Genomic DNA, 112,113 nt, shown 5'->3' on the forward strand with positions numbered 1-112,113 from the left:
TATTTTTGTAGTCAAATTATTGTTTCTATCTACATTCATTTTTGTTGGTTTATTGCATTTATGAGAAAGTATGTTTTCTGAAATCTATGTCATGTACTTTTGCAATTTCATGTATCACTGAAGCATCCCTAATGTTCAGCAAATCTTTAATAGAAGTTCCATCATGACAGAGTGAGTATATGCTCACCACTGAGAAGGAAATTAGAATTTCTTTGTACATAGTATTTATTTATACGAGTAAGTTTCATTTTTAATTCAATATATTTCTTCCAGAATCCATAAAACTGGATGTCAACTAGACTTATTGTGGTGATAATTTCTCAATATATATAATCTCTCTCTCCCTCTCTCACATACACACACACACACACACACACACACACACACCCTTGATCAGAGAAGAAACAACCTGTTTCTTGTGAAAAATGTAGACATGTCCTGCCTGGGGCATGGGTGGGGGTGGGCTAGAAGGGGTCAATGTGGGGAAAAAGTGATATATGTAATACTTCCAACAATAAAGATTTAAAAATAAATAAATAAATCACTTTGGCTTCAGGATTTTCTAAAAGACTGCTAATATCTTGAAGTTAGGAATTATGTTGCCATTTACAACATTGCTCACAGTGGCCAACACATGAAAGCAATGAAAATGTCCTTTGATGGATGATTGGATAAAGAAATATGTATAATAGAATACTACTCAGCCATAAGAAAAGATTAAACATTGCCATTTGGGACAACATAGATGGACACTGAGAATATTATAGTAAGTGAAATAAGTCAGTCAGAAAAAGCTAATAGCCATATGATTTCACTCGTATGTAGGATATAAAACTAAAACTCATAGACACAGAAAACAGGGACCAGGTTTAATAAAGAATAAAGGGGGCCATGTTTATAGTTATAGAAGATTATTTGACTTGGGGTGGTGGGCACACAAAGCCACACACAGATCATGTATCATAGAAATGTCCACTTGAAACATATAATTTTATTAACAAATGTCACTTCAATAAATGGAATTAAAAATAAAATAGTAAAAAAAAATACTCCCCCCAAAAAAACAATGATATTTAAATAGATCAGCGATTTTCAATCAGTGTGTCTCAGCATCCACATTGGTGTGCTTCAAGAATTTTTTAAACATGCAATATCTATTTACTCAGGGGCACTGACCTCTTTTCCTTTGGATTGTCAAAAAAATGGTAACAGCCAACACAATAGCCTTCCAGTGTGAATGAATCAAAATTATATCTTTTTTTGTCACATTGGCAAAAATATATATATTGTGGTATGTTGTGGAATTTTAGTAATCCTATTTAATAAAATAGTAATATGCAAATTGACCATCACAGCAAGACACAAGATGGCCACCCCCATGTGGTAAAAGATGGCTGCCCCCATGTAGACACAAGATGGCCACCACAAGATGGCCACCACAAGATGGCTGCCACAAGATGGTCTCCACAAGATGGCCTGCAGGGGAGGGCAGTTGTGGGAAGTTAGAGATGATCAGGCCAGCAGAGGAGGGCAGTTGGGGTGACCAGGTAGACAGAGGAGGGCAGTTGGGGGAGACCAGGCCAGCAAGGGAGGGCAGTTGGGGCGTACCAGGCCTGCAGGGAAGGGCAGTTGGAGGGGGGGACAAGGCCTGCAGGGGAGGACAGTTGGGGGGACCCGGGCCAGCAGGTGAGGGCAGTTGGGGGGGACCAGGCCTGCAGGGGAGGGCAGTTGGGATCCAGCAGTCCTGGATTGTGAGAGGGCCTAAATGGGTGGTCAGACATTCCTCAAGGGGTCCCAGATTGGAGAGGGTGCAGGCTGGGCTGAGGGATACCCCCGCCTGTGCATGAATTTCGTGCACCGGGCCTCTAGTTAGTCTACATGTGCCATGAGATGAAAAAGGTTGAAAATCACTGATATTAATCCTAGCATGTATGCTAAAGATTATTTTATCATGAAAAGGTGTTGAATTATAGTAAACTAGATGCCTGGTGCATGAAATTACTATATGGAGGGCGCAGGGTCCCTGAGCCCGGCCTGCACCCTTTCCAATCCGGGACCCTTCGGGGGATATCTGACTGCAGGACATGCCTCTCACAATCCGGGACCACTAGCTCCTAACTGCTCACCTGCCTGCTTGCCTGAACGCTCCTAATGCCTCTGCCTGCCTCCTGATAGCCCCTAACCACCTCTGCCTGCTAGCCTGATCACCCTTGTAGACAGCGCCTGGGAAGCCACATGGGTATTCCTTAATTATTGTCAGCTGAACCCAGTGGTGTAGGCAAAGCCATGCCCTGGGAACACGCATTGCCAAAAGGACAAGGGTGTTGTCAGCTTGACCTTCATTTCAGCCTGTGGTGTGGGGAAGTGCTTTTGATATCTAAATCCAGCCTAGCACCAGGAATGCTCAGGGCCTACTCAAGAATGCAAATAATCTCCTTTTGTCTTGACCTTTTGGTGAAACTTCCTGGTATTTGGGATATAAAATAAACTCGCTGGATTGGCTCTGGGTCCCTGTCCCTGTCTCTCCACCAGAAGAGGACGGTGGTTCCACCTGGTCCCAGCTTTTTCCTTCTATCTCTGTGTCTTATCTCTTTTATTTCTCAATCCCCAGCCACCCCTACTCAGGAACTGGACCCACTCTCTAGCCAAGCTGGATGCGGAAAGAGAGAAATACCTACACACCCCTAACTGCCCTCCCCTGCCAGCCTGGTTGCTCCTAATTGCCTTTCCCTGCTGGCCTGGTCTCCCCTAACCACCTCTGCCTTGGCCCCCGCCACCATGGCTTTGTCCGGAAGGACATCCGGTCTAATTAGCATATTACCCTTTTATTAGTATAGATTATACAACATAAGCTTTAAGGTAGAATTGCATTAGTAGAAATAAAGAGACATTTCACTAAAAATGTATATTGGTTTGATATGATTCAAATCCACTTGTTTATGAAAAAATCAAGTCTTTTTAATAGGATTGCCCTAGCTGGTTTGGCTCAGTGGATAGAGCGTCGGCCTGCGGACTCAAGGGTCCCGGGTTCGATTCCGGTCAGGGGCATGTACCGTGGTGCGGGCACATCCCCAGTGGGAGGTGTGCAGAAGGCAGCTGATCGATGTCTCTTCTCATCGATGTTTCTAACACTCTATCTCTCTCCCTTCCTCTCTGTAAAAAAAAAAAATCAATAAAATATATTTTAAAAAAATAATAATAATAGGATTGCTTGCCCTAGCTGGTTTGGCTCAGTTGCTAGAGCTTTGGCCTGAGGACTGAAGGGTCTCAGGTTCAATTCTGGTCAAGGGTACATTCCTGGGTTGCAGGCTCGATGCCCAGTAGGGTGTGCACAGGAGGCAGCCGATCAATGATTCTCTCTCATCATTGATGTTTCTATCTCTCTCCCTCTCTCTTCCTCTCTGAAATCAATAAAAATCTATTAAAAAAAATAAAAGAATAAGATTGCTTTGCTATCAAAGCCAAGTAAGGATTGTCATTCGTTGTCCCTGATGAAGTCTGAGCAGCTCAGCTGCTAAGTGACTTCGTGGGTTCTTATCAAATAAAATCCATGGAGAAGCAACTACACCCACCATGCATTTAGGCTATAAAGACCGAAAGTTGGGGAGGACACAGTGCTTCTGGGGTAGGAGACAGTGAGGGTCAGCGGCTGGGAGGCAGGGAAGATGCGGGAATGCTTAGTGCCTGGAAGCACTAGAGGGTCTGGGATATGCAAATCTGCTGGTGGCGGGGTCAGGCCCTGCGCTACAAGAGGTCTGGTCCAGAGGGAGGGCAGGGATATGGTTCCCGGGGATCCCCTTCCTGCAAGGCTCCTCCTCCTCCCCTTAACCCCCTAACCTGTCCATTTGGATGAAGGGGATGGGAAGCAGGTACACAATGCCTGGGCAGGATCCCTCCTGGGACAAGGGAGAAGTGTTTATATTGGTTTATTTTATTCTTCTTACACGTTGAAGGGGGTGGCAGGGGAGTGTCTGCCAAGCATGGTTTCCTTCTGCTTGCTCACCTGACCTGCCCATGTGATGCCTTTCCCTTCCTTCCCTGCTGCCCTGAGCTAACACACATGAGATCATCCAGGATGAAACTGGGGCCCCCATTGTATTGCATGGAGATTGCGCTCCACAAGAACCTGCCTGATCCAGGGAGGGTTGGGGTCATTCACTGTGGGAAAAGCTCAATTTAAACAAAGCCGTAGCTTAGATAGGTGCTGGCTGAGCCATTTGCGGAGGGTTTATCATCCCTTCTGTCTGTTTCCTTGGAAACTACCAACTCAAGATAGCAGTGGAATGGTGCGTCTCCTTATCTGAAACCCTGATTCTCCCGGCCAGTGACTTAGATGCCCCAAGCAAGTGTGGGATGTCCCTTTCTTACTGATATGATGGCACACAGCCACGTTTTAGGTAGGCTAGGATTTGGGCTCCTACCCGGGGCTGGCGCAGGGGGCGGGGATGCAGCCTGCTGCTCCAGTTGTTACATGATGGCATAACAGACAATTTGCATATTCTTCTATTATTAGTATAGATGTGTTTTCCATCTTGGTATATGCAAGTTCTTTCCATTTTTAATCTACTCTTTATAGAAAGTTACATTTAATAATTTTTCTTTCAATGAGGAAATACACTCAATTTGGTCATCTATGCTAGTTTTATATACACTGATTTGGTTTGGCATTGTTTTGGGATGTTGCAATAATTTTCATAAATGAGATTGACTTTCCTTTTTTTTTCTGAACATGTTCTCATCCTGAGTATCAAGGTAATTCTAATTTTAGTGAAGGAAATATCAACTATTCATTTTCCCCCTACTGATTGGAAGAGTTTGTGTAAGTTATAATGATCTCTTTCTTGAAAATTCATTATTTCTCTCCTGTGGATACTATTTGCCTTTCGTGTTATCCATAAGCAAAATTTTTATGTAACCTACTGATTGCATAACAATTGTTTTAGCTTTATCAAACATTGCAGAAGAACTTGTGCCTGTGTTAATTTTATCTCACACATATTATAAAAGTAAATATGGTCTATTTGTTCTATTAGCTGAAGTTGATTGCCTAAAATTATCTCATTGATTAATTAAAGTGTGGACTCACTGATTTAAATTTTGTTTTTATGAGTACATGTTTATGAGAGTTAATATGAGTAACTGCTTTTTTAGTTTTTTCCCTCAGTTTTCTTCTTCAAAGTGTATTATTATCAACATCATTATTATTATAACATTAAAAGAAGCTCCAATTATTTTGTAAATAAAACTTTTATTTCAGAACTAGAGGCCCAGTGCACAAAATTTGTGCACAGAGGGGTGGGGTCCCTCAGCCCTCCTGCACCCTCTCCAATCCAGGACCCCTCGGGGGATAGTGACTGCCAGCAGTCAGGCATCCCTCTCACAATCTGGGATCTCTTGCTTCTAACCACTCGCCTGACTGCCTGCCTAATCATCCTTAACCACTCTAGCTGCCTGCCTGATCACCCCTAACTGCCTCTGCTTGTTGACCTGATCACCCCCTAACTGCCCCCCTGCCAGCCTGGTCACCTCCTAACTGGTGCCCTGCTGACCCAGTTGCCCCCTAACTGCTCCCCTGCTGGCCTGCCTGATCGCCCATAACCACTCTACCTGCCTGCCTGATCACTCCTAACTGCCTTTTCTTGCTGGCCTGATCACCCCCAACTGCCCCCTACTGGCCTGGTCACCCTCTAACTGCCCCCCTGCCAGCCTGGTTCCCCCTAACTACTCCCCTGCTGGTCTGGTCCTCCTCTAACTACCCCCCTGCAGGCCTGGTTCCCCCCTAACTACTCCCCTGCTGGTCTGGTCCTCCTCTAACTACCCCCCTGTAAGCCTGGTCGCCCCCTAAGTGTCTGGAAGGAAGTCTGACATCTGGAAGATGTCCGGTCAACCTGGTCTAATTAGCATATTACCCTTTTATTAGTATAGATAGCTTTACATTTACAAAATATAAAAGTAGTACAGAAAGTTCTCATATATCCTATATACTCAGTTTCCCTTATTTATTAAGTTATATTAGTATGGTACATTTGTCACAGTGAACTGATGACATTGATGCACTATTATTAAATAAAGAATGTACTTTATTAAGATTTTCTTAGTTTTTACCTAATGTTATTTTTCTGTCCATTATCTCATCCATTACATTTAGTCATTATATCTCTTTTGTCTCCTTTATTTGTGACAGTTTACTTATCATTTTATAAGATAGCACAAATTATGAGTTGCTAAAAATCAGAAGATTCAGACATTAATTGATTATGTTCTTATTCTGCATAAGACTTGGTGGTATGGTTTTGAATAATAATGAGGAGTAATATAATAAGTCATGTTCACAAGAAAAAATAAGAAAAGGGACCAGAGATTGATCTGAGAAACCCACCTATATAAAAAATGAAACAATAATGGCTACAATTGACCATGTGGCTAAGCATATGATGATTTATCATAGAATTTCTATTTTGTATACACTTTATATTTTTTTGACAGACAATGTTTAGTTTTTATCTCACAATCATAAACTTAACTCTGCAATCCAGCTAGACTGGGAAGGGGTAAGGAAATGATGGAACCCAATAAACTGGCAAGAGCACAAAGATTATAGAACATCCCAAGCAAATTGGGGTGAAGGGGTGCTCTCCTGAGCTACAGAAGGAATGGTCTGGTGGAAAGATAAAACACAAGCCAAATTTATTAGAGTTGTCCACAATCAGCAATGGTGATCTTCCTGCTGGTCTTGCCATTCTTGGACCCAAAGCCTTCCATGGCCGTCACAATATCCATGCCTTCTTTCACCTGGCCGAAGACCACATGCTTGCCATCCAACCATTCAGTCCAGGCAGTGCAGATGAGAAACTGGGAGCCGTTTGTGTTAGATCCAGCATTTGCCATGGACAAGATGCCAGGACCAGTTTCAGGATGAAGTTCTCATCCTCAAATTTCTCTCCATAGATGGACTTGCCGCCTGTGCCATTATGGCGTGTGAAGTCACCACCCTGCCACATAAATCCCAGAGAAATTCTGTGAAAGCAGGAACCTTTATAAGCAAATCCTTTCTCCCCAGTACTCAGAGCACAGAAGTTTTCTGCTGTCTTTGGAACTTTGTCTGCAAACAGCTCGAAGGAGACGTGGCCCACGGGCTTGCTGTCGATGGCAATGTCGAAGAACACAGAGGGGTTCACCATGGCTGGTCACGGGCGGCTTTGGGGCAGCAGCATCTGCCAACATTTTATATTTTCACTAGAGGCCCGATGCACGAAGATTCATGCAAGAATGGGCTTACCTTACCCAGGCTGCTGACACCACCTTTGCTCCAGCCCAGAGCCTCCTTTCTGCCTTCGCTCTGGCCCCAGAGCTGCCTTTCCGCCTTCCCATGCTGCCCAGAGGCACAGAGTGGCTGGGGTGGTGCGTAATGCCTGTGTCGTCACTATGGCAATGATGCAAGCGTCCCGCCCCTGGCTGCTTGGGCGCCTGTGCATGCAAATTAACCCGCCATCTTTGTTGGGTTAATTTGCATACTCACTCCTGATTGGCTGGTGGACATCATGAAGGTACAGTCAATTTGCATCTTTCTCTTTTATTAGTGTAGATTGTTAGATCATGTATGGATACATATGTAGACATATATATGTGTGTGTGTGTCTTTGTGATTTTGCACATATATGTTTATATACATGAAAAATATCTATAATTCCAACTTACATGATACAGAACACTTGATTCCACTCAAACTTATGTGCACAGGATGATTAAAAAGTTTAATTTTCTTCTCTGTTTCCTTTCACACAGTTATTTACAACCATTTTTTATAACTTTTAACTTTTGATTCAGAAAGAGAATATGTAATCTTACCAACTGTTTCTCAAAACCTTGGGACAATTTTTATCACTGAATTCAACATTTCAAAGTCATAAAATGCTATTAGGACCTAATATTTATTTCACCAATTAACAAAATCTTATGTGTAGTGAAGAGGCAGATGGGAGTACTGTGATTTGTACTTTTTTTTTTTTTTCAACAGGAAAATGAGGTTAGAATAACGTCACATTTATTTTTTTAGGGGATTGAAGTTGATTGAACATCTCTTGTTTCATTTCTAAATTGGGAACTCAGAACATTGCACCACTTTCAATTTTTCACAAGAAGCAGGACCATCCTTCTCTGATCAGGTGTGTATGTGTGTGTGTGTGTGTGTGTGTGTGTGTGTGTGTGTGTGTGTGTTTCTAACACTATTATTCAAAAAATGGGAAACTCTTGAGGTTTGAACCTCAAGAAAATATTTCCAAAAATATTTACACAATAAAGTAATTCTAATTGTTTCTTAAGTGTTTAAATAGAAATACTGAAGACAAGGAATGCTATTACTTCCAAAGTGTACCTTTTGCACTTTATTTAATGATAGATAAGTAGGATACATTTTTTAAAGAATCAAAAGTTAAGATGAGCCTTTTCTTTAAATAAAAGCAGAAGAATGACTCTTTACATTTGGGAGTAAAAAACGAGTTTCAATTTGAATTCTCATCTTTATGAATATTGTGCTCTTAATGCAAGACACTCATCTTACATGATAGACAACTTTACTTACAAAATAAAATAAATTATATCTGTTGCTTTCAACTATCATGTTTAAATATGAAACCAGTTTTATTTTTAAAATCTAAACACTATGCATATTTATTAAATAGGATTTTTTTTTTCTGAGAGTCATTCTAGACATTGGAAATGTTACTATTTAAACAAAGGTGAGATTACTTTGTTACTGATAATGCTGCTAATAACTTGTTGTAAATAAGGAGGAGGATGATAGGGACAGAAGTTGAATGAATAAGTACTAAGAAAAAACATTCAACAAACATTCATTTATGTACCTCACCCAAGTTTACCTTGCAAAGAAAGCAATTATCACCAAATAAAATAAAATTGTAAATAGAAAACTGTCATTCAATATCAGTGACGGGAACATTTTTAATTAAGTATCTTAAAGAGGGTGAATTTAAATGAACTCACATATTTTTACACTTTAAAAATAATTGTTTATTATTTTATAACAAAAATAAATTTAAAAATAATTTTACATTGCTTGATATGAATCCTCATTTTCATTCTTCCCTTTTTTTATATATACTAGAAGCCCGATGCACAAAATTTGTGCAAGGGACTCAGCCCTCGCAGCCATGGTGGCTTGTTTCAGCCCTTGCAGCCCTGGCTTTGTCCAGAAGGTTGTCTGAAAAGACATCCAGAAGGTTGTTTGGCTGTCTGGTCTAATTCTTACGTTTTTATTATTATAGATGCCTGGGAGAAATTTTTCTGTATTCTCACTTCTCCAATCAAAATAGATGATCACCACACAGAAAGAAAACAGAAAGCAATTTTTTTTTCTTTATTGATTAAGGTGTTACATACGTGTCCTTATCTCCCCATTGCCTCCTCACCCCACCCCCATCACCCCCCTGGTGTCTGTGTCCATTGGTTAGGCTTATATGCATGCATACAAGGCCTTTGGTTGATCTCTCCCCCTTACTCCCACCCTCCCCTACCTTCCCTCTGATGTTTGATGGTCTGATTGATGCTTCTCTGTCTCTGGAACTGTTTTTGTTCATCATTTTATGTTGTTCATTATATTCCACAAATGAGTGAGATCATGTGATATTTATCTTCCTCTGACTGGCTTATTTCAGAAAGGAATTTAATAAAGGTGTGAATTCATTTTATTCAGGAACATTTGTAAATGAAGACTTTGGATTCGTCTCTGTGGTAGATAAACAGTCATAATTAGATGATGGGGCTGGTCCGAGATCGGTGGGCTCTGCACAGCATGGGTATGTACTGTCCACATAAATATGTAGTGTGGCCTGTGTATAATTTCAATATACCCAGAATTTAATACAAGCATGTAATGTGTAGAAAAGCATTTTATTTATAAACGGCTTTTACATACTTAGTAATTTTGACTACTTCAAGAGTTACCTTTTTTGCTCAAAAGCAAGATTCCTTTTCATTATCCTAAAGCTTTAGACTGTACTATTTTATTCCTTGTATATCCTTCACTATGAGTAAAATTAGACACACTAGCCTTTATTGTGGTTGACATTATTGATACTAAGTGCACATTATTTTATTTCACTTTTGAAAACAACCATGGCAGGTTGTATTGATATCCTTTGTTCCTTCTTTCCTTTCTTTCATTTTTGTTCAATTTATGAAGTTATTAACTTAGTAAATGGCCTTTGTAAAGTAATCATGTGTAACTCCCTAAGTAAGGCACTGGCTTTTTCATTATACTGTGTCTTTATTTGAGTGTTAGATTTTATTACACATTAAGAACTAACTAGTTTTAATTGCATATAGGATCTTCTTAAAGATATTTTGCTCTTGAATAAATATAATCTTATTTATACTACAAAGTGTAAAAATCATAATAATGAATTAACATAAAACAAAACTAACTTGATGTTATACTTCAAAAGAAAATGACAAGTTAAGGTTTAAAAATTTATAACCCAAGTGACAGAAAGGCCATGACTCACACTGGCCTAAACTGTTTTTCTCCAGAGATGCATGAATCCCATAATTATAAATTTAAACTGGTAAATAATGCTGCTTCTACACCACGGCAAAAGAAAAGAGCCATATTAACCACAAACAGACGTAGAGAAAACCACAAGTAATTTGTTCCACTCATCGGGTTGAGGTGAAAATGGGGAACTCTGTAGTTATCAGTGGTAAACATGTTTATTTTACCTTTATGAGAAAAGCAGAAATGAGATTAATTCTAATTCAATATTGGAATATATAATAAAAGGAGCAGAAACTAATGAGTTTAGGATCTTTCCATGCCTTAAAAATGATCAGATTATCATAATAATGCCCATTGAGACAGTAATTTCTAAGGATCACTGAACATCTAGCTGTAAGGAGGAGTAAATAGAAATGGAAAACAGAAAAGAAATACAAAATATTCTTCAGTGGTTTGTTTTTATATTTTTTTGCATTTTAATTTCTTTATTGATTAAGGTATTACACATTTGTCCTCATTCCCCCATTACCTTCCCAGCAGCAAAGGTTTCTGTGTGATGAAGAAGATATGCTCTTTGCCCGTTATCAAGACAGAGTGTGATTGAAAATGAAGCCTGAAATCGTTTACACAAAAAAGGAAACCAACAGACTAATCTCACTTATAAATTTAAATTAAATCAGGGGTGGGGAACGTCCAGCCCACAGGATACATAAGGCCTGAGAAATCATTTGGTCTGGCCCTGCCAAGGCATTAGGGGTGACTTAATTAAATGTTTGACCAAATACAGCAGGCTAAGTTTTTTTTTTTTTTTTAAATATATTTTATTGATATTTTACAGAGAGGAAGGGAGAGGGATAGAGAGCTAGAAACACCGATGAGAGAGAACCATCGATCAGCTGCCTCCTGCACACTTCCCACTGGGGATGTGCCCGCAACCAAGGTACATGCCCTTGACCGGAATCGAACCCGGGACCCTTCAGTCCGCAGGCCGACGCTCTATCCACTGAGCCAAACCGGCTTCGGCCAGCAGGCTAAGTTTTAAGTTGATAATTTTGTATGGCCCGTGAATGATGTTATAAATATCCAAATGGCCCTTGGCAGAAAAAAAGTTTCCCACCCTGAATTAAATACTAAAAAATTAATTATTAGCAAACAGCAACACTTTCAAAAGTTAAGTATAGGAATGAAAATGTGCTGTATGTAATAATCAAGGATTATAGATCATGTGCATAATGTTGAAAAGGTTTTGGATAAAAAAATCAATATAAATTATTTTATAAAATTAGTTTTTAGAGAGAGACAAAGGGAGTGGGGAAGAGAGAAACATTGATGTGACAGGGAAACATTGATAGGTTGCCTCCTACCCGCCCCCTAGTGGAGATCCAGCCTGAAACCCGGGCATGTTTCCTGACCAGGAAAACACCTGCAACCTTTTGGTGCACAGGGTGACACCCAACCAACTGAGCCACACCAGCCAGGGCTCAATATGAATTCTTAATTCAAAAGAACTTAACTTTTAAAACCACTAAAATATAAGCCCTACTTTAAGACATATGTTCAAAAGCTATCATTATACTTATTGATAAATGTTAATAGCATTTTCATTAAAGTTAGAAAAAGGCAATGATTTTATTATTATTATTGTTGACTAGAGGCCCGTTGCACGAAGATACATGCAAGAATAGGCCTTCCTTCCCCTGGCTTCACTCCTGGCCACCCAGGAGCCTTTGCAAGTCTTTGCTCCCGGCCGCCTCCCGGGACCCCGCAAGTGTTTGCTCCCAGCTGCCCGGAAGCCTTTGCAAGTCTTGGCTCTGGGCCGGAGCACCGCTCCTGTAGCTCCCTCCGACCCCCGCCCTCCCCTTCATAGCGGGCGTCCTGCCCCACCCAGCTGCTCCATGCCTGCATATGCAAATTAACCCCCATCTTTATTGGGTTAATTTTCATACTCACTCCTGTTTGGCTGATGGACATGGTGGAAGTACGGTCAATTTGCATATTTCTCTTTTATTAATGTAGATTAATATTGATTGCTTTGTTGGTGCTAGCCAACATACATAATGAAGAAAAGAAAAAAACAAATAATCTGAAATTAGAATAAAAGGCAAAATTAATATTATTGGCAACACAAATATGATCTTAAATACTTTAAGAACCCTTAAAAGCTTCATGCCAAAAATTACAAATAGTAAGGAAATCTGATATGTGGACTTGTTTAAAAATAATATGTAAAAATTAACAGTCTACTAAACTACACAAGCCAGGAAAATGTGATAAAAAGTTAAATGCCAAATTTATAAGACCAAAAATCAGAAAAAAACTATAATGAAAAATACTGGAAATAAATTTATTACTTTAAAGTTGTATTAATGAACATAAAATAAGACATACATAATGGAAAAAGACACTATTTAAGGATTAAAGACAGTTTAAAGATGTAAGTTATCTCTCTATATTTATACATTTAATGTGATTCTGTTGAAATATATATTTAAAATTGGTTTGAGAGAGAGAGAGAGAAGAGAAAAACATTGATGTGCTAGAGAAACATCCATCAGTTGCCTCCCATAGGCACCCAACTGGGGATCAACACAAAATTGTTTTGATGTATAGAGCAATGTTCAAACAACTGAGCCACCAGTCAGGCTAATGTACTATATTTTAACTTAGTAGATTCTTGAAAAGTTCATTTTAAGCTTTTTAAGGCATAATGAAGTTTAATGGTTGATAATATATTTTTAAAGAAGAAATGTAATATAATATTGGGGACTCTATATGAAAGTACTAAAGTATATTGTTAAAGAGGGATATTTTACATGTAGTTTGAGTGGGAAAGACAGATTAGAGAATATAGGAAAAACATAAACATATAAGAATGTATTATATGCTAAAGTTAATATTTCATATCATCAAGAATACATTGATTTATTCACTAAGTAGGGTTAGAAAAATTCAGCAACCATTTGGAAAAGAAAAATTTTTATAAATTTGAGTTTCTACCTCATTTATTACACACACACAAACACACACATACACACACCAAATAGACCCACTTACAAAAGGAAACTATATAACTTACGATGGAAGCTTCATTTTATAAACTCAAAATAATGAAAGCATTTTATTAATATCAAAAAAGAATAATGGTTTGAGCAAGTCAAGTATTATCCATTTAAACACCCTTAAGTAACATAAATAAAGTTAAAACAAAAATGAAATCTAAGACGAATAATGCAAAACATATGGCAAGAAACTAGCTAATATTCTCAACTTAAAAAGTGAGAAAAAAGTTACTTAATACAAATGAGAAGTCTCAAAGAAATAAAATAAGCACATGACAACCATAATACAAAATATTTCATCTTTTGTTGGCTTTTTATTTATAACTAGAGGCCTGGTGCATGAAAATTCATGTACTGGAGGGTGGTCCCTCAGCCCAGCCTGCCCCCTCTCACAGTCCGGGAGCCCTCAGGGTCAGGAGGTGACCCGGTGATCAGGGGAAGGCGATGCCCCATAACACCTCTGTTGTTGCCACTGCCGGCAGCACAAGCTTTGGCCGGCCCTCGTTACCAGTGCCTCAGGTGGCCCTGGGCGGTTGGGCAGCCGCCATCTGAGACTTGCCTGTGCCTCAGGCTGGCCCTGGGCGGCCAGGTAGCTGCCATCTGAGGTTTGCCTGCGCCTCGGTCCAGTCCTGGACAGCTGGGTGACTTAGGGGACTGGGGGACTCCGGAGGCAGGTGTATAGAGCGGCTGGGCCTGCCTGGGGGTGGGCCTGGTCTTGCCACGCACCTGCCACCTTGGTGGGGCTGAGGGGACTGGGTGCCGCAATCTTGTGGCTGTGGGTGCCACCATCTTTGAGGGCGTGGCATTCAATTAGCATATTCCCTACTTATTGGCTGTGGGCACCACCATCTTTGCAATGGTGTGAGGGTCAATTAGCACATTCCCTCTTTATTAGGTAGGACAAGAAAAATGAAGTTAAATAACATTGATCAGATTTATATATTTAAAAATCTGAATAATGCTTAATGCAGTAGAAAGAGTGAGCAAAAAGTCTTTTAAATCTATATTTGGTACTACATAAATTGATAAAGTCTCTTTGGATGGAAATTTTCAATCTTTATGAAAATTTAAAAAGGAAATGCTCTTTGATACTCAGTAATAATTCTTATGGAATTTTTCCTAGAGAGAGGTACTAAAACAGTTTATGGGTGTGTATGAAATTTTATGTATATAATTATTTCATAGTGAAAACTAAGAAACAATTTGAATATGCATTGAAAAAATTCAGTCTATCTATACTAATTATAGAGGAATATGCAAATTGTCTGGGACACCATCACATAATGACCAATCAGGACGGGGGTGGGGTCGCAGCAGGAGCTTTCAGCATGCCTGTGCCGGGGGTCCAAAGGGCGCAGAGAAGAAGGGAGAATAAATAGGCATTTAGGGGGATCAGGCAAGGTGGGGAGAGCAGATAGGCTGTTAGGGCGATCAGGCCAGGAGGGAAGAGCAGATGGGCAGTTAGGGCGATCAGGCCAGGAGGGGAGAGCAGTTAGGGGGATCAGGCTGTCAAGGGAGAGCAGTAAGGCAGTTAGGGGAATCAGGCAAGGAGGGGAGAGCAATTAGGGCCATCAGGCCGGCAGGGGAGCAGTTAGGGGCATCAAGAAGGCAGGCAAGTGAGCGGTTAGGAGCCAGTGGTTCCAGATTGGGAGAGGGATCCCAGATTGGAGAGGGTGCAGTCCGTGCTGAGGGAGCCCCCTCCATGCACATAGTTCATGCACCAGGCCTCTAGTCAATAATGAGATTTTTGTCCATATACCAATAAGACATAATGCAAGCAGCTATTTATAAAATTTGACAACTTCAAAACACATGATTAGAATAATCACTAGGATATTTGCTTAAGTAAAAATAATCATAGAACATTTTGTATAGTTTCTTAAATACATGTTTTTAAAGGGGTGTTTAGGGGAAACTGTCCATTTTTCTCAGTTGGGGAAAATGCACTCTATCTTCTGGCAGAATTCCAACTAAAACAACATATATATAATACCTGCAAATTTTGTGTTTTCTTTTTTTTAATACAGAGGGATTTGGGATTGGTATCTCAGAAATTTTTAAAAAATGGAAATTTAACCATGAATTATTCTGGGCAACTTGTAGAGAGAAATAGGAGAAAATAGTAGATTTTATAGTCTTATTTTTAATAATTTACTAAGTACTTATTTTACCTGTCCTGGGAAAATATATGAGGAAAAAAACCACTAATATCAATCCCACATAGAAAACACTCTAACGTCTATATTAAACATAAAAATACCAGAACCCTTTATGCTTTCTCTCTTTTTTCTTATCAGCATCTGCATTTTTCCTTACCCGGTGCATTGCTGTAGCTCTGGGAATCCATTTCATTGTAATGGTAATGATATGGAGTGCCATCATCATAAATTGTAAGTGATAACAGAGACATAGATAGCATTGCTGATCTAACGATTGTAATACATTACTTTGATTAATACTCAGCAGGTCAGAAACATAAACTAGCAACATTTAATGTGCCTTTATATTTTAGCTATTAGTCTAGAAACTTGTCAATTATTTTTATTTTTGCTTGAACTGTGTCACAACACATAACTTTCTAATAATTATGATTATTTTAATAGCATTATTCAACCAAGCAGTGCCAATTTCCTTGAACGGTAAGAGAAAGTTTTCTCATATTTTGAAGCACAAATTGCATGTATCTGTGTATACTGGGGATTAGGCATGTATCCAATGCTGCTAACAGGAAAGTTTATAGGACAGATCATGTATAATCAAAATCTACACTTGAAACCTATATAATGTTATTAACCAATCTCATCCCAAAAACTGTAATAAAAAGAAAGTGTAAAAGAAAATGATTCTTGTCCACAATTCACTATAGCTTTTTAAATTTTATTTTATTTTTACAATGAAGGAGTAATTGTAAAAAGTGGAAAACATAGTTTTGGCATATCTATCTATAAATACGTAGAGGTATGTCATTGGGTATGACCACAATGGCCTAATATTTGGAATTTTAGAGTTATAATAAAAAAGGTATTTACCCTGCCTCGAAAAAAAATCTGGTATAATGTTCAGACATGTGCAGAATTAATAACATGTTCTCCCTTTCTAGAAAGTTACTGTGGCCCATGTCCTAAAAACTGGCTATGTTATAGAAACAACTGCTACCGTTTTTTTAATGAGAGCAAGGACTGGTTTCAGAGCCAAGCTTCCTGCATGTCTCAAAATTCCAGTCTCCTGAAGATATACAGCAAAGAGGACCAGGTGAAGTATTGTTTTAATTCATCCGCCTATATTGAGTCCTACCATATGTGGCAATGCTCTGGAATATGAACCTGACGTATAATAGAGACACTAGGCTCTGATACACCAACCCCAAATTCTTCTGTATTCAAAATAAGAAAGCACAAAAATTGCAGGTACTATATAATAAATGTGTTGTTGAAGTTGGAATTCTGAAAGAGGACAGAATGCACTTTCCTCAACTGTGGGGAAAATGATTAAATGATTATAGCCTTCTATTTCCTAACATTCTGAGAACTGGCTTTATTTGTGATTTCAAACAGGATTTCTTTAAATTGGTGAAGTCCTATCATTGGATGGGACTAAAAAAGAATTCAACAAATGGAACCTGGCAGTGGGAAGATGGCTCCATTCTCTCTCCAGATCAGTAAGTCTGTACCTATAGGTCTCTAGTTGTGGATTTGCCTCTAAGCTATTCCTTTGGTCACTGAACTATCACATTTTCCTTCACACAATGCCAGGACATCCCCATATGCTAATAGAGTCAGTCCAAAACTCTTGGGGCCTAGATTTAGTACTTTGGGAAGCAGCCAGTACCCATAAAAATGAGTAAAATTAATTGTTTGCTATGTGCTAAATACTGTGCAAACTATTTGCTCTGAACATATGTGTGCAAGACTTTGTATGAACATAGGCTCTCCTTTTTCTTACATAAATACCTAGGAGAGAAACAGATGGATCTTGTAATAAATACTAGAGGCCCGTGAAGAAGATTTGTGCAATAGGCCTTCCTTCCCCTGGCTGCTGGGAACGGTTTTCCTCCAGCACCCAGACCCAGGCCCTCGCTCTGGCTGCAATGGAGAAGCCAAGCCTCTTCAGTCTTCAGTATTCAGTCTTCAGTCTTCAGTCTTCACTCGGGCCGGAGCCTTCAGTCTTCCTTCTGTGCCTGCATATGCAAATTAACCCGCCACCTTTGTTGGGTTTATTTGCATACGCAGTCCTGATTGGTTGGTGGGCATCGTGGAGGTATGGTCAGTGTGGCAGTCGGACATCCCTATCACAATCCGGGACTGCTGGCTCCTAGCCATTCGCCTGCCTGCCTGCCTGATTGCTCCAAACTGCTTCTGCCTGCCAGCCTGTCACCCCCTAACCACACCCGTGCTGGCCTGATTGCCCCCAACTGCCCGCCCCTGCCATCCTGATGGCCTCCAACTGCCCTCCCCTGCCGGCCTTGTTGCCCCCAACTGCCCTCCCCTACCAGCCTGGTCGCCCCCAACTGCCCCCCCATAGGCCTTATCCCCCCCACTGCCCTCCCTTGAAGGCCTGGTCACCCCCAACTACCCTCCCTTGCTGGCTATCTTGTGACAACATGGGGGTGGCCATCTTGTGATGACGTGAGGGTCAATTTGTGTATTACTTCTTTATTATATAGTGGGTACACATATAAAGAGTTTCCAGACTTTCTACATTGACTAATTTCCAATGTATAAAAATAGTAGCACCTAATTTATAATAGAATGCAATTTTCACTTTTATTACCTGAGTTGGCTACATTTCACTTATCTAAAATTAAAAAGGCCAGGCATGGTCCTTAAATCTGCTATAATGATAGTATTTCAGTACCTATATTTAAGTAAATAGTATTTCATTTTTATATTTCTGCATTAATGTACTCATACATATGATTTGTTTTCCTCTCTAATCTAGACTAACAATGGCTGATGTGGAAAAAGGAACCTGTGCAGTTTACGGTTCAAGTTTTCAAGGTTACACAGAAAACTGCTTAACTCCAAACACATACATCTGCATGCAGCAGATTGTGTGAAGAGTTTGTTATTTATAAAATATAAAGGATTTCAAAATAAAAAATGCCATTCTCTTTCTTCATGAAGAAAACTTCCAGAAGAAAATGCCACCAATATTTATTAACTATTTTTTCATCTGACATGCCACAAACCATATACTTGCAGCAAATAAAAAATAACAATTAAATGATGTATCTTATGTAACAATGTTTCATTTAATTTTTAAATTATTGAGTGATGAACAAATTCATTTTTAAGTTTAATAAACTGCTGATAATACTTATGGTAGAACTAAATTTTAATCCATAATTTTATTAAATATTCACAAATATGAAACTAATAAAGCTTTTAGAACTTTCAAACACAATACATTTGAAAATTAAATATACTTAAAGCTGGATGAAGAGTATATGCGGATTTATTAAATTTGCTATTTTTGAAATATTTCTTAAAGTTAAAAATAATCCTGGAAAAGTTTCAATGTTTCCTCTTCTCTTTTTGTTAATTAAATTTATTGGGGTGACATAGAGTAATAGAATTATATAGGTTTCAAGCATACAATTCTATGATACACCATCGATATATTGTATTATGCGCCCACTACCCAAAGTCAAATCTTCTGCCATCACATATTTAACCCCCTTTACCCTTTACTACTCTCCATCCCCCTTCCTTCTGGTAACCACCATACTGTTGTCTACATCTATGTGATTTTGTTTGTTTTTCAGGTCTGTTCATTTGTTGCTTTCAGTTTTATATCCTGCATATGAGTGATTCAATCTCCATATGTTGTCTTGTTACATATACAATGACCAGTGTCTTTGCAATTGCCATCAAATAACTGACTATTTTTCATATGTATATTTGCAATGATTAGAGACAATGTCAGGTTTTGTTAACTGGAGCCTAGAAGAGAAAAGAATTTCTATTTTTACTAAAATTTGTTTCATAGATCAATTCTATTCTTAAAGGTTACCATGCACTAATTAAAATATAAAGGAACATACATTTCTGTGGCAGATGTATTAATCCTATCTAATAAAGAGGTAATATCCTAATTGACCGTCACACCCTCACAAAGATGGCAGAGCCCACAGCCAATAAGGAGGGAATATGCTAATTGACTGCCATGCCCTCAAAGAAGGTGGCACCCACAGCCACAAGATGGTGGTGTCCACTCCCCTCAGCCCCGCTGGGGTGGCAGGTGTGTGGCACGGCCAGGCCCGCCCCCAGGCAGGCCTGGCTGTTCCACTTGACTGCCTCTGGAGTCCCCCAGTCCCCTCAGGCCCCCAGCTTCCCAGGGCTGGCCCGAGGCACAGGCAAGCCTCAGATGGAGGCTGCCCAGCCACCCAGGTTTAGCCCGAGGGATGACCAAATGACTGAACTAGCAGGCTGCATGTGTCCTCCAGGCTGGCAAGGGGGTTAGTGAGGTGCAACCAAACGACTGAACAGCAGGCTGTGTGGGGTGACCAGGCCAGCAGGGGGGTTAGTGAGGGACGACCAAACGACTGAACAGCAGGCTGTGTGGGGTGACCAGGCCAGCAGGGGGGCTAGTGAGGGACGATCAGACAACTGAGCTGCAGGCTACATGGGGTGACCAAGGCTGGTAGGGGGGGGGTAGTAAGAGGCGACCAGGCTGGTGGGGGGGGCAGTTGGGGGCGATTAGCCTGGCAGGGGTGGGCCAGTGATGGCTGAATAGGCCAGTGGGGGGCGCAGTTAGGGGCAACCAGGCTGGCAGAACAGGTAGTTGGTGGCAACCAGGCTGGCAGGGGCCAGTTAGGTGTGACCAGGCCAGAGGGGGAGGCAGTTAGGAGCAACGAGGCCAGCAGGGAGGGAGAAGTTGGGGGCAACCTGGCTGGCAGCAGGGAGCAGTTAGGGGTGACCATACTGGTGGGGGGGGCAGTTAGGGGTGATCAGCCTGGCATGCAGAGGTAGTGAGGGAAGATCAAGCCACTGGGGGACGGGCAGTTAGGGTGACCAGGCAGGCAGGTGAGCAATTAGGACCCAGCAATCCAGGACTGGAGAGGGTGCAGGCTGGGCTGAGGGGACCCCTCCCCATGCATGAATTTTATGCACTAGGCCTTTAGTATGTAAATAATAAATAATATTTGTTCCATTCAACTCCTAAGGAAGGAAAATGGCAGAGCAAGGAACTCCAAAACACTGGTCCATTAATGCAATGATAAAGCTGACTATAACTGACTCAAAATTTTCAGAGATCTGGAATCTAATTTAAAAAAGTGACAACAAGCAAGTGCTTGTTTAATGAAGAAAAAAGCTTCTATCTTTTGGTAAGAGAGCATTTGTTTCATTTAAAGTAAATGAACCCAGGTCAGTGTTGCTCAGTTGATTAGAGTGTTGGCCCTTACACCAAAACTTTGCAGGTTCCACTCCTGGTCAGTGCCTATACCAGGTTGTGCCAGAGGCAGCTGATCTCTCTCTCTCTCTCTCTCTCTCTCTCTCTCTCTCTCTCTCTCTCTCTCTCTCTCCTCGGTGAGGATTTAAAAAACAAGTAAATGAAAGAGAGATGTTAAAATTGATTTTAGTCCTGATTATCAGCCCTATGTGCTTGAGAAAATAGAATCTATACTAATAAAAGGGTAATGTGCTAATTAGACCAGAAGACCTTCTGGGAGACCTTCCGGATGTCCTTCCAGACAAAGCCATGGTGGCGGGGCCGAGGCAGAGGCAGAGGCAGTTAGGGGTGATCAGTCCAGGAGAGGAGGGCAATTGGGAGTCATCAGGCCAGCAGAGGGGGTCAGTTAGGTGGAGCAGGCCGTCAGGTTGGGCCAGTTGGGGGTGGGCAGGCCGGTGGGGGGGGGGCAACTGGGGATGAGCAGGCTGGAAGAGAGGGGGAGTTGGGGGCGAACAGGCTGGTGGGGAGGATAGTTGGGGGCAAGCAGGCCGGAAGGCAGAGTGGATAGGGGTGATCAAGCACGCAGGCAGGCAAGCGGTTAGGAGCCAATGGTCCCAGATTGCAAGAGGGTGCAGGCTGGGCTGAGGGTCACCCCCCCACACCCATGCAAAAATTTCGTGCACTGGGCCACCAATCTTTTATATTTATCTTAATAACATGGTAGGATGAATGGAGTACCTCCTATACGTTAGCATTTTAATAAGAAAATTGGTGCTATAAGAGTAGTTTTCAAATTTTGTGTCAGGACTCCTTTCAACTATTAAAAATTATTCCAGAGACCCCCCAAAATTTTGTTTTTTGGATTATGTCTATCCAAATTTGTTATATTAAAAATGAATTTGTTATAGTAAAAAACATTGACTCATTTATATGTAACAATACTAAATACATATACATTTTGTGTTACTATAAAAATAATTATAATCCCTCCCAAAATAGTGCCAACATTGTCCTTTTTTTTCATTTTGAAAATCTTTAATTGTCTAGCATAATTGAAAAGAGTATTTTTATATTTCCTCCAGTGTTTATTCTTCTTTGATATGTTATAATGTTTCAGAAATACTTCCATTCACTCATGAAAAAAATGAAACTGAAAGAGAAAATCACATTTCAATATTATTTTGAACACTAGAGGCCCAGTGCATGGAATTCATTCATGGGGGTGAGGGGTCCCTCAGCCCGGCCTGCACCCTCTCCAATCTGGGACATCCCTCTCTCAATCCATGACCGCTGGCTCCTAAGCACTCACTTGCCTGCCTGCCTGATCGCCCCTAAATGCTCTGACTGCCTCCCTGATCATCCCTAACCACCTCTGCCTTGGCCTCCGCCACCATGGCTTTGTCCAGAAGGACATCCAGAAGGATGTCTGGAAGATGTCCAGAAGGATGTCTGGAAGACGTCCAGTCTAATTAGCACATTACCCTTTTATTAGTATAGATAGTTTTTCCTTCACAGTCCTCTCATAAGTGTCTTTGTACATTATGTAGTAAATTATTATGGTTCAGAGAAATAAAAATTAAGTCCATACCTAGAAAATCAGCTGGTTTCTACTAGAGTGTAAATCATTAGCCACCATACTAAACATCATTGTTATTCATTTCTAAAGGTCAAATATTTTAAGAGTTCCAGGTGTGTTGGAGTACTCAGTATCACATTTAATAGAAAACTTCACATCGTGGAATTTAACATCTAAGTATATGCGCACCAGATAATTAATTAATATTGCTATTCTGGGGCGGGTGTTTCAAAATAGCTGGGAGAGCACAGCTGGTGTGGCTTGGTGGTTGAGGTCAAGGTTCGATTCCCTGTCAGGGCACATACCAGGATTGCTGGCTCAATCCCCAGTGTGGGGTGAGTAGGAGGCAGCCAATCAAGGAGTCTCTCTCGTCATTGATGTTTCTCTCTCTCCTCCTCTCCCTTCCTCTCTGAAAACAATAAAAATATATTTAAAAATAAACTAATGGGAAGATACTTACTTGTCCAAGGTTAAAGCTGAGCCATCTAGCCAAGCCCATTTCAGTTCACTACTGTTGTAATATAAACTGATCCAAAACTTTTCTGCCCCAATATGACATTGCTTCATTGAAAATTTTTTTACAAAATGAGAACAGGAAATAAATAAATCTGATACCTTTGGTTGGTTGTCTATATATATAGAAATTAAAACTTTTATTTACTTTATTAAACATTTTTATTTTTTATCTGGAATTGTAATGCTATAATAAAAAATGCTCTTGGGATTTTTTGGAAACTCACTAATAATCAATAATTTATTCATTCATCAAACAACTATTATGGAGCCCTCATACTACTGTTCAGCTTAGCCCTGTCCAGTGTGCCTCAGTGGATAGAGTGTCAGCCTACACACCAAAAGGTCATGGAGTTTGATTCCCGGTCAAGGCAACGTATCTGGGTTGCAAGTTCGATCCCAGGGGCTAGTAGGAGCGCGTACAGGAGGCAACCAATCAATGTGCATCTCTCACATCAATGTTTCTCTCCCCTCCCTCCCTTTCTTCCACTTTCTAAAAACTAATGGACAAAATATCCTCAGGTTAGAATTAACAACAACAACAAAAAAAATGTGTTCAGCTTAATTTTGAAGTATTTTTCAATGTCCCCCAAAGGTGATATGGTGATACTTGGTTTGAGAAAATATTGACTCATCTCTGCTCTGTAGCTGAAATACACTGGAACTCTGACAATCACAGAGACCCCAGCTAATGATTAAAATTTGTGTATCATTAGAAAGAAGGTAATACTCGAATCTGTCCCCAATCTACTCTGGAATAGAACAGAGTCACAGAGCAAGGAGATACATCCTCAGAAAGAAATGAAGAAAAAGGACTCATATCAAAATTAAAGTTTGAGCAAGATTGTATAAGGCTTGGAAATACACAACTGTGGTTACTGTAAAGTGAAAAATGGATACCAGACCTGCCTCATATCAAAACCTACTTAAGATTAAAAAAATTTCAACAAACATTCTCTCTTCTAACCCTTTTGAATAAAATATAATTTATATATTAAAAATTAATAAAAACAAAGTTTAATAACCATCAGATTCAAAACCCATGCAACTAAAACCCATGTAAAGAAATAGAAAATTTCCAGGATCACAAAGATCTTTCCTCCTTTAAACTTCCAGTTACCATCTTCTTTCTCTTTCCATATATTACCACCATCTTTACCTCTCACATGATCTTCACGTTTAATGTGAACTATAGTTTAGTTTTGCCTAGTTTTGAAGTTTGTATAACGAAAACAATGTAATATAAATTCTTTTGTGTCTATCTTATTTTCCTTGTGTTCTTATAAAGGACATCCAAGGGCTCATCTTCATCTTCTTGACAACAACTAGGCTTGATGTAAATTACTGTAGCTGATGAATAAGACAAATGATTGATGTAAAGCAGTTGGAGCCCAATTTGGATACTGGAACTGGGTCAACTTTACTGAAAACAAAATGAAGAGTAATGACTATATAAAGGAAATTTTGAGGCATGGAACTTCTAGGAGGGTGAACTTCAGGAAATTGTTGACTTCTTTCAATAATATTTTATTTGCTTTTGTATGTTTCCTTTTTAAAAAAAAATAGGTATTTATGAGCGAGTCTACCACTAAGTCCAACAAATAGCAGCTTCAAAGAATAAACACATTATATCACACAGTTTCTGAGGGTTGGGAATCCTTGAACAATTTAGGATGGATGTGACTCAGGTTCTCTCATTAGGTGACTGTCAAGATAGTTGGGGCTGTGTTATCTGAAGGCTTGAGTAGAGCTGGAAAGTTGGCTTGCAAGACATGCTCATTACATAGCTGCTAGAAATAGACTTTATTTCTTTTTAAATTGAATTTATTGGGGTAACCTTGGTTCACAAAACCATACGGGTTTCAAGTGTACAGTTCAACAAAGAGGTTTCAGCTCCATGTCATATGGTCCTTTCAACAGGGCTGCTCCTGATACGATGGCTGGCATTCCCATATCAAGTGACCTGAAAGAGAAAAAGAAGGAAGAAGCCACACTACCTTTTATGAACTAGACTCAGAAGTGGCATACTATCATTTCCATTGTCTTTCACTAGTCACACATATCAACTGTGAGACAATGTGGAAGGAATTTACACAAAGTTACGTGAATTTGAAAGTGGGAATCATTGGTGAACATCTAGCATTTGGCTATAATACATACTTTATGAATTTTCACCTTTATAATAAACAAAGATTGATAATATGAGACACACCTCTTTGAGAAATGTAAAATTTATAAGTACATTTACAACTCTTATTATGTGACCTAAGAAAGATAAGGCAATGTAGAGAGTAGGGTTGGTGCCTATATCATCTTTTTTCACACACCTTGACATGAATTGGCAAACTATGGCCTGTGGAGCAAATTTGTCCCACCATTTATTTTTCTAAATAAAATTCCCTTGTAACACAGCTAAACCATTCATTTACATACTATCTATGTTTTCTTTTTGCACTGCAATGGCAGAGGTGAGTAGTTTCAACAGAAGACTGGCCCACAAAGCTAAAAACATTCACAATTCATTTTTTATAGAATGCTTTGAGGGTGTAAAGAGAAAAAATTCCAAAATTCCAAAATCGCGTAAATATAAAGTGTGGGTGAATATTCCAAATATTTCCAAATATTTAAAGAAATGATAAGGCTCCCATGAGCATATGCATATAATGCTTTTAATAAAGGCAAATAGTCTGATACAGTAGGAGAAAGAGAATTCAAATGAGTTGGGGACCGAGAAACATCCAGGAATAAACTTCACAATGTTATTCTTATTTACACAAAGATAATTTTTCTCTGGATGAAACTGCTGATATTTGTTCTGATATTTATGTGATGAAATTTGGGTTTTGGAGAGCTGAGGCAGAAGTTTCCTGCAGAGTTCGGTCATATAATGGAGACAGGATGTCTAACGAATTATCTCCACTGTAAGTTATCAATAAACAAATTGGCCCTTGAGACGTTTGAACTTAAAAAAAACTTACCATGAATGATTAGTTAGTTAGTTAGTTAGTTAGTTGGTTAGTTCACTGTCCTTACCATGACCAAGAGGCAAAAACTGATGCTCAAATATCTCGAGGTAAGCAGAAAGCTGTCCCAACCCAACTGTAAAATAACCCTATTGGGCAAATTTAGATGTCACTAATGGAGTAACTAAGAATGAATATATTGGGGTAACCATAAAACCACAATGAGATACCACCTCACTCCTCACAGCTTTCAGAATGGCAACGGAGAGGGGTGGCCTCTGGGAGCTGAGGGCCTCAGTCCCACAAGCACAAGGAACTAAATTATGCCAACAGCCCGAAGGAGCTTGGAATAGAACTCTGAGTTTCAAATGAGAAGGCAGGCTGGTGAAGATCTTGGTTCTAGGCTTATGAAACCACAGATAAAGCAACAACTAAGCCATGTAACTAACATGTAGTGTTGTAGGTTCCTAGCCTCCTCATAATTTGCCATGAACCCACACATAGCATGTATTATATATATATATACACTCGGGGTTACGTATTTAGGGTTACAAGGATAAAATAAGGAAGTCTACACGAACTACTGCCATAATATTTTGTCTGTTTCTTAGACATTTCCTCACCCTCTCCCATTTGTTTTACATCCAACACTGAGATAGTCACTCAACTAAATCCTTCCATGTGCATAATTCCATTTAAAAAAAAATAGAGAACAAAAGAAAAAAATAAAGTATCTATCCCCAGAGAATATATTAGAAATCTCATGTCAGAGGGAAGAAAAATACTTAGTAGAAAGACCTTTATGTAAAAGAAGTCTCTCCCATCCCAAAGATTATAAAGAGACTTCAGGATGAAGGAAAGCAGAATGCAGGTAAGAGTGGGAGGAATAATGTCAAACAGGAAATGGGTCACATGGTCAAGGCCCGAGTATGACTAATATAAGGGGACCATGCTGTGAGAGAGACACACTGCCATGGGTGACTAGAATCCTCCATTCAATCCAGAATTTTCCATTGGAATACTCTGAAATTATATAGAAGCTGAAAAAACTCAGAGCTATAATTGGGAGGGAACAATAATTTTCCTCTCCCAGTGGAGACAAATTTTGACATAGGTTAGTCTCTGAAATTAGACATCATCTACCATATTAGCATCTTGTGCTTCCTCATTGCTCCTGCAACTGTAAAGAAAGTTCGTGAGCTCTCAGAAAAAAAAATAAAAGGCAGGTTGGGCTCTGCACACTGCATAGGTGATGATGTGCAACTAGCAATCTGAACCTACATTTGGATGTGGCTAAATGAAAGCAGCTGACATTCATCCTGGACAGAAATTGTGAAAATGGAACATCCTTGGTTCATTGCAGAGGAAATCACTCTAAGCAAGAAAACAATCAAACAAAAGAAACCAGAATCCCAAAGGAAATTGCTTCATGGGAGGAGGACAGGGAGAGGGGAGAGTTGGAACAGAAAACTACTCATTTAATTATAATCTTATCTATACTGTGTTTTAGATTGAATTTAAAGTGTATTATTTGGAAATCATGTGGACAATAAAGCCAAAACATAAAATATCCAGAAAGAACATAGTATGTCTGCTTAGTTCCAGTTAAACATTTGAAAAATGTTTTAGCTTGTCCTGTGTTGTTGTTGTTTTTTCATAATATAATTTAAATGTATCTTTCCTAAGTCAGTCTTTATACATGAAAGTAAAGAGTTCAGCTTTTAATCTTATTATATTTATATAATGACAAATAAAAGATTCTTCTTCCTGGCTCATTATATATTAAAAATCAATTTGAGTTCTTAATTATTATTATTTAATTGAAATATAAAACTATTAAATACATAGACATGTCAATATAAATTTCCAAATATGTCTATACAACAATTAACCAAAAAGAAAGGAAATTGGATTCTGAAATCTGTGAGACTGTATAAACTTCATCCAGATCTCAGGAGTTGGACCTCATTGTGTTCCTAGCCCTTCTATGACACATTCAGAAACCCCTCTATAAAATGGTACATTCCCTCTTCCACAAAAAAAGAAAAAGGGAATTATTCATATTTTACACATATCGTTTAGGAAAAGGTTCTTGGAATTGATTAGAGATTAAGATCTTCAATGCATGTGCAAGTCTTTTATCGATTGATAAGAAAGCGTGAAGTAAAGAAAGAGGTATTGTCAATGTATGTGATCAGGACTTGGAGTCCCTTTACCCTTGCAAATTCTGAAAGCAATCAAATAGGAATCACATATTTGACAAAAGACTTAAAATCATCTTACAGAACTCAGGAGTATCAAGATAAAACACAAATGTGTGCCCCTCTGGAGCTGGAAGATACACCTGGGGAAACTGTTATATGGCACTTTCAACTCTACATTAACGCATGTAGAAGTATAGGTATCCAGAAAGAACTACCAGAAACGTGAGATGAAGATGGGAATTCCCAATATAGTACTCCACACAAAGGTCTGAAATGATGTTGGTGTCTATTATTTAATGTAAATTGTTTTATTTAAATTTCTGCAGAGAAAATTTACCAGAACATATACATGACAATATTGATCATATGCACTAAATCAAAATATTTATGAAATTATTTACCTGAGGTTTTATAATTTCAGGTATACATGCATGCATTTCATCAATTTTAAAACACATGTTTTCAAATATATGAAAATTGCATGATAAGATATAATATGAAACATTGTACAGATCTCAGAAATAGATAATTAGTAATGATGTAAGAGGTAGACTTACCATTCTTAGTAATACTGGACCTTCATTGCCCACCCTTCTGCCCTAAGCAACACCTAAATAAGCTGTTGTTTACAGATATACAAATTTTTATCTGTGCAAGCTTCTTCCAAAACACTTTGGGGTGCGTTATACACCATGCAGTTTCCTGTATTTGCACCTTTAGTTAATGCAAATCTGTAATAAAAAATAAAATGTTATATAGAAAAAGGAAATGAAAATTTCCTATCTGAAAATAAAAAGATGTATTTGCTAATTTAGTCTAGGAAAACAAATTAGAGCATAACAGTGTCATTGTATGATGCTAAAATACCATGTTTGTGAGTGGAAGCAATATTCCAAGATTACAAATATACAGAAAATAAACTCAGATTATATAAAACATGGGAGGATGCTGGGAATATTGGATCCCACCAGAAAAAAGAAAAGAATGACTATTCTGCTTTTCCTGGACAGTTTATGTGTGAGAGGGCAGCTTTTTATCTCTTATGTTGTTGCTAATTATCTGCTCATACAAGTCCTGGTACCAAGGTAAAAAGAAAAAGTCAAAACCTATTTTATGGTCAAAAGTACAGTAATTTATGTCACTTGAGCATTTACGTGGATGTTCTAGATAAGTGTAAAACTGTTGTTCTCTTGTATCTAATCTTTTCTGTATTCTCATGCTCCAAACAGGTTTATCTAAGCTACATTGTTCCTGGAATTTATATTCTCTGAGTACTAAGGATAAACTCATAAAGTACAGTAAAGTCTTGACCCTCAGAAACTTACAGATCTTTGGAGAAAGCAGAGCCATCCTCCCACAACCAGGCATGATGTTTGTCAGAGTAAGAGAGTCCAATCCAGTAAAAATTTCTAATGTATTTTATAAACTGCTGCTTTAAAACAGAGACAAATTATTAATCTAATTTGAATTTACTCTACAAATAAAGTACTCTCAAGAAAGTTAGTGTCCAGAATCATATCCAGACTCTACTCTAAATCAATCAAACTGAAATCATTTTTAAAGTCTAGTACAGGAAGTATGGTCATGTCTCATCATATTCTCACATATGAGGTCCATTCATTTATGGAGAAAAAAATATCACAAATCTCAATTCTTGAATAAAGGGGTTAGATTTTCATGGAACAGTTCATTCACAGATCAACCATAAAATATGATTCCAAATCAAAAGCATCTTGAGGAACAGTTTTTTAGATATAACCTTTTCGTCCTATACTCCCCACAAGTTCCTCATGCAACTGGAGAACTCTTTCCCTTGTCTTAAGAGTTGGGTAACTATTATAATTATGCTCTCATATTCGTTCCTCCTTATATCCCAGAATAATCGCAACAGCTATATAATTACAAAAATTATATATTCAATTAAAAAACTAAATATTGCAAACTTGTTTAATTGGTTATTTGAATAAAAAATAATGACCTATTACTCATTTCTTCTTTGATTTCTCTCTAAAATGCCTCTTGTACTTTATCTGGCATCTATCTTAATTTTTATTCCTATAATATAAATTTTTAAGAAATTGTGTGCTGGTTTTATAATGATTGTTCTAAGGAATAAAAAAAATAGTAAGTCATTATTAGGTCAAATATGACCATTCATTTACTATCTGAAAAGGCTTGAATCAAAGTAATCAGCTTACTTAGACAATATGTTATCCTAAGCCAAAGACAATATAATAAAAAAAAAAGCAGAATAAATACATGCCAGCTCATCCATGTTTTTAAACTGAAGTAGACTGGAATTCTGAGAAGCACAGAAATCCCTACTTTCTGCCCAAGTTTTTTTTTCATTGGAAATGAAGTAACAGTTGCATTGGTGCCCAATCCACTTCTCTTGGCAAAAACAGCAGCCAGAGCCTAAAAGAAAAAAATAAAACTTGACTAATGACATTGGAGACTCAATTTTTTTAAGCGCTATTTTCTCATTCAAAAATCATTTTATTTTTTTCTACAAATATTTTTTGAGAGACTACTTCAGAGGATAGCCATATGAATGAATCATGGGCATTATATTCTAGAGATAGCATCAGGATTATCAATCTGTTATTAATCATATTTAATGCTAGTTTGGGTAAATATACAAAAGAAATTCAGTATGTTAAAACATCCTGTAGCAGAGTGTAGGAAGTGACCCAAAGTTGAGCTCTGCTGTGTGAATAGGATTAATTAGATGGAAGAGATATTTAAGGGAGAAAGACATTTTAGCATATTTCCTGAGTCAGAAATAAATATGGTACATTGGAATAATTATGATATATATTTTAGATATTTTGTTTTCAAACTGAAGATAAATAGAACAATTGGTTTGAAGACCAATGGTACAGTTAACCGGTAATAGTGCCTTGAACATTTTATCCTCGGAGATAGGCATAATGATACATGGTATGTACTCAAATCTTTGCCAAGTGAATGGTGCTCAAATTATAGAGTAGAATGGTCATTACATGGGGAGGGGAGTGGGGAGGATGGAGAAAAGTTGGAAATAAACTTCCAGTTAGAAGATCAGTGTTCTGAGGGGCTATTGAATAACATTGGATTACAGTTAACAATACTGTATTATACACTTGTAAGTTGCTAAAGGATAAATGTTAAATGTCCTCAGGACAAAAAAGAAATGCAATTATGTGATATGATGGAGATATTAGTTAGTGCTACAGTGGTCATCATATTATAATATATAAGTGTGTCAACATCAACACATTGTATATTTTAAACTTATACTAGCACAATGTTTTATATCAATTATATATCAATAAAGCTGGAAAATACCTCAAGAAGAAAAAGATAAATAAAATATTATTTGATCATAGAAGATGGTGAGACAACTTGGAGAGAATTTGGGAAAATGCATTAAAAGAAATTGGACTGAGTTGGCTTACAATGGAAAAGTAGGCTCAGATTTGTAGAAATCTCTGCACTATATTCTGAGTCATGTAAGAAATGAAGCAAAGGTAAAGAGATATATAAATATAAGTTATGAGCAAACACTGGCAGATAATAAGGATTAGCTGTAATATGTACTATAATTTGTTTTTGATTTGTTATTTAAACATTAGCACTCGTACAGGAAAAAAATGTCATTCAGGCCAATATTTTCCTTATTACTTAAATATATAAATGATGCACATTCAATGTAATTTAATAATTTTTACATTAGAGAACAAAGAAATTAGATTATTCTACAATTAGTTGATAAATGTCTTTTATTAAGTGTAATATTCCATCACACTTCTGTGTGAGAAAAACAAGAAACTATTTCATGCTCTATCAAAACTAATATTTTCCAAATTATGGAACCTACCTTCCTGAGGTTCCATGGTGGTGGGTCCTGGAGATGATGTTGGCAGAATACTTTGTCTAGTAAATGCTTTAAGAAATAATTAGAAATTTACTTAATTAGATACAGGTTTATAAAATAACACAATAACATACATTAGTAAAATGAACTCTTTCTTACTGAATGGCTTTATTCCAGTCTTGATCTTTACTGGTATATACACTTGCCTATAAAAGCTTACCATTTTTCAACAAAATTCCTAAAGTAGCCATCAGCACAAGGCACGTTACTCCTAAGATCCCAGAAATCAACCTCCATGGAGTGCTCTGAAAAGCTGTAGAGAAAGGGAGGTAGAGGGATGAGTTGAATAACAAACACAGGAGCTGAAGTGCTGATACGCAGAAACCAGAGAGAAAATCCAAAAATTTATTCAGTTTGAAAACCCAACTGTCTTTCCAATGAAACATTGGAAAATGAAGACATTCCATTGAGAATTCCACCCAAAATTAAACATTTTATGTGATGTACTTTATTATTTAGAAAGGTTATCCATATCTTTTCTTCTTTACCAGCTCTTTCTCAGAAAGTGGATTCAACATTTATTTTTAATTTGGCAAAGAAGCCCAGAGATCTAAAGTAAGAAGAAATGAACAGGCACCAAGCTCTGTTTTATGGGTTTGCAAAACAAACATTTACTTTAATTTTCTCAGCAAAAATCACAAGATAGTAGTATGATTCCCATTAGGTAGATGAGAAAATTTATAACTTATTATTAATGTTATTTTCTCAAGGTATCAAAGCTAGTAAGTACCCAAGTCAGAAATCAAACGAAAGTTTGTCTAGGACCAGAGTCTTTATTTAACATATTCTGTCATTGTCACAACATACGTGGGAGCATATCCTTCTGAGAAAGGACAGGTGCTCCTAGATTTGTAGAGGTTTACAGGGAAGAAAAGACATTGGAGTATCTGGATCAAAGCATGGTCAATACGTGGGGAGCTGGGTTTATATCACATTGAATTATGATACATAAGCAACAATTTTTACAAGAACATTATATTACCAAATACCTCATATTACTTGCTTATAACCATTTTCCCTACAACAATTCAATATTAGGAGATTCTGCATTAACATCAGCACACTCCCAAAATGTTGTCATTAACAACAGACCTATGTGTCAAACTGTCAATCTGGTTGGTGTTTGGATGTCACAAACCAAATGCAAAATTTTAAAATAGAACTTGTAAACACTGTATCTTAAATATTTGGCATTCTCTATTTATACTGGAGAATGTGGCTCATAATTTAACCTGGTAAATTCAGTTCTCATTTAGAATTTAGACCTGTCCCTGCCATTAGTCACTTTTTAAACCTGTTGGAAAAGCTTCACAAAATCATTTCTAAGTTACAGAATGAAAAATCAGAGAAATAAAATTAAATGGGAAAGGCTGATACACGGGAAGCCTAAAATTTTCTACATTATTTTCTTAAAGCATGCCCTGAAATGAGCTATACCCATGAGATACTGTTTCCGTTTATATTTATTTTTAAATTTATGACTCAGGCCGACATACCTGCCATGAGAAATGTTGTTCCAGTGTAGACACAGATAAGTCACGATGTTTGTTTGTTTAAGAAGAATGGTGTTGGAGCTGAAGGCTAAGAACCGGAAAGTTGTGTATGAAGAAATTCAAAAGGAAAAGAAAAAATTGTGTATTTCAGTGATATTCTTGATGTTCCGGAAACCACAATACAGGAAATTCTCATTGCACTTGTGTAATGCAAATTCTTTGACAATCAGAAGGGGAAAAAAAGTGAAAGGTGTGTTTTTTCATGTTTGAACAGGGATCATCTTTTAAAAATATTGGGGAAATGGGAAAAAAGATGGGCACACCAAAGGTAAATTTACTTAGTACAATAAAGTGCCACAAGGATTTTCTTCTTTTAATAATAATAAACATTTATAATTTACCTGTGTTGAGCACAGATTCAATTAGTTGGCACATGTTAGCACATTTGTTTCTGAATATTGCTTAATAATAAAGATACATAAATATACTTATTTTTCTGATGAGAACACGAAGGCAGAACTAAATACATGACCAAGGTCATTAAGTTTGAGACCCAGGCTATCTTTCTTTCTCCAGAGCACACAATGCAATGTATTTCAAGTCAGACCTATCCCTCCGTGTCTATGTTTTGAGATTTTGATTTCTTTTCTTTAGCACAGAGTGGTTGCTATTTCCATCTCTCATTGTGTGCTTCTGATCCCTGCCTCATTAACCCCGGTATGGAAGGTGAAGGTCAAAAAGGTAGAACCAGAGTGATTTCCCATTACTGTTCCATCCATGCACACACACACACACCCACATACACACACACACACACACACACACACACACACACACACACCTGTGCTCTACAATAGCCTCAGTTGGTCTAAGGCAGTGGTCGGCAAACTCATTAGTCAACAGAGCCAAATGTCAACAGTACAACGATGGAAATTTCTTTTGAGAGCCAAATTTTTTAAACTTAAACTTCTTCTAATGCCACTTCTTCAAAATAGACTCACCCAGGCCGTGGTATTTTGTGAAAGAGCCACACTCAAGGGGCCAAAGAGCCGCATGTGGCTCGCGAGCTGCAGTTTGCCGACCACGGGTTTAGGGCATTGATTTTCAACCTTTTTCATCCCGTGACACACACAAGCTAATTACTAAAATTCTGTGGCATGCCAAAAAATACATTTTTTGGCAATCTGACAAAAAAAAAAAAAAATAGGTGTCATTTTGATTCATTCACACCAGACAACTGTTGTGTTGGCTGTTCTCATTTTTAAAAAATATATATATATTATTGATTTTTTATAGAGAGGAAGGGAGAGGGAGTTAGAAACGTTGATGAGAGAGAAACATCAATCAGTTGCCTCCTGCACACCCCCCACTGGGGATGTGCCTGCAACCAAGGTACATGCCCTTGACTGGCATTGAACCTGGGACCCTTGAGTCCGCAGGCTGATGCTCTATCCACTGAGCCAAACCAGTTAGGGCTGTTGTCATTTTTTTCGACAATCTAAGGGAAAGGAGGTCAGTGCACCCTAATAGTCAGGTATTGCATGTTTAAAAGCCTTGTGGCACACAGGCTAAAAATCGCTGGTTTCAGGCAAAATTTCTTAATTTCAGCCCTTAAAGCTTCTCTCCTACTTAATAAGTCCCAGCATGTGAGACTTAGGTGTAGAAATCTCATGTAGGAGCTGCAAAGAGCTTGCTGGCTGCAGCTGAGGCTTGTCAATCGTCATGTCACTGGAAACATTGTCTCTGTGGTGAGCTATTAGGTAGGCGGTTGGGTTCTCACTCTCAACACACAAAATGTGACAACTTTAAAGCTCAACTCTTTTTCAAATGGCACTGAGCCTCTTTCTTTTTAGCCTGTAGGCAAAAATAGCTACATTGTAAAGCTCAAGGGTCAGTATCTGTTGATGAAATTTGGGCATAAAGAAGAAGAAACAACGGAAGTAAAAGGATTCTGTAAGAAGAGTAAGTCGCATCAAAACCCAAGAAGTAGGGTATTCATATCAGTAAAAATCTTTCAGTCCAAAGAACTCACCTTTTAACTTTTGTACTTAACTCTTATCTGGCGAGTGTCAATCAATTTACACATTACCAAGTTCCAATATCCTGAAATAAATCTGAGAAAAAAAGAATCATAAAGGATTATTGTTCAAATGTTGTATGTTTTCTCATTATTTAATAGAAAAGTAGTCTATCATTTATTATACTCAAACATTATGTATAAAACAGTAAGACAATTTTGGGGGATTACTATATACCAGTTTTGTGTTGGATATTTTAATCTTCATAACCTATGTTATTAATACTATTATTTCTTAAATTTCATAGTTGAAGACAGACTATTATAGAGGAAATATGATTGAAGTTAAGTAGCTAGCAGTGGCTGAGCTGATCCTCACTAAGGTTGTCTACCTCTATAGAACAATATAGGGAGACGCTTAACATAATTCTAAGGGAATATATCATTTTGCCTCAATTATCTTGGTAATTTTTAGTACTTGTTTATATATATACTAGAGACCCAGTGCACAAAATACGTGCACGGGGGGGTGGGGGGTGTCCCTCAGCTCAGCCTGCACCCTCTTCAATCCAGGACTCCTCGGGGGATGTCCGACTGCTGGCAGCTGGACATCCCCCTTGCAATCCATGACCGCTGGCTCCATAACCACAGATGTATTAGATCAAGCATGTCAAACTCAAAGGCCAACATAGGCCAAATAAACAAGGTTTAAGTTTATGTGGGCCGCAAAAAACAAAAGCTTCAATTTTCATAGAAATGTAGGTTTATTTTGATAGAGACATGCTGAATACAAAGGGCTGAAATAAATGAGTAATTGTTAACATAAAATAATAGAACATTTTAATAAAAATTAATATTTTTGAACATTAACTTACCAGACACTGAATAACTGCAAATTAATAAGCTAACACAAATAAACCTATTTTTCTTGTTCTCTAAAAGCGAAATATTTCCTGTTGTGCACACCAAACAAGTCAGTCCAAGACTAATGACATGGCAATTGACTGCTAAAATATTCGCTGCTAGTATTAGTGGAGAGAAATGGTGCACCTCAGGTAAGGTGTGTAAGGGAAATGAATGCAACACGATTATAGTAATCAGTTATTAGTAAATGTTGTTCATTGTTAATAATTATGTAGAAGAGGATATTGTAAAAATTAAGTTATGAAATTTTTATTAAAACGTTTCTTACATACTGTTATATTGGCTGGGCCACAAAAAATATTCATTGTGGGCTGCATGTAGCCGTGAGCCGTGATTTTAACATGCTTGTAGTAGATGTATATTATATGACAATTACTTATGTCCAGCAATATACCTATGTCAATGCATACACATTTGACTAGGTACTGCCGGATTGTCTTATGGAGGTAAAACACAGATCTGGATAATTAAACCAAATTGTCACCATAATGTTACATGAGTGGCTTTTTTACATCTTAGCAAGCTTTTAGTTATATGCTTTATTCCTGGTTTCCCTGTTTTCATGTCTCCTGGCTTCGATGACCTATTTATAAACACTAATATCAATTTGTGAATTTTATGATGCTTTCAGATATAAAATAATTCATGTGAAAAGGATATTGACAACAAGGTTGATGATCCTTTTAAGAATTTATTCAGATTTTTTTGAAGTTAGATTTGAGGAGGGGGAGATTTTATCTTGCTACCTCCTTCTGCTATTTGTGTGTTTATATGTGTGTGAGGGTGTGTGTGGTGTGTGTGGTGGGAGAGGTGAGAAATCTTTGACCAGAGAGATGTAAGTGCAAAATAAGCATTATAATTTGGCCATAGCAATGAAAAGGTATTTACTATTCACTGTAAGTGAGCATTATTGTTAAGTAGGTAGGACAAGGATCTCAAGGTCTCAACAATTCTTACTAAATGCTATTTTGCAATGTTAAAATGTAGCATAGTATTTTACAGATCAGATGTAAATAGGATGAACCCAAACCAGGATAAATGTAGCCAACTGCAAACTTTCTATTGTAAAGGTGTTTATAATTAAATTATTAAGATTTCCCCCCACTATTATGGTAACAAACATCAATACTGGCTTCGAAAATATTTCAGACTAAAATTAATTTACTTAAGAAATGATTGGTGGTTACCTACTAAGTGCCAGACACAAAAAAAGAAACAAAACCCTTGTTTTGTGGTGGTTTTACTCTATTACCAGAGTCCAGCATTAAGACCATGCATATGTAAAAGAGTTTATCAGAAGGAGAAATATAAAAAAGGAGGATTTGAAAAACTGGGAAAGTATGATGTGTGATAAAATTTTAAATTTGGTGGTAAAGCCTCACTGTGAAAAAGAGAATCACATGTGGACGTGGGGAGAGAAGCACCAAGTGCTCTGTGGCTTCCGCGCTGAGAAGCAAGACTCATTTGGCTTCTTTTGAAACAAATCTCAAATGTTACTGAGGATTGTATACTCCAACCCTAGACGGGCTTTCTTATGCTAAACCTAGCTAAACCAAGACCAAATGGCCAAAACTCAGTCAAGAATCCTGAAATACTTTATTTTTATTAGAGATTGTAACATAGATTTTTAATTTATTTCCAAATCAGATGAACCTACTTTTAATGAGAACTATCCAACATCTGCACACTATTACAGATGTCCGCATTTCCCACGCTTTGCTCCCCTCCACCCAGTCCTCACTGTACTTTCCCTCTGGCCATCACCACACTATTGTCTGTGTCTATGAGTTATGCACATATGTTTTTTGGCTAATTCACCTTATTTCAGCCAGTCCGCCATCCATTGTCCCCTCTGACAAGTGCTGGCGAGGATGTGGAGAAAAGGGAACCCTAGTGCACTGCTGGTGGGAATGCAGACTGGTGCAACCATATGGAAAACAGTATGGAGTTTCCTCAAAAAATTAAAAATGAAACTGCCTTTGGCCCAGTGATCCTACTTCTGGGAATATAACCTAAGAATCCCGAAACACTAATTTGAAAGAATAAATGCACCCCTGTGTTTACAGCAGTGTTATTAAAAATAATCAAGATCTGAAAATAGCCCAAGTGCCCATCAACAGATGAGTGGATAAAAAATCTGTGTTACATTTACACAATGGAATACTACACAGCCATACAAAAGAAGGAACTCTTCCCTTTTACAACAGCGTGGATGGACCCAAAGATTATGCAAAGTGAAATAAGCCAGACAAAGACAAATACCATATTAGTTCACTCATATGTGAAATCTAATGAACAAAATAAATTGTACTCAAACTTTTTGACAGGAAATACATCCAACAACTTTCTAGTAACAAAATATCACACAAAAAATAAAGAATGATTGTGGGGGATGGGTGAACTACAATTGATATATTTCTAAACTTTTTAAAAATTCTTTGTGAGTTTATTTGAGCCAAACTGATGACAATTGCCAAAAAGCAAAATCTCAATAGATTGGGATACTGCTCTGGAGAATGGTGGGTTTGTGTAGAGGGCTGCCTGGGAAGGCACATGGACATTTCTTTAAATTGTTGTCAGCTGAGCCCGAGGCGAATGGCAGAGCCCGTCTCGGTTACGCCCTCCCCAAGAAGGTGGGGGGCGTTATCAATACTGACTTTTTACCTTTGTCCAGGTGCCGGGGAGTGGGCTTTGATATGTAAATCCAGGCAAGCACCAGGAATACTAGGGCCTACTCAAGAATGCAAATAAGCTCCTTTGATCCTAAGTTTTGGTGATACTTCCTGGTATTTGGGGGTATAAAATAAATGTGCTGCATGGGCTCCGGGGTCCCTGCCTCTCCATCAGAGAGGATGGCGTCCCACCTGGCTCCCAGCTTTGTTTCTATCTTTCTATCTGGTCTCTTTCTTTCTTTTATTTCTTAATCCCCAGCTCCTCCACTAAGGAACCGGACCTGTTCCTTTTCCGTGCTGGACGTGGAAAAGAGAGAACACCTCTACAGGTTTGTACCTTGTTTTTTATAAATTATCATCAAAGGGGAAGAGGTAAGTGGGTTACATGAAATCCACTGGTGATAGATTAGGAAGGTGGGACAAAGCAAAGTGGAAAAACCTCTGGGATTGGATAAAAATGAAATGATGGACATATGCTTCTTTTACATAGTTTGATACAGGATAGTTAACATAGTTAACAGTTGACGATTAACATGATAACAATAACAATGAAGGAATACCCAGACAATTCACAGGTATGTTATCTTAGATGCAAAAAGACAATAGGCTCAGTAAAGATAGAAGTTGATCTTTGTCAGGGAAAATACTGGCCTAGGATGTGACTACCCATTATAAACTGCTTTTAGTTAAATATTTAATTTCAGACCATCCTTTGTGGTTACTTTCGGTCTTTGAGTTTGTACAACCACCATGCACCTTCCCTGAACTAGTCAGATTAGCATGTAGCCTTTTTTTTTTTCATCCATATATCCCCCTTTTGGTCATAAATCAATCCAGAGGATGCATTGATGACCAACCTTTCGGTTGGATAACGGAGTCACATGGTGCAAGGAAGATTCATTCCTAGGAAGTCTCCATGTTAGCATTTGTCTTGCGGAACAGGGTGGACCACTGGGAATGGGGCAAGACCATAACCTTAGAAGGCATTCAAGGTTGAATTTTCTTTTTAAAGACAGGTAAATGGGAGGCCATCAGATCCTATATGTCCTTGCTAAAAAGTATTCTGGATCATTTCTAATTTTTGAGCCACCATGATCTGAGTCTTTTTGCTGTTTGTCTTAAGTTTTGTCTTTCTGCATCTAATATAACATTTACATATCAGGAACAAAAGTAACAATACTAAACCAATAACACCGATTAGGAAGAGAAAATGTCTAATGCTAGACAAGGAAAGGTCTGAGGGGAACAAGCATCCTAGCCAACTGAAAAACCCTTTACATGTATCATCATAATGATTTCTAAACTTTTGTAAATTTTTAGTTCACATTAAGCTAAACATACAGATACAATATCCTTATAAGAACAAAAGTTCATAGCCACAAGGATGGTAAAGTTTACTCAGGAGCATTGCCTACAAAAGTGGTAAAGGATGGATTAGGGAAGCCTATCCATACCTGAAGTACAAAGAGAGGAAAGTTTATTCCCCTGTTAACCCCCTCCCTACTTCCCAGATTAGATATCTTCACATATTCCTGACGGATGTCCGGCATGCCTCTCTGGAAGACCTGGGCTACTTGTCCTTTGTCCTGACTGAAGAGCTCACCAGGAACCTAGGAGTCACTATTCTAGCACTAAAGGAAATTCCAAGAGATATAAGAGAGTGGCTGCCCATGAATAAGAACTGGGTCAGTGTTCTCTAATTTAAGGGCTGGAATACGATGAAAACACAGACATACACGAACAAAGGTAAGGTAAGAGTGGCCTTCCTGGTATGAACACCCCATGCCATCTTGAAGCACAAAAGTGATTCCAAATTGGAGCCCACACAGTTGTGTGCCGTGTCCCTCCACCTGGCGAGCTTGGGAAGTATTCTGTGAAACACAAGCAACGTCTGTAGTGGCCACGATTACATGCATCTGCGCGCTGGCAGGGACAGCAATGCTCTGGGCTCGGATGACAATGTCCAGCAGAACTGGAGCTCTGGTGGCCCCTTTCTCATTAAGGACATGGTGTCTTCAGTCCGGTGACAAGTGGAATCTTGAAATAAATTTTCAGGGTCTCCTTTGTTCTACTTCCTCCCTTAAGACATGTCATTTTGGAAGGACTAATCTTTCCTCTTGTGGACATGGTATTGGCTCTTCCAACTGTTTCAATAGCTGAGATTTCAAACAGATTTATTACCTCAAATTTCTATTTTTCACAGATCCTCTGGTCCATGATTCTATAGTCCCAAGATATGATTCCTATGATCACCTATCACTGACCATCCCATTCTGCTGAATGCTCTCACAAAAGGAAATGCCTCCCATTTTTAAACAGGATGCAAAAAAACAAAACAAAACAAAAAACAACAACATTGGTTTCACTTCCAAAAGGCCACATCTCAGGAAAGAGTAGCTTCTGTCCCATGTTTGGCATGAACTGTTCAGTAAGGAAATAGGATAAACACCACAAATGGTATACGATACGACTCAAAGAAACTCAGGGATAATAGGACACACATGGTGCCTCTGACCCTGGTCGTCTAGCATGCATGGTGAGGCACAGCTAAAGCCACTGTAGGAATGCGACCCTGATGCCTATGTTTATAGAGAAGTTGAAGGTGGCAGGAAGCATCTAACCTGAACCACATCTACCAGGGCATACAGTAGGCTGTCACTCAAAAAGAAATAATAACTGAAAAAAATGGACAATAAAAATAATCTTTTGTCTCAGATAGAAAAGATATGCATTACAAAATATTGGAGAAATACATCAAAAAGTTACATTAAAACTTTTGAGGTGACAAATTAGTTTATTATAAATTTATTCTGACATGTCAATTCATATCATTTTGAATATTTTTCAGCTCCAAATTTAACCTTTGATATATAAAATCACTATTTTGCATTTTGCTCTTTGAAAACTCGTAAGTTATGGAAGAAATAATCTATTATGATTTATACATTAAAATGTTTATTCTTAGGGTAAGGATAACTTGTGAGACTAGTTTAATGTACAAACATGCAAAGTATATAATACCTAATAAGTTCTCAGAAAATCTATGGGGGGTGTGTGTGTGTATGTATATATATATATATATATATACACATACATACACACATATACATATATATACACACATATATGATATATATGAATAGAAGTATATATACATATATGTACATATGTATGATATATATTATGTGTTTATATATAAACATAAACATGACTTCATATGTTAGAGACTATTAATTATGTACATATATTAGAGGCACGGTGCATGAATTCGTGCATGGGTGGGGTCCGGCCAGCCTGGCCAGGGGGAGGGGACATGGGCGGTTGGCCGGCCTGCCTGCTGGTCGAACTCCTGGTCGAGGGGACAATTTGCATATTCGCCTTTTATTATATAGGATATACACTGAGTGGCCAGATTGTTATGCGTTCAGAGATCATAACAATCTGGCCACTCAGTATAGTAAATCTGACGATTAAACTTTACTGGAAACGATGTCTGAATTCTGACATGGCCGTGGCTCTTTTGGTCAGACCTCATCCACACTCAGTGCACTCTGTGTGGGTAAAAGGTCTACTGCACCGAACAAAATATTTCCAACCACAGGCCTACTCAGTGCTGCTTGAAATAACTTTAACACCTACAGCAGCTTTGATATGACCATACGATTTGAGGGATGAGGTGAATGGGTACTGGGCAGAGAAAATAACATGCATGATAAAAAAGAAAAAAAACACTAAAAAAAAAACAAAGACCAAGAAGCTACAGCAAAACAATTTACCTAGTCAAGGAATGAAAGATAAAGATTAAGAAAAAGAAAGACCAAAAGGGAGTTGTACACCCTAGATGTGGGTGGTCATTATCGCTTTAACAATCACTGTCTGCATCATTATTGTTCAGGCAAACATGACCACAGGAAGTCACACTAAATTCGAAGTCATAACAGCTTTTACCCCTGAGAGAGGAAAAGCAACAAAAAAAGCTTGTCAAACAACGAAAAACAACATGAGGACCATAAAGCATTGGCTAGATTGTAAATACTGAAGTTATATTCATATGAGGACTTCCTTACCTTCACACCTACAATGTGGCCTTATATTTCACAGCCTTGGCACCATTTGTACAGCTTCTTCCCCCAAATATTTTAGAGTCTGGTTCCTTCTTTTCATTCAGGCCTCCAAATGTCACCCCTATGACTACTTCTCTGATCACTCTTTCTAAATGTGAAATGATGCCCACATCATTTCATATGACCTACAATATTTCCTACAATGTTCCCTTATAAAACCAACAACTAAAGTTCCCTTATAAAACCAACAACTAAAACTCAAAATCTAAAATGACACAGTATTGTAAATGGACTGCTATATGTGAACTTTATATTAAGTGGATTTTTATTTGATATTTTTGACTTTATGGAGAATATATTGTTTATTACATAATGCTGAGATTTACCAGGATTATAGACAATGCTAAAGAAATCAGAAAATTAGATTTTAATAAATACATTGAAGAATAGTGACATAAAATCATCAGAGGGCTTGATTCTCAAATCAACAAGACTTGAGAATCTTGTTACTTAATAAATAACCAGAAAGAAAAAAATTAAAGAGGTTATAGATTACTGATATTTTTAAGAGAATTCAGATAAAAGAAATATATTTGTATGGTAATAATTGTTACTCAGGATTCCAAAATCCTATTCATATAACCAAAACAATTAAAATAATTCAGATACTTGCCTGTATTAATTTAGATTCAAGGTTTCTCTGAATTTCCCTTTAAACCTGAATGCAATTTTGTCCTTTACCTGCTTTCCTCGTATCTACAATAATGTATGCAATTTTCATATAATTCTATTTTTCAGTCAGATTCAGTTGCAAGAACATGTCATTTCAGCAATTCAAATTTCTAATTTGACTATATTTCAAGGCCACGTGGAAAATCCAACCTATTCTCCTTACCTCAAGATTCTTACCTTCATCACTTCTGCACAGTCCTTTTTGCCATACAAGGCACTATTTACAGTATCTAGTGATTGTGACCTGGATATTGGGGGAGCGGGGGGCATTATCTAGCCTCCCACAGAATCCAGGATGCCTCCAGGTTGCTCCCTGCCCTCGTGGGCCCCTGTAAGCCCACAAGAAATACTCAGACATAGTTGATCCCAGCGTTGCAGACATGTGATATGTTCCCGGTGGAGCTTTCACTACTCTGTCACATAGGTTACTCTGGTGGGTATGGTTGTGGCATCTTTTATCTATAAAGTCACTCCCACATCCATCCTCCATGCTTCTTGGCTACATTCTGTGGTCTTGGAAGCTAAGCTCTAATAACTGCGTCCCTCAGGCTTCCTTGCCCTCTGGCTTCTGGCTGGTGTCAGCCATTGGGAGACATTGGCAGGAGATCAGAAGGTAAGAGGAGAAGCAGCCTGTTTACTTCTCCAGACCCTGGCAGTGACTAGAATCTCTCCTACAAGTTCTTGGCATCTTCTGACACTCAGAGTGGATCACAATGTGATCATGATCCTATGATGTCCTACACAACATTGCCCAGAGTATATGTAGCTTGAAATCTATTTGATTTATTGTATTTCGTAAGAAATAAAAAAAATGTGTTCTGAGAAAGTTCTCTGTGGTATTTTTCTAGAATATTGGCTGCTAAAAATATATTTGCTCCATTATTATTAAATAAATAAACAAACCATCTATCTTTTGATATGGCCAATGTTGTTTTTTGTTATTTTCAGAAAGAATACTAGATTTTCTTCTGCATTTAATCCAGTGGTTATTTTTAATTTAAGCATCATGCATCCGGTCAACACACTAGGTAAGCAAAGGTGTTGTTGACATATCCACTCACTGTACACTCCTCTACGCAGTATATTTCCAACCACAGTGTTGCCAGCACTTGAAATGGCATTTAGCACCTAGACCACGTGATATTATTGTAATAATTCTTGGAATTTAAGGGGGGTGGTTATTGGAAAGGAGAATTAAATTCCTGATGAAAAAAATAAGTTCCTACTGTAGAAGATGCTGGGAGCAAAACCTGTGTAACTGGCTAAGAAACAGTAGGTTTAGTTTAAAGGAAGAGAATGAAATAAAAACTGAGACTTACAAACTTGGATGTGGGGATCACTACCACTTTAACTGTGACATTAGTGTAATTTATCCGTTGGACATGCAGGGTCACAGCTAATAGAAACACATAACCATGTAGGATAACATGAGGCTGAAGAATCTTTGATGTAATAAGAACAAGGAATAAGATGAAGATGACTTCACTGATGCGAGTCATTAATATGACTATATAAATATCAGAGTCCTGTTCTAATATGTATTTCTTGGAGCCTTTTCTCTTGCTCAGGTATTTTTAAGTAACATATTTTGTAAACAGAAATAATGGGCCAGTAAGTGCATATATGAACCTTGGTCATACTGCCTTTATATGTAAAACAGAATCTTTTAAAATCTTGAACTTCTTAAAAAATAAAATATGATGGAATGAGAAAGTCTATAGAAAACACATTCAGGCACTCATATTAGAGAAACAGAAATCTAGACCATGATAAAAAAATAATTTCTGAAGTAATAAGTGAATATACCATGATTTGAAGAATGTATCAAAAAAGCAATTTATCTTTAGCACTCAGTAGCAAAAACTCTATGCTTTTAGAGGCCATTTTAGTGAGAATATAATTCAAAACTAATGAATTATTTTTCAAATAGTACCAAGGGTTATTAAATCTACAGTTATAATGAAACACAGCCTATATGGAATACACAGGAGAAGCAACAATGTCAGAAAATGAAGAGAAATCAAGATAGCTCTGGTTCAGGGATTGTTCCTATATATATATTGTATGGACCAAAAGAAGCCAATCAGAGCAAGATAAATACCATATGATCTTACTTATATGTGGAATCTACTGAACAAAAAAAAAACAAACAAAACAGAAACAGATTCATAGATACAGAAAACAGACTGACAATTGTTAGAGGAGAAGGTTGTTGGGGTGCTGGGTGAAAAAGGTGAAGGGATTAAAAAAAGAAAAAACCCAAAAACTCATAGACACAGACAACAGTACATATGGTGATTACCAGAGAGAAAGGGGTGGTGGTGGCAGGTAGAAAAGGATAAAGGGGAGATAAATGGTAACGGAAGGAGACTTAACTTTGAATGCTGAGCATACAATACAATATGCAGATGATGTATTATAGAATTGTACATCTGAAACTTATGTAATTTTATTAAGCAATGTCACCTCAATAAATTCAATAAAAATTATAAATAAATAAATAAATAAATAAATAAATAAATAAGGAAGTGAGCAAGATAAAGTCAGACATTTATTTTGTGTGTTTTTGAGAAGACCATACCAAAGCTCAACAATGCCAATACCTGTGGATAGTAGGGAGCATGGAGATCTATCAAATGCCTTAATTTTAGCCATTTTGAGTGGCCTTACAATAAAATGTGCACCATTATTAGACTGAAAATGGTCTGGAAAGCTGAAAACCTGACACTGATCATTTTTTATGGGCCAAAATATTGTGGCCAGAGTTGGTTATTCAGACTGGAATAGTTAACACTATTACCTAGGAAAGCCCTGACAGCAATGAAGCACCATTGATAACTCCAAGAAGAGGTAATATGTCTGATATAGTTAGTCTTCTAGGAATGGATGGAGCCATGCTTTGTGCATTGTAGTCTCCTCCACCAGGAAACAGCAGGATCAACTTAGACAGGAGTCACATGTGTGGCATGCAGTGGTAGCCTCTAAATCAGGACTCCAATATGACAGGACTCCTGTGATGGCATGGTATTGTCATGTCCAATATAATAATGGGCCCAGGCAGCAATAGTAGCAAGCAGACAGTGCAACTCAATCAATAACTTTATTCTGATCATTCTCATCAGAGAATGTGGTCATCTATATGAGAAATACAGACAGTTAAATCAGTAGCTGTAAATTCTCTCTAGCTTTTGGCTCAGAAGAGGAATATCTTATATCTGCCAAAGTAGGTGTCCTAATTTAGGCATCACAGGTAGGCCACTGGCAACAATCTACCTATAAGTCAATAAAGAAAAAAACATTCCCCAAAGGAATATTGGCTAAAGCTGTGAGAATGGCTTTGAGTTCTGCCAACTGAATGTACTGACCATGTGGATTTTTGGTTCTACACAGCTGGTAGTGTGCCAAAACAGAACATCTGTATCAGATTTCAAATAGTCAAGTTATCAGTAAACCAGACCTAAGTATATAAGGGACTTCTGCAACTCAAGACCCTCTGAGCCCGTCACTTTTCTGCAGGTGACGGAGCTGGGGATAAAACTTCTGCCAAAGGGATGGGTGCTACCTTTTCAGGTAAAGAAAAAACATTGCTAGAACCAGGCCATCTCTGCTCTTGAATATAACAATCCCATTTAACCAGGAAAGCTTCTTGTGTCCTTCTCACGCTGTTGTTGGTTCCAAGTTATGTCACCTCACAACGGAAATGTCAGGCCAAGGAGTCAAAAGGCTCCATTGTTCATGTTCTGTTTTTAAAAGAAAACTTGATTTAGAGCCAATTAGTAACTGTCTAGCCAAAGAAACGTCACAGGTTGCCATGTTAAGGAGACAACCAAGCTCTATCCGTAAGGGACACTTTCAGGTGGAGGCTTCCTTCCTTTGTTAGAAGACTCCTTCATAAAATCATCAATTGTAGAAAGTTGTATTCCCAGAGGATATTAAGATTATCAAGCCACAAAGGTGAAAAACATGCTACAACTTGCCAGACTATTACCAACAACCACCAAAAGTACTCCGATTTGCAGGTTAACCCAGTGGTTGGCAAACTCATTAGTCAACAGAGCCAAATATCAACAGTACAACGACTGAAATTTGAGAGCCAAAAACCGACTTCTGCGCATGGGCCACGAAGTTTCAATCGCACTGTACGTGCGTGCCCGCACGTGGTATTTTGTGAAAAAGCCACACTCAAGGGGCCAAAGAGCCGCATGTGGCTCACGAGCCGCGGTTTGCCAACTACTGGGCTAACCCATCAAATAGTACGTACGCCCAATATTTTCTCCAACACCCAGTAAGATTCTAGGCTTTCTTGTTGGAGATGGGAGTGAAGGTGAAGAGACAGCAGAATTTATTTGACTTCTGGAGAAGTTAAGTATTATGAATCAACCCATGTAGTCCCAGGAAACTTTACTTGGAGAACAAACTCCTGAATTCTGTAGGGGTTAATCTCCCCCTGCCTTTTTTGGCTGAGGTATAATACCATAGATAGCCAGGCCTGATGAGACCAAGGGTTCTGACTTTCCAAATAATAGAGCATTTTCTATATAGTGAATGCTTTGGACATTGGTGGGGAGAGACAGTCCCTATAAATCCTGACACTTGCCTCCCCACCCACACACACTAGTGGCAGATACCAGGGAGTTTGTACCTCTAGCACTGCTCTATATGGGTCTCTTCTGACCCATTAAATCCTTCCAGAACATATGGAATGAATAAATATAAGATGGGTCTCTCTCATCTACAAGATTATGTAAACTTTGGCCAGCAGGGATCAATGGGGGGAAAGGAGGACATATGTAATACTTTCAGCAATAAAAATTTAATTAAAAAACAGAGCTTTGCTTTTCCACTACGAAGACTGCCAAACTCCATCAGTAAAATCTAGGATGTATCTTTTCTCTATGAGATTGGATAGAAAGATGACATGGATGACTATATCAAACAAAGCCTTATTATATACTAGAGGCCAGGTGCACGAATTCGGGCATGGGTGGGGTCTGGCCGGCCCACCACGATGCGGGCTCATCAGGTCAGGTTGGCAGGGTGGAGGGGCCATGGGAGGTTGGCTGGCTGGCCCCGCCCCCAATCAGGGTGTTGGGGGTCGATCAGGGCCCAGATCAGGCTGGTTGACTGCTGCAGTGTGCGTCATAGCCACCAGTCATTCTGGTCATTCTGATCATTCTGCCATTCCAGTCACTGGGCTAATATATATATATATATAATTTACTATAAACAAAGAATATTTTATTTGGTTTTTGTGTTAAAGAATTTCATTAAGAGACTTTTTTTGGGGACAGGGAGGATATTTACTATTATGTCTTTCAAACTAAAGCCACTCATATTAAATGGACTCTGAAAATTTGAAGATTCTGATTTTTTATACATGTAGGAATCCACAATGAATAGACATTTGCTATGGTTATGTAGAGTTATGTGAGTTTTTTGTTATTTAATTCACATTTTTGTCTATTTTTTATATTTATTTGATTTTGGTTTTAGTATGGATAGAAAGAATTTTGCTTAAATTAGTATTGTAAATTTGGCAGAAAATGCTTCCAATTGGCATTATTTAACAAAAAGAAGAAATGGAAGAGTGAACATAAAAATCAGAGTTAAAAGTCTAAAGCCATAATATTAAATATTTGTATAAGGCATATTTTAATACATCAAACTACATTTCTGTCAATGCTAAATGACCTGAGATGTGGCTAAGGAGTGTTTAGCAGTATTTCTGATGGTCTGGATTTGATGTACCATTGGCAAAGCTAAGGTTGTGGTCAAAGATATATGCTCTTGAATATAGAAATATCCTAATTAGTGTGAACTATGTAAAACCAATGAATTGTGTGTCATAGACATCACCAAGAGAATAAGAATTAAGGAGAGAAACCAAGATGGCGGCATAGGTAAACACCTAAACTACTGCCTCGCACAACAATTTCAAAACTACAACTAAAAGACAAAACAGACATCATCCAAAATCACATGAAGGCTGGCTGAGTGGAACTAGAAGGAAAGGGAAAAGCATACTGAGACTCAGAGGAGCTGCAGGAGGCAGAGGTACTGAGACGTGCGCACAGAGAGGACTGGCAACTGAGTGCGTGGCTGGCTTTCTCAAGCGGGAGGGAGGCAAAAGCTCCTGACTGTGCTGAACTCCAGTTCCAGGTGAGACTCTGGGGACCCAGACTCATACGGGGTGAAACTGGACTGCCAGGAAAGAGAAAAGCACACTGAGACTCAGAGGAACTGCGGAAGGCAGAGGTACTGAGGCATGCGTGCAGAGAGGGTGGGAAACTGAGTACGCAGCTGGCTTCCTCAAGCAGGAGGAAGACAAAAGCTCCCAACTGCACTGAACTCCAGTTCTGGGTGAGACTCTGGGGACCCAGACTCATTCAGGGAGAAACTGGACTGTCTGGCAATGGGCAGAACGCAAGGGCGTCTTTCTCTCAGAGGTGCTTGCAGTGATTACTGAGGGACACTGAGACCCAGGAGCCTCATAGGGCAGGGCTGATGGGAAACCAAGGCTGTCTGCTCTGCCCTGAGACTCCGCCCCATCCAAGCTGAGCACAGAGGCTTTTGCAAGTCTTGTCTCATAAGGGTGTCTCCAGCACAGAAGTTCTCCCAGCGTAGACATAGCTGATCCTCACATCCAACTGGCCTGGAGGTCAATTCCTCCCAGGGATACCAAAAACAATCAAGGCTTAACTACAACAAGACTGTGCACACACCCCACAAAGGGGTGCATCAAGAATGTCCACCTCAGGTAACTGGGGAGGCTGAGCCACTGGGCCCTAGAGGACACCTAGCACACAAAGCCACTCTATCAACTCAGGGAAGCAACCAAAATGCAGAGACAAAGAAATAGATCACAAATGAAAGAAATGAAGGAAAGCAAACGACTAGATATAGAGTTCAAAACCACGGTTATAAGGTTTTTCAAGAATTTTCTAGAAAAGGACGATAAATTTAGTGAGACCCTCGAGGATATGAAAAAGGACCAACTAGAAATTAAACATACACTGACTGAAATAAAAAATATTATACAGAGATCTAACAGCAGACTAGAGGATCGCAATAATCAAGTCAAAGATTTGAAATACAAAGAAGCAAAAAACAACCAACTGGAAAAGAAAAAAGAAAAAAGAATCCAAAAATATGAAGATAGTGTAAGGAGCCTCTGGGACAACTTCAAGCATACCAACATCAGAATTATGGGGGTGCCAGAAGAAGAGAGAGAGCAAGATACTGAAAACCTATTTGAAGAAATAATGACAGAAAACTTCCCCCACCTGGTGAAAGAAATAGACTTACAAGTCCAAGAAGTGCACAGAACCCCAAACAAAAGGAATCCAAAGAGGACCAGACCAAGACACATCATAATTAAAATGCCAAGGGCAAAAGACAAAGAGAGAATATTAAAAACAGCAAGAGAAAAACAGTTAGTTACCTACAAGGGAGCACCCATACGATTGTCAGCTGATTTCTCAACAGAAACTATGCAGGCCAGATGGGAGTGGCAAGAAATATTCAAAGTGATGAATAGCAAGAACCTACAACCAAGATTACTCTAGCCAGCAAAGCTATCATTCAGAATTGAAAGTGAGATAAAGAGCTTCACAGATAAGAAAAAGCTAAAGGAGTTCATCACCACCAAACCAGTATTATATAAATGCTGAAAGGTATTCTTTAAGAAGAGGAAGAAGGCCCTAACTGGTTTGGCTCAGTGGATGGAGCGTCAGCCTGCAGACTGAACGGTCCCAGGTTCGATTCCAGTCAAGGGCATGTACCTTGGTTGTGGGCACATCCCCAGTGGGAGGTGTGCAGGAGGCAGCTGATCAATGTTTCTCTCTCATTGATGTTTCTGACTGTCTATCTCTCTTCCTTCCTCTCTGTAAAAAATCAATAAAATATATTTTAATAAAAAGAAGAGGAAGAAGAAGAAAAAGGTAAAGATAAAAATTATGAACAACAAATACCTATCAACAAATGAATCTAAAAATCAAGTGAATAAAAAAATCTGATGAACAGAATAAACTGGTGAATATAATAGAATCAGGGGCATAGAAAGGGAGTGGACTGACAATTCTCGGGGGGAAAGGGGTATGGCAGGTGCAGGAAGAGACTGGACAAAAATCGTACACCTATGGATGAGGACACTGGGGGAGTAAGCGTAGAGGGTGGGGTGGGAGCCAGGTGGAGGGCAGTTATGGGGGAAAAAAGAGGAACAATTGTAATAATCTGAACAATAAAGATTTATTAAATTAAAAAAAAAGAGAGAATAAGGATTAAAATTAATCTATATGAAACTCTGGACAGTTCCCTTCTCTGTATCCCTAGCTTTCTTGGGGAGTGATCAGTAAAACACCTATCTCGGTTATCACCTATTGTACTTGCTTATGCTACCGATTCCTTTACCTCCCCTCAGATTTAATTGATTCACAGTTTTTGTGGTGGAACATGGAAATCTGAATTTGGGGCATGCAGCCCAGGAAATTAAGAATAATTAAGATTGAGGAGCACTTTTCTGCTTCTGTAAACTTTCAATTACGTTCAATGAATGTTAACATGATTTTCTAACATGAGACCATTTAGTCAACACAGATTAAGCTCCATCTTTTCTTTTTTTTTCAAATAGACATTTATTTTCTAAATCTGGCAACCCTAATTATTGTCTTAGGATAAGGGCAAATTTACCCCAAATCAACTTCCTTCAGATTACTGGAAGGAAAATGTTCTTCCTGAAATAGCTCCCCTGAAGACAGGCTTCATAGGAACTTTTCAGGCTGTGTTAACACCTCCTCTCTGGTTAAAAAGATCACCAGGTGTCCAGCAGGCCTGGCTCAGTGGTTGAGTGTTGACCTATGAAGCAGGAGGTCATAGTTCGATTCCTGGTCAGGGCATATTTGTGGGCTTGATCCCCAGTGGGAGGCCTGCAGGAGGCAGTGGATCAATGATTCTCTGTTATAATTGACTAGAGGCCCAATGCAGGAAGATTCATGCAAGAATGGGCCTTCCTTCCCCTGGCTGCTGGCACCACCTTCACTCTGGCCAGAGCTGCCTTTCCATTCTGGCCAGGAGCCGCTTTTCCACCTTCCCATGCTGCCCAGAGGCTTGGAGAGGCTGGGGTGGTGTGGAACGCCCCCAGCTGCTCGGCGCCTGCATATGCAAATTAACCCACCATCTTTGTTGGGTTAATTTGCATACTCACTCCTGATTGGCTGGTGGGTGTCGTGAAGGTACCATCAATTAGCATGTTACTCTTTTATTAGTGTAGATGTTACTATCTCTCTCTCCCTTTTCCTTCCTCTCTGAAATCAATAAAAAAAATATATTTTTTAAAAGATATAGAGAGCTCTGACTGGTTTGGCTCAGTGGATAGAGCATCGGCCTGCGGACTGAAGGGTCCCAGGTTCGATTCCGGTCAAGGGCATGTACCTGGGTTGCGGGCACATCCCCAGTAGGGGGCGTGCAGGAGGCAGCTGATCGATGTCTCTCTCATCAATGTTTCTAACTTTCTATCCCTCCCTCTTCCTCTCTGTAAAAAATCAATAAAATATATTTTAAAAAAAGATATAGAGAGAATTAATTAATTGGAAAACATTTTTGAAATCTTTCTTCAAAATACAGTATATAAAGACAGAAAGAAATTAAACATTAAGTGATTTATATAAATACCTAAAGGCAGCATTCCAGAAAGAGTGAAGAGATAAAGGGGCAGATGTGGTCTCTGTTAAATTAATAACAAAGACTTTTTTAATCCAGTGATAGTGAGACATCAATCCACAGATTTATGAAGACTAACAATAATCAGGGGAGGGGTGGAAAGAAAGAAAAGTACACATTATAGTAAAAACCAAAGAACACCAAGAACAATAATAAATTTCCCAAATCAGCACTAGGGAAATGGTAATTACTACAAAGAAGCATCTGATTTTTTCTTTATTTTTTTTGTTTTTTTGCTCTGGTTGATATATCAGAGATATGTTAAAATTTCCACAAATAGCCCTAACTGGTTTGGTTCAGTGAGCAGAGCCTTGGCCTGCGGACTAAAGGGTCCCAGATTCGATTCTGATCAAGGGCATGTACCTTGGTTGCGGGCACATCCCCAGTAGGGGGTATGCAGGAAGCAGCTGATTGATGTTTCTCTCTCATCGATGTTTCTAACTCTCTATCCCTCTCCCTTCCTTTCTGTAAAAAATCAATAAAATATATTTTTTTAAAAGAAAAGTTGCTGAGTACAGAATAAATAAAAATAATAAAAAATTTCCACAAATACTTGTTTTGTTATTGCTCCTTTACATATACCATTTATCCTTACTATATGTTAAAGTTATATTAAAAGATTATATTAAAATTTTGATACATTCCTGTTGAATTGAAACCTTTATTATTAGTAGTAAACCCACCTAAATACCACATTTTATGTGAAAGTGCATTTTGTCATATATTAAGACCTATGTTTTCTTTGATTTCATGTATTTGCATTATATTACATATTTTAATCTTTTATTTTAACCATTGCACATCCTTATCTATTAGATGTCACTTTGATAAATAACACATAACATTTAAATTGTTTTAAACCTATGTGATAATTATCTTTTTACTGGTACATTTAGACGGTTCATATTTACTGTTGATATATTTTATTTCTAATCAATATCATAATTTTGTGCTATTTGTCCTACTTATTGTTGGTTTTCCCTCCCTCCTTCCTTGTTTCTTTTGTATTTATTTATTTTTCTCAATTTATGTTTTCCTCTAAAATTTTTGAAGTTATACTTTTCACCTCTTAGCATTTACTTTAGAATTTAATGCAGGTGTTCTAAAATTATTGATGTCTGAAATTGACCAGTGTCTTTACCCTTTTCCTAAATAATATGAGACCCAAGAGCACTATGGTCTGTCACTCAAATTATATACTTTTGGTTTGAAGTTTATTCCTATTGATCAAAGGCGAAGGGTGGGGCCCTGAGGTCACTGTGGTGTATATATCTCATAGCACACATTAGATTGAAGATGAAATTTCACATCTGCATAATTTAATCCTTTCAATGATAATAAATTATGGTCACTAAAATAGTAATACAAAAATATGTAAACCACATATGTAAAGTAAAAATTTATCAAGTTAGTCACTTAAACATTTCTACATTGCAATCTTAAATTGCCAGATTAGATGCATCTTATATTACAAGTGCATGCATAACAGCATTTTTTCTACCAAATATAATATAAAATCATAGTATACAAAAGTTGTACCCTTTTTCCACTTAATATATTATGGAAAATTATCCATCAAAACTTGTTGAGCTCTCTCATCTATATTTAATGACTATATAAATTTTAAGAACCCATTATAATTTATTTCATCAACTAATTTTTTGATAGTTGAATTGTTTCTTTTACTTTTCTATAAAAAACACCCATTGGTCACTTGTACAATTAAAAAAAGTTATGAATAATTATGTTAACAGTAGCTATATTGAGGAAAAAGGGTTGTATGTCATTTTTATTTTCTATAGGGTAAGTTCTCATATTGTTTGAATTATTAATAATGGTCATGGATATTTAAAACAACAAAAATATTTCTAAGAATTAGTATCTGTTATAACCTTATAACTTATGATCTTATAAATAATTATATCATTTATTTGCATAAAAATATGTTAGCCTTCATTGTTTATTTATTGTTTTGGAAAAATGACAAGGCAGAGAAGAAGTCATGGTTATAATTTTAAAGTATAACTTTGGAAATAAAGAAGTATTTCATTATGCATAGATGACCAACATTTAATCTGTAGGTGATAAGTTACATTGCCTTTTATTTTCTTAAGTGGAAACAGTAGTTTACATATTAAACGCAGGGGAAACATCCTGTCTGATGTTGCAATATTAAGAGATCTGCTTCCTTGATCCTGTCTCATTCTGGCCCTCTGCTCATCATCTGATCCACACAATCTAACCTACTCGTAAACTATGGAACCAAAGTCGCCGGCACTGTGCAGCTCCAGTCTTGATCTTCATCCTTTGCCAGTGGAATTTCATGAAATAACCACAGGTAAAATCAAATACTGCTATTATTACTAATCCCTTTATGTGATGGAAAAATAAGACGATAAACAACAAAATTCATGGCCAGATACTTTTAGGAGATGAAAATATTTTGTCTCCATGGATGAATTTAAGATTTTCATTAATAAATTGAAGGTGATTTAAATTTCAGACAATCATTATTTGGTGCAAAAATATTTACAATGGGCTTGGATTTACCATTTTTTGGAAAAATGTTACAGACTGGGTGGCTATGACTTCTGCTTCACTTTCACTGAAGAAATGCATGCAGTATGTTGCAAAGAGAATTTATCTACCTAATGAGAATTAGATTATTTTTATCATGCTCCTTTAATTAAGATTAAATCCAACTATAGAACAAAGATAGGTGTTTAAAATAATTTTATATCTCTACTCTTGCTTCTACAACCAACGTTACTTCTGATGCTATTGGCCATTATATTTTTATAATTACTATTCCACACTGCTACTATTATTGGTATTGCAAAAATAACTTATTGTATGATTATTGTTTTCAGCACTATGTTCTTGACTTTATATACATTAATGTAATCTTCAGAGTATATCTATGAACGAATATGGTTGTGATCCTTATTTTATAGATAAAGAAACTAAGAATTATTTTTTTAAACCTGCTACATTTTACAAAACAACTACTTGATTGACCCAATCCTAAAACTTTCCTATAACCATAAAATAGGGCAATTTTAGTTCATTTCTAACATGATTTTCAATTATATATTATTTATCATGTACATATATATATTGATTATAGTTATTGCCTGCATTTTTTTATATATTTCCTAGAGCTTTGTGAGGAAAGAGTAACATACACAGAACTCAAAATTGATTGTTCTTCAAATATTCAGAAGAACAAAATAACTAGGATTTTGAAGACAAAAGGTAAAAAAAACCTTTAAAACTCTAGATTCCCTTTTTTTGCTTGAATATTTTAATGAACTAAACATAACAACAAATATTCCTGGACTAATCTCTGAATCAAAATTCATCTCTTATACCTGCACTATTTAACTGGTCATATTGACCTAAAGTGCTGTGTTAATAACAAATGAGAATGAACAACAAACCATAGATGGCTAGAGTGGCTTAGAATGATGTACCATGGACATAGAACAAAGACTGTTTCATATCTAATTTCACTGTTTGATATTTTAGTCTTCCAAAATGTAAATGTTCCTTTAATGCCTTTGTATTTCTAAAAACAACATGGAGCTAATGAGGTATTTCATGGTAAATGAACTTTTATCAAGACTGTCACAGAATATTTGTCTGGGCCCATAGTTAATATAGGTGTTTTATTTTTACATAATTCTGCTACAAAATGGAAGAAATCATTCCTTAAAATTTGGGGGAGGGTGATAAATTAAATTCCGAGTAAGATTTCTGAAGTGTTCTTTTGTAGTATTTGAAAGATTTCTTTAATAGTACCATTTGGTAGTTCACAAATAACCCATTCTTACATAAAAATATTTGTATCTTCCCTGGCTGTAGCCAAATCTGCAAAATAATTGTTAGAGTTCCCCTCACAGGCAAGGGTATATTTCCCCACAATGTGTTGCTCCCATAAGCTTAGATTTCAGTCCAATTCAAGTGGGTTGAATATTCCTGACCAAAGTTTGTTCTAATTCCAACTCCTAAATCTTGTTTCCATTGATCATTTCAGTAGCCACTTCTTTCTCTTTGGACAGAGTCTCCATGGTGCCTTGCTGCAATGGCATTTGCCTTCCTTTATTTAATTGTTCTGGTAATAGCTGCGATTATGATAGCTAAGGGTAAGTATTTTTCAGAGCTATTGAATTCATTTGTTTTAAATTACTGGATTATAATTTTTAAAAGCCTTCCAAATTTATGCTAGGGATTTCCTCAAGGGATTTTTTTCTCATTTGTTATTTTAATTATATAAGAGTAATTTTATCAGATGGGACCTGGAAGGGGCTAATGGGGGAAAAATGAGAAGCTATGTAATACTTTCAACAATAAAGATTTTTTTAAGGAGTAATTTTATCAATACAGTTTTTTAACTTGAATTTTCAATAATAGCTTTGGCCCAGGTGGTCCCATCGAAGAAATCAGTAGATAACTGGATGTTTTGATAAAAAATGGAAAATAATAGCAGCATTCTATATTTTATCATAGTGTTATTGACATTAGATTCACCAACTTTGAGATGTAACAAAACATGAAAGTATTTATAGAATTCATTGATGGGACAAATAAAAATTAAGTGTTTGGGGATTAAGTCAAATAATTTGAAAGAGAATTTAATAGAGAAAAGAAAACCTGGAAACATGGAAGGCATGTATTTATTGAAAATGAAACAAAATAATCAGGATATTGGATTGTATATATACATTGTTTGAGCTATATTCTATAGAAAAATAAACTAATAAAAATGTTCACCTAAATAGATAGTTGACTAATAATTTTTAATATGTTTTTATTGAATTTTAGAGAGAGGAAGGGAGAGAGAAGTATTAATATGGGAAAACATAGATCAATTGCCTTCTATATCTCGACCAGAAATTGAACCCACAACCTGGGTATGTACCCCAACCAGGAATTGAACCAGTGACTTTTTTGGTGCATGGGACAATGCTCAACCAACTGAGCCACACCAGCCAGGACTTGACTGATAATTTTTTAAGGATGAACTTTAAAGTGTCTTAGTAACAAAAATTGACCCCTAGATAAATTGTTTAGTAGCTTGCAAAAGATTGAAGATTCCTACCCAAATCAGTAAGATGAGCATAGTATTATTCCAAATTATTTCCATATACAGGAAAACATTTTAGGACAATATCATTTACAAACACAGAAGCAAAAATCCTTTGGAAAAGAGGTAACATAACACACTACTGTACTAAAAGAATGCTATATGATGACCAAATACTGATTAAAATCGGGGATGATTTTGGACATTTATCAAGAGATTTGTCAATATAGAAGAGAAAAAGAAATAGCTACAAGTAAAAGAAAACATTTAACCTGATTAAGACTATTCATGAGAACTTTCAGCAAATATTATCTTTCATAGTGAAAACTTAGAATCATTTTCAATAGAATCAGGAAGACAAAAATGATTGATGTAACTCCTGTTATTCAACATTTCTGTGGATGCCCTAGCCAAAGAAAAGCAATAATACAAGAAAACCGATTTAGATATAACATAAATATTAAAAAATAAACACTGAAATTATCCACAGATGGTGTGCTTTCTTATCCAAATATTATAAGAAAATATGCTGGAAAAAAAAACAATTAGAATAAAAAACACTTTAATAAGGAAGCTGAATAAAAAGTTGACAGAGTTTTAGTATACACCAGTGAGTTAACATCCAATATTTAGGTCTATATTTAAGCCTATTTACAGTTCTTCTTAGGTAACTTAAAAAAACACCTAGCACACTACATTTCCAAACAGATTCTATCTTCTCAACCCTGATCCTTACCAATATGAAGAAAAAATCAGATACGTTAATATGGTTTTCTTTCTTGGCACTTGATGTCTAGTGAAATGAACCTAGGAGTCATCTGTGATATCTGTCGCTGACTATCTCAACTTAGTGAATTACTACACTTCTCTATATTTGCATTGCAACCCATCTAATACAAGACAATAAACTCACCTTTATTCACTATATTAACTATATTCACCTTCGACTTCTTCAAATGAATTTCCAGAGTAACCTCTACAAAATATAAATTTGATAAACTCATCATACCTTTCCTGTCAGCTTCTTAATACTCTAAATTCAATATATTTAAAAATCCTTAGAGTTTATGAGGTCCTTCCTTGCTTGGTCCATGGCTCGCTACCCAGCTGGTACCACACACTTTCTCACTCTCTATGTCCCCATCACAGTTGTTGTCCTTTAGTTCCCTGAATGACTCATGATTAGAGTCACCACATAACATCATAACTTTAAGAATGAGAGTAGACTGTATTAATAATTATTCTGGGACAACAAGCACAAGTCTGGACTCCTCTGGGCAGATTGGTATGAATTGTAACTTGCTGCAGATCCCCCTTGCTGCAGAGTATATGCATAGACTATTCCTTTTACCTGAAGCATCTTCCCTTCTACTTTTCCCAGGTAGAGTAATCAATAAACACAGAATAATTAATATTATGTTATGATTAGGCCAAATTTCTCTGTTACAATGTCTTATGTACTCCTCATTTGTAGCATTTGTCAATGTCATCCGTTTAATTGTTTGGTGGTTATTTACTCAATATTGTCTCTCCCACTAGGTTGTTAGCTTCAGTAGAACAAAGCTCATGTCTGTATTTGCTCTACATTTTATCTTTTCCCTTTGAATACTATATTGACACATTATAGGTACTTCATGAATTTTTTTGATTAAACAAATTCATACACCTAACAATACGCCTAATAATGTTTATGGCTTATAATACATGCTTTATTAAAAGGCACAGAGAAGAGCATTAATAAAAAAAAGAGCAGTAAGGCCCTGATCGGTTTGGCTCAGTGGATAGAGCGTCGGCCTGCGGACTGAAGGGTCCCAGGTTCGATTTTGGTCAAGGGCATGTACCTGGGTTGCGGGCACATCCCCAGTAGTAGGTGTGCAGGAGGCAGCTGATCGATGTTTCTCTCTCATCGATGTTTCTAACTCTCTGTCCCTCTCCTTTGCTCTCTGTAAAAAATCAATAAAATATATATTTTTTAAAAAAAGAGCATTAAGGAATTAAATATATATTAGAGTGCCTTGGTGGGAAGACTAATACTGTGAAGATGATAACACTATTCTGTATTCATCTAAGATTTACGTGATAACCAGCACAGGTGTATTTCATAATAAATAAGTTCATTATAAATTATACATAAATTATACTTAAAAGTAAAAACTTACAAGATTAACAAAATACATATGAAAATACAGTATATTAACAAGAGAAGTAGAGATCTAGCCTTTCCAAGTATCTACATATCTATAAACCTACAAGTAATTTCTTATTATAGTACTGGTGTGATATCAACAAAAATAAAACAGACTGTCTGGCTGGCATAGCTTAACTGGTTGAGTGTCACCCCATGCACAGAGGTCACTGGTTTGATTCCCAGTCAGGGCACATGCCTGGGTTTCAGGCACAATCCCTAGTAGGGGGCATGCAGGAGGCAGCAGATCAGTGATTCTCTATCATCATTGATGTTTCTATCTCTATTTGGTGTTTCTCTCTCCCTTCCTCTCTCTCTAAATATCAATAAAAACATATTTAAAAAATAATAATAATAAAACAGACTAATAATAACACTATATGCATGTGTATATCCACGGTGTATATATACTTAGTATATAATATAGTAGTCTCCTTAAAATGACAGATATTTAGGAATAGGTTTGGATTAAAATGTGGAAATTGGGCACTCATATACAATTGATGTACGAAATTATTAAATTTATTTTAAAATATATATATATATATATATATATATATATATATATATACACACACACATACAAGTACATACACATATATAAACCCACACAAAGAAGTAAAAAAAAAAAAAAAACCACAATGTGTGCTCATGTGGAAACAAGTGTCAATAATCTGTTAATGTGGAAGATGGTAGAAATAAAGAGAATTTACACAAGAATATAGTAATTTGAAAACAATCAAAAAGCGCTTAATAGTAATTTTCTTTGCTGAAGTAAGTGGTATTAAAGGACCATGAATGGGAGTGGGAGTCTTTTCCACCTTTTATATATAGCTATAATAATAAAAGGGTGATATGCTAATTAGACCAGATGTCATTCCGGACATCATTCTGGATGAAGCCGGGGCCGGAGGGAAGCCAGTGCCAGCAGACAGGGGAAGAAAGGCCCACTCTTGCACGAATTTTGTGCATTGGGCCTCTAGTATATATATATTTTTGTATTCATGTTTTTGCTAACATAAATTTGTGTATTAGTTGTTTAAAAGAAGACAGCATTATATTCTAAATATAAAGAGGTTATATTTGGATATGACACATAGGATAGTAATATCAAAATCAAATATAGCCTTAGTTTGGCTCAGTGGATGGAGCATTGGCCTGTGGACTGGTCAAGGGCACATGCCCAGGTTGTAGGCTAGATTCCCAGTAGGGGGTGTGCAGGAGGCAGCTAATCAATGATTCTCTATCATCAATGATGTTTCTATCTCTCTTTCCCTCTCCCTTCCTCTCTGAAATCAATAATATATTTTTAAAAATTAATTAAAAAAATAAAATATAGCCTAGAATTATAACGGATATTCCTCTAGGATGTTGTGCTGTTACAACCTATTTTAAAAGTATTACTAAGTAGAGAAGACTATTTTATTGTGAAGAACAAGCTGTGTTGTAGGGCTGGCTGCCCATATTATTTTTATCAGCACAGCTTGATAAAATCTTGAGCACACCAATATAATTTAAAGTGTAGAACACTTTCTTGTTAATAAAATAAATCAGTGCAATAGCCTAATAAACTGTTAGCAAACCTTGTCTTAATAAGTGAGAGAGGAAAGAGAAGCAATTGAACAAACAGAAGTATTTCCTGTGTCAAGTAAGCTAACCTTATTGTAAATTACCAATTAGAGAAGAGATCTTCCTGGTTAGTATGGCCATGGTATAAATGAACCAGGAATGAGTAAACAAGTGGCAGAAAAGGAGGAGATATTCTGTAAACAAACAAGACAGTTTTGAGGTAATAATTTTAGTCAAACATGACTTGCTTATCTAATAATGCTTTACGATTTAGCTGGATTATTTGGCTTCTCATTTTAAGGACAAGGCACTGTGAACATCACTCATTCACAGGGATGCCAGAAGAACTTAATGTCATGGTGAGAGGTGTATACACTCGACCAAATTGAAATCCTTTGTCCAACAACAAATTACATGACTTTGTAGTTGGACTGGGATCAGGTCTTGATAAAGCAGGCATGCAGACAGATTTTCTCTTCAATTTGTGTAAAGTCTCCAAAATTCCTTAGGGGTAACCATAGACCATTCAGATTAAAATAAATGCATGCTAGGAACATTCCATTCACTCTTTATTTGAAAATTCTACTTGTGCCACCTGGAATTCCAGATCATTCCAAATAAAACAGAACATGTCCATGTGAAATGATGTGGGTTAAAGATTTCATATTTGAAGGTAGTTAGAAATAGAGCTGTTAAGAAAAATGGTAATTTTGTAATATTTCAATTTTAATGAGTTTGAATTTTAGCATAAAGACAGTTGATAGCTCCGAAGATAGTTGAAAGGGTAGCATTATCCAAGCTGTGCACTGGAGGTATTAACTGTAGAGGCATTTTGAGGAAAATGTTGGCAAGTAAGAACTAGCCAGCATAACAGCTCAATATAAAAATAATAAAATCTGAATAGAGGAAAGGTTATGTTATTGTGAAGAAGGGAACAGATATAGGAAGTGTTGCAGTGATAGAATAAATACTTTTTGATTGATTGGATGTGTGCTGTATCAAAGGTGTTTGTGTCAAAGGTATATTTGGTCATTATGTCCTACCTTTCCAGGTTTACTAATTGCTTAGATTGACATCAATCAGATATGGAAACTTGAAATTATTAAAGCACCAATTTTAAATTCATAAATATCCACCAATAAAAGCTAAATACTTTAATAACAGTTAGATGTAAATGAAAATTTATAATTCATTCCCGAGTTAATAATAAAAATGATGAATAAATTTGTATTTAAAAAATTTTAGATTTCTATTTTATTTAAACTCCCAAATACTTGAAAGAGCTAATATCCTTAAAATATATTTTCTTTTGCAAATTTTATTTGATTTTCAGTTAATTATCTAAAATGGATTCTGAAGGCACAGGAAATCAATGAGCAAAATGAGACTGCACATTGTTAAATGTTATAGCAAAACAGAGGTATGTATTGAATTGCAATGAGAATCTTGTATCAAATGTAAGCTATTTAAATATAGATGCATATATACAATTAATAGATATGAGATCAAAGTTACATAACTATGGTGTACTTATCAGAAACATTTACTTAGAAAAATTCTCATGTATAAGGCCTTCTCTTGAAGTTATGGAGGATAATTGAAAATAACAATGCAAAAATTATAATACACTGTGTAACCATGGGTGATGGGTTATCTTTATGCATGTACTTTTCAAAACGTTTCTTATTAAAGTATGGTTCATATACAATATTATATAAGTTTCAAGTGTACAACATAGTGATTTGACATTTATATATCTTATGTGTGATCCCCATATGTCTACTAACCATCTGTCACCATACAAAGTCATTACAATATTATTGACTATATTTCCGGTGCATTATGCCCCCATGGCTTATTAATTTTATAACTAGAAGTTTGAAACTCCTCTTCCCCTTTACTTCACTTTTTACACTTACCCCCATCCTCCTCCCTTCTGGCAATCATTCACTTTTGTCTGATTCTTAGTCTGTTTCTGTTAGGTTTTGTTTACTTGTTTAGTTTGTTTAGATTCCACATATAAGTTAAATCATACGACATTTTTTTGTCTGTCAAGGTAACTGGTTCTTCTTTGAAGAAAATTGATATATTGCTTCTGCTGAAAATAAAATCTTGGCAGCAATAAAATTCTTCTGAAGCACTGAGCTCCAGTCTTTCAAGACAAATAGCAAGGAAGAATCGGAAGCTTTTGGCATGATATTCATTTCTATATTTTCTTATACAGAAGATAATCATAAAGATGTTTTAATATCTTGTGCTCCTTCAATCATGTAAAGATCAACATGTAATTGGAGATCTCTTAATAAAACACAAAATATCAAAACATGGACTTAAAATGATTTTTAAATATATTTACATATAGATATAACTACTAATACATAAAAATTTCAGACCTTGGTAAATAAATGGAGGAAAATATCACATAGGACATACATATGAAGGGGAATCTGGTCATATTTGACACCTAAGATGTAGTTAATGTTTATTAATTGGTTTTAATATTGCTAGCACCAGTACTTCAGTGACTGCATGTATTAAAGCATGTACTTCCCCGATATCCTACGAGGCGTACTATCATTATTGCTGTCATAATAATAAAGAAACGAAGGCCCAGAGAGGTGGGGAAAGTTTGCCAAGGTTGCGTTGCTAGTAAGAATTAGAATCAAGATTTAAGCCAATATAGTCTTTCTCTACAGACCATGAGCATCACCATTATGCTATGCTGACCCCACAACAATAAATTGTATCAAACCCAGTTGTAAGAATATTGCTCCTCTGGAAACAGTCAGGGTTGTTTATACACACAAGTTCACATTTTTCTCCCCTGGATGTATCTTTTAGAGAACAAATGGGAAGAAACTTTAGAGACTCACATTTCATAACAGCTCTGAATAAGGGGTTACTATTTTTATACTAATTATTCTTTGGAATATGTAGAAAAGAGATTAATAGAAGTGTTGCTGTTCCCCTATTAGACTCTAGCAATCATAAAGAATACATGTGTTCTTATTGTTTAGTTCTCCACTACATGGCTGTTGCCCCTACATTGTTTCTCTTTCTTCATTGCATTCAAGTTCTGTTATTCCCTTCAATAAAGACTTCAAATTGTATCCGTGATGGTAAATTTATGGCATATATGCCAGCAATTTCTCTTTGGTGCTCTTGGAAGGCATTCCTCATAATTACAACATTCTTCCCTGCGGAGTCCAGACTCCACTTTGAATAATTTTCAACAAAGCACATCTGAGCCCTAACTGGTTTGGCTCAGTGGATAGAGCGTCGGCCTGAGGACTGAAGGGTCCCGGGTTCGATTCCGGTCAAGGGCATGTACCGTGGTTGCGGGCACATCCCCAGTAGGAGGTGTGCAGGAGGCAGCTGATCGATGTTTCTCTCTCATCGATGTTTCTAACTCTCTATCCCTCTCCCTTCCTCTCTGTAAAAAATCAATAAAATATATTAAAAAATATATATATTAAAGAAATAGAACTAGAAATGGGTGTCAAATGTCTGCTATATATTATTTTAAAATTAAATGTATTGGGGTAGCATTGGTTAATCACATGATGATAATTTACTTTTCTAGTGCCCTAACCTGGAACTGAACCATGACCTCCTGGTTCGTAGGTCAATGCTCGACCCCTGAGCCATGCCGGTCAGGCAACAACTGAGTTTTAAAGCAAAGTTCTTTGTACTGCGTGTGCACCTGTGAGTAAGTAGTTGTCTCAGAGTCACCGTGTTATGGAATAAGTTGGACTTTTGAATAGTAATCAGGTTAAAAATTAATTTTCAAAACATTAAGGAACAACTTTATTTCTTGTGTGGTCACAGATAGCCTCACCACATTGGCCAGCACTCCTCTAATGTTCTCCAGTAATCTTTTTACTAACTCACCCAGCTCTTAAGAACTTTTCCACCTTGTTTTTCCAGAGCTGAATTCAATATCTCTCCCCTATTGCAATCATTTTGAATAAAGTCTTTCTGGCCTGTTTAATTCTGTCCAGTTAAAATTTGAGGTATCTGGGTTAGGACTATCCATTAATTCTTTGCACCATTCTTTCAACTTTTTCTATAAGTCTGAAATTATTTCTTATGAGCTTACTAATTAATTTAAAAACTAGTAAAGAAAAGAATCAAATATTTCTCCAGCAAACTGTTTTCTGTATAAACTATAGCATAGAATAACCTAATAATTGGTGTTAACTAGTTATAAAAATATTTCAGCAAATAAATGAAAAGAGAATGCTAGAATTAAAATACCACTATTTTTTCCATGCGTTATGAATTATTGGATGTCATTAATGATCACCAATTGCTGCTAAAATTATAAAAATGAAGCACTAAAAAACAAAAAAAATAAGCACTAGATATTAAACATCGCTGAATACAAGTACGCAACCCTTATTATAAAACAATAGGGCTTTATTTCCCAAAATAAATCCAATTTGTATCGTATTAAGTATCTTAATATCAATTTACAATAAAAAAATAATAACAAGAACATTTCCAACAGCATTACAGAGGTGCCATTAGCAACCCAGGACTATAGAAAATCCTAAGGACAAACAATCGAGTTCACAATCAGGGAAATGTGAACACTGATAAAATAGCTGATGACATTAAGGAATGATTGTTGACATAGAGGTTATGTTATAAAAATGCATTTGCCTTGCAGAGATTTACACTGAAAGTTCACAGAAGAAATCATATGATATCTGGAACTCCAAACTCATCTGGACTGGAGAAATTATGTTTGTTAAGCTGGGTGATGGGCACAGGGTAATTTATTAAACTATTGTCTTAATGTTTTAAATTTTTCCATTAACAGAAAGATAATGAACATAAAAACACTTTTCTCTCCATTAATCACTGGGTACAATGGGATTGGAGAGTTATTCTATTGAGCTAGTCATGGTAAGAAATAAGATCATGACATGAAGCTAAACAATGAACAGAGAAGAAAAGAGACATTTATAAAGTAGAAATGAGCATCCCAGAACATGTTGATGGTCCACTGTACTTTTTCTCCTAAAGAAGATTACTATGGTGAAGGCAAGCAAGAAATTTAGCATTAGGCATAATTTTTAAGAAAGCAAAGAGGGATAAAGAGATCCAATTGAAAGTGAAATATCTATAATAATAAAAGTGTAATATGCTAATTAGACTGGACAGCCGAACAACCTTCCAGATGTCATTCTGGACATCCTTCTGGATGAAGCCACAGTGGCAGGGGCCATGGCAGAGGCAGTTAGGGGCAATCAGGCAGGCAGGCAGAGTAGGTAGAGGCAATCAGGCAGGCAGGCAGAGGCAGTTAGGGGTGGTCAGGCATGCAGGCAAGTGGTTAGGGGTGATTAGGCAGGCATGCAGAGTGTTTAGGGGCAATCAGGCAGGCAGGCGAGCAGTTAGGGGCGATTAGGCAGGTATGCAGAGTGGTTAGGGACAATCAGGCAGGCAGGCAAGTGGTTAGGGGCAATCAGGCAGGCAGGCAGGCCAGTGGTTAGGAGCCAGCGGTCCCAGATTGTGAGAAGGATGTCCGACTGCTGATTTAAGTCCAATCCTGCTGTGGGATCGGGCCTAAACTGGCAGTCAGACATCCCCAAGGGGTTCCAGATTGCAAGAGGGTGCAGGCCAGGCTGAGGGACCCCCTCCCATGCACCAATTTTGTGCACCAGGCCTCTAGTTAGTAATAATTAGGTGAGTAACCAAGACTACACTTTCGAAGTTTTGAAGGCTTGAATAGGTGGATGAACTAAAAAACACAATCTTCAATCTTCATACGTGCTAAAGTAAGGAAATGTCACTATCCTATATAATAAAGAGCTAATATGCTAATTAGACCTGACAGCAGAACGACCTTCTGGATGACCTTTCAGAATGAACAGTGGGCGGGGGCGATGCTGTGAGGCAGCCGGGGCTGTGAGGGCCAAGGCAGCAGCTGGGGCTGCTGCCAGGGCCGAGCCCCTTGCATGAATTTCGTGCATCAGGTCTCTAGTAATAAAATATTAAGGTTAGCCTAACCAGTTTGGCTCAGTGGATAGAGTGTCGGCCTGGAGACTGAAGGGTCCCAGGTTCGATTCTAGTCAAGGGCATGTACCTTGGTTGCGGGCACATCCCCAGTAGGGGGTGTGCAGGAGGCAGCTGATTGATATTTCTCTCTCATCAATGTTTCTAAATCTCTATCCCTCTCCCTTCATCTCTGTAAAAAATCAATGAAATATATTTTAAAAATACATATATTAAGGTTAGACACCCCCCCCCAATTTAGACTTCAAATGTGCTAGCTTTGTCTCATTCATCAAATTTCAACTCGTCATTTTGTTAAAATAATGTATGATAGATTATTTTGGTTCTATTCTAGGGTTCTGTGATATGTATTCCACATATATAAATCATTAAGTAAGTGAATGTTCTTATTTTTTTCACATGTATTTTTAACTTACTAGGCTTACCTAACATATTTCTTTCTCATTGAGATTCAAATGAAATTATCTACTTTGGATAAATTCAAGAGTGTGACCTTTTACTATTGGCTTCTCTCTTTATAAAAAATTTTAAGAGGGGGGATTTCTTCTCAAGAGATACTATTATTTACTTAATAGACATTTATTGTGTGCCTAATTGCATAGTACCTGACACATAGTAGGTACAAATCAAATATTCAAGTGACACAATTATTGAATGAATGAAAAGTAGGCATGGTCTTTGGCTTCATGGAGTATACATTCTTTCTAATAAAAGAAATTATGAAATCTAAGTAAAAAAAGCAAATAAAAGTTCCAATTAGTGTCATAAATAAAACAAACAAAAAAGAACAGTTTGAGATTCAGAGTGATAGTGCAGGGAACCTGTAATATCTAACTGGGTGATAGAGATTGTAATATTCAAGCTAAGACAAATTGTAAGAATGAGTTGGACATGAAGAGCTAAGGGAGGAGCCATGTAGTAGAACACGCCAGCATGTGCACAGCCCCCAAGTAGGAAATTGCTTAATGTAGTTTCAGAAACAGATACAAGACCAGTGTGGGTCAAAATTAGTTAGTGAGAGGGCAATTGACATGGTATGCAGGAGGCTGGAGAAGGAGAGGACTGCTCTATATGTGTAATCTCTTTCGTAGACTTGACCATTAAGCAACATTACTTTGGTGTATATTTTGTGGCTGCAAAGTGTTTTTTTTTATTTTTCACTTTTTTCTTTTTAAAGCAATACCAAAATGTAGAATGTGGTTCTACTCTTTTTATCCTTATTTGAAAAGTTAAACTCCTAAACAAACGAGGAGTAGAGGTAGTTTGACAAAAGATGCTCAGAAAGTGTTCATTTCCTTTTCCTTTTCCCACTTCAGCCTCCTGAATCCACCAGCACATGAGGAAGTTCTTCATTGACAACCTACAGACTGAGGCAATGTGAATAAATTCAGTTCTGAGATATTTTTAAAGGAATTTATCATTGATGTGTGCTTTTTTTTTTTTTTTTTTTTTTTCCTTAGAAAGGAGAGAGAAACATTGATTTGTTGTTCCACTTGTTTATGTATTCACTGGCTGATTCTTGTATGTGACCTGACAGGTGATCGAACCTGCAACCTTGGCGTATTGGGACGACGCTCTAGCCAAATGAGCTACCCAGCCAGGGTGATGCCTGCTTTTTGGGTTGCAGTGATAGTCAGTCAACAAACTTCACCTTTCATAGAAACAAACACTCTCAGAGATAAAAGGCCAAGCATTTTCCTTCCTATAAATTTTTATTTGGTCTCCCCCCTCCTTTTTTCTTAAAGCCTGACCTAGGAATATTTTTCTCATTGATTTTTTAGAGAGAGTGAAAGAGAGGGAGGAGGGGATAGAGAGAGAAAACATCCATGAGAGACACCAGTCATGTGTTGCCTCCCCCACACACCATGACCAGGGCCAGGGCTCGAATCTGCAACCAAGGTACATGCCCTTGACCAGAAATCAAACCCGCGACGCTTTAGCCCACGGGGCCAACTCTCTAACCACTGAGTGAAACTGGCCAGGGCTTTTTTTTTTTTTTTTTTACCTGTTAGGTAATTATGAGGAAACAGATCTGCTTTATTCTTTTTTTCAAATATGCTTTTATTTCATTTCTTGGATATGCATTACTATTAATATTTTAACAGAAGGATTTCCATGTGTCTGAGATAAATGTGTTAGAATTTTATCTAGATTCTGAGACACTAGAAAATCAGATAATTAAAAATGTGTAATGCATCTCCACTCTTTTAGAAGATAAAAAAAGTTGACAATCAATGAAGGTGATCTCTCATATTTCCCACTAGTTGTAAGATTCTGTGGTCTTTGTTTACAGGAAGGTGACACCTTTATTAGTGACAAAAGGGAAAATGATAGTTGTAGCCAGATATGAAGTTGCATTGTTATTAAATGGATCGGCCCGCCACCTTGTGGCCATAAGTGTAATGAACATAGTTGTTTGAAAACCCTAGCTGTGATGGAGTTGGAGGGAAGAGACAGGTTTGAGGGCTACCTTGTAAATTAGCTCATCAAAGTCTTTCAGTTAGATTAAAATAGCATAAAAATCATTTTGGACAGAAGATAGATGGCTATTAAACATGTGCAAGATGCTGGTCTAGCAGAAATCTAATCCAGCGACTGGGATTATTTTATGTTCCACAGCAGTGCAAGAATTGATGAAGAATGAACTGTGGATCTGGCAAGGATTATTCTAGGTCTGTTATTTAATAGGAAACAATGCAGTACATTCAGAAGAGAAGCTCCTATCTCCAACACTGGAACAATGAGCAAACAGTGGAGTTCTTCACAACCCTGACTCCAGAAACCATTTGAGAAGTTTGTAAAAAATCAAGACGCTTAGCCCCTTCCCCATGTCCTTCCCAGGAGTGATTCTATTATTTTTAAAAGCTAGCCACTGATGCTAATGTGCAGCCAGTATTAGAAACACAACATAGCTGAATACCATTCCATAGGCTAGATGGTGACTTTAACATGACTGTAGTTATAAAGACCCAGGCTATCTTGTTCAAGAATAAATAACAAAACCCCCTTACATTACAGTAGTAATATGCAGAGTATAACACACCAATATTACCCAATTTTAAACATGATTAGAAGATTAAGAGAAACCCAAAAGATCATTTTGAATTTTTTCCTTGCATAAGTCCCAAAAAATGTGCTCTCCAAAAATATCCCAAATGACAGTCTCCTGGTCTTTATTCTTCTTAGGACTAGATACATTCTATTGTAGACATTGTTAAACTCATTGTGAATTTCTCTCATTCTTTGGCAAATGTAAAACGTTACTTAGTGGTTCTCAAGAACCCGTCTGCATACATTAACCTTGTTTAAAATGCGATTTTCTGTATTTACCCCTAGAAATCCACATAATGAAGTGGTGAAATCGCCCTTATTTTACAAGCAATCCAGACAAGTCTGATGCAGTTGGTTTTGTGTATCTCAGAGAAGCCCTGCTGAATCAGAGTTCAATTTGCTAGTTTACTGAGGGTGCATGGATGCATTTTAGATAAGAAATATTCTATTATTTTTCTGTTTGTACAGTGTGTCCTTGGATCACAAAGTGTGGTCCTAACGTCAGCATCCCCAGGGGACCTCCTGGAAATGTGAATTCAGCCCCACTCTAGACCCACGGCATCAGAAATTCTGGGGGTGGGCCCAAGAGTGTTTTAACCAGTCTCCCAGGTGATTCTGATGCACTCTTACATTGAGAACCACTGGTCTCCTCAAACCACTGCCCTCCCCCCTCCATCCTCCTTGATGACTCTTTGATGTAGCTTCTCCTTGATCTTAGAATTTTTATTTTATTTTATTTTTTTAATATATTTTTATTGATATCAGAGAGGAAGGGAGAAGGAGAGAGAGATAGAAACATCAATGATGAGAGAGAATCATTGATTGGCTGCCTCCTGCATGCCCCCTTACTGGGGATCGAGCTCACAACCCGGGCATATGCCCTTGACCAGAATCGAACTCGGGACCTTTCAGTCCGCAGGCTGACGCTCTCTCCACTGAGCCAAACCAGCTAGGGCAATCTTAGAATTTTTAACTCACCCTCCTAACAACATGTCTTTAGAAAGGAACCATGCAGGTTCAGTCTTTTGCCTTGAAGGATAGGCTTGAACAACCAATAGTTACAGAGAACAGTCTTTAGTTCTCAGATGAGCCTGGCTGATGAGAATCCTGCAGCTATTTTAAGGAGCTTTAAAAAATGAGAGACAAAGCTGTCCCTGCCCTACTGCCCTCTCAGCAGAAGGTCATGGTACAATCTGAGGCACATGAGCGGTAGGCAGCCGGCACTGCCTGCAGGAATGTGGGCACCTGTGTCCATCAAGACTACACTGTGTGGGTCAGATCCCTGGGAGAAATGCTTGCCGATGTATGTCACCAGATAAAGCCAAGCATCTTCTCTAGCGTTTTAGGTGGGACTGCAAAAGCTTCTGCCTACACTACAGCAAGTGCTATTTTTTATTTTGTCCTCCTATTGGGTGTCCCCTGATACACTTCTTTGCCAAATAAATAATTGCATTTTTAATTTTATGTTTCCAATAGAAGCTAAAGGAGTAAAACTTAAAGATCAAACTGTCATTAGTATTTGGATTGTTCGTGTTTTGTCTGTCTGAGGGACAGGTTATGAAGAAGCAGGATTAGAGTAGGTACTTCCATCTTCTACAGTATTACGGGGGCAGGCAAAAGTAGGTCTATAGTTGTGGGTAACATTCTTTTGAGTTACTACAGCTATTGTAATAATAGTAAACGGCATGTCTTTTTCCATATGAACAACTGTAAACTGTCTTGTGCCCATCCCTGTATTTATATGTCTCTCTATATAATTTTATTGGTTCTGTTTCTTTGGAGAATCTTGACTAATATAGAGGGACAAATATTCTAGATAAATTCTTAGAAAGTCTTGAGTTTATAAAAGTCTTGGTGAGTTGGGGGAACTTACAAAGCCATGAAGCTACAGCATAGAGAGCAAAGGGCACAGTGACGTTAATTGAAGCTGCATAGATTATTGTTTTTTTTAATATTTTTTATTGATTTCAGAGAAGAAGGGAAAGGGAGAGAGAGATAGAAACATCTATGATGAGAGAGAATCATTGATTGGCTGCCTCCTGCACACCCCCTATTGGGGATCAAGCCCGCAGCCCAAGCATGTGCCCTTGATTGGAATGGAACCTTGGACCCTTCAGTCCACAGACCAATGCTCTATCCACTGAGCCAAACCGGCTAGGGCTGAAGCTGCATAGATTATGTAAGCAAGTAGGAAACAATGAGGAAGTCACTTATCAAGTTACACTCTATTCTAGTTGACTTTGTAGACTCAATTTTGCTTCCAAAGATGCCTTACCTGCCAACTAAAGGAGCTTGAAATTTGCACTTAATATGACAGGTATGAAAAATGTCCTGTCTGCTTTAGTCTTTATTGCTGCATTGTACTGCATAGTTGTTTTAGAGTCAATAAAAATGTACTGAGAGCTGGACACAGGGATACAAATATGAATTAAACATAATCTAGGTTTTACGGAATTCAAGATAATGTAGAGAAATTTCTAAATGAAAGGTTATAGTATTTAGGACTAATACACACTCTAATAGAATTATGTATAAAATGATGTCATTCTGAGAGGCAGGCATTATTATTTGTAATGTACCATTGAGGAAACTGAAATTCAAAGAGGTTAAGAAACTGGTATATTGATACAGAGCTGCAAGCAGAGCAGGAAAATCTAGTGTTTATTTTGGATGGCCATGTGCCTGGTTATTACAATGGGAGAAGAAAAAACTGGGTTCTGGGCAACAAGCCATCTCTACCACATCTCTCAAGACTGAACTCTTAAGATAATAAATACTTGTAAGATTCTTCCAACCACCTTAACCTTTAATTACTTGTGCTAGTTCCTGTGGTAGTTTTCTAAAATCAAATAAACATAATTGCCTTCTTAAGAGAACTTTTACAAATATACTCACAAAGTATAAATCCTATGTAATAAAGAGGTAATATGCAAAATGACCCTCACGCCCTTGCACAAGATGGCCATCCCCATGTGGTCAAAGATGGCTGCCACAAGATGGCTGGCAGGGGAGGGCAGTTGGGGGCGACTGGGTCGGCAGGGGAGCAGTTAGGTGTTGATCAGGCTGGCAAGGGAGTGGTTAGCAGGGGTGGGCAAACTTTTTGACTCGAGGGCCACAATGGGTTCTTAAACTGGACCGGAGGGCCGGAACAAAAGCATGGATGGAGTGTTTGTGTGAACTAATATAAATGCAAAGTAAAGGAGCAGAGGGGGGAGCAAGAGAACCCTCCGCTCTTTTGGCTCCGCAGGCCGGATAGAATAGCCAAATGGGCCAGATCCGGCCCGCAGGCCATAGTTTGCCCACGGCGGGGTTAGAGGGTGATCAGGCTGGCAGGCAGGTGAGCGGTTGGGAGTCAGCAGTCCCAGATTGTGAGAGGGGTGTCCGACTGTCGGTTTAGGCACGATCCCACAGGTATCGGGCCTAAACCGGCAGTCGGACATCCCTTGAGGGGTCCCAGATTGGAGAGGGTGCAGGTTGGGCTGAGGGACACCCCCCCCCCACACCAGTGCATGAATTTTGTGCACCGGGCCTCTAGTATACTAATAATTAACTTTCCAAAATAGGTTGAAAATTAAAACTGGGAGCCATATGCAGATCACTTAACCTCTATCTCAAACTCCTTAGAAGCAAAAGAAAGGATCAAGATTGAGATTCAAACTACTAATTATACTTAATACCCACCCATCTCAGTTCTGTTGTGACTCTTTCTGGTTGAGGTGGAAAATGAGAGCAGGGCAATAGCCTTATATTCATTAAAACAACTCAGTCTCTTTTTATTCTAGTAATAAAATTGGTCCTGGGAATTTAAGAATGTTAATGGTGTTTTATTACTGTGCAATTAGTACATTAAACACACTCATTAATTTATAATTACATCACAAATACATTTTAAATGTATTTTATAGTAACATCTCCCATATCACTTTACTGAAAATCATATCGTTAATGAGATAAAGGGATTCTTAGTTGCTTAGTTAAGCAATTAATGCCAGGAATGTCTAGATTAAGCTAAAGAGCTCAGGTTCTAAGAGTTAATAGTGTCTACTAAAAAATAATATCAACTAGTTATTTTGTCATCAAAAAGGATTTATTCGGGGAAAAACAAAGGATTGCAACTCAGTGCATGCAGGAATCTCAAGCCAAGGGCATACTCTGGCCTGTGTGCCAAGATGAAGGAGTGTTTTTTTAAGGCAGGGGTCAGGAACCTTGTTTCTGCCAAGGGCCATTAGGATATTTTTAACAGCATTCACTTAATATAAATTTATGTTGCTATGAACAAAGCTCCTAGATTTATTGAATTTTGAGTTCCAACTACAGTTGCCTTGGCAAGGTCAGACCAAATGATTTCCCGGGCCTTCTACAGCCCGGACGTTCCCCACCCTGATATAAGGGAAAGGAAGTTAATGGAAGGGGAAGTTAGAACCATAGAGCTTTATTATAAACATAAAGTTCTTCCTGTAAGGTTCTAGTGCAGCCGTGGGCAAACTACGGCCCGCGGGCCGGATCCGGCAGTTCTATCTGGTTCTCTTGCTCTCCCCTCTGCTCCTTTACTTTGAATTCATATTAGTTCACACAAACACTCCATCCATGCTTTTGTTCCGGCCCTCCGGTCCAGTTTAAGAACCCATTGTGGCCCTCGAGTCAAAAAGTTTGCCCACCCCTGTTAGTGTGTAGTGTTCTCATGATTAGAGTACAAGAATTTCCATAAGTTCTAGTCCTCCCATAGACCCTCACAACTGATTGTTTTCTTAAAGTTCCAGTTAGTCTTCATCTATAGATAAATCCCATGCTTTAGTATAAGCATCCAGATGCTTATTTCTTCATTCCTTCGTTTAGCAATCATTTGCTCCTAGGCACCTGCTGGCTACCAGGGATACAGAGACAATTAAAATATGGTTCCAGCACTTGAGGGACCTAAAATATAATTTGGGAAGCAAGATATGTTTAAAACAAAATAAACAATACAAAAATAATAATGAAATGTATGGATGTTTTAACGGAAGCACAGAGATACAGAATATCGTACTTACACCGAGAATTATGTTGCCAAATTTCCAAGAGAGTTAAAGGAGTGATTAGGAGCTGGTTCACAGAAGAGCATCTTTTTATGTTCTGCTTCCATAGCAATGAAGTTTTGAGCCAGGCAGATGCCCATCTAGGATAAAGACTAAATTTCACAATTTCATTTAAAACGAGGCATGGCCAGGTTAGTAAGCTGCAGTCAGTAAAAATAAGTGGAACTGTCCTGAGTGCCTAAGGGACCTTCCTTAAGAGAGAGCTGAACTTAAACGTAAAAGATAAAATAAAAACAGAGAGTGAGCTGACTTGTATGCTGTCCTCTTCTGGATCTCTTCCTCTATCTAATTACAGAAACAGATGATGCCTTTAACTCGAAGGATGATGACCACACCCGATGTGGGAGTAGCCTGGGCCTGGGCAGACTGAGCCATGATACCAAGCCTGAACTTTTTACATGAGAATGGAATACATATCTTCCTTAAGCCACTGTTGTTTTACAGTTACTGGTTCTTATACCTAATCCTCACAAACGTGCTATTCCTGGAGAGACAGCCAGGCAGGTAGAACAGGAAGGGCATTACAAATAAAGCAATGTAAGGTGAGGCTTGAGATGTAAAATTAGCTAGTACATTTGTAAGTAACAAGCAGAAACAACTCAGTCATAGGACAGGGGACTATTACAAAGAGAAAATGAAATATTTTGCATCTTCAGTCTTTAGTCTGATCAAACTTCACATGGAATCCCCAAAGGTTCTGATCTGCTTTTATTATAGTGCTAGAGGCCTGGTGCACAAATTTGTGCATGGGAGGGGTCCCTCAAAGTGGCCTGCAGGGATTGGGCCCCAGCTTGCACCCCAGCCTCACAGCCCCGCAGCCCCACCTGGCACCCTGCCTCGGCCTGGTGCCACCCCTTCACCTGCTCCACCATCCCGCCTATGAGGTGATCGATTGGGGCCAGCCCCCCCCCCCCCCCCCCCGGCTCCCTCAGTGCCTGGGAGCCAGGTGGCAGCCCCACTCCCGCTGCTGCTGCTGGTCGCCATCTGCAGGATGTTCGGCTGGTCGATCGGGCCCCCACTCACACCCGCCTTGGCCTGGTGCTGCCCGTTCACCTGCTCCACCATCCCGCTGCAGTCCCACTCTCTTCAGGGCCCATCAGGGCCAGCAGTGCCTCCACTGCTGCCCGCTGCCAGTGCTGCGTTGCCAATGCCCTCCATGTTCCATGCCACCCCCTGGTGGTCAGCGCACATCAAGGCGAGCGGTCGAACTCCCAGTCAAACTCGCGAGGGGACAATTTGCATATGAGGCTTTTATTATATAGGATAGTAAAAGCTAGGAAAACTACAGGACAAGCTGCACAAAGAAACAGACAGATAGTTAAACAGTTTGCAGCCACCGAGTAAACCTATCTTCCCTAAACCAAGGATACTTAAGAGTAAATGGTTGCGCTTCTCCCCAACCAGAGGGTAAACAGCTTAAATCACCCTACTCAGGGAGACAGATAGAAATCCAATCAGTGCCATTTCCCAACCACACCAAAGGACAGACAAATTAAGAGAATGAATCTCATTTTGGTACATCAGCATAAAGCTGATGACTGTTCTATTGATCTGCCCCTAAAACCTCCCCTCAACACCCAGCCTTTAAAACCCCTGAAAACAAAGGTCCCAGTACCATCTGATCTCCCTCTGGGGAGCATACCTATGCTATTCCCTTCCCCTACCCTTCCCCCACAGGCAGGTCTCCCCTGACCTCTAAGCGACCCCAGGAGACTCGCAGCCAGGGGCAGCAGCAGCTCATCCCAGGCGAACCCTCTGAACCTGTCTCCATGGCTCCCTGTTCTGACTTCCCGGTGAGCCAAGGCCACCCAGCCTAGGCTCTCCTGTTGCTTCTCCTATGTCCTCCTTGTTTCTCTCTCTAATTATGTTTTTTTGCCGCAGTCAATAAATGCTTGCTTTTCTACACTTTGTCTCTTGATTGAAACCTTTCCTTCAAGAAGACAAGAACCGAGGTCTCATTGTCTCCCCGGTAACACTTTGACCACAGTGAAGGCCCAGGCATTTAGTTTGCAACCAGACCTGGGCTTGAATCTAACTATGTAGAGCGCAATATTGGCTGTTTCATCTTGAAAAAAATTAACCTTGCTTTCCCCTATTTAGTACCAAATTGGATGAAAATATTCACTATGGAGTTTATTTTCCAAGATTCAGTGAGACAACATTAAGAACCTAGCACAATGATTTATATACATAATGGGCCAAAGAAGGTTTGTTGACTGCCCTACCCTTTGACACTGCTTTCATTCACTTTCTTGCTCACTTGTGGATAATTAAGAAGTGTGGGTTCTTGAGGGAGCTGTCATTTGGGGATTAGAAAGTTGACTAAAAGAAGGCAAAGGGAAAAGAGGCCTTGCTTGCCACCAGAACTAGTCGTCCCCAGCACTGGGTCGCCCTCAGGAGGGAGAAAGCACTTCCCGCCAGAGCTGTTTGGGCTGCAGAGGCCTGAGCCCAGCTGTCCTCTTTGGAAGGCAGTTTTACACACTTCATTCTGCTCCCGGTGCTACCAATGGAGGGGAGGTGTATTTGTTAGTGTGGAGAGCACAGCTTTTGACACAGGGTCTCTAATGTGTGGTTTTTTGTTTTGTTTTGTGTTTGTTTGGGTTTTTGTTTTTTTTTTGCTTTTAAAGCGTCTATCAAAATAGCTGAGAAAACAAGCTCTGCGGCCTGAGTCATTCACGTGATACTATGCCCCCAGCTGTGTTGACCAAACAGCCCTGGCACTGTGAAGCCAGGGAAGCACAGCGGCTGGTGGGGAGCTGGGCCTGCAGGCAAGCTCTCTCAGTGATAACACCGACTCAGGGGCCCTCAATAACAAAATTGGCCAGTTCCTGAAAATAATTGGTGGCTTCATGCAGCAAAAACAAAACAAAACACGGATGAATGCTTGGAGCTTGTTCAAATCTCTGAGTAAAATTATATCTGAAAGAAAACATAGCTAGAAATAGTGGATTACCAGTCTTTAGAGTAAAAACTGGCTGAAACTGATTTTTGTCAACTAGTTTATTTTCCAGAAATGACTGCATTTATTTTAACAGTTAACTTGGTGCTATATCCATGGGCAAGTGTACAGCATGCCTCAGCCCACACACAAAACCTCCAATTTATACCATTTGGTGGTTAATGACACAAATACAACCAATAACGATGTGCTTACTGAAGGTAACATTTCCACAGCAACTGGTACACTGACAGTATTGTAACCAAAGGGGGACTGCGACAGCCAGAGGCCTGTGCACGTGCTGGGAACACCTTCCACACTGCAAAACCGCGCGCTGCCCCTGGAGTGCTGCCAGGCAGTGAACTTGTCTGCCTAGTCACCTCTCATGAGTGAACCATTTGCTTTGCTCTTGTGCAATCTTGACCTCTGAATTCACAGTACAGTCTATGAACTTTTTTAAATGCAGTGCTTTATAGGAAAACAATTCTACATTGGGGGAAACACGGCAAGTCTGCTATTCAAGGGTGGCCTTCTTTTTCTCGTTCCCACCCACAGGGTTAACAGCTGTGGGGCTGGATGGCAGACATTCTCTCTCTCTCTCTCATCCCCTCTCCATGGTGGTAATAAGCTTCCATTTTATACTAAATTAGAGGCCCGGTGCACAAATTCGTGCATGGGTGGGAGCCCATCGGGCCAGGCTGGTGAGGGGAAGAAGCCACTGGTGGTTGGCCAGCTGGCCCCACCCCCAATCTGGGTGTTGGGGACCGACTGGGAGCCGGGCCAGCCGGAAGGGCAGAGGGAGGGTTGGCCAATTGGGGCCTGGGTCAGGCTGGTTGGCTGCTGCAGTGTGCATCATAGCCACCGGTTGTTCCAGTTGTTCTGGTTGTTCCACCATTCTGGTCGTTGGGCTGCTTTTATATATATAGATATGAGAGTGAACTTCTTTGTTTGCCCATTCGGGAACTTGTAACAGTGAAATAAGCATAAATAAACCAATCAGGACAATAGGAATAAATCAAGACGCTCCTTGCAAAACTAGATGTATGCTCACCCTACAGAGATATGAGATCTACCAAAATATCTGATGAAAGCTAAAAACTCACTCATCTCTGATAGTAACTTCAGACTGGATTCTAAGGGGCAAGTTGGACTATTTGACACATCATTCACACTTGATTCCCTGGAAGAAGTATCAGGATGTCAATCAACCTTCCATGGGACAAGAGGCCTCAAATAGTGAAAAGACATTCCCTGAGCTGCTTTTACTCTGAGACTTAATTACACAACGGCCAGAGGGCACTGAGAGGCTTTAGAGCTGGACCCACAGGAAGCATGGGAGTGGCTCTGAGAAGGAGCATCTGAATTGGAGCCCTCAAACACCCAGCCTGCCTTTGCCCCTGAACTGAGCTAAGTTATTTAACGTTAGAGATTTAAGACAGGAGAGGGCTGGTCTAAGACAGTATGCAATGTCCCATCCAAGAACCAATTCTCTCCAACAGAGACCCAGAGATAGGTCAGACTGAACTAAGCAAAGGCCTCCCATGGGAGACAGAGGTTCTCAGTTCAAAGTACCTCTCGGATTTAGTGATGGGCCGCCATCCCGTGCACTCCAGGGACTGCTCCCCATGTATAGGGAACTGGGATCTGCCATGCATTTGTTCCTATTTTTACCTTTTTTGGCTAATCCTGACCCAAGGATATTTTTTCTATTGGTCTTTTAGAGAGTGGGAGGGAGGGATGGGAGTGGGGTAGAAACATCCATTGGTTGCCTCCTTCATGCACCCTGACCTCAGCACCCTGACCAGGGCCAGGGGATTCGAACCTGCAACCCAGCTATGTGCCCTTGACTAGGAACCGACCCTGTGATCCTTAGTGCACAAGCCGACACTCTAACCACTGAGCAAAACCAGCCTGGGTTATTTGTTTTAAACGTTTATCCCATCTCATTCTTAGGCAGTGACTAAGTCCATTACCTTAAAAATATAACTCATATTTTAATTCAAATATTAGCTTCCATTTGGCTTTATCAGAAACACCTAAATATTTTTCTGCCAGTAGTGACAGGTGTCTATTCCCAGTGCTTTGATGTCAACATCAAAATTCCTTACAGCTTTTAAAACTGCAGAGGTAGACAACACTTGGGGATACAGATGCAAGATTTAGAGTATCAGAGACAGGTTTTGAAGTTAAGAAAGCATGGTCTACTAATCTTTTTTCCATTGTCTCCTAACTCGCACCCCAACTGCTCACTCTTATATTAGTCCCTGACAGAGTGGACTCAAATGGTCAGAAGTCCCAAGCTTGTGTGACCCCAGGAGCCTTACCTATGTGCCTTTTCTGCTTTAGCCTCACTCTGACCAAGATGTGGAGAGAATATGTTTAGTGGGGACTTAAGAGCAAAACCAGGTATATGGAGCAACGCCTCTCCAACTTCAGTGCACAGCAGAATCATGGGATTAAAAATTCAGGCGCCTACGCAGAGATTCTGAGTGGGTAAAATTTGGAACAAGGCTTAGGCATTGCACATCCCCAATTCCACCCCCTATATTCTGATGTAGGCGGTCTTCCCCCTTCAGTTTAGAAAATCACATCAAACAGTGACAAAGCATTTACCACGCACACACCACCACTGCATCGCACTGCCCCACCTCCACTCACATTTGGACGGTAACTCCTGGTCAGCAAACTTGTACACGTCTGACGACATGTGAGCAAATACTGTCAACAGTCACCACTCAAATGTTCTACTCAGAGACTCCACCTGCCATCCATTGTAATATGCATACTAAGCAAAGGCAACAGTTCTGAGCTCACGGTGAGTTTAAGGTATACAATGACTTTATTTCCTTGGCCTGACAGCATAAACATTACACAAGAACCTGCAGCTGACAGAATCAACACCCAGATTCCCCCACACAGGAAGAACCCTTTTCATGAGCAGAGATGAGCTGAAATGTCATGTCTGAGTGCTCCCCACCCCCACCCAGAATAACCCCTAAAGTGAAAATAATCAGAATCAACAGAAGCCCCACGAATTACTACAAGTCATCCTCTCCAGCTTTCCTAACGAGCAGCTGCAGTAAATGAAAACCCCAGGAGGGAAGCAGCTGGCCATCACTTAGCATTTCTGTGCCTGTGAGACAGAAGGGACAGCAGGGAGGGAGGACATCCGTTGAGTCTGTAATTGGAAATGGCTGGGGCTCATTAAAGTCCAAGGTAGGGGTGGGATTAGGGGTACCAGAGAGAGAGCAGGTTAGGCAGAGATGTTCAATACTTCATCAATTCCAGTTAATGCTATCAAAACTACCTTCATTGTCACGTCCTTCACGCCTGGCTCTTATTTTCCTAAAGTGAGCTCCATCTAAATTTCTGTCTGACATCTATCCCCATCAGCGGGGTGGTGCTTGATGTCTGTGAGATTATGACTGGGATGGGGGAGATGTGGCGAGGAGGAGGAGCAGGAAGAGGGGAGATAGGAGAGATGGGGCACAATGTTTGAATTACAATGTGTCTCTTTTGGTCCCCAGGAATGGTCCACTACCAGTAGTCCTAAAACATTCCCATCCCCTTCCCTGCCCCCTCCCCAGCTGTCTTGTGCAAATGTCAAAGAGAATCTCTGCTCGAAGAGAAGGGAGAGCTGAAAGTTGATGCTAGTCCACAATCATCTCTGGCCCCAACTTGCCCACCTCCTGACTCTTCTAAAAAAAAGAAAAGAAATCACACAAAAATTAATTCGCAGCAATGCTATGAAATTATATCCATTCCTTGAGCAAGGCTAATCCAACAGCTCTGTCCTGACATGCTTTCTCCCTGGGCCGAGGAAGCAGCAAAAAATATCAATTGAGCAGGTGAAAATATGACGACGGTGTGTACGGTGTAGTGTTTCCAGATGTCTTCACCTTCTGTCTCCTCCATGGTGGGAGCTAATGATCTCTTCCCCACATCCCACACATATCCCTCCCCCTACCCCCGAGTCCAGGTGCTCCCATCTGCTGGGCTGCCACCACTCACTTCCCATACACACTCTCATCACTGTAGGCCACATACAGAAAGTAGTCTTCCTCATGGTTGTCCTAGGGGAAGAGATAAGGACAGGTTAGAAAACATTATCCCATTCATTATCTCCACGAGGAAGGCATAACCCTTATCTTTAAAAGCTCATTCTTTCTAGCAAGGAAAACACGGATACGACAAAACATGCACCCTGAGATATATACTAATAGGGAATATGTGCTATGGGACAACAATTAGATTGGAAGTATTCGAAGTTTATTTAACTCACTAAAGGGGCACAGAAGGAGGCAACATCTTGTGTGAAATCCTTTCAGGAATAACAGTTGCACTCTTAAGTGATATAGCAAGACAAAGTCCTACTATTGGATTCTGACAGTTTACCAAGGAAACCAAATAAAATCACATACACTGGTCGGGCCAGCATGGCTCCGTGGCTGAGCATCGACCTATGAACCAGGAGGTCGTGGTTCGATTCCCAGTCAGGGCACATGACCAGGTTGGGGGTTCGATCCCCACTGTGGGGTTTGCAGGAGGCAGCTGATCAATGATTCTCTCTCATCACTTAGGTTTCTAGCTCTCTCTCCCTCTCCCTTCCTCCCTGAAATCAATAAAAATATGTATTAAAAAAAATCACATTCATTATTCTCTCCAGCTGAGTTTACCTGTTAAAACAATTTAAAGACTTTGTCTTAATTATAAATTTCAGTTTATTTGAAATTTTCACAATCAAAAGCCATTTCCTACTGTTTCAATAATGATAATCCTATGTTAAAATACTCTAGGCAAGACTGGCTGGCTCTGTAGTTGGGTGTCGACCTATGAGCTGGGAGGTCACAGTTCAATTCATGGTCAGGGCACAAGCTCAATGATTCTCTCTCATCATTAATGTTTCTGTCTCTCTCTCCCTCTCTGAAATCAATAAAAATATATTAAAAAAAATAATACTCCAGGCAAGGCAAGACTGAAAGAAGAATTGAAAGGGATTGAATTTAGTAGCTGCTCTATTCCTAAAGGACAGTGCTATCTAATCTCACAGAGCCTCACAGTGCCTGCCCTGAGTAAGAGGATCCTGATAGACAACACCTCCTGTTCCACTTCCCAGGTGTGTTATCAAAATGCATGAGAACAAAGGCTGGAGAACACCAGACCTGTCCGTACTGCTGTAACCAGGACCATTACCTCATACAGCTGGCCCATGGTAGCGCTAGTGGGAGGGATAGTGTTGTTGACAAAGAAGAATAAGGCGTCCTCAGGTCTCAGGTGGATCCTCTTCCGGATTAAGAAGTAGAACTGGCCAACTGGATGAAGGAAGAAGGTTTTATAAAAGAAAGGCAAGAGGAGAGAACACAAGGGACTAGGAGAATTCTGCTCTACCTGCTCCCTTTAAAGTACCACCTTTCATACCATCTGAACAGAGCCCATTACTGTCCCATAGCGATAGAAATAAAGTGAAACTCAAAGACTTGTAGTACTCCCTTGTAATATGCCACTGAGCAGTTTATTCCTCAGAAAATAGGAACTTACCTTCATTTACTCAAATTTAGACCCGATGCTAACATATCCACGCTAAGCCTGAGGACAGCTTGGAGGGAACACTCTATATCCAGACTATAATAGCCCCCTCATTGTCTATATCTGATTTGAAATACACTTCCATCCTAACACAAACTAGTCATGGGAAGAGGTCTTCTCGACTCCAGTAATCTTAGCACCACCATTCATCCCAATGCTGGGACAATGAATGGAGTTCAACGCTTTCCCTTTTACTAAGCACACGGAAGACATTCTAGAAGGCTGATATTTAAATTTAAGAACTCTAGAGCAAACATATCTAAAAATCTTCCCAGTGTCTCCTGGATGCAGTGATAATTCCACTAAGGACAAAGGTGAAGAATGAATATATCTTCTGCAATTCCAAACGTTAACCAAAAAAAATGGAGTTTGGGAAGACAAGGAAATGATTTGAGAATCTCTAAAATGTGATTCTTGCAAGAAACTAGTCTGGTTTTCCTCTTGGAATAAAGTGACATCATAGTAACAAAGATGATGTTAAGTGCTTTAAATAACAGACATCTGATCTCTTTCAATGTCTTATACTTTGCTGTGCCTGCATCAAACGAGGCACTACGATGCGAAATGCTTAAGGGACTGGTGATGGGGAAGAATTACGTCACCATTTTTGAATAACCTAACTTTCTGAAGAATCCTACTTTCTTCAACCTACGTCCTCAGTCTCACAATCTCATGCATGCAGGAAGGACTGGGAATGCTTTGCTATGGGAGGGTCAGGGAAGGAAGAGCATTACCAGTGAGGTCAGAGGGCACAAGGTACTTCCTCTTGTCCAGATCAGGCACCCTGGCCTTAGGAGCCTTCTCCACGATCACCTGGCAGGAGAGTCAAAGAGTGGGGAATGAAAACTACGGAAACCAACCTAGTATTTTTCCTTCCACATCCTACAGTTTCCCCATTTGAAGTGAGTTTGACTAGTCCCAGTAACATTTTTCCGTTTCTTATTCTCCCTTACAAATATGTGGGGAAATGGGCTTTCTTAGAAAGGTTGTAGTTTTATTACTGCAATAACAAGAGGACGGCCAGGGCATGTGATGAAAAGCAAAAAGAATCTTGATTTTAAGTAATTACAAGTTACCCGTCAGGTATACTATAGGATAGATGCCTTCTGGTATTTAATTAGAGCATTAAGGTCTGGGTCTTCTCAAATGGTCCAGAGTACCTGTTAGTTTTCTTTCTTATAAATGCCATTTATCAAAGCTACAGATGACGTGGTTTAAACTTTATACTTTGTGCAATTTTTTGAGAATGACCACACAAAAAAAGTTTAAGACACTATTTTATTAAGCAAAAGAGTAAGTAGTAAAATAGTTCTTACAGTGTAATATTCTGTGCTATCTCAGTACAATAACTTACTTATCAATATTATGCTAGAATTTCAAGGGATTTTTCAATGTCTGTAAGTATTTCTGTAATATTTGAAAGTTTAGAAAAACCACAGATTTCTGTAATGGAAAGAAAAAAATTAAGCTATGTAGAAATTAAAGACTTGCCCTGGCCAGTGTGGCTCAGTTGGTTGGGCACCATCCTATGCACCAAAAGGTTGCTAGTTCCATTCCTGGTTAGAGCATATGCCCAGGTTGCAGGGTCGTGCAGAAGGCAGCCATTCGATTGATCGATATTTCATTCACTCTGACATGATGTTTCTCTCTCTCCCCCCATCCTCTCTCTCTAAATCAATTAAAAATATATTTAAGAAAATTAAAGACTTTTTATTCATGTAAATTTACGTAATAGAAGACATATTTAACATTTTAAATATTTAAATAATATATTTAAATTTAAATTACATACTACAAAAGTATATTTAGTATTTAAAGATTTATAATTCATGCATATTATATTATATATTTAAATTTTAAATATTTGAAATCTATTATAAAGCCATGAGATTTAGACTTTTAGTTTAGAAAATATCATTATCCTAGACAGAGGATTTGGAAAGTATAGGAAAATCACAGAAGCAGAAATAAACACTGGTCAAGTATCCCTAGTAGCTGTTCGATCTTCAACAGGTCACTTAACCTCTCTGAGCTTCAGCATTCTAATGAGTAAAGGGAAGATGATAACTTTCCAACATTTCCTTTACAAAGTTATGGTACTGATACGGTGGACTTGAGTAACCCACAAAATTTATGTGAAAATGCTTTGTAAATTATACAAAAGTATCTAAACACAAGGATTGGCTTGGAGGAAGGTGTCTAAAGCTTTTAAATTTAAGGAGACCAATTAAAATAGTGAAAAACTGCCCTGACCAGTGTGGCACAATTGGTTGGGCATCATCTCATGCATCAAAAGGTTGCCGGTTCAAGTCCCCCACATGCCCAGGTTGGGGGTTCGATCTCCAGAAGGGGGCCTGCAGGAGGCAGCTGATTGATGGTTCTCTCTAATGTTTCTCTCTTTTCCCCTTCCTCTCTCTCTAAAAAAAAAAAAAACAAAAAAAAAAACAGTAGTGAAAAACTTACTTTATGTATACAGAGAAAAATAATCCTATACCATTAAGACCAAAAGAGCATAACACTTGTAAAAACTGGAGTAGCCCAGCTGATGTGGCTTGGTGGTTGAGTGTCAACCTATGAACCAGAAGGTGACAGGTTTTGGGCTCAATCCCCAGTCGGGGGGGGGGGGGGGGGGGGGGAGGCGTGCAGGAGGCAGCTCATTGATGGTTCTCTCTCGTCATGGATGTTTCTATCTCTTTCTTCCTCTCTGAAATCAATTTTTTAAAAAAATAAAAGAAAGAAACCACAACAAGGGAGCAGAAAAAAAAGCCAACTGCAAAGAAGACATCCGCTAGGGGGGGTAAGGGGGGAGGAGTTGCAGAGGAAAAGGAAGGGGAGCAGGAAAGCACTGCTTTACCAGAAATGTTTAGGTTTCCAAGAATCCCAACTCTGCTACTCTCTTACAGTGAGCTCTGGGCCAGAGGCTTTGCTCATCTGTTTTTCTCATCTGTGAAATGGTATGTGCCTAATACTCCTTGGGCTGTTCATGAATTTAAAAAAATAGACAATAAAAAAAAAATAGACAACCTGTGCCTAAGAGTTTCCTGCAATGTCACAGGTTTTCAACACACTGTAGCTATTAAGATCATTTTAAGAACCCATGAAACCCTTCTCTCTCAAGGCACAGTCACACCTGTTCAGCTGTGGCAGCTCTAGAGGTTCTGCTGGGGCTAAGCTTGAGTTATGTGAGCAGTGCGGGTACGTGGCTGCTGTAACACCACCCATCAATGGTGCAGCTGAAAGGGGGTCTGGACGTAATGTACTCTAACCCTCTATTTGGTGAACAGAACACTTTAACAAGATTCAGGGTTCTACCCAAAACTGGAATCAAACCTCAGAGCTCAGCAAAGCTCTTCTTCTTGTGTCACAGCTAGAAAGAAGGTCACAGGCTGAGTACCTAAGGAGCAGTTGGGAGGCTTATAACTGGTTAAAACCTAACTGGAGGGACTATGAGGTCTGAGTGATGGTCCAAATAGTTTACAAATTATACAATTTTGTAAAAATTTAATACCAAACTCAGCAGGAAGGGAATAGGGAGAATTAGCTGAAATATTCTGGGTGGATGCATGTAAATGGAAATGGGATGGATCTCAATTTTAAGGAAACATAGGAAATTTAACTAGACCTAGGAACAGGTATAGTTCAGAGTTTGTAACTTACATAGAGCTACTAAGAACAGAGCTTCATACTACTCTGGACACTTGATGGAAGCAACAGTTTATTTCTCTATTTCCAATACCAAATAGTGTGAGGTACACAGTGCACACTTAATTCTTAATAGGATTGTATCGGAAACTGAGGAGCATTGTAGCATGAAGGACCCAAAGCAGGGCTGCAATCCAAGGTCTGCAACAGACCAGCTGTGTGAAACCTTTAGGAAGTTACTTCATTTATCTGTGCTTCAGAGTCTTCCTCTGTAGAATGGGGATTATAATGGTGGGCGGATGATTAAGACAGAGTGAATGACTACAGGCAGAATATGCTCAGGTACACGGTAAACTATCAATAAAGTTAACTGTCACTTCTAAATGTTATTATAGGAGAGTGGAATATCACCAGATTTGGGAGAAACTTTTGAAGCAGTCATCCAAAAGCAATAAAGTGAAGGATCCTTTTTGTGTGCAATTTCCAGAAAATGGTACAGCCCTCGTGTCTCCTCTTCCTTATAGGAAAAGGACTGTCTTTATAGGAAAAGGACTGTCCTTACAGGAAAAGGATTGTTCCGGGTTTCTACCAGATTGCTCTGGTCGCTGTGAGATCATGACACTTAAATAAGGGTTGGAGAGGAGGCCTAAGTGTACCTGCTGGGTCAGGAAAGCACATCAGATCATCGAAATTCCTTTACCTGTAAATTATGTGTAACATGTATCTTAATGTCCCTGCCTGAAGATAAAGATTACAATCTAAAGTTTCTGCTCCTTCATCTACAAAATATAAAGGTTGTTGCTCTAGCACAATTAACAGTCTTCTGCTTTCCAATCCGGCTGTGTAGCCCACAGGAGAGAAAAACCAGGCAAGTGACAGGGTTGGGGGGTGGGGTGGGGGGAGGTGATGGGAAAAACGCCCGGATGCAGAAAGATACTCTCTCCGTTCCTCCTCAATTACATTAACCGGGGCCCAAAAACCTAGAGAAAAACGCCCGGGCCTTCCTGACTGTGTCTAATTACAATCTGATCAGAATAAGTAGCGGAGGAAGGCTGCCTGCCCCCACACAGCCCGGGGAGCCAAGAATGAGGCAGCCCCGCTGCTGCGCAGAGAACGTGACCTTGTTTTCCGGGCCAGGCCGGTCTTGTGGCACTTCCCCCGCCACCTGCCCCCCCTCCAGCCCTAACAGAATGGAAAAAAAAAAAAAAAGAGAAAGGCCCACTGGCTTCCGAACCTTTGCCTCCCAAACCCAATGCTATGAGGACCAAAGTCAACTTGATTAAGGGAGAACCAGCTAAGGCAGAAATCTATGGGAGCAAAACCCAGAGATTTTTCCCAAGTCAATTTCCCTGCGATCTCAAAGGAAGCAAATATACGGGCCCGACCTAACCGTTCTCGCACAAAAGGGCCACATTTTGAGCGCCTCCCAACCTACACAGCCTCTCAATACTGCTGAGTCATTCAAACGTAGACTCCGCTGGAAGGATGCGGTCAGCTCCGAAGATGGGCACAGGCCCTGGGAATATGGGTTTTTAAAAGATCCGCAGTCAGAGCACCCATCCCGCTAGCTCTTCTTGCAGTGAAGGGCGTTCAGGGTGAAGTAATTTTAGGGACCGGCGCTCTGCTGTGCCTTAGGGCAGCCATCACGACTCCCCCCCACTCCCCCCGCCTTCCTATATCCCCCGTCCCTTCACCCTTCCCACTCCCCCGCAACTCACAGGCACCCTGTCCGGATATTTCTTCCGGATCTTTTCTCCTTCCTTTTTCCGATACTCAAAGGGATGGTCCTCCTTGTACTGGAACTTCATGATGAACCGCAGGGTTTCTAAGATCCCCGGACGGGGGCCTGCCTCCAGGGCTGATGACTGCGTTGCTCTCGTCTGGCTTCCTTCCGCCAAATTTCAAGACGTATCAGAACCGCTTCGGAAATGCAGCTCCGGTCGCAACGCAGCTAGGCCGAGCTTTCGGAAGGGATCTCGGCTGCTCACGTCTGCAGGTGGAGGAAGGCCGGGTGAAGAATCGGCGCTGGCTTTCCCCGAAAGCTGGGAACACAAAAACAACACAGCGGCGCGTTGGTATTGTGACGTCACGACGCCCCGCCCTTGGGCCCGCCCCCGGCGTCCTGGACCCCGCGGCGTGGGGGTGGATAGACACGTGGTTGGCTTCAGCGTGTGCTCTTCCTATCTAACCTTTCCCTGAATATAATTCACTGGAAACGGAAACAGTTTTTAAACTTCTTATTCTATGGAGAGTGTGACATTAAAAACGGTTTTAAAACAAAAAAATGTTCTAAAGATGTCTTCTTCCCTCTTCCTCTCTGTTCTTTGGTTGGATCCAAAAACAAACACACTGGGAGAAAAACCAGCCTTTTCCAGCTGGCTGGATATGGAATCTGGGGAAACCGGGGACGAGGGTACATGGGTTCCTTTGGCCGGGACAGAAATGCCCTGCGCTTGCATTTTGCCCTTTGCTTCTTCAGCTGCACCCGCCGGGCACCTTGGGAGCTAGGCTAGCTTCCTTAGCCGGTGACCCCTCCTTCGCCACGTTGGCGTCATTTTGTTTGTGTTCCTGCCGCAATTTGCTCCTAGAGCAGGAACATAAACAAATCATGACTCAGGAATTCGAAGAGACATATTAGGTAAAGGACATGAAGTGTAAGCAAGGTCCCGAGAGGGGTGTCAGTCATGACTCCAAGGACTGCATGCATGCTCAAATATAGAAATGATTCACTTTCTCCTGTTAACTCAGAAGATGGGAAAAGAAAATAGCAAGATTGAAGTGATTAACTCAGTAGTTCTTCTCAAACATTCTTTTTTCTTATACAAACATTTACCTGGAGGATAGATAGTACTACTGCTTACGTGTCCCCAATGTGAACAGAAAGTGCCACCAGAAAGGGTGCTGGGCCCTCCCCTTACCTCACCAAGAATCAAAGGGACTAGGGCTTTTCCAGCCTCTATTAATGGCAGGGACCTATTGGGGAAGAGCAGCAGAAATTATAAGAAGTGTGAGGATGGGCTGCTTTACCCAGAACAAGCTCCGGAAGTTCTGAAAACTGAGACAGCCCAGCCAGTGTGGCTCAGTTATCCAGCGTGGACCTATGAACCAGGAGGTCAGGGTTCCATTTCTGGTCAGGGCATATGCCTGGGTTGTGGGCTCAATCCCCAGTAGGAGGCGTGCAGGAAGCAGCCGATCAATGATTCTCTCTCTCATAGTTGATGTTTCTCTCTCCCTCTCTCTTCCTCTCTGAAATCAATAAAAATATATATTTTTTTAAACTCTCTGAGACAAAGGGCAGTCCCTTTCACCTACATTGTATCAAGTTCTCAGTGTCTCTGATTAAAAAAAAAAAAATAAAGCCACAAAATAAAAGAAACTAAGCTGTACTGTTGAAACAGGAAAGTGAATTGTATAGCACTACTTCTTGATGTTAATTATTTTTCACCATGGCATCTTTCAATCATTTTTATGGGTGAAAATCCACCCCTGAGATGGGAGGAATGTTAAAGAATTTGTGAACATGTTTTAAAACCACCGCTATTACTCAAATCCATTCTTAATTAGTCTTTAAGCTTTGTCTTTATCATTTCTAGAAGAGAGAGATTGAGAGAGAGAGAGAGTTCGCTAAAGCCAGAATAAATATAATAAAACCATATTGTTACAGAGTAGTAAGAAGCTAGAAAAAATTTCAGGACAAGCAGAATAGGGAAACTAAGATAGTTAAACAGCAGTTTGCAGCCACCTAGTTACTAGTTACACCTAATGGTCGGCAAACTCATTAGTCAACAGAGCCAAATATCAACAGTACAATGATTGAAATTTCTTTTGAGAGCCAAATTTTTTAAACTTAAACTTCTTCTAAGGCCACTTCTTCAAAATAGACTCGCCCAGGCCGTGGTATTTTGTGGAAGAGCCACACTCAAGGGGCCAAAGAGCCGCATGTGGCTCGCGAGCCACAGTTTGCCGACCACTGACCTAGTAAATATTATTTTCCATAAACGAAGGATACTAAAGAGTAAATGGTTTGTACTTCACCTCCCCAACCACAGGGTAAATAGCATACATCACTCTACTCAGCTCCCTGATATCAGAAACCCAATTATTGCCATTTGCCAACCACACCCAAGGACAGACAAATTAAGAGAATAAATCTCATTTTGGTACATCAGCATAAAGATGATGAATATTATATTGATTCTCCCCTAAGCACCAGCCATTAAAACCCCTGAAAACGAAGGTCTCAGTTCTCTCTCCCTCTAGAGAGCATGCCTGTGCCATTCTCTTGCCCCTCTCCTTCCCCCACAGGCAGATATCTCCTAAACTTCAAGAGACCTCAGGAGGCTTGCACCCAGGGGAGCGATAGGCAGTGGCAGGTTGGTCGTCCAAGGCTAACCCCTTGAACCTGTCTCCAAGTGAGCCTTTTCTCTGACTTCGAGTTGGCCCAGGCTGTCCTGTGATTTCTATGCCTGCCTAGTTTCACTGTCCTATTTACCATCCTCAGTAAATTCTCGCTTGCTTTTCTACACTTTGTCTCTTGATTGAAATCTTTCCTTCAAGAAGACAAGAATCGAGGTCTCATCAACTCGTCTGTAACACTGTTTCAATGTGTCATTTATTTTCTTAATATCGTTCCATGGTTATGGAGTCTCTTTAGTCCATGGGGAAAAATTCAATAGAAACATTAGAATCAAGTTGAGGAAAATTTCTAGAAAGTAAAACAGTAAGACAAAGATGGAAAGAGGGCAAAGGGATGTAAATTCAAGTTTCAACATTCAAATACTAGAGGTCTCAGAGAGAATTCAGAAAAATGGAGAAGGGAAGTTAGATTTTATTTATAACAGCTAGATATGCCTTAAAAATCCTAAGGGAATTTTGTGACAAGGTAAATTATCGTTTAAAGTATAAGAGTTATACATGACATTCCTTAAACATGGAAACCAGAATTTCATTGCTTGTGTATCTGTTTTCAGGAAGCACCTGCAAAATGAGTAAGTAAACCAAGAAAGGAAAAGATATGGGTTACAGGAAATAGGATTTGACGCGCCAGAGCAATGACGATAATCTCCAAGGTAGTAAAAGTGGTTAATAGTTACTAATGTTTTAAAATACAAGCTTTATGTATAGTATGTGTATATTAACACATAGTCCTCACATAATAATGTAATATACTCATTTTATCCCAATTTTACAGCAAGAAATTGAAATATAGAACTATTAAGTAACTACACCATGATTGATTGGACAAGGAGTAAGGGAAAGAACCAAAATTTTATCCCATAAAGACTGCTTCCCATTAAACTTATATAATCAAAATCTCTATTATAAAAATCCTGTGGCCATGACGCCGTCACTCCGTAACGACCAAACGCCAAAAGGCACCTGCTGAATATCATATGATTTCTTCATGCAAACAAGTAAGTGTTGCTCTGTTCAATTCTCATCTTCCAACAAAGATCAATTTAAGTGCTCCTGAGAAGGAAAGGTTAGGGCAGGAAACTATTCTTATCTCCGTCCACAACTGTCTTCAAGGTGGGCACGCATGGGTGGGCGGGGACTTGATGCTGGGTCCCGCAGCACGCGTGGTGGGCCTCCAGTTGTGATATAACTATATTTAGAAGACTAGAGGCCTGGTACATGAAATTCTTGCACTCGGAGGTGGGGTGGGGGTCCCTCAGCCCGGACTGCATCCTTTTGCAGTCCCGGAGCCCTCAGGGGATGTTCGACTGATGGCTTAGGCCCGCTTCCCATAGGAGAGCACACTGACCACCAGGGGACAGCTCCTGCATTGAGCATCTGCCACCTGGTGGTCAGTGCATGTCATAGCAACCGGTCGTTCTGCTGTTTGGTTGGTTTGCATATTAACCTTTTATTATATAGGATAGGAGGGCACAAGAAATGTTCATATGTGTTATGGTAGTGTGGGGGTCCAGAACGAGCCACCCCAAGATGTGCTTCAGTGGAAGGCAGATTACTTTGAGATTTTAGATTAGTCTCAAGAGAAACTTCTACCCTCTTCCCCTTGACTATCTGGAGGAGTTTGAATTAGAGACCTTGCCCATAAGAGATTATTAGAGATAACTGTTTTGACCTATCAATGTATAGGTCAAGGCAAATTACTAATATTGAATGTCTGCTCTTCTTATCATCCTGCAATGACCTTTGGAAGCCCCCGAGGCACCTTACCTCACCACTAGCTCAGGATGTCTTATAGATCTCAATCCCCATTTCTATCTCTGAACCTCTCATGTATGCAAGGTCTCTGACTCTCTCATGTGGGTGGGGTTCCTGAGCACAGATTAACTTTGATTTTCTCTTGTCAGTCTGCCTCCTGTTATTTTGATTATTCCAGCCAAAAAGAACCAGAGGGGGAAAGAGGAATTTTTCCCCTTCCCCATAGTAGCAAAGATAGGGATCATGGTAATAAAAAAAAATGGCTAAATTTTCATCTTCTACAATGCAACATATGCATAATATTTGGATAAATGTAGAATTTACAGAATCAGCTAAAAAGTAGGACGTTTCGTATATGTATGTGTGTGATGGGAAGGCGCTACTTTCCTTCACAAGCCTTGTCGAGCTCTTTGACGTTTAAATCTTTATTAATGTATACATTTGATGAAAGGAAAAAAAACACCCAAATTTAAAAATAAGAGCAAAAGGTTTTTCAGTTTGTTTTTTAAAGTCTTAGGAAGCTGAGTGTAAAACCAGCTCAGACACTCTGCTCCCTGCAAATTACATCACTGCTCTGCAATTTAGCCTCCAACACACGGAGTTTGGAGAGCCAAATGGTGCCCTGTGGGCATTCAAATGGAAATGTGTACTTGCCAGTTATTCCACTTTTAATAACTTTTGTCCCTTTTGAATTGAATTTGCATTTATCTGCTTTGGTATTTACTGAGTTTGAATTTATAAACACTTTTGAGAGAGGGAAATGGTAGTTAGTACTCAGCTTTACCACCTGTGATAATTAGTATTAACGCCATAGGGGAGAGCAAATTCTAAATCTAGTGCAAGAGGGGAGTAAGAGAGATCCTGTGCAGGCAAGTTAGATATACAAACTGATCCTCGAGAGAGGTCTAGATACTTGGAATAACTACTGAAAGGAATGGAGAAATTACTAAAGAAAATCTAGAAGAAGTGGTAAATGGTTCAGGTGTGTTGAAGATCATTGATATCACTTGTCAAACAAGGACTGTAATCACCAAAGGGCAACATGAACAATTAAAGCATGAGTACCGTAAAGCTGAAATAAAGAGGTGTTAAATGTAGCCCACCTTATTTCATAACTTTGACTATTAAGCTTTTACGAAAAAAGTTGAAGAAGTAGTGTCTGTGAGGTAGATAGTTCAATAGCCATATTAGTCTCCCTGTCTTCTACATCTCACATCTCTCCTGACAGCCAAAACATCTTACAAGCCACATGATCTCTTTCCCCCTTCAAAAACTTAACAATGTTTTTCAGATCATGCAGGATAAAGATCAAACTGCTTAAGCTCCTATGTAATGCCTTCCATAAAAATGCCAACCTATCTTTCCAGATTCATTCTTATTATATCACTTAGCATTTTGAACACTCTCCATGATTCACATTCTCATTATTTCTATCTTTGCTCATCGACAAAGATATATATACTATATATCTAGTGTTTAGAATGCTAATTTGTCAGGTTTCAGCTCAAACACTACCACTTTCATTTCAAACTCTTAAAATCATGAGGTGATTTTCCAAAGTGGGAAAGTATAATTCTGGCTTCACCAAGGTGAAGGTGCCAACAGAAGGACCTTGGCCAACATTACTCAGAGACAAGCATGCAAAATATTTCCCACAGTTGAGCTCTCAATATATCTTGGCCAATCCATAAATCACTCAAATTGTTTTCCCAGTCAGACAGCCTGCTCAAGGGCAGATTTCCCATTATGGCCTCTTGATTACCTTCCAGACAATCTGCTTATCCAAGGAAAAGAAACACAGCTTGCTGTTCCCAGACTTTGTAATTTTTCTCCCCGTCTCTTAAATTGGTTACATAAACCCCATTTTTGCTTTATTCCCATATACCCATATATAAGTAAACTCTTTTTAAAAAAAAAAAAAAAGTTTTTTATTTATTTCAGAGAGAGGAAGGGAGAGGAAGAGAGAGATAAAAGCATCAATGATGAGAGAGAATCATTGATCAGCTGCCTCCGGCACGCCCCCTTACTGGGGATTGAGCCCACAACCCCAGGCATGTGCCCTGACTGAAAATCGAACCCTGACCTTCTGGTTCATAGGTTGATAGTCAACCACTGAGCCATGCCAGCAGGGCAAGGGTCTCATCACTTTTAACTAGGACTTTTACAATAGGCTCCTAGGTAGAATTAAGACCTGACTTCTTTACACTTCAGCTAAGATATCAGACTTTCACCAGAATATCTTTCTAAAACACTGATCACATTATGAAACTCTCCTGCTAAAAATACATTAAGTAGCTCATTGTCTTCTAGTTCAGTGTCTGAATTATTTAGTACAGGCTTAACAATGGGCACTTTTTTTTTTCAGCTCTATACTCTCCTTCCATTTTATAATACATAATTCATATAAAACTTTTGTATTGTACTAGTAAAGGGAAGAAGCTAGTAGAAAATGAACAATTAAAGAATAAGGAAGAGGAAGAAGACAGAAGATGGGAAGTTGATTATCTCGTTCGTAGCCACATACAAGCTTTATCTTACATTAAGTTGGTTTATATTTTACCAAGTTTATGAAACGCCTTTTCCCCATTTTAGAAATCACTGTCTTGAATTCACCCCTAATTCTGGTCTTCTCCAGTCTTTCCCATCATAATAAACACTAATACCTTCCATGTATTGGCTCAGCTCAATGATCTAGGAGTCATTTTTCACTCATTTCCCTGACAACATTTCCCTTTCCAACCTATCAGCAAATCCTGATGATGGTATCCCAATATATCTTTCAAATCCCTACAGTTATCACTACTTTCATCTCTAATATCACCATGGTAGTCCCATCCATAAGCATCTCTTATCTACTCTTCTTCAGTAGCCTCTCATCTGGTCTTCATACTTTCATTCACTACTCCAGTCCCTTCTCCTGTAGCATTCACTCACTGTTAAAATTCAAATTGCATAAGTGACTTACTGTTTAAAATCCTTCAATGACTTCTTGATGCATGTAAAATATAGTCTATACTCCTTGCCCCCAAGGCCCCTTGTATCTCTCAGACTCCATTTTTGCAGCTCCCTCCTAAGCTCACTAAATCAGCTACTCTAGTCTTTTTTCAGTTTCTCAAATTTACCAAACCGTATCACATCTTTGAAAATGCTCTTTCAGCACTCTGCCTTTCCCAATGGTTCTTTGCACTCTTTATGTTATATATATATAGCAAATATATATATGTATATACTAGAGGCCTGGTGCATGAAATTCATGCACAGGTAGGATCCCTAGGCCTGGCTGGTGATCAGGGCCTTCTGGCTGCCAGCCCGGGTCTCTGTTCCCTGGCTGCTGGTGGGGCCTCCCATCCCTGGCTGCTGGCTGCCAGCCAGGGCCTTCCTTCATTCTATGCCGCCCCCCTGGTGGTCAGTGCACATCATAGCAAGTGATCAGTCTCTGGTCGAACTCCTGTGGGGACAATTTGCATATTAGGCTTTTATATATATAGATTTGCTTTTTCTTAAGCTCTGTGAGGACTAAGAGTCAGAGACCCTGTGTTTCTTGCACACTTTATACCCCCAGTTGCCTCAGCACTATTCTTGGCACATAATTTCCATTGAATCAAATGTAATACAACACACAATTAGAAATATTATTATTGGGAAGCAAGAAGGACATCTATTTCATTTAGACAGAAGAAAGGAGGAAAGGAGAGGTTCAGAGCCACAAGGGTTGTAGCTTTGGGCTAGGAAGTTACCTGAAAGCTTTGATTTCCTCTCTAAACTAAGAGGACAAATCCCCTGCCTAAAATTAACGAGTAGGTTATGGGGTGTGAGGTTTGAAGAGAGATATTGAAATTTGAATAACTACTGAAAGGAATGGAAAAACTACTAAAGAAAATCTAGAAGAAATGGTAAATGGTTCTGGTGTGTTGGAGATCATGACCTTGTAAATGACCTCAATCAGCAGAGTTGGGAGGTTTTCTGCAGCTCTTCTGTTCAGCAGTGTAGGCTTTGGGGAGAAATCAGTTAGCTTCAATGAACCAATGTTTAAAGTTTGAAGAATAGGTGTGAGGAAAGTTTAAAGGGGTTAAACTTTTTTGAGAACAGTGGCGAAAGTGATTGAGCTGATTAACAAATATCTTAGATAGAGTAGATAAGGAAGTGAAGCCACTTGGGTGCTACTAGCTTGTGACAAAATGGATTGGTGACAGGAGTGAACTCCATGTGGCTGCCAGAGGGGCAAAGGGGCAGGGAGAGATGGGGCAGAGAGATCTCTTTAGAGTAAGATAGGATTTCTTCCTAGATCTTGTTATACCTGACAACATTATATCTTAAGGCTATGCTATCTTGAAGGACAGATGAGGCAAGAATATTTCACAGAATGTGTGATAATAAAGTGATTCATTTGGCAGTGGCAAAACAAGGCCACCTCAGGTGCTATTAACAATTCATGCATTTCAACAATTTCCAGAGGCAATTTGATAAATGACCCAGGAAAAACGCACATCACCAGCAGGTTATACTCAGAATAGTTTCCCTCTGGCGGGGCTGAGTGAGCATTCCTCAATGTACTTAACGAGGCATTGACTGCACTAATCAGCCATTCCTGGCTCTGTAATGTCTCCCTGAGTACTGGAGCTAATTTCCTAATAAATGAGTTCAAATATTCTCTATCTCGACACAGAGCATATTAACCGGAGTTGCATATCTTCAGTTGTTTACCTCAATTAACAAATATTATTGATGAAATAAAGCGACTTCAGGTGTGACTTAGCGCTAACATAGCAAAAGGAGAAACCAGAACATAATTTTCAGTAGGATCATGGCAGGCAGGTGAAAATCAGACATCTGTATCAAGAATAAAAAAACAACAACACATGTGCATAATACTTTACAAATCTTTCATGTATACTTAGTTTATTTGATCCTCACATCAAACTTGTGAGGTGTTATTATGGCCTGTCTATTGTACAGATGAGAAAACTGTGCTTTAAGGATTCCTTTGGGTTATCTAGGTCACTGCTGAATATAATTCACTTCCTCAATTTTCCAATAGCATTACACTTTGGAGGTAGTATGCTACGTGGGCAGTTTAACATGACACAATGGGATGGTGCCTTGGGAAGGACCTCCTTTAGGCTTAGTTCAGTTTGTGCTCCAGGAAATGGAGAGGTGTGCAGATAGGAGAATGCATTTCTATCATGGCGCCACAAGGTGGCAGGAAAGGCCACTACTAGAGACTAGTGTTTGTCACTAGAGACACTTGGTTTCAAGTGGTCAATGCAGGAAGGAGAAAAGAAGCAAAGCAATGCTATTCTTTCAAAGTTAGAAAAGGGTGCGTGTGTGCTCAAGCACGTGCGTGCATGCGTGTGTTCACAGGGCAGAGGAATTGAAAATGGAATAGAATTGTTACTGCACTCTGTGCACTGTTCCATACCCCTGGTAGGTAGGACCAGAGGGAAAGAAAGACCTTTATATCTGGCATTTCAATATATACTGTGCTCTTAACCCCACCCCTGGATTATGGATGTCCAGTTAGGTATTGCATGATGTCCAAGATTATCATTGTCATTCAGTGTAAAAGTGCATGTTCCCTCAAGAGGAAAAGTGAATTTGGTACATGAATGCTTACGGCTCCTCAAGTGTATTCTACCCAGGAGCTGGCAGAGAAGAGCAACTTGCAGTATCATATGGGGAAAGGAACTCAATAGTTGAAGGAATTCAAGAAATCTTTGAAATATTGCTAGAGGTGAGTTGCAAATTTTGGTATTGGATAAATAACGAGAGTTCTCGATTACAGCATTCCATATCAGAAAATGTATGTGGCTGGAAATGAAGAGTTGGAATCCATGTTTTCGACTAGATGATGTTTAGATTCATCCTACATCTTCTGAAAGGTAGCAAAAATGTTCCATTTGTCTATCTTTACCGACTCTGCGGATACCCCCACCCCATTTATAAAACCGAGGTTCCCATCAATTTGAAGAGTGTTCTCCTTGAGGAGACACCTTCTCCATTGGAGGCAGCTGCTTTTCTTCTGGCACTGGGGGTAGGTCAGGTGCTTTCGGCCCACACCTGGCAACTGTGAAGCGACTCATGTGAAGAGCTTCCTCATACCCTGGGAGGGTGTCCACGGAGGAGGGCAGCTGGCCCAGGGGGCTGTGGGAGTGGGCCACCGCCAGGATTCTCCGAGCCGCAGGGCCGAACACGGACTGCAGGGCTGGTGAGGGGAGAAGGAATAGAGCTAAAGTAAATGTGACATCCTCAGAAATCAGACTTACAACACTCTGAATTTCCCGCTACCTTACCACTGACCAAACTCATGGTCAACTCTGTTGTTATGAAATGTTATGAAAACCCTGTGAAGCTTGTTTAGAAACCAACTTCACTTTCTGCTAAAAGACCCTGTCTTCTCTGGTATCCTGGAATAATCTAAATTGGGTTCCCACATCCCACCATCGTTGGCAGATTTTGAACCCTTTAGACCGACCCACTGATGTTGCAATCTCCTTAGAAATACTTATTTCTGCCTTATTTATCTTTTCTCAAGTTGATTGGGAGGCAAGAAAGGTGAGCAACAACTCACCACATTGTTCTCTTTGCAAAATAAAAATCACAGTGTTTTGCCACCTGTCGTTCTGCCTGGTATTTGCACTCCAATTTTAGTAAATACTATACTATAAAGAAGAGAACAGAAGAAAATGAAGCGTCTTATGATCATCGAAAGAATGTTGAGGCTCATACTTTGTGTATCAAGATTCCGAGAATAGATCCCATCTGCGGTAGACAGTTAGATAGATATGAGCAAGGATGATGGGCAGGTCGAGAAGGTCACCAGGGTGAAAAGCCCCAGGTGCCCGCCAAAACTGGGAAAACAAGAACCTCATCCCCAGGGTAGCATTTCCTCCCCTAGCATATCTCTGATCCTGCCCTTTAGACCCCTGCAGTTCAGACTGACCTTTCCTCTCTTGGCATGTTGCTAGTTATGAGGGTTAGACCCTCCTTAGAGGGGGAAAAAGGAAGGAGCCAGAGAATAGCCCTGAAGCATTAAGCTCCATGACAGAGTTTCGGTCAGCATTAAACACACCTAGGCCTCGCTTGTGTTTCAGCCCCAAGCCCAGAAATGCAGCAAAACCAGACACGAGGCGCCAGAGCTGACATCATCGGGACCAAGTGCATTGACTTATTTTTTTTATTTTAAATATATTTTATTGATATTTTACAGAGAGGGAGAAAGAGAGAGAGTTAGAAACATCGATGATAGGGAAACAGCAATCAGCTGCCTCCTGCACACCCCCTACTGGGGATGTGCCCACAACTAAGGTACATGCCCTTCACAACCAAAGTACATGCCCTTCACCACAATCGAACCTGGGACCCTTGAGTCCGCAGGCCGACGCTCTATTCACTGAGCCAAACCAGTTAATGCATTGACTTATGACCCCTCTCCCTTCCCCGCGCCCTGCCCCCCCCCGCCCCCCCCCCCCCCCCCCCCCGGTGCCAACCAATCAGAGGAGACTAGGACCCTGAAAGAACACTTCTGAAAAACGGATGAATATGCTATTGAGCTCCTCCCCTGAGACCTCCAGAGACATACCCTCAGGAGAGGCCCAGTGCAGCTCTCTGTGGAGCATCCCCAGGCCTTTCCCGACTCCCTCCCCTAGGTGAGGTTTCCCCGCCTCTCTCTTATCCTAAGCAACAAGGGTCCTTCTTTTGCCTCTGTAACACTTGTTTCCCGAGCCCATTTCTTCTACAGCTCACTTCCTCTACCTCTATTGTTACAGAGAACCGGAATAAATCAAGCAATGTTCAGAGAGTTTGGAGTCACACTTTATTCACCGCGGTGGGCTTAGAGAAAATGAATTCAAATTCTAAGCAAAGCTACAAGCAGAACTTCCCCTTTTATTAAAGAGCCAGCCCTATGTGTGCTTAGTGGTTATCTCGCTGTTGGCCTTGAAAACAACACAGTTCTATCCAATTAAAAAATGCACCTGGCATGGCATTGAGAGTATGGGCATATCTAGTCTCTGACCTACAAGGTCAGACAGCTAAGTTTATCTTCCTCATTATTCAAGCAGGCTGGAAAGCAAAGTAATTATTTTTTTAGAATAAGAGGCCGTCTAAAAAAAAAATAGCAAAGAATTCCAAACAGTAGTTTTACAAAATAGGGGTTAACCTTCTCACTATGACTTTCTTTTTTTTTTTACCCCCCCCCCCACCCTTTTTTTTCTCTTTTTTCTTTCTCTGACTTTCTAAATAAACTTTCTCTTATATAAAAAAAAAAAAAACATGCACAAAAAAAACTTGGAGAATAAATAACTGAAAATACACATGACAAATTTCTCTAAATATATAAAAATTCTATATAGAACATGTGGGTTTTTACAAAATCCAAGACTTTTTGTTGTTGCTGTTGTTAATCCTCACCTGAAGCTACTTTTCCATTGCTTTTTAGAGAGAGTGGAATGGAGAGGGAAGGACAGAGAGGCAGAGAAACATAGCCAAACTAGTTAGGGCCCCAAGACATTTTTGAAAAAGGGGTATGCTTAGAGCTTAAACCAATTTTATTAATCTCAACTATTTATGATGTGGATAATCCTTCTCACAAAACATTTCCAACATCATCTCCAGCATTTCATTTCTTCCTTCACGCTCTCATCAGACAAGAACAACGTTGGCGAATACAGGGTTGCTGACAGCACAGGTCACTGCACCACCGGGCTTCTGGTCATTAAAACTGCTCTGAGTTATAGCTTCCTCACTATCCAGCCATGTGTTTTTCTACCCTTGTACCATCCTGATGGCGTGTTTGAACCCGGCTCCCTTCCCGTGCAAACAGTCCGTGTACTCACAGGTGATCGTGCTCTGGAGAGTGCTATCATGATCAAAAGCGATGACCGTCACTTCGTAAGGTGGCCGGCCCTCATCTTCCCCACTTTGCTGGCGACTCAGGCAGCAGCGGAAGCACACAGAAGTCAGGCCGCACAGGAGGAGCAGGGCGCCGATGACCACCAGCAACCTGCAAGGGGCCCACCAGCACCGGGTTGGTTCTCTGGCTTCTGCCTCCTTTCCTGACTCGGGCCTAATCAGCCTTCCATGCCTGCACTTTGACTCTTGTGTGAATCTTTTACAGAGTAATTACCAGATTTTAATTCCAGGGCTTTCACTTCACATATTACCCTTCCTTACTTTGTCAGCAGGACTGAGTCAATGTGTTAGAAAATTAGCAAGAGGTTTAATGTGATTTTGGAGGGGCTGCTTTTTACCTTACTGAAGTGATCTCTACAGGCAATTTTAGAGCTGATCTAAGAATGCAGACAATAATCTGTTGATGGTGGCCGGGGAGATGGTATTGAAATAGGAAATCCTGGCATATGGTCACCTAGGGTGGTGATGAAGTAAAGAAACTACTCCATGCGATGCTATGCAAGTAAGTAGGCTGGCGGTCTCATATACATTTTTTGCCTACTGTCAAATATATTTAAACTAAAAAACAAACAAAAACAGTGGTTATTACAGCTGAAACTTACCATATATACCAGAGATGTACCCAATCTGTGGTCAGGCAACTATGAAGGAAGAATAAAGTTTTTGCAATAAAAATATAGTCAATTCCTGTTATGATTCCAGAATCAAAACAATGAGTTACAATAATATGATCCCTTGTTATGATAAAAGCATCCCAGGCTATATTAATTTCAATGTAACCAGCTAAATCTATTGTGTAATGGGGTGCTTTAAATAGTTTTACACCACAGATGGCAGTATGTAAATCATTTTGTAAATCATTATAAGACAAACGAAAGTAGTGCTCATGAATTAGTATTTATAGAAAATGTAGCCATGACTATTGTAAATAGTTACGATGACAGTTACCAAGAAAGAACTTCCAATGCGAGTTTAAAAGAGTCTGAGCCTGGCCGGTGTGGCTCAAGGATTGAGCATAGACCTATGAACCAGGAGGTCACAATTTGATTCCCAGTCAGGGCTCATGCCCAAGTTGCAGGCTCGATCCCCAGTGTGGGGCATGAAGGAGGCAGCCGATCAGTGATTCTCTTTCATCATTGATGTTTCTATCTCTCTGTCCCTCTCCCTTCCTCTTTGAAATCAATAAATACATTTTTAAAGAGTTTGAAAATGGGTGTGAAAGTTAACATTTGTATACATTTGAGATTAATAAAATTTGAACATAAAGAAAATTTCGGTTATAAGCACGAAAGCAATACAACGAAATTTGTGATTTATGTATTGCAAGTTGTTGCAGGAAGGGCCACCATAAAAACTCCCACCATAAAAAGGGCCCTAAATTTTCAGATCCAGAATCAAAACTGATATACATGATGGCTGAGGCCAAACAAAACGGGGAAAATGAAGAAACGAAATTAATCATGATGAAAGCTAATTAAATATTCTGAATTAACTAGGACAATTATACATTTTCTCTATTGGGATAAAAATATGGATTGCATGAGAGAAGGAGTGTGGGATAAGCTCAGGTGTGAGAAGGGGAAGTAAAGAAAAATGTTTATCTTTAAAGATGAATAAATTTAATATTACTTTCTGATATACAGTATTTATCTATTGATATCTATTGAAATGAACACTCTGTCCTCTCTGTGGTTTCACAGTTGTGGATCATACAGTTGGCATTTTCACTGAATAATGTCCCCTCCAGGTTTTCTCACATCATCCCACCCCCACTTTCTTTCCCCCTATTGTGTTCATCAGTTTATTTTGCTCTTTAGATTCCACATATAAGTTTGATCATGTGATAGTTGTCTTTCTCTGACTGGCTTATTTCACTTAGCGTAATAATCTCCATTTGAACATTCCCCATTTGTTCAAAGCCCTTTATAGTTCTACGTTGCAATTCTGATTCTATTAAAATGACTCTTCCTATGGTGATGTCTAAAACCTCAGAGAGAGTGTGAAAGTAACCAAGGCCATCACCATTTCCCTTGGGTGTAACATATTTGCTATTGAGAAACTCTTCCCAGGGCTAAATATATGTTTTCCTTCAGCCTGAGCAAATCTTTGATCGAAACTGTCATTGATTTTTTTACTAGTTTACCTCTAAGTGGAGTGGATCTTTTCCTTTTTTATCTTTATATCCTTTGTGTCTACATAAGACCTAATTGTGATAGGTTTAGATTAAGGGGTAATTATCTCAAAGTAATAGCTAAATAAAGGCTGCAATAAATATTAACATGCCCTAAAAAATAAAATACTCCAGATTTGAAGCGGTGATGTACCTTTGGAAATCACCCACATATATCTGCCTGTGACTAAGATATTGAATCCAGTCTGTCTCCATGAGTCACTAAAAATCATGAGTAAGAAACTCTACTGCAAACCTCTATGACTGCAGAAGTTGAGATGATTAAGTCGGCTGCTTTTAAGACTGTCTTTGGAAAAAATGCTGTCAGCAGTGTTATTCTGAGTATTTAGGATGACAAAAATGCATGTCTTTATTTTGAGATAACCCGTCTGTGGGATAAGTGCCCATTTAAATAGAAATAAGGGAAGTCACAGATATCTGATGACATTTTGACCCTTTGTGTATTGATGTTTTTGTCTGTCTCTGCTTCCTCCCCAATTGGACTCTCAGATACTTACTGTTCAGGACTGACACAGTTCTCCTCACATCTTGCCCAAGGAAGCTGCAGGAAGGGAAATAGTCTCAGACAGGGAAATGGTCCGGTCTTCTCTGCCCACCAACCTATGACTGCTATGTTAGATCAGCTGGTGAGAGCAGGGTAAATGTGAGGACAAGGTCATAGGGTCAACCACGTTTAGGGCTGTTTGTTTTCATCTCTCTTATACCCATTCAATTACTACACTTGAGGTGGGAGAACCTGGAAGAACAAATACCTAATCTGTTTGTTTTTTTTGGTGGTGGCTGAGCATCACTGCCTTGTGAATGAGAGGCAGCATTTATATAAATTCGTTTGTCCTAGAAATTTCCTGATCTGTCCCTCAGGATACTGTGACTGTCTTCCTAACTTGTTCCCAGTACAAAATGAATTCTGCCCCACTGCTCTTTTTCATTCCCTCGGTACATCCATAACTTACCGAGCAAGAGAAGAAGGGGAGAAAACTTATTGAGTAGCTACTATATGCCAGTCAGATGGCTAATAATTTTGAATATTTCTTACCATTTCATCATGATAACCATGTAAGTGGATGTATTTAACCTTATTTTAAATAGTTAAGGAACGAAGGCATAGGGGTTTAAGTAACATGACCAACTGCACACACTTCTTGATGTGGCCATAACTCAAATGAAACCCAAAGGAACCAGGGACAAATCTGCTCTAACAGCTCCTTCGCGTTGTTAGCAAGTCCCTTCAACTCCTTGTAAAGAAAGACACTTCCACTTCTTCTCCTGCCTTACATTTCAGCTGACTTTCTCCTTCAAAAACCTCTCTAGGTAAACTTCTGTTCCAGAAACTTTCTCTCTTCCAATAACCTGAAAGACTTGGTATTTCAGGAAATCAACAACAAACACAAAAAGGTCCTCTTAAAAGGGACAGAGATTTACATTTACTTGGGGTTTTATGGGGTGGGGGTGGTGGGGGGAGCCCACACATACTCCTAATGTATCAGAAAAGGATTTCGTAAAAGATCTAACAGCTGCCTTCTGCTGATAACATTTGCGAAACTACCGGTTTTGTTTTAATTTAAAATAGTTGACCACTAAGGATGACAAAGTGTGAGTTTCTTCAACCCAGTTTTGGTGCTTTGTTTCATTTTCTTGACTAAAGGCTAGAAACACCTAGAGTTCTCAGCAGATAAAATGCCTCTTTCAGGCCTGTTGCAAAAAGAGAAGGAAAAGAGAAAAGAAGGGAAGGGAAGGTCAAGGGAGAGAAGAAGAAGCAAAAAAGAAAATACAAGAAAAAGAAAAGGAAATGGATTTTCAGACATTAATTTAACTGTTATACAGGAAGCAAAACAGACAGCCCCACGCCCTGCTAGAAGTGGTACAGGAACCTGAGAGTAGGCAGTTTCTTCATTTGCTCTCCTTAACGGATTTCATAGCTGTGCAAACTTCCCCTTGATAACTGCTCAGAATCCCTTTAGTCCAGTGAACCCTCTCCCAGCTAAATGAGTTACTCAGGAGCTTCTGAATTTTAGTGGTGAGAAAAATGAAAGATCCAAAGTATTTTTAAAGAGGTTCCCCTCTTTAAACTTATTTCTGATATGGAGGCTCCTTTAAATTCCAAGAATAGTATTAGGGCTAATGTGGGAAAGTCCATTTAGGAGAATTACATATCTAGTTTTGATCATTTGCTTGGGAATTTGAGGGATGAGTGATAAGATGTTAAAAGAGAGAAATATGCACACACAAGTGGCATTTCTAAATTGCCATACATATCTCACTTGTATCTACGGTCACCCTAATTTCTGTCCCCTATTTCATTGATGTTGTCATTCGTCACACCTGCACTATGTCACCCTATAACACAAAGGAAACATTCTAGTTATTCATTTGCCACGACCCCTTTGATCTTTCCCCCTCATTCATTTCCCCCCAGATTCTTCTGAGAGTTGATTTATCCAAGAAACAAAAACAAAAGCCTTTTTCCTGCATTTTCACAACTTACCTGGATGAAATACACCAGGGTAGAGGCCAACACGGTGTGGACTCTCAGTCTCATGGGGCCGAACTCCTGAGTCTCCGGGATCACACACTGGGTGTCCGTTACCTCCTTTCCATGTTCTGCTACTTCCTTTCCATGCTCTGCACCTTGTCTGACTTCTTGACCTAGAGGAGTTAGGAGAGAAACTTTTCTTAGCAATAAATCACTGTTTTCTTTTCTCTCTTTCTCTCTTCTTGTTCCCCTGGGCTTTTTACTTTCTGTGGTCTTTTCTTTCCTGTTCATCCTGGCTTCTTTCTCTTTTCTATTCCTGGTTTTAGGGTTTCCACATTTGCTTCCCTTTGTCTTTTCTTTCCTTCTACTATTAAGCCTTTTCTATATGTCTTTAGCTTTCCCCCACTGCCCCCAAGAGAAAGATGTTTGACAAGGACACATCAGTCCTCGGAATTAGGAATTTTTCTAGGCAGTGATGAGAAACTTGACTTGGAAGAGGATCAAAGAGAGATTACTCTTCTCCATCAGAAAAAGAAGTGATACTCTTGGTTCTTCACCACAGCACACAGGTGACTGTTGAAGGTTGAAAGTCACCCTGCCAGACTCCATTCACTCACCCTCCACGTGATTAGGCCTCCTCTCTTGCTCTTTGAAACCCTCCCCTTCACTATGTTGATAATCAACTCTCCTGGTTCTGGATCATTTATTCCTAACTATTGGAGGAGGACTGAGAGGTTGCCAAATGAACTGGAAAGCCATCCCATCTTTGGAGAAAGAAGATTTGGAGATTAGAATTTCTGGATCATGTCCATTAAATTCCTGTCCACTCTGACTTCAATTCCCATTGAAATAAATAGTCAGACAGACTTAAAAAACAAACTGGGTTCCAAAATTTCTCTCTCTCTCTCTCTCTCTTTCTCATAAAATCTTAGGTAAGAGTAAAAATAAACACATATGGAAAAAACATAGAATATTTGTAAAGAAACGTATCTATAGGAACAAATGAATGCTGTTTACATGAGTTATACTTAAGTTGGTAATCACTTAATACAAAGTATTTCATAAAAAAATTAGACATTAGTTTATGGAAATGTATCTATTTCATAAGAACTGAGTAAAACCAACTTTCAGACCCTTTCTAACTCTGAAAGTATAATTTTATTAAGTGATTTTTCAGGGGAACTGTTGAGAGGGATTGAGTCCAAGAGCCCTCATACCACATGACAATGTGATATAAGAATGGAGAATATAAACTTATTCTTTTTTTAGCTAAGGAAATCAGTGAGATAAAAGTCTCATATGACACTGATGATTCAAAACCAGTCAGTTCCAAAACTAAATGAGCAGTACCTTTTTTTTTTTGTTTGTTTTAATGTAAGGAAATTGGTGTTAGGATGAACAGTATTTTCCAAGTTTCAGCAAAAAGCTTGGCCAGATAGGATGTGTTTAATAGGAAAAAAAGAGCAGGACTCTAATCCAGGCCCTCCACTGAGTTATTAAGTTGTTTCCCCAGTCCTTAATTTTCTCATTCATATAGGGTATCCCCTACAAATGTATACACACACTTTGAATAATTATAAAGGCAGTGTTTATTAAAATACATTTCATTTTCGGAATTGAATAATCAGCTGATAAAGTATATATACATTTGGAGGGGACAACCTATATAATAGGAGTGGAATGTCCACCTGATCTGACCTAGATCTTGTTTCATCGAGAAAATACAATCAGAGAGACGAAGGCATTTTGATTATAATATTTCTTTCCATGAACATGGGTAACACCATTAACCCTTTATTTCTCTTCATTGTGTTTTTTTTTTAAGAGAGAAAACACTCTTTCTTTTAAAAAAATGTTTTTATTGGTTTTAGAGAGAGGGGAAGGGAAAGGGAGAGAGAAACATTGATTGGCTGCCTCCTACACACCCCCTGCTAGGGATCAAGCCTGCAAACTGTGCATGTGCCTTGACTGAAATCTCTCTGGGTACAGGATGTCACCCAATCAACTGAGGCACACAGCCAGGGCTCTTTCTCTTTTTCTCATCAGAAAGACAGTATTGCATCATGGCTAAGAATCCAGGTGGATTTTCTGGGATTAAATACTTGCTTTGTCACTTACTAGCTGTGTTATATTGCACAAGTTATTACATCTCTCTGTTGGTTAAGTTTCATTCCATATAAAATGAAGTGACAATAATAATGACGATGTTTCTTCATAGATTTATAGAGATTAAATAAGTTAATGTGTCTGAAATGCATATAATTGTCCCCATAGAAGAAGCATTATAAATGTTAACTATAATGACCTTGATTTCCACTTAGTTTTACCAATGACCTTCACCTTCATGGATAACTGATGTCCACCATGCTTCTCCTTGTTACCATGACCAAGTTTTACCTATTCTGACATTTCAGTTCATGAATAGTTTCCCTTGCTATCCTGGCCATCTCTTCTCTCCATCATTCCAGCCTTCACCCACATGAACAGGTTTGCCAATGAACATGACCTTTTTTCCCTCCCAGAGCACTTTTCTGTCATGTGATTACCATCACCTTTTTGCCCTACAGCTACTTAACAGGTTTGAACCAAATGTGATTCTGTTAATGACCTCCTAGCTACTTGTCCTTTTTTTAGAATTATTATTGCCACTTTTTTTTTTTCCTTACTGGATTATTCCCTGGAGAAATAGAGATTTGTGTTTATCCTTATCAAAGTGATTATTCCTTGTGAGGTCAGCCCCATCTGAGAGGAAAGAGGATTCAGGAGGAAAGATTGAAGAAGGTACACAATGGCATGGCAGGTAGCTGAGATAAAGGGGACTGATCTCATTACAATCCTACACAATCTTGTAGTTCCATTAAGCTTGTGAATCATTAGCTTAGACATAAGTTGTTAAGGACGTGGAGTGGAACAAATAGAGGGCACATGTACACAAGCTTTTAATCTATGCTTCAAGGAATTGTTATACAATAGCTGTAACAAATGGGGTTAAAGAATTACTTATTTCTGGTTCCTTTGATTATTCTCCTTTTGACCTTGTCTAAGTCAGGTGACCAGATTCTCTTCCTCTCTTTGCCTCAGTGAAATAGAGGCCAGGTCTATCATTATGCCAAAGCATCAAGCATGAATTACAAAGAGCTAAGCAATGAACAATAGCTATGTCTTCAAAATGCATAACATGGAAGAAGAACCCAGTTTCATCTTGCAACCACTCCACTAGAAGTGTCTCTATGGAATGAACCAAGATTATAGCCTGAGTATTCAGTGGCAATCTCAAAGGCTTTGAAAGTCAGTGATAAGATTAAATTTAAGGAGGATAAAGTTTATCACAAGATTATTAGTTTTATATGCCATGTAACACATTACCACAAATTACATGAACAGCAATATAAAACAGCATTTATTATCTCACATTGTCTGTGGAAGTATGGGCATAGCTTAAGTGGGTCCTCTGCTTAGG

At 39.1% G+C, this 112,113-nt stretch overlaps 4 protein-coding genes and 1 pseudogene across 9 annotated transcripts; 1 reads left to right on the forward strand and 4 right to left on the reverse strand.

Moving 5' to 3' along the window:
* Positions 1–6,690: 6,690 nt before the first annotated feature.
* LOC308243604 (peptidyl-prolyl cis-trans isomerase A-like) lies at positions 6,691–7,181 on the reverse strand (annotated as a pseudogene). Its single transcript has one exon. The product of its transcript is annotated as a peptidyl-prolyl cis-trans isomerase A-like (transcript).
* Positions 7,182–9,772: 2,591 nt separating this feature from the next.
* LOC308244613 (NKG2-D type II integral membrane protein-like) lies at positions 9,773–18,628 on the forward strand (the record flags this gene model as incomplete). The annotated part of the gene is made up of 7 exons (XM_080660761.1): positions 9,773–9,815; positions 10,549–10,644; positions 15,870–15,962; positions 16,176–16,211; positions 16,673–16,824; positions 17,127–17,230; positions 18,511–18,628. 7 exons carry the CDS (start codon positions 9,773–9,775, stop codon positions 18,626–18,628), a joined length of 642 nt encoding a protein of 213 aa, XP_080516887.1.
* Positions 18,629–24,570: 5,942 nt separating this feature from the next.
* KLRD1 (killer cell lectin like receptor D1) lies at positions 24,571–78,626 on the reverse strand. Of its 2 annotated transcripts, none has more exons than XM_080660540.1 (10): positions 77,796–78,626; positions 76,698–76,822; positions 35,662–35,743; positions 33,633–33,717; positions 32,297–32,389; positions 32,080–32,145; positions 30,484–30,635; positions 29,546–29,649; positions 28,778–28,951; positions 24,571–25,016 (listed from the first exon to the last, which is right to left on the reverse strand). In XM_080660540.1, the coding sequence occupies exons 4-9, from the start codon at positions 33,637–33,639 to the stop codon at positions 28,831–28,833; spliced, it is 543 nt and encodes a 180-aa protein (XP_080516666.1). In that variant the 5' UTR covers positions 33,640–33,717; positions 35,662–35,743; positions 76,698–76,822; positions 77,796–78,626; the 3' UTR covers positions 24,571–25,016; positions 28,778–28,830. The 2 variants fall into 2 exon arrangements, with proteins under 2 accessions (XP_080516666.1, XP_080516667.1); XM_080660541.1 differs by having other exon boundaries at positions 33,633–33,846; positions 77,796–78,110.
* Positions 78,627–82,495: 3,869 nt separating this feature from the next.
* GABARAPL1 (GABA type A receptor associated protein like 1) lies at positions 82,496–91,439 on the reverse strand. Of its 4 annotated transcripts, none has more exons than XM_080660543.1 (5): positions 91,366–91,439; positions 90,627–90,950; positions 86,001–86,079; positions 84,874–84,992; positions 82,496–83,753 (listed from the first exon to the last, which is right to left on the reverse strand). In XM_080660543.1, the coding sequence occupies exons 2-5, from the start codon at positions 90,714–90,716 to the stop codon at positions 83,688–83,690; spliced, it is 354 nt and encodes a 117-aa protein (XP_080516669.1). In that variant the 5' UTR covers positions 90,717–90,950; positions 91,366–91,439; the 3' UTR covers positions 82,496–83,687. The 4 variants fall into 4 exon arrangements, with proteins under 4 accessions (XP_080516669.1, XP_080516671.1, XP_080516670.1 ...); XM_080660545.1 differs by having other exon boundaries at positions 91,275–91,405; XM_080660544.1 differs by having other exon boundaries at positions 91,259–91,400.
* Positions 91,440–99,946: 8,507 nt separating this feature from the next.
* TMEM52B (transmembrane protein 52B) lies at positions 99,947–109,253 on the reverse strand. Its single transcript, XM_080660388.1, has 6 exons — positions 109,169–109,253; positions 108,666–108,826; positions 106,678–106,721; positions 104,592–104,630; positions 103,914–104,080; positions 99,947–101,281 (listed from the first exon to the last, which is right to left on the reverse strand). The coding sequence occupies exons 1-6, from the start codon at positions 109,176–109,178 to the stop codon at positions 101,037–101,039; spliced, it is 666 nt and encodes a 221-aa protein (XP_080516514.1). The 5' UTR covers positions 109,179–109,253; the 3' UTR covers positions 99,947–101,036.
* Positions 109,254–112,113: the final 2,860 nt, after the last annotated feature.

Source organism: Plecotus auritus, assembly GCF_963455305.1.
Source record: "Plecotus auritus genome assembly, chromosome: 3".
In the NCBI taxonomy this organism is placed as follows: domain Eukaryota; kingdom Metazoa; phylum Chordata; class Mammalia; order Chiroptera; family Vespertilionidae; genus Plecotus; species Plecotus auritus.

Coding starts and splice junctions, on each gene's coding strand:
- KLRD1 (XM_080660540.1), bottom strand. Junction 29,650..30,483: donor TTAAAAACATGGATGAGCTG/GCATGTATTTAT, acceptor GTTTTAAAGCAG/CAGTTTATAAAATACATTAG. Junction 28,952..29,545: donor TCTGCTTTCTCCAAAGATCT/GTAAGTTTCTGA, acceptor TTTTTATTACAG/ATTTGCATTAACTAAAGGTG.
- GABARAPL1 (XM_080660543.1), bottom strand. CDS start 90,716: ATGAAGTTCCAGTACAAGGAGGACCATCCCTTTGAGTATCGGAAAAAG. Junction 86,080..90,626: donor AATATCCGGACAGGGTGCCT/GTGAGTTGCGGG, acceptor CTCTCCTGCCAG/GTGATCGTGGAGAAGGCTCC. Junction 83,754..84,873: donor CCATGGGCCAGCTGTATGAG/GTAATGGTCCTG, acceptor CTCTTCCCCTAG/GACAACCATGAGGAAGACTA.
- TMEM52B (XM_080660388.1), bottom strand. Junction 106,722..108,665: donor CCCTGGTGTATTTCATCCAG/GTAAGTTGTGAA, acceptor CCCTTCCTGCAG/CTTCCTTGGGCAAGATGTGA. Junction 101,282..103,913: donor TCTCCAGAGCACGATCACCT/GTGAGTACACGG, acceptor TCCCCTCACCAG/CCCTGCAGTCCGTGTTCGGC.